Source organism: Thermobia domestica, chromosome 10 (genome assembly GCF_964235325.1).
Source record: "Thermobia domestica chromosome 10, izTheDome1.hap1.1, whole genome shotgun sequence".
Classification (NCBI taxonomy): Eukaryota; Metazoa; Arthropoda; class Insecta; order Zygentoma; family Lepismatidae; genus Thermobia; species Thermobia domestica.
In genome coordinates this window covers 82,563,376-82,690,731 of record NC_137463.1, presented here as the reverse complement: position 1 = coordinate 82,690,731, position 127,356 = coordinate 82,563,376, and the positions used below count along the sequence as shown (strand labels likewise).

Genomic DNA, 127,356 nt, shown 5'->3' with positions numbered 1-127,356 from the left:
CTCAAAAATCCGGGTATTTTGCATCTCTAGCCCGGTATATCAATACAAAGTGCAGTTCAAGCTATGTACTGAAACATTTGAAGATTAATGTGGTGTGAAAGTAAAATAAAAAAAATTGTGCGTGTAGATGTATTGTGAAAATCAGTTGATCACTTTAGAAAAAATTTTTGTTTGTGATATGTCTTCAGCTTATGACTACTGGAGAGTGAGCATGTGGCTTTAGTGCCGAACGTATACGGAACAATCATGTCATACTATTTAGTGATTAATTAATAGTAAACTGTACTTCATACGTATCCCGACGCAAATCAAATGAGGTCTACTAGTTTTATTAATGTACGACTCTTGTGTTGAATGAATACATTGGGTGGATGAAGAAGCTGTCTTTACTTCAAGTAAGTTTAATATTTTAATTTTTCAAATGCATAGCTGTTTTCGTAAATTACAATTATTTTCCCACACACATGAAAAAAAAATACATAGCAGTAATACTGCAAAGATTAATGGAAATTACACGCTGTGATGGGGGGCGGGGGGCGCTGTTGAGAGAGGGGCGCAACAAAAAGACTTGCCCCCTCCTATATTTGAAACGTTGTTACGCGGCTGTTCAGTATCGTAATGTTCTAGTAGGCTCGGCTGTCAGTTCAGTCTTTAATGTGGAATCCAGAAAATTAAGTCATTTGCCTTTTGGTTTCTCTTCGTTATAAAGCTTAATAACGAACATACGCAGAATATACTACCGTAGAATACGAAGAGCTACCACCGCAACGCATTTTCAAAAGCGGGATTAAATGAAATGGACCACTGATATGAGAATTATGAGTCGATACTGTGGGTATAAGGCTACACGGTAATATTTGTCATTTATTTTAGCAGGTGATATTTGTTGAAGCATAAGTTTGCTGAGTTAGTATCACTGGTACTTTCAAGGCCAGATCAGTGGATGGAAGAGTAGTGGGGAGGGTGGTGGAATACGAAGTGCTCCACAGCGATCTGCGCATCTTGGTTTGAAACTTGTCGAGTTATAGACAGCCGAATACTGCTCACATCAACAAACAAATGAAGGCGATACGGCCACGCCGATAAACGAGGCGAGTTGAAACTTACTTCGCTTCTTCGCTCTGGATACCACTACCGAACGCAATTGTTGGAATTCAAATACTGTGTCACAACAATGCGTATCTCAAAACTTTCGTAGCGACCCTCGTAAACCCTGCTTTTCCTTGATTTTGAGCACTTTTTATTACATTTTTCCTTTCATTTTATATATGTGCACATACCTACATGTGCACATGTGTTTCATTCTCTCTTTTTTCTTTCCTTCTTTTCTTTTCTTTTTTCCTCCCGAATCGTGCGCCCCTTTCTTCGGTGCCCGGGGCCGTTGCTCCGCTTGCCCCTCCTTCGTCACCTTCAATAGCAATCTTTTACTTATATACTACTATTATATTGATAAATTCTATATAAATCTTTAACCCAGGAGGGATAACTGTTCCTCCCTGATCCCTCTAAATGACGCCCTCTGAATCTCACCCTTTAACTGACTTATTTTTAGTTAAAGAAAGGTGTGTTTACTTTAACAATCGTAAAACACATTTACGTCTGTTACTTCCGATGCGAGAAATTAGATTTAGACGCTGTATTTCAAATAATGCAAGAACTGTACATTTTCAAGAACTGAAGTCTGCTGACATCAGAGATCATATGGAATGATCGAAAGATCTTCCCTATCTTTCCTTTCCTATTTCAATCTGTGCTAGTGCTACATACTAATGCATAGGGCGAGAGTACAGTACCTACTAAAATACAAACATTTCTTCAACAGTTGACAATTTCATGTTCTGTCAAACTGGGTCATAGCGTTAAGAAATAAAGGTTTTATTGACTATTTGGTATTCTATCTTAGATGTTACATGTTTAATATTTATATAGAATGGGTCTGCGTCATTTATATGTATATTGAGAGATCGGATTTCGTCTGCACGTGCACGGAAACAAAAACAAATAATTGGGTGAAGTAATTTCTACATTTGTGACTGAAATTTTGGGAGTTTCTCCGGGGGGGGGGGGAAAGACATTCCTCCCCGGGCTACCCCCTGAATTCATCCCTGGATTCGGGCAGAAGATAATTAATCTCACATCATTGCACAGGGGCAATGTACGAGGTGTGATTGGAATGTTTTAAGACTGGGCTTGAAAATTTTAAAATGGCAGTACTTACAGGCTATTGTGATGGATTTCCTTCAAAGTACTCCACTGGTGAATGAACACACCGATTCCAACGATGTTTCCATTTCTGGAAGCATTCCTGAAAATTATTTCCCGTGATGGTGTGAAGCATTCTCACCGTATTTGCTTGAATGTCCTCAATTGAGTTAAATCTCTTCCCTTTCAATGACAATTTTAATTTAGGAAAGAGGTAGAAGTCGGCCGGGGCCAAATCTGGGGAATACGGGGATTGCGGAAGCATAGGAATATTGAATTTGGCCAAAAATGCCTGGATCGAGAACGCACAATGCGCTGGTGCATTGTCGTGGTGGAGAATTGAATTCTTTTCTTCCCAAAGGGCAGGCCTTTTCCGCCGCACATTTTCGCGCAGACGCTGAAGGACACTTTTGTAGTATCCCTGATTGACTGTCTGCCCCTAGGGGCAAATACATGATGCACGATACCTTAGAATGGAAAAAAAACCACCAACATTGTCTTCACATTCGACCGACTTTGTCGCGTTTTCTTTGGTCTTGGTGAATCTGGGCCTTCCACTGAGAAGATTGGGCCTTTGTTTCTGGGTCATACCCATAAACCCATGATTCACCACCTGTTATTACTCTATTCAAGAAATCTGAGTCCAGTTCGGCTCGATTAAACAGTTCTTGGAACACTTCAAGTCTATGTTGTTTCTACTCGTGTGACAACACTTTTGGAATGAATTTCGCGGACACTCGACGCATATTCAAATCATCAGTTAAAATTGACTGAACCGCATAGAAACTTAAATTGAGGTCTGCAGCCATCACCCTAATTGTAATTTCACGGTTCGAGCGCAGTAAATCGCCAACTTTCGCAATGTTTTCGTTAGTTTTTGATGTTGAATGCCGGCCAGACCGGGAGTCATCCTCTACTGACTCGCAGCCATCTTTCAATCTGTGAAACCAGATAAACACGTTTGACCGGCTCAGACATTTGTCTCCAAAAGCTGTTTTTAAGAGTTCGTAAGTCTTCGAAGCAGATTTCCCAGTTTCAAAACAAAATTTTATACAAACGCGTTGTTCCAATTTTTCATCCATTTTGCGCACTTAAAAATCCGCCAAGACACACACACATGCCCGCACTCAACTGGTTGCTACACCGTACTGAATAAAGATATCTTGGTGCATGTTTCAACATGTCTCAAGGACACACCAAGCCACTGCTTCCATGCTAACGGGCGATTATATCTACTCCTCCTGAGCAGTGTCGCCAACTGTCTTAAAACTTTCCAATCACTCCACGTATTGATCAAAACATTTGTAAGAGCTTAAGAAAGAAAGAAGAAAAAAGGGAAAACAAGATGATGAGGAGGAAATCCAAAGGGTAAATTGACATTATCACGAAAAATGAAAATAAGTAAAGATGATAAAAGAAAACATATCTTGCTATGGCTGAATCTTACTTTAGTGCTAGCGTGATTATAGCAAGTCTATTAACTGTAATTATAATGTTAAGTTAAAATAATCTTAATACAAATAAAAAATAGATAATTTACTCTCCAAGTTAAAATAATTCACTGTCAGAAGTTTATATCTAAAACAAAATACAAAAATTACGTCATAAGAATCGATAGAAGAAAATTAAGATCTGTGGGTTAATATAAATATTTAGCATGCAAAATATTTCTTTGTCCGTGGAATACACTGCTGAAATGAAACTAAATGAGTTTGTACTTCACAAACCTAAAAGACTTAAATAGTTCTTACTTTCAAATATTTATTCATCTAAAAGTATACTTAATTTGAAGTAAAATGATATATTTAAGCCTAGATTTGGTCAAATTTGGTTGTTAAGGAGTTTGGTTTACCAACAACCAAACTCTTTCATGTGATGTACACTGTGGCTCTACTACTTGTTGAGAAAGGTAATTGTTTTCTTTGTGAACTATAATACCGTTTCGATAAACACGTGTTATGACAATTACATTTGATAGTGATTGAGCGTTATTACGTGAATAAAGAACTTTTTCTTTCATGTTGGTCTAGATTAATGCAGTGACTGACGAAGGCTTAGCTTGCAAGATCGCTGGACACGATCAAGTTGGTGTTAGTGGATTTCTGAAATATGTATCATTAAAGCTACAATGTATTTACGAATCCCAATCGCTATTACGCATCAGATTCACGAGGCAAGTGATTTCATTACGTTTCAGTTTGCATCAATTCAATGCAAAATTTGCGTTTTCGTTTGGGATAATTGCGTAGGCAGTGTAATTATATAACATTTTTGCATTGCGTTGCAGTCCACAAATTTTTCGAAGACCGATAGGTAAGGAGTCCCTAGGACTCAGAGGAAGACAGAGGACTATATGATTCATCTCAACAGAGTTTGCAATCAGGATCATAAACGCCATGATAAACATTTTAAAGATTACTTAAAAATCGACCCTTACGATTAAACCTAAAATTATTTTGAAATTAGTTATCTCACCAGCTCACTGTTTTTGTCGAGCTGTCCCATAAGCCTGTTCAGACCAATGGACAGCGTATTCACTAAAACGAGTGAAGAATCACCACAAGTTAAGCGTCTCCTTTGATGAGATATCTGTAGAGTTCCCAGAGTAAACGTTATATTCTTCTTTCTCTCTCTCTCTCTCTCTCTCTTTTTTTTTTAACTTCTTTTCATACTAAGCAATCCGAGAGATATAGTGTAAAATTTCTTTAAAACTTCTGATATATATATATATATATATATATATATATATATATATATATATATATATATATATATATATATATATATTTACAAAGGAAGTTTTAAAGTTAAACGAAACTTTTTTTAACATTTCTTTTCCTGACATCAAAGAATCTAAATTCAATAATTTAAGTATATAATATATAAAAGAGTAAAAGCGACTCACTCGTCGCGAGTCAGTGACTTTCGAATGAGAGTGTGAAGAATAATTAAAAAAAAGTTAAGTAGATCGAGCGGAAAACCAGTGCAGAGTTATTAGGAATAATAGAAAGAAAAGAACAATATTAGACGTAATAAAAAAGAAACCACTTGGAACATTGCCTAAAAGGGAACTCTATTTTGAGAGACGTGATAGAAAGTACGGAGGGAAATAGATGAAGGGGAGAAAGAAGCTGCAATTGATGATAGAATAAGTGTGATAACTACTACGTGAAACACAAGTTGTGAGAATCGTGGTGCATAGAAGCTTCTCAGTTTCCAGCAAGTCTTCTCAGCAATAACAGAATACGTATAAAATATGAAAACTTCTAATATAGTCCCTCTTCATGCGTCTGGGTTGTTCTATAACTACAGCATATACTAGCAGAATACCTGTTCTTCGCATGGGGAGATTAAGTTTCAATTTGGAGATAAAGCGGCGAATTTCGATTTAACCGGCATCGGAAGTTCCAATATTCATCTCAGCGACCCCGAAAACTTTGGATTCGACACTAATATCGGTCATATCCGATCATTTTTAAATATCTTCCCTCCCCAAATTTGTACCGCCAAAGTGAAGTGATAAAAGCCATCCCAGGCCCAAACTTAATCTATATTGAAAATTTCAGGACCTTGGAAGAGAAAGGGCGAATCCTGAAATCGGGGTGTTGGGAAATCAAGCTCCAAGTTTTGCAAGTACATTAAGATAGCAAGGGGAATTTTTTTTTTTTATCTTGGAACTGTGAGAGAAAACTAAGGGTGAAGCAGGGAAAAATGCGGTATCTGTGTGTTATCCAGACCTGTCCGTTGCGAGGAAAAAAAATCAACTTTTCAGATTCACTCTTTGCCTTCCGAAGTCCTGATTTGATCGAGATCGGTCGGGTGTTCCGGATTTGATTCATAGGCTATGAAAAATTTAAAATCTTCTAAAATACAAGCATACTATGAAATAATTTTTAAGATTATTTTCGTTCCGAATGTCTTATGCTCTAACTGAACTCAAGGTCATATCTCTTGTCTAGTTTCAAAGAAATAAATCAGAGCTTACATATATATCCAGTTACTTATCCTAAGTTGAAATAAATAATCTATGTTGTTGATATTGGAAACTATGTTTGTGTACTTTTGCAGTGAAGTTATTGGCTAAATTGACAGCTTAAGACATTTGCAAACTTCCTAAATTACTGATGCAGCTCATTCTTCACATCAATGTGTAAAATTAGAAGTCTAGTAATGAAGTTGAATCTCTTTTAATTTTTACTGTAGCCTATACATTCATCGTATTTCATTTGAAGAATTTGAAATGAATTATTTAGTCAGAATAACGCTGTATGCGAAATAAAATATCCAGGCCTGTGTCATGTTTCATCCAGGCTAGAAAGTATTTCAACAGTTTACTTAAAGTAACACAATAATATTGAAAACAAGACAAGAGTTTTCATGGTAGTAATGAAAATACGGAAAATTAAACACATGTGATGTTCATAATTTATTTATGAAACATGAAATACAAATATTGATATATTTTAATAAATGGTATGAATGAGATCACTCTCGTCAAAAAGAAATAGATCAAAGTCAAAACACATATTCCAGTGACTAGCTCGTAACATAACAAAATTCCCTGAATTTTCAGGTCAAATAATACATAATATGTAAAAGAAATCTATTTGAACCAAATACTTAGTAAAGGTATTCTGAAACATATCTCAAAATAAAGTAACGTATACATTCTTCATATCTGACATTTGAACATTAATTCATAATTAGGATGATCTTAAAATTTCAAAAAAAGATATACCGTAAAATATTAAAGAGTAAATATCTAATCTTAAGTTGTTTACTTTATTTTTTTTTATTTTTATCTGTTAATTGTTATTCTTGACAGACTATTATATGAAACCATTGACAAGGGTCCATATTACATTTAAAACAAGTCAGGTAGCAATTACAACACTTACAGAATAGACTTCTATTTAAAAAAAACATACATAAATGTTTGTTCCAAGTGCTAATATTAATTTAATATTCTATACCATACCATAAAGGAAGTACCATAAAGAAAACAACGCCTACCGTATATTTATCCAAAATGAAAATCGATAACTCAGTCTCACATTGTATTTTATAAATTACAATATCTTTACCAAATGGTGTGCCTAATGTACAATTTACTGCAAAGGCAAAACAAATCCAAACGAAACTCTATTTTTGTTCTCACTGAATTTCCGTCAGTTGCCGTTTCATAGCTACTTTTCCGTTTTGTAAATTTCCTTTCCTACTTCTGTGATAGATAAAGAGTTTAATAAGAAAACTTACAATGTTCGTGTATGTTATATGATCATGTTTTCACTGTTTGATGGTAAGTTTACGATGTCTATGTTTACGTACATACAAAATTTGTAATGTGGCTATTTTTATCTTACTTTAAGATTATAATTATTAAGCGAGTCAACCTGTCTCGTATCCATTATTTTTTTAATATGATTCGAAAAGTATTTTGAGAAAATTTTCTTTCATTATCATCAGATAGTTTTGTTCATCAAAATTAGTTTTTTTTTTTCTCTTTCTTTTCGATGACTGTCGTAAGGAAAATACAGCTTGAGTGCGTTACACACAGAATGTTCATATCAAAAGCTTTTTCAAATTTACATCCCAGTAAAAATTCTCTAAATATCAATCTGACTTAGGAACCTAAACCTATATATCTTACAAAAACAATATCATTTCTTTTCAATTTTTACATTTATTTTACAATGTATCAAAGATCTAACTTCAACAATTGATTTTTTTTTTAAAAAAAAAAGTTACGAATAGAAACAAATAACTGTTTCAAAAATAGTCAAAAATTACTACTGGGCTACCATTAATATAATCCTTTAGTTTACTTACCTCTTCAAGATCTATTTTTATTAAGTATTTTAAAAAAGTAAATACATCAGTAAAAATAAAACACGTGTAACGAGGTAGTTTACATGTTGAACTTTGCTCTGTTTTATCAGTCGTTCAACATCCCATTACTTGTACTTTCCTGGTTTTGCTAGAATACATAGCACATGCAAAATTTAATACTAGTGGCAAATGTTATAATTACAGCATCTAATAATTGAACTGTATTGGCACACAAACAATACTGATTATGTTATTTGATATGTTTGATTTATATATTATAAATAATGAGCAAAAATAAGTAACATCAATTAGTATTAAATCTTTAGTGTTAATTACTCACAATTAATACCGTCGTTTAATTACTAAGTTTTGTTTTACACAAAAGGAAGATAAACCAAGTAGAATATCTGAATATTACAAAACCAGCAAAACAAAAATAAACAAATAAAAGTTCGAGTATAAGAAACGAAATTGATCTTTTTCCTCACTAAAATGGAAACCATTTGTTTGCTTACTGACAATCAGAGCGTAACACATTTATTAAGTTGATTCAAAATATAATAATACTGTACACATAATAAAGATGTAATACTGAAACTATACAATCAAATTCACTGTGGGAAATATTAGGAAATTCATAATAATGTACAACATACAATGAGACACGTAAACTTGCAATAAAGAAAAACATTTCTTTCTTATATTAAAAGTCTCGATGCAGATGAAAGTGCAAGGTACTTTAATAATGATTTTAAAATCATTATTGATTTATAATACATGGCACAAGAAAAATAGATGTCTTCTTCCTGATTAGTACGTTGTATATATTCAGACACAGTAATTATCTCCATTTTGCACTGAAGAGATAACACAGACAACTAAAATTATTCGAGGTTACTTTATTTGGTGTGAACTTTTTATATGAATTTTGGGCTGGACTAAAGTATGAGAAAGATGATTGTTGAAATGTGAATAGAACGTGAAACACCTAGTGTAGCGAGCGCGTGTATCCCATTATGAAGCTCTCTGACGCTCAGTACAAAGTAGATATACGTTGTTAAAATCTCAGATTAGACTTGCATTGTTTTCTTAATACAGTATATTACAAACAAGACAAGGTACTTCAAAAAGGATTATACAACTTTGTAAATTTGTATAAATTTATTCAGACTACAGTACTTACAAAGCTAGTTTTAGTGTCATTTTGTAGCAAAACAGATCAAGTTTTGACTCATGTAGTGTATAATGCCGAATAGCACCACACCATTAAGGGCTAGCAACATTTGTATCGACTAGCACCACCACAGGAGCTGGCGACAACTGTAACAAAGATTGCTGCCTTCACTGGTTCTGAACGCGCTAGCTGTGTGTTTTGATTTGAATAATCGAAGTGTGTGACAATTGTGCAGAAAAAAACTTTATAAATTACTCATTAAGTTCAGAGCATGAGTATTCGCCGAAGTTGAAGTTATGCCTGACATACTACCGCGGGCTTGGCAGGAAATCGACATCAGATGGAATGTCTTCAACACCAATTAAAGTTACACTGAATGTACAAGATAAAAATAACTTTATTTCTTTTGCTAAAAAATGACATGAAAACAAGCTCTGTAAGTAGTCTGACTAAATTTATAAGAAATTATATAATTGTGAAGTCCTTTTTGAAGCACTATGTATACATTCATGTATTTGTTCATGCATTTACTTTTACAAGACTTTCCACCGGCTATGTATGACTATTGAAAAATAACGTAAGGACAACATAAGATCTTGCATTAACATTCATGTCTTAGATTGACAGATGGAAAAAAATAAACTTCCAAAATACTCCCAGATAAGAAAAAGTAATTTTCTTACTAAGAACCACAATTTGTCTTACTTTATGTTCCTTATTTTTGCTCACTATTTTGGATGATCTTACAGAATTTTCTTGAACTCTGTCTCGGTAACATTTCAGTCGTGGACATATTACAGAAATGTTCTTGAAATGCTTTATAAGAGCAAATAAAACTAGTTAACTGAAACTGATCTTTACAAATATATCGTATAATATTTATCACAGACGACAGACATAATATAAATGAATCAGAATATATATATATATATAAATGCGTCAACTTGATATTTTATACATGTGTTGATCATCACTTGAAGAACTGTTCTTGGCCTTTCGTTTTGAACGTATTTTGACAGATATAAAATATATTAACGCTATTAAACAGAAACATGATATACAGACCACGCCATACGCCAAACTCATCCCTGAAATCCTTGAGACTTTCAAAGCAGCATGCAGCATTTGCAATACCTCATCTGGAAGATTGCCGATATGCTGAAATTATATTGCAGATATATGTTAACATTCTTCTTACAAGGAAGAAAATACTAAATCTCCAGCTCAAGATTTAGTGATTATGCTTTGCATGCTAAATGAGACGAGCGATATATGCAGATTAAGTGAAATTTGGAATACTTTATTACCATAAAATATTAAGGAAACGAAATTAATCATACTTAAAGAAAACAAGTAATATTATACATCTGAGTCCAACTGAATGGTAACAGTATTTGATTGTTAAATATTGAAATATAAGATTATAAAATGTAACAAATAAAATTATTTTATTCATTGTAATTTGGCAACAATTCATTTGAAAGTTTTTTTTTTTCTTTTTCTTTTGTGCTAACAAGAATTATCGTACAATAATCGTTTTGGATATAATTTTGTTATATTGTGAAAGATATAAAAATTGTAGAAGGTAAAAGAAAAAGATTAAAAAATGGTGAGTAGAATTGAGAAAGAAAAATGATACTGAGAAAAGCAGCAAATTGACTCCGCACAGTTAGTTATAAAAGGGAAACCTCTTCTAAAAATTTACCAGAAGGTAATGTAGCTAAAATGGAAGCCACATTACCTCACTGAACTGTTATGCTGATACGATGTATAAAAAAAGAAGTAGCCCGATTGTCACCAGTAACCTGTGCAATACGTTGGCATACTTCTTTGATGAAACAGACTTTCGAGGCCCCAAGTGCTGCTCGATTCAATGGCTACGGTCACGAACATGTATCGTTCTAGTAGATCTTTATATAAACTTTTGTCGCATTCTCTGCGGGCTGCAACAGTTCCTTTTCGTGATGAAGAAAGAGTAAGGTTGGATGACGCAAAAGTGTCAGAGCAGGTGAAATCCCAGAGAAGAATCTTCCCCCTCTTCCATTTCCCAGAGAAGGATCAGAGAAAGGACTGAACAATTACAATTATATCAGAATAATTACACAATAATTTCTCAAATTAGTATAACTCTGAAGATAAATGCAGTCAGTACGTTTGAAACATCAGTTTAATAAAATAAAACACAGATGGAGTATCAAAAGTCTTATTTATTGAATTACAAATATCTCAGTGAAAATCATGAGGAGTAGACGTGAAATTGTTCGATGATACTCTTAGACTAAATGGAACGGATGATAAACGCAAGTGTTTGATGATGTCTTGTAAATTCAATGAGACTACTAATAAATGCATTACATTTATTAATAAATGCAAGTGTTTGATGAAGTCTTGAAGATAAAATTAGTTGGATGATAAAAATAAATGTTTGAAAATAAATAAGTGATGAAATAAAAACTATGGAAGAAAACTGGAATGTACACCGATGGAAACTAAAAAAGTAAGAATCTGCAGCAAGAATTAACTACTACTACTACTACTAGCAGCACTGTTCTCACGTCATGCCTATTTGTCCTCTTTTTTCCATAGCAATTTAACAGTAAAACTCAGACAGACAGAAGAGTGAGAGGGGATTGTTTTGAGGGGAAACAGAACATACACCACAAGGAACCAATGGCTAATTCAATATAAAAATAGAGAAGTCAAACGTCATAAAAACAAAAATAAGACATCATTATTACATCAGCACATACTACAATATATCTGATATTGTAACTTACAGCTACACATTTAAGTTTTCACCGTTAAATGTCTTTTCTTCGTTATATGCATATATAGTATTAACTAAACTGTTTGAATTTCAAGTGCATGGAATAAATGAACATCCATCAAGCATGAAGTAGGTAACACCAGTATTAAGGGGTTTTCTAGTAGTTATGTGGTTAACATACACAGGAGACCCGGGAACTTTTGGTGTAGGAGACCTGAGAATCCTAATGGGAGCTCATGTGATTCGGATACAATGTTAAGCTGTAGGTTTATGACTCACATAACCTTCATGCTGACAAACCGATCAATCTGCATTAGGATTTATGAAATACAATAAAAGCTACAACATTTTTTGGCATGTACTGTAATTCTATAACCTTATAACAATATTACAAGTTGATTATTCTTCTTAGCAGGAGTGCAGATTGAAACATTTTACCGGAGTAGCTCATGTTAGTTTATTTTTTGCTTTCAGACTTAAGTTTTTGTCATCTACAAAAATTATTTATTTAATTTTGAGTTTTTTTCTTTCATTACTTTTGTGTCTTGCGTCCTTAAGTAGAACCGAGGTGTAAGAAAGGTTTGCGTATCATCATATCCTCAATTGGAAATCTTCCTACTCTAGAGAGATTAAAGAGTTTGTTCTGAGGTCGCTTTCTGAAGTTTCATAATTGACTGTTCATTAACCTTGACGTAGGGGTCGCAACAAATTATAAAATCGGTGTTAGGATTTAAATTCAGTTTTCGATCAATATTACCTCTTCTCTGGGAGGCTGTGGAAATTTCTGACACATTAAAGACGTCTTGAACCTCAAAAATGTTTCAGAACCACTAGCTTAAGACGTTCTTATAAATTTCTAACTTTCGATTCTAGCAATTATTACAATTGTGCATTTTAGGCCAATAAATCTAGTTGATCTACAAATCAAAAGTAGGAAATATAGTCAAAGATTAATAAATTTCTAGAATAAGGAACAATTCATTTTTAATTTTTTTTAAATATAAGTAATATATTCAGTTACTTCAAATCAAAAATAAGCTTGTAATCGTTTTAACATGTTGGAAGTAGCTCAAGAGTTTAGCAAACTAAAAAGTTACAACAATATCCTTACGTATATTGGAAGTCATTGTCTCATGTTTGGTTTCAAGTGATAACTTGAATGTTTTATTATTATATCCCACGCGTCGTCCTGAATTGAATTCGAAACTTTCGTCAACGTCACTCCACCACGTTTTTGCAGACTACAGGTCCATGCATGGAATCGAACTAAGAACCACTTACACTACAGATGATATTACTCTTCGACTAAGCCAGTGTATTCCCACCTTTTGATCTCTGGATTAACTAGTTTTATAGAGTGTAAGATCATTATTGTGAAATAATTGCTAGCGTGGAAAATTAAGAAATTTTAAGTTCATAGCATCCCTATTAAGTTCGGAGTTTTCATGGTTATCCAAACGCAGAAAACAGCAAACAGTTTCCTTTTTTATTTCATCGATTATTATTTTTTGTAGCCCTGCTCGCTGGTCTAGTGAAAATGAAATGAAATCTTTAAGTTTTACGTCCCACGGTTATGCCGGTTAGGCGAAAGGAGACGGTGATGAGAGATGAGTGAAATGGTGGAATGAAGAAAGTGGGAGGAAACGGGAGAACCCCGAGAAAACCCACTAGCACTGTGTTTGTCCACACGGCGCGAACTGGGATCGAACCAGGGGCCCCAAGCACCGGAGGTGAACGCTCTACCACTGAGCCATCGCTCCCTCCGCTCGTCTAGTGACCAGCACGCATGTCTTTGATGTGCAAGGCCCCAGCTTTAATTCTAGGTGGAAGAACAGCATACACACCAGTTGTACAGGTTCTACTTTAAAGAGTAAGTTTTGTCCTATATAGCCTCCGGTGACAAAGAATATAGGAATCAGTCCATTCATCGACTCAATTTTCCGGGCACACTAAGTCAGTTTCGGCATCTCACTTCCGGCCTAACAATTTCTACCACTTCCATTCTTGGTATACGAGTGGAGATTGTATCTTTTCTTCAGGCGTTGAGTAGATTCCAATAAACTATTTATCGCTATGTATTACCGTTTCTGTTCTGCAGCGATTAATGCTGAAATCGGAAACTATTGCTTTCTACGACTTGCAGTTTCAATAGAGGGAAGCTGAGAGATGAGATGAAATGAAACCATTATTAGAACTTGAGTTAATTGCAAATTCCCGTTTCTCGACATTTTTTACCGCTTTTGCTGCGATACATGTTAGACTGACAGACGGGCATATCCGTTCTACGAAAACTTCCGATACTTACGTACACTTATAGCATAATTTAAAAGGCTTAAAAGCTGTTATGTTTACGCCTTTACATTATGTGTAAATATATCTATTGTAGATTAAATCGTGTTTCATTAATGATAATGCAAAGGAAAATAACAATTTTTCAATGTGGTGTCAGATATAAAATGTTCGTATGTTCTTTAGAATAATTTCTGATACACTAATTAGTGAATCTAAAATTACAGCTACTTCGTTAATTATAAAAAAAAAAAATTCTCCGTTCTATAGATTTGTAGATGCTCTTAACTTTAGAAAAGTTGTAGCTAAATGTTTCCTATCAATAGAGATATCGTTGTCATATCTGCTAATTTAACACCGAAAGTACATGTATGCTATAGTTGAGTAACCCTGTTTCTCAAGCAGACCATCTATTTCAATATTGTGCTTGCTTCTGATTCCCTCTGTGTAGCGTTTGGTGTGTGTGTGTGTGTGTCTTCAAATTTAATGTGTTGTAAACATGGAGAGAAGGAAACGCACAGCACCAGAACAGAAGGGGAGTACTGAAAATGCAGTGTTGGCAGTAGCAATTACTGCTTCTTAGTACAGGTATTTAAAAGCTAGATACTTCTTTAACTTCTCCCAGTGTATAATAGTGTGCTTTATACCACAAGTTTGGACGGTTGTGCTTTATACCACAAGAGAGATAAATAAAATTCTCTGTAGCGTTAGATTTACCGAAAATCGAAGAGTAAAATATGTAATTAAGTCAATCCTGGATATCAAGTTAAACGTGTCCATGCGTTAATCACTACGTTGTACGTTCTTATTATTATACATACACACTATAGGTTTCCGAAGTTTAGTAGTTTAACGTCCCACAGCTATGGAAACGGATGATTAATGAAAAAGAATGATTATGAAAATTAAATTATCTGTACTCTTCCACTGGGAATCGAACCCGGGACTACCTACACCAATCACACTAGCCACTAGACCAGCGGGGAGAGCTAGTTGTAAATCGTAATGCAGCCCATGTGATCTAAACAAGCTGAAAATAACTGGAAAGTGAAAATTGTCTAGCTGGTCTGGGAAGAACTGAATACCGCAATGTAAGGCCAGAAAACTTACTTCAACCTCCAGCACAGACATTTTTAAGATCTTTTAAATGTCATTAGCTGAAGTTTAACAGCTTTCGTTATTAGTTGACTAATTTTTTGTATGAAACAAAACTTTTCTGTAATTAACTTTCACATTTCTTAATACCATGCTTTGCATTTCAAATAACAACACAATTTTATTCTGTTGCTAATATATAAATGCACAGCTTTTCGCAGCTTTCAACTGTTTTCAGATATTATCTATCCTGCTTAAAATAAAACTATTACCTCTTCCATCCAAACTAAAGGTAGCACCATATCAGATGGAAAAGACTTTGTCTGTGTTATTTCATCCACTTTTCGCGCAACAATATTCAGCTGAAGCCTTAGATTTGCCTGAAGAGGAATACCAAATTTCTGTAAAAGAAAACAACCATGTCAAAATTGGGATGTTAGAGAACTAAGCAGTGTTAGATTATTTTTTAAAATTAAAACGTATTTTTTGTACCTGTGTTAGTTAAAAAAAAAAAAAAAACTTTATTCTGTGTGAACGAAACAAGAAAAAAAAGTATATTTGCAGGAAAAAGACAATTTCACTTTAATATTTTATCTAAATGAAAAATATACAATTGCGAGAAAACGTCTCAATACATGAATGGACCCTGTTAAATGCTGTTTTCTAATATTTCTACCCACGAATATTGTGGAAAAATATTTATCTATGGATCACAACTATGAATAGGGATATATATTTGTTAAGTTCAAAAATAATAAAAAGTAAATAGAGCTTATCATAAAATATGCATGTAAATATATATATATATATATATATATATATATATATATATATATATATATATATATATATATATATATATATATATATATATATATATATTACTCAATAACCTGAATTTAACTCAATAAATTAAAAACTCTTATTTATTTATTTATTTAATTAATTATTTTTTATTTTTTGGTATAAGCTTTTCAAATCACCAATTAATGTACAAAAGTTCGATGAAGTTCATCAGTTACTAGCGGAAATGCCATTCCTCCCACGGGAAGAACATCCCACACTCTGCTGATCTAGCCAATTTGCAGAAGACCGTAGGATGACTGTAAATCTACATCTAACGACCGCCTTTGGTATTACGTTCTTTAGAGAGATGAGGCAGCATGAAGATATTCCATGTATTTCACAGAAGCAAAGATCTTATCTGCTATCTTTATATACGGAAGAGATTAAAAGAATAAAGAATATATAGTCTCGTTATATAGATAATTGTAATGTTAGAAGATCACGTTCAGATCTTGGTGTGCAAATGACAAATCGGAATTTTTATATTATAAAATAATTTTTACTGTATATTATTCATAAATACAAATTGATATGTAAATAATAAGTAGTTTCTGCATTAGAAACATATATGCATATCACTTGCAATAGTTTCTCCTACAAAATGCGACTCTTAAGGAACTTAAGGAGGAGAGGAAAAGAAAAGAATTCTATAAATATAGAGAAGTCCAATATGTATCATGCATCACTATCAAACGTTATCTACATAGTCAGCAGAAAAGCTCTTGATTTATATACAGGGTGTTTCAGATAAAACGTCCAGTGCTTATAAATCCGAAACGGCTGAGAATAAAAAGATGAAACAAAAACTGAGATAGGAAAATGTCATAGGGCGCATCACATGGTGTTGTTGTGGTGACCCTCAGGGCCCTCCTTCAAGGGGGCCCAGGGTCTAACTTCAAATTTTCAAATAGAAACATATATTGAATCATACCTCATTCAATAGTACTTAAAAAACGAAACAACTTTTGTAGGAAACAATTTTCGATTTGGGCCACCGTTTTCAAAATGGCCGCAAAAGTCCTGTATCAGTTTGAAGGTGGGACCTGGGCCCCCTTCACGGAGTTTCCTGAGGGTCACCACAACAACACCACTTGATATGCTTTATCATCATTTCTATCTCAGTTTTTGTTTCATCTCTCTATTCTCAGCCGTTTATGATTTAGGCCTATAAGCACTGGACGTTTTATCTGATACAGGACCCACTTTTTGCGGCCATTTTGAAAACGGTGGCCAAAATCGAAAATTGTTTACTACAAAAGTTGTTTCGTTTTTCAAGTACTATTGAATGAGGTATGATTCAATATATGTTTCTATTTGAAAATTTGAAGTTGGACCCTGGGCCCCCTTGAAGGAGGGCCCGGGGGTCACCACAACAACACCATGTGATGCGCCCTATGACATTTTCCTATCTCAGTTTTTGTTTCATCTTTTTATTCTCAACCATTTCGGATTTAGAAGCACTGGACGTTTTATCTGATATAGGACCCACTTTTTGCGACTATTTAAAAACGGTGGCCCAAATCGAAAATTGTTTCCTACAAAAGTTGTTTCGTTTTTCAAGTACTATTGAATGAGGTATGATTCAATATATGTTTCTATTTGAAAATTTGAAGTTGGACCCTGGGCCCCCTTGAAGGAGGGCCCTGGGGGTCACCACAACAACACCATGTGATGCGCCCTATGATATTTTCCTATCTCAGTTTTTGTTTCATCTTTTCATTTTCAGCCGTTTCGGATTTATAAGCACTGGACGTTTTATCTGAAACACCCTGTATATAAGCTTATACAGAGTGTTTCAAAAAAGATACTAAATTTTGAAAATTCATGTCAATTTATTCAAACTACTTACAGAGCTGGTTTTGGTGTCATTTTATAGCAAAATAGATCAACTTGTGACTCACGTAGCGCATAGTGCCGAATAACACTACCGCAAAGTTGTAACAAGATGGATAGGAATTCACTGTGAATGAATAAGTCGAGGAAGGACGAAAATGTGCGGATATCGGGCTTGGAGAATGCCCAAGTAAGCCGGAAAGTTGTGCGTGACAGTCCAAAGGTAAACGCGTGGTGTGGTCTGCTTCATGACGATATGGTGGGATCGTTTTTTTCTTCTTCTTCTTCTTTCTTCGGAAGCGTCAATCACCACGACTGTTTATCTGGATATGTTGAAACAGTTTGCATTTCCACATGTTGAACACCTGCAACCTGACATCCTGCTGCAACAGGACGATGCCTATCCTCATTGGGCTGCGATCGTTAGGAGTGCTTTGGACGACATATTTCTAGGTTTCTTAATTGTTCGAGGAGGACCCATTGTCTCGCCTCCAAGGTCTCCAGACATCATGCCACTAGATTTTTTTCTTTGGGGCTTTGTGAAGGATGTGGTCTACAAGACCTCAATGCAGGACCTGCAGGAACTGCGAGCTGCATCGGCATAGCACTTGAATATGTTACGGAGGACATGCTAGGCCGACGTGGGAGGAATTGGAATATCGCTTACATATCCCGCGTGCTACAGATGGTGTACATATTGAATTCTGTTTAAACGACTAATAAAATTTCAGGTGTGTGAACATTATGCCGCAAACCGCACCTTTCTATCTATCCCCATTTCTGACTTCTACGCGATCAAATCTGGAAAGATCATTTTGGAACACCCTATATTATTTCTGATTAGTATACCAAAATCTTTTGATTATGGATATGTTTTATATCAGACAACTGTGTACAGCTTTGGCTAATGAAATAACTATATATTTTAATACAGATGTTAACATATAAATACGCCATTTCTATTGCCTACTTTTATATCTTTGTTTCCAAGACATAAGAACTACACGTACTATTACAAAATGTTTAAATATCAAATAATTACCCATAAAATAGGTATCTTTCTATTATATCTAAAGCTCCAAATAATGCACAAAGTTTCTAAAAAAATATTCGAGAAAATTAGTTAATAGATACTGCTTTAGATAAAACAGTACAGGACGACTAAAATTTTCCAGCTATTTCATCTGGTACAAGATTTACATATTTGTAACTTTTCTTAAAATATTATTGCATAATAATAATACTAATAATATCCAACACTTCTTATTCTATTCCAAACGTTATACATTAGAACAACTTACGTTCTGTATGTCCATATACATTTCATGCTTATCTTTGTCTGGATGTAGTCCAACCACTGTGTTGAAGTGTTTCAAATCAGCTTGATAAAAATGAGGAAAAGATGCCACTGCAGGAGCACCTACAAACATATCCAACTATCAATATATCACTCAAAATATATCTAACCACATATCAAAATATTATATGCTAGCAGAAGTGGTCGTTCTTCGTATGGGAAGAACAAGGTCTATAGGAAATATTGGAAATATATTTGTAAACTTTTTCCGATTTCCAAGATACATGTTGATACAAGTTCGACATCACCAGAGTTACACACACAAATAATCGTTCCTAAATATTTTTTTTTTTACATTATCACCTCTGAATAAGTTAACATGTGTATAACAAAGAAACAAGTCTTGAAATTTTTAATATGTGAAGATAACTTAAATTTACTTCCAGCCATAGGTGTAACTTAAGGGGGGAAACTGCGCCCCCCCAAAATTTCTGAAGCTTATTAGGATAGTTATCCAGTGTTATCTGTGAACTGAGCTGCAGCGAATACGACACCGTTTTACTTAATTTTATGTTTTTGTTTCACTGTATTAAGAACTTTAGGCGACTAACCAGGCCAAGAGAAGAGAAGAGATAGGAAGTGAAAAGACAACGACCCTGGCCTGACAAAAGGTACCAGGTTAAACCTCAGTCACTCAGTCAGGATGCCGGGTCGGAACAGAGTTCGTGCTCATACTCCACCTTTCCAACGCTGTTAGGCATACACACTGCCCAGGGCTTAAAGTGGCTTCAGTGAATAGCCGCCTCGCCAGAATGCTTACCCACAGTGATTTGCCGAACGCAGTCAATAATGAAAGTAAATGATCCTTGATCCATGTTTTTGATCTGTTTCGATAAATCATATTAATAGTCGTTTAATAGACCGAACCAAAATATTAATTAAAAGTTAATGCACAAAGTTTATAAAGTGATAAATGTTGCACACGAACTAAATTTCGACAACAGTCTGATTTGCCGGTATGCAATGCCTAGGGGGAAGAACTTAGGGAATATTAGGGACCTAGCTTAGTCGGGTCAAGACCACTTAAGAACTAGCATGTGCCCTATCCAAATATTCATGTTTCAGAATCCTGCGGTACTTCTGCAATAGTTTTTACAGAGGTAGTTGGTGAGTACTTCAAATTATATGCCCTTAGCCAAATCCCCTCTACAAAAGTTGTTGCCTGAGAACCGCAGGATTCGGGAACATGTATTTTTGGATAGGGCACATATTGGTGAAGTCTTGACCCGACTACGGTAGGTTCTATAGTATTGGAGCTATGGACCTTTAAAATTCATTTTTTCATGTTTTCGGCAGCCTGTAACTCCGAAAGGAAGCATTTGTGCACCCAGATTGGTCTATACTTTTTGTCTTATCTTGGTGTCAGGATCTCCTCCCAAACGTTGTCGGTGTTGTTTTGAAACACCCTATATATATATATATATATATATATATATATATATATATATATATATATATATATATATATATATATACTTTGATTATATTAAAAGTGATATACGTGTTTGTCTTATTTATGTGCTTATTTAATGTATTGAACTACCATAATTATTTGCTTTAACTAATAATTTCTTTTAAAATTTCATTAATTATCACAACCAAACCCAGTAAGTCTTTCTGTCATATTACATTTTAACAATATCAAATGTCGACTTTTTCTCAACTTTCAAAATATAAATAGCGCATGCTGTAAGTGACATTCCGTCTAAATACCTCGAACTGTTAAAATAACAAAACAAAGAATTTACCCAAACATAGAACAATTACGATTACGTTGTTATATACTTTTTTTTTTAAAAAAAAAATCTTACTCTTTGTTTTATAAGATTCAATCCAAAGTTTAACACTTTAATAATTTCAATTTACGTTATCATCTTATTCTCAAAACTGCAAGAAGTGCGAAAATGAAATGAAATTTTTGAGTTTTACGTCCGCCGGCTAGGCTAAAGGAGACGGTGATGATGAGAAATGAATGAAATCGTGGGATAAAGAAAGTGGGGGGGGGGGAACCCGACGAAACCAACGCACGCGTTGTTTGCCCACCACAAAGTTCACTTGGCGGGAGCAGGGTTTGAACCCGGGACCCTATGCACCAGAGGTGAATGCTCTACCACTGAGCCACCGCGGCCTCTAAGTGCGAAAATGAATCCAGAATATTTTTATTGCTCTAGTCCGTATATATCATACATATAGTAACTTGGTATTGAAACCGGAGCGGGTATCGGTCTACCCTTAAACACTAAATTATCCCAGAGTATGAAAATATAAAGGATGAATGGTTTATTCAGTCATCCGCATGCGCTCAACATTGTTTTAAATTTAATTAATGATTTTTGAAATGTGATGATATCACATAATTTGATGCTGAATGTTCATGGCCACCCTTGTGTTTCAAAGATCATTCCAATTCTATTTAGTAAGCAGGACTTAAGTACTAGAATTATTAGATTAGCTGCAGCATAGTATATAGCGTGCTGCATTTGGTCTTGCTAATTCTCGGTCACTGTACTGGGCATAATGACTACCGCTGAATTGCACCTCACACTACACTACACTACCTCCTCACTTTCCTGGACCCTTTCCTATCCGATCACTTGTAACAGCTTGTTTGCTCCAAGCAAATTCGCGACGCACACCATTTTCACCACTGCACTATGGAGACCTGTATTAACATACTTACGCAGATGTTCATGCAGATACATACAGAGTGGATCAAACACCTTGAAGAACATGTTCAGCGCGAGGGCTAACACATTCTCTACAGCTACCTTAGCATGAGTTTTCAACCTTCAAATAAAAATAACTATTAAATCGTTACAACTATGAAGAAGGTAATTACAGTATTATTCTTATGAAAAAATTCTTGCTTTTCGTAATAACCCACATGGCCACCTCGCTATTTACAAAATGTGACGTTAATTCACAACACTTACGCAAAATTTCTACTTCCTAGAGAAAACGCTTTCTCTTCTCTTAGATGTCGAGCTTTACAAAATCTGGGCTCGTATGTAGTCAGATTCTGAAGAAAATATTCATGCAAAATTCAAATTCCTAAGCCATGTAGTTTTGGAGATTTGATAAACGTTGAAAAGAATGGTTCGAACTCCTCTCCATCTAGTAGTGAATACATTCTGTGGTACTTTTCGTCTTATCCTCAGCTGACAGTTTAAGAATATTTACATAAAATTTTAGATTCTTGTTCTTAGTAGATTCGGATATTTGCTGAACATCGAAAATACTTTTAAATCGCTCTTTTTCTCTTTGGGGTTCAAATTTCGCAAAGCCTTGTCTTATCTACAGTCTAAAGATTACGGAAAAAATCTCCTTTGAACAAGATTTCAAGTGCTAAGTCCAAAAGTTTCGGAAAACCACACATCCTCAGATTCTTCAGATCCTTTTCCAACCCTACTGAGGCTAATGAGACATGAACTTACAGCTTAACGCGAGATCCGAACTACATGTAGTAGTACCAGAAATCGTACCTAAAAGCGCGTACGCTAACCATGTATTCTCGTATTTCTTTCGTTTTGTCCAGTTGGAAAATAGCAAGAAATACGATATGTGGAAATTCTATTTGTCATATTTTTCTTCTATGCACAGATATTCTACAGAAATCATCGTATTTTTTTCTCCTGAGATTACCAAGTCAAGCAGCAGCAAGTTTGGTCTGTACTACGATGAGTTCATCATCGTTGGAACACACAATATGATTTTAGTTTTGCAGCTATTCATCTAGAGTTACGAGACGCTACTTATAAGCCACGAACATCCTTTAAAAAAAAAAAATGTAGGATTCGTGATATGCTGACTATATTGTTAAACTTTGTCTCATATAGGTTTGTAGGTAGAGCATTTAATAAAAAGAGCGTCCCGAATCGAGTCCCACTACCAGTTTTATTATAAAAACTTCCACTATAAAAGTATTTTCACAAAATACAATACAAAATCTTTCTAGAATCAAAGGTTAGAAATAGGTAGTCTTTGACCATAAGGTCGCAGACAGGATCTCCACAGAGCCCCGTAGCAGGCTAAGCAGAGGGAAATTAAGGAACCAATGCTCCGTAGCAAGCAGAGGCGGGTTAAGTGGCCGACAGAGCCCCGTAGCAGGCTAAGCCAGGAGATAGGATAGGCGTAGTCCCGTAGCAGACTAGAGGCCTGGGGTTAGGTTACTCCAAAAGTCCCGTAGCAGATTAGAGGAGGGTCACCAGAAAACTGGTGTCGAGTTGTCTTCGTCCATCCAATTTATAGGATCCTTTGGGTGGTGGTGGCGCTGCTGCTCCGATGTCGTCTTCTGCTCCGTGGGAGGGGCCAGAAACCGTCGTCTGCATGTGACTGTAGATCCATCTGGTGGGAGATCCTCTTGCCGAACCAAGTGGTGGTGTTTGTAAACACTGATGCGTGTAATTGTTTGTTTACAACATCACATAGGATATTACAATATATTCCACAATTTAAAATTTGTTGTCTGATAGGTTGAATTCCTTCGACGTTTGTTCCTTAGTAAGTATATTTCGTAAGAACTTTAAGAAAAAATACACATTCCTCAGATTCCTGTTGGTAACGTTAAGATAGTGAACGACTTCAGTGGTATAGTTAAGAATGGCAGGTAAATTGAAGCAGTTACAGACATAGTTAATTTCGAGATCGTCCACGATTTATGGGATAAGAAAAACTTGAAGTATTCCTTTGTTTCTGTGGGATAAATAAAAGATTGTTTAATTGCAGTTAGTTGGAATAATTTACAAGAAATCCATTGCCAGTTTTATGTAATTAATTATATGGAACATGCTGCATTGGTATCAGAGTTTTTAGTTTTTGGGCTCTGCGTCTTGATATAACTCCAAGAGTATGAAGGACGGGACTCATTATTAACGTGAGCTCCCGAACTTAAATCCGGTGCAAGTGGCGGATGCAGAGACTATCATACAAGATCAATCTTCGCAGATAGTAAAGTTCGTTTTGCATTACACTATCTCGCTCCAAGAGTTGGATTATAGGGTCACGCCACTGGCCTAATCAGCAACAATTCAAGAGGAACTAGCTATTAGATAAATGTGTGTTCTACAACTTCTATTTTTCATTTGACATATTAACAACAGTCTTGTTTACAAACGAATCCCTCTTTTAGAGAAAAAAAAATCTTATTTGATAGTCTCACGTTTGCAAATGATGAAAATGGTCCTAACAGAAGCAAACACAGTTAAAATTCATTTTATTTATGTTAAAGCTGTTACAAAGCAGTTAAAGCTTATGACCTTAACCTAAGCTATATTAAAAGAAAATGTCATAAATACCGAAAGCACAGGCACTTGCGTTGAATAAACCAGACGGCATACAAGGTGGACCATCCGGGCAGTAGCATGCATTCTCTGGATAATGCTCAGGATCAGCGAACGCATTCTCAGAAGACGTAAAGCGATAGCCAGGAATTCCTTGAACCTTCACTTCCCTTTGGAACGTCACTGGAAACTTCCTACAAAGCTCTTTGAAGTAGATTTGAAGGGTTTCGTTTTTAGAAATGAATGGTGGAAAAATGATTCCAACAGCACCACTTACTGTGTTGCATTCTTCTGAGCCCCAAATATTAAGTTTTCTTTTTCCATTGTGTCGTTCAACAACTCCAAGTTTCCTCACATTTGCAGCTCCAGTTGATACAGTTATTTCATCTATTGAAGTACCATTTCTCTTTAAAAAGAAAGAAGATAAAGTAAGACACTACTAAATTAGCTTACAGTAATAATTATTCTACGTCTTATATATGGATTACGTAATACCTACTACATGGATTTTTATACTCTGTACTGATCAATTCATCGATCAAAATTACTGCTTTGAAATCAAAATTTAATAATACACGTGTACAAACTATTAAGGACTTTTAAATTTTAAAAATGAAATAATTTCTTGTATCAGATCCATAGAACATTTTAAGACAATTACAAATAATAAAATTGCCAAAAATTTTTTATATGGAATATTCTCATCAATCTTTTTTGAGTCAAAGCTACAGAAATTGCATCTTACAAAAATATTTAACTGTCGTGACATTTCTGAGCGCCATTAGTGCATTTTTTATTTTATTTATTGAACAGATTCCCAGATACAGCATAACTTTGCCATTTTACACAGGGACATGCTAACAAAAGAAAGAAAAAAAAAACAAGACAACAATAACAACAACATAGAAAAAAGAGTGTAAGAGTAAAACTATTCCGTCAAAGCTCGTTTAATTACTCTTTCAAACACTGGGTAGCTCGAAAAAATGTCCACATCAGTTGTTACTTGATTATAACAGTTTGGTATTCTATAAAAAAGAGACCTCTGTATAACAGCCAACCTAGGACGAGCAAGATGGAATAGGTGGGTATTCCGGGTGATGCGGGAAGGGACACGTAAGGATAGTTCCTGACGTAATATTTCCGATCTTAAATTTCCATAACCTATTTTATGCAGATATTTCAGGTCAGAGATAATTCTGCGTACTTCAGGAGTCTGAATATTAAGATGTCGCAAGAGTTCCTTCTTAGATAATATTCGAAGTGCAGGAACACGAAAACGGACTATAGCGATGAAGAAATTGAGAACAGAATCAAGTCTGGAGAGATGTGTAGGTGCTGCCATAGCCCATATGGGAGAGCAGTATTCGATCTTGGGCGCTATTAAAGTCTTGTAAAAAGTTGCTAATGAAGAAACAGTGCGTAGTTCGGTGAATCGATAAAGAAGTCCCAACATGCGCATTGAATTCTTTAGTATTGAGGAGATGTGGTCAGAGAATGTGAGTTTTGAATCAAAGATGACACCAAGATCATTATGACTAGCAGAATGTGTGATGGGGAATCGTTGATATGGTATGTGGCGGGAACAGGAGACTTTTTCAAAGTAATAGTAATACTGTCACATTTCTTACTGTTGAGTTTCAAGTGCCACATTTCACACCATCCTGTAAGGTAATTTATGTCTTCCTGTAGAGCAATTGTGTCATGGAGACACGATATTTCTCTGTATAACTTACAATCGTCAGCAAAAAGCAAAAGGCCACTAGGTTGAGCTGATAAGTGCGTGTAGAGATCCATATACAGGACAAACAGCAGAGGCCCAAGTACACTCCCCTGAGGCACCCCTGAAATCACAGGTTGGGGGTTAGAAGTCGTCCCTGAAAGAACAACTCTCTGTTTACGGTCCTTCAAGTAGCTTGTGATTAGAGAGAGAAATTTGCCATATACATTAAATCTATTGGAGAGTTTATGAAGAAGATGAATGTGACTGACAGAATCAAAGCCCTTCGAGAGATCAAAGTAGATAACATCTAATTGAGTATTGTTATTCATACATTTGACTGCACAGGAAAGAAGAGTACTTAAGTTTGAGAGACTTGAGCTTTTCGGTAGAAAGCCGTGCTGAGAACTATGGATGTAAGGTGAGGTGAATTTAAGTAGCCTGTCTTTGATTATTTTTTGGCAGATAATTGATATTACAGAAAGAAGAGATATTGGTCTATAGGAGGATACATGATCTTTAAGTCCTGATTTATATATTGGGGTCACGTGAGCTAGTTTCCAACTGGTGGGATAATACCCTTCCTTGAAGCATCTATTGAATAAGATAGATAGAGGAACTGCAATAACTGAAGCAGTTTTGTTGAGAAAGAGAGGACTAATTTTATCAGGTCCAAGTGATCTATGTGGAGATAACGATAGCAAGAGGATAGGATATTCTTCATATCCTTCTCCCAAAGTCCGAAGACGGCTGCATATAAACGTCATGACAATAGAATATAATTACTATAGACATTATTTGAATATTCTTGTCTCTACAAAAACATTAAGTAAAAGTGGAAAAAGCAGAATGTGATACGAAAGAGAACAAGCTAGATAGTTCTGCAGTACTAGGAGCAGGAAAGTTGATATTTCTAATAAATCTTAGCTTGTCAATTTCCAGTGCAAGACTCAACGATATATATTTTGTGTAAATTTATGTTAAGACAACAAACAAATAAAAAAATGCACATGTAAAATTACATTTTGGGTTATATATCGGATTAGAAATAATTAGAATTTTGTAAGAAGTCGCTATTGTCTTATTGAACATGTAAGTGTTCAAAAGATATTAATGTTCATCCTTCTTTACAGATAAAAGTCAAGACTTTATTATAAATCCTTACGAAGATATAGCTGAAATGACTAACGAACAATTTGTTTTATCAGTGGACTGTTACGGAATGACATAGTGACGTAGTCTTCGACGCCTATGCCGGAAGTATAACTTTAGTCATGATTGGAAGCAGTCGATTTACAGAAACCTCGAATGCGCTTTGGTCTGCCAGCTGACAAGCTAGGAGAAAGACCTAAAGGATTATCGCAAGTCAAGCTTATGAAAAGGTTAATGTACAGCTTTTAGTTTCTGAAAGCAACTTTGTAATTTCATGAAATTAAACAATTCAACTGATTATAGCAATCTTTTCCTTGTCCCATTCTATTGTCATATGGCAACTCAGCAATATTTGTTAAGACTCGTTCCTCATCTACAGTATGTCATAATCTCCTTACTTATGTATTTTCCGGGTTAACTCAAACTTCATTCAAGAGTATTGACACCTGCCACGCGTCGAGCGTTAGCTACGAACACATGAGACAGCATCTTTGTCACCAGTCACAGCGGAAAAAAACAAAAAAAAACGGGTTTATTGTGGGCTACAGACTGTTGCCCGTCATGCGAGGTCAGCACAGTGATGTTGGAAGAAGACTATGCTCTGCAACTTTTTAAGAAGACACGTGAACGTTTGCTGGTAACTCCATGGATTGACATCGACTCCAGGAAGAGTAATCATGATGACGACAATATGCCAACTGATCTCATATAAAGCTTTCGCAGACCAGTTTAGAGACAGAATCGAATACGCGAGATAACACAACACGGAGAACCGACGGAGAATTTTGGAAGGAACTACCGTCAGAGAGTAGTTGGAGTCTGGAACTTAAAATACTTTCCAATCACCATATCCCAATGTACTAGACTTTGTGTGAATGCGCTGCGTGGAATGAATCTACCGAATACAGAGAAGAAGGGGTATGGGCTACTATTACCACAAGCATACGCATTAGTCGAACTGACAATATCCTGATCCTAACCTACACGCCTTTGCTGTCGCTGAACTATGGTATATTGAAAAAAAGTAATGTTTCAAACAGATTAATTACGCTCTACTATCCTTTACTTAAAATTAATCTTTAAATCTGAGCTACATCTATTTTGGTATATTAGGTTGCTTTAAGATTTGCGTTTATTGTTTTGCTATGCTCTACCATCTGACGTTAGAAGTCAAGTGTTTTGTTTGCATTTATAGTTTTTGATCCACCAATTTATAAAGTATTTCCCCCAACGAAGAATTGTGTTACATGATGTAAGCGTTTTGGGTTCAACTCTCTTTCTCGTGTAGAACCGTTCAATTTCTTGAGGTAAAGCACTGCGCTACAGGACACAACTCATATGTAAAATTCTAATAAATCAATGAAATTTTAATTTTGTAATTCTTACACATAATAAAGCATCTTCATGACCAAATAGCCTTGTGTGTGCAGTCCCGGGCTCGATTCCCAATGGGAATAGATCTCAGATAAAAACACGACTAATGGTTCAAATTCCACTTTAAACAGTAGGTTCTGTCTTGTATAATTCCAGTGATGAAAAAGACATATCAAATTTCAATTTAGTAAAAAGCGATTTTGTCTTTTTTCATATTAATTTATTTTAAATTTCTAAGTCACACGGAATTGTGAAAAATTCCAAATGACTTGAAATACCTGAAGCAGGTGAATACCCCTGGGTATCACACACATGTTCCATTCTGGTATGTACATTGTTTCTCGTCATTTCTACGTAACAGAATATACTTGCAAATCTCCTACATTCAGCCCTATAAAGGAGTCTTTGCAATATTTTTTCTTAACTTCTAATATTGCAGCCCTGTAAAATTTTTATCAGCGTGTTGAATAGTATCAGGTAAAACGGTATTGCAACCACTTAATTTGATCCTCAAACATGGAAATTACTGTATTGGCCTGAATAAGATACGCTATTTTTTAGTATAAAATCACAAACCATATTCTTATTATAAATTATTCTTATTCAATATATTACGCAAAACTCTATCACCTGTATCACTCTTCCGCGACCGTATCGGAATGGTTAACACTCGGAATAATAACCTCCATAAAAACGAACGTGCAATAAAGGCTGGAATAAAGGCTCCAAAGAGAACTTTAAATTCGTAGATTTTCTATTATATAATATTTTCCAACGGTATGTAATATTTTATGCTAACTATTTTTACTTTTCTATTACAATAATTTCAAAAATTATTGACGATTGTATGTCTGAAGTTGTATTATGTTTGAAGTCGTACAATAATTCAGGCCAATATAATACGTAACTGGCGATAAGATTTTTTTTTTTTTTAATTATTGAAGTCAACTTTTAACTAAAGATCCTATACCTCTGTCAAATTAATCTTATTGAAAAAGTTTAACAGACTCCCCTCTTTCTTCCCACCTCTTATCTTTTTGTAACATTTCAACTCGAAAAAAAAAAAAAAAAAAATGCGCTGAGTACCTGAAATTACTTTCCAGCATATTTTAGTGTAAATCTTACTTTTTAGGTAAATGGCGAGAAATCTCTAGCAAAATGAGGGTTATTATTTTCTCTCCCTGTTGTCATTTTGATATTGGGATGTATTACATTTAAGAGCAAGAAATGCTAACTAATTTTATGTAACTCGGACGTTCAATGCTGCCTTCAAAGAAGCTCTCTGTTGACTTCTGTCCTTAGCCAACTGGACCCACTTTCTACTTTGTATTCTTATTCTTCGACATCCATCTTTATATTGTCCTTCCATCTGTGCTTAGGTCTTCCTATTTGTCTTTTTCCTACTGGATTTCCACTTTAAAAGTTTGAAAGTGTTCTTACTCTTTTCCATTTTAAATACATGATCAGGCCATCTCAGCCTCCTAAACTTAACGACACAAATAATGTTTAGGTAAGCGGTATAAATTATGTACAGGTAGGTCCTCGTTACGAAGTTTTCACTATTCTCATTCCTCTTGCGTCCGAATATTGGCCTTTTGATTTTATTTTCAAATATTCTTAGTCTACGTCCTTCCCTCAAAGTGAGTGACAATGTTTTGCAACCATACAGCACAACAGGCATAAGTATCGTTTTATATATTTTAAGCTTCAAATTCTTTGAAGAACTCATAAAAATGAGACAGAATTCATGAAAATAAGGGTTTGGACATAAATTCTCAGCCTTCAATCGACATTTAATTTCTTCAGGATATGGTTTTGATCTCTCAATGTTGATCCTAGGTATTTGAAAGTACCCAAAATTTACAGTATTACGGTCACATAAAATTCCCATGTATTTAGTTTTCTCTGCATCAAGCCAATCGGCGAGAAATGTAACAGAAAAGCCAATTTTAACTAAAAACCAGGAATTTTAAAACATAATACTAATCATAAATCCGGAGTAAGATATTATTGGGCGCATCATTGACATAAAACGTTTAATTTTTATTATTTTTCATTGCTAATTTTATTTTATTTATTCATTCCCATGGCTTACAAAAAATTCAGAAAGAGTATTACAAATTATAGAATATTTCTTAAACCGCTTATTTTTTGTAGAAATGGTGAGTTTCTTTAACAGCAAACCAATATCAACAAGAGCTGATTGCCTGTAGACTTCGATTTCATTTACGTCGATACAATACACTTTACTTCTTTGTTGTTTTATAAGACTTCAAATTTATATTTTTCGGTTATAAATTGGATAGATTTGCCCAATCATCAGACTTCGTGGAGAGTTCCTATATCCTTTAAGAAGCAGAAACTTTTTTTTTTTTTTTTAAATATTTCTGTTTTCTTGCTTAAAGTACTACAAAGGAATATTTCAGTGTTGTATCAGCTATTTTTTCCTTCAGAAGTGCATACTTCATATATATTAAGTTTTAATCAGGGTATTTTAATTCAAGCATTTCAAGGGTTCTACCATTTTATCTGTATATAGTTTCCAGTACTGATAAGTTGGAGACAACTCCATAGTGTGAGGTGTTCTGCAGCTTTAGTTTTACTATAGCATCGATGAAGGTGGAGCTTGTTCATTGAAACAGTTTCGTCAATTTAACAGTAGAACAATTAACACAAAGTTGGAGTATTTTTATTGATAACACAACTGAGAACATTTTTCTACAAATTGTTACAACAGAGACATGAAGTACGTACTCAACGTGCCTATCAGATGATGACAATCTATAGACGCACCTCCGCTACTTCAAATTTTGGAAATCTTTTCAGTGAATTCTTACGAAATTTTGACAAATTTTCTTACAAAATTTGAAAACAACATATTATGTCATAGTTTGACAGATATAATACGCATACGTTATGTGTATGATTTTATACAAAATACTCTTTGTTTTATAGTTATCAATAAAAATATAGTTAAATTACATATTAAACATTGTCTTTCTTCTGCAATTCTCTTCCAAGTATTGATGTCTATTACTTTAGTCTAGCTTCCCTAGTTTGTCGCCATTTTTCAAACAAAAATAGAGCTTCATTAACACACGGGTAATGATGTGTACTTCTGGTGCCTTCAATATTTATTACTATTCTAATCTAACAGGATAAACACTACACAAGGCAACAGTAACATTTTTATCGTTTACATAATACTTGGTGAAAGAATAAGATCATTAAAGGTTTATTTAACGATGTAATTAAGTGTGAAAATTTTTTTCTTAGCAAAATATCGATTAGTGGTCAGGACCAGATTAAGGGAGGGGCTTAGGAGGACTGTAGCCCTGGGCGTCCAGGTGAACGGAGGCCTTCATTCTGATCCAAATCTCAGCTGGCTCTCCAAAAAGAATCATACAAGATACAATCATTGTCATAAGAAAAAATATGACCACAAATATGAAACATATTTCCCTAAGTTTCCTACTGTACTTACTAAGAAATGTATTAGGCAAAGTGATCAGGGGCCACTTTTTTTTTTTTTTTTTTTTTTTTTTTAATAGCTCCGGGCCTCCAGATAGGTTAATCCAGCCCTGTTAGTAGTACGAAAACTTATTTCTTTACTTAATCGATAACCACCATGATATATACTGAAATTATCAGAAGTAAACTGAAATGTTATCAGCGCTGTTTAAAACTGCCATGAATTGGAAATGTTACATCATAGATTAAATACAATGGTTCCGAATAATAGTGAAAATCGGAAAAGAACATACCTATGCACTGCCATTTACCGGAAGATGAGTTTTACACTAAAATATACCGCAAGAAGGTATCTACTAAAGTTCCAAAATGAAATTTTGTGACTTTTTCTTTCCCAAACCATAAAATTTAGTAACATTCTCAAGAGCGAATTTGGGTGCGAACTTTTGTTACTTAAGTTTCATGCATGCGATAGAAGCGTACTTTGCCTGCGAAGTGGTAGTGTCTAAAGCCGACCACGGATATTTTTGGTGGTGAATTTTGACGTTTTATAGAACAAAATTTTCCAGTCTATACTTTTAATTGTACAGATTTAAAAAAAAAATAAAAAAATAAATAAAAAAAAAACAAAAGCTGAATTTCGTGACGACTACTTGACCGTTTTCTGATTTCATGACTTTTTCATGACTTTCGTGACCGATAGACACCCTGCGAAACTAATTTCATGACCTCTGGGTATGCACGTTTCTTCCGATAAAACTGCCAGAGGCTGATATTTGGGAAATAAATAAATATATAAAGAGAATTTCGTGCTTTGTCAACTAACAGAAGAATTGGAATTCTTAAAGATCGGTTTCAATAACTTATGACATTAACACGATTTTTAAAGATTCCTTGATGCTATGTCAGTCCCATGTTTATGGATCAAATAATGCATGGTTTGAAGTATCGTTTTACTCAATACTAAAATAGCCTAAGAAAAGTTCTTCAGGTCTACAGTACAGTATGTCACCCATTGAAAATTTATCAACGCATCTTTCAGAAAGAAAGGTTCTTTTATTAGTCCTGTTGTCGAGTTCCGAGATGTACGAGGCAATTTTGTGAATCTGAGCACAGTTACAAAGGAATGAAGAAGTAAAAACATGTATTCTATAATAAGTAAACGAACATGTGCGTGACATCACGTAATATTCACTAGTTTCAAGTAATTTAGAAAGGTCTAATCTTAAGATTAAGGAAATGAAAATAAATAATGTTAAAAAAACCAACATAAGTTAATTTCTTATTACAGGAATCAACCAAAACTTAACATTAGGTATTTAGTTTGAATGGTAACAGCTGTAAGTATTTATTTGACATTGTAATTTTAGAGATAAAACCTCGAAAGCTTCAATGGGAGGCCATGTTTTACCTCCAGGTTATTAAAATGTGGTTGAGTCAAAATTATATAAATCACAAAATTTGAAAGCCTGTATCATCACAAAATTTGAAAGCCTGTATCATAAAACTAACAGTTTCTGAACTTTGTATCCATTGGCAATTTTGACCAGAGCCTCAAAGCTATATTAATTTTAGTAAATTTAACTTAAGCCCATTTTCCACAAGACTGTGGAATCCTTTATAAGCTTGAGAAATTTGCATAATGATTTCTAACAACTAATTACTTAATTACTTCTTACCCCGACAAGAACACCAGCTTTATCGATGGGTAATGAAAGCAAAGTTTTAGCGGTGGAGAAAAGCATGTCATCATATCCCCACAAGTACTCATTAACTGGTAATCTTAGAAATGGACCAACAGTGCTAAGAAGAGTGCCCATACCAAATTTTACGATGTAATAAGAATCTCGAATCAAAGAAACTGCTCCCTGAAAGGATAACATTTATAACCTATAATTAAACAATATAAACAACATTTGTGAACAAACATATATATAAATTATACCAGCTGTATGTAAAATAATGGACTAAGATGACAAAAATATGCAAGACCAAAGACTAGCTTTCTATTCTAATTAGATTATTTTCAAGATCAACCTTGTATTGATTCGAAAGTCGAGACTATGCCTTCCCCTGATTCATATTGGTTTCTGCAATCAATCAGTGTACTTAATTATCAAATCGTAAAATAAATAAATAAATAAATAAAAAAGTGTCTGCTTTATAAGCAACTCTATTAATATTATAGATATTAAAAATTAAGGTTATGGAAGAAAGTTCAACTTAATATTTATCGCTTAATGTACGGAAATGCAGTTATGAAAATTCTATTCATCTCACTAATCTCGACAATCAAAGTGCGGGGCCACATTGTTTGAGATCCTAAAAATCAATCGAAAATCAATAAAAATTGAGACATTTGTATACCTAAAATTCAAGGCAGCGATGATACTTTTTCCTCCTCTCGTAGGAAACTTTGGCAGAAAAGTTGCTCTATAGTAATAATAATAATAATAATAATAATAATAATAATAATAATAATAATAATAATAATAATAATAATAATAATAATAATAATAATAATGACACCGCAGTGACTCAGTGGTAGAACGCTTTGGTGCATCCACTAGGTTTGATTCCAGTTCGTGCCAACTGAGCTTTGTGTGAAAAAACATCGTGTGCATGGGTTTTATCGAAGTTGTTCCGTTTCTTCCCATTTTCATCATTCCACAATTTCATTCACTCTCATAATCACTGTCTCCATTAGTCTGCATGACATCCGTAGGACGTAAAATTGAAAGATTTAATGTCATATCAACAATAATAATAGTAAATCAACATTTTCTGTTCACAGCTTTCTTCTTTTGGTTGTTCTCTTCACAAAAAAAAAAAAAAAAAAAAAAAAAAACCTAAGGTTGGCCCAAAATAGGTATACAGTCAACTCAATTTTTAATCATTTCTTATTGTTGTCCATCAGGTAGACTTAGTTTCTTTATTATTTGTTCCTAATATCTTTTTACTTATATCTTAAGCTCGGAATAGCCGAAGCAAATAAACCTGTAAGGTACAATGTTATACTTGATCGCAGCGGGTGTATACCTAGTTTTGAGCCACCCTGTATATAAGAATAAATTTAGAAATCTTATAAGCACTTTTATTTTTATTTATTTATTTATTTATTTATTTGAGTAGACAAATGTTTATTATACGGTTGATTAGATCTCACTGATTTGGAGTATTAATTACATGTTCTTCCTGCAACTTCAAGATGATTACCCTCTTTGGCTTTGGTAAAAAAAATAAATAAATAAATAAATAAAAAAATAAATAAATAAAATTACTACCTACCACTCCGTAAATAAAGAAAGCTCAAAGTGAAGAACTTGCTTGTCAATTATGAATTTCTATGATCTACTAAGGAATCTCTGAACTCACTTCTCTTAAACACATTCTTCGAATAAGCTACAAGGAAAATAATTGTTTTAAAGTCACCAATTTGATTCAGGAAATATCTTTATACTAATTTTTTATTCTTTTTATTTTTAACGTGTCACGATTATGCTTCGAGGCTAAGGGAGACTGTGATGATGACAGCGAACGAAAGAATGAAATTAAGAAAGTAGAAGGTATCATTGTAATAGTGCTCTATTGGATAAGAATGGTAAGTGGATAGCTCAAAAATACCTCTATCAAAAGAGCGCAGTTTTTACGATTATCCGTAGATAAATACATAATTTACATGTATTTTATACTACTTTAACTTAACTAGAAATTATACCGTTTACTTTCTTATAATTGTATTAAAGAACAAAATTATTAAAAAATCATTTCTTAAAACACAAAAATTAACTTTTCTTTGTATTTGATAATGAGAATTAAACAAATAAAAGAATCTTACCAACAAGGAAAGATTTGGCACAATCACTTCATCTTTAGGATTTCCTCTAGAAAGCTCAGGAACAAAATTAAAAATTCTTCTTTCCTTGAAAGTTAGTGTACCATCATTATTCGAGTGAAGTATCACATTTTCTATTGTCTCCCTGTAATTAAAACACACTTTGAAACATACCGTATTTAGGACATACTTAGAAACAGTACCTCACCTATTTCTAATGTTCTTACTGACTGTATTCCTGAAATTTCGCCTCTTTCCTGGAGCTTTGCTCACGGAGGATAAATATAGCAGTAAAAATAATAAACTATATCTGGGAAATAAATGCATAATATAAAAATAAATAAAGAACGAGCTCATCGGGAAAGATCAATGGAGAAACGCCATATCCTGTGTGTTATTGTGGTTCAATCGTCAAGTGACTGTGTAGCTTGCTGTGAAATGGCGAATCAAGCTGAGGGATCTTTTATATTTGGGACATAAAAATTGCCAGCTCACTCCGGTGTATTCATCCAGTAATAATATCAGCATACATTAAACAATTAGCATGATGTAATTTTGAAGGTAAGTCATTAATACTGTATATATATATATATATATATATATATATATATATATAAAAGAACCCAAATCAAAATCTTGACGTACATCTGATTTAACAATATACTCAGATGACTTATATTGTTTACACATTAAATAATGTCTCTACTTTCTTAAATATGATTTAAAGAGCTCCAATTATTGGGTGGATCCGAAGTTACCTAGCTTAGGCAGCAAAATTTTATGGCTGACAGTGTCAAAAGCTTTAGAGAAATCACAATAAACGGAATAAACAAATGAACTAGCCTTAATGCGGAGCTGAAAAAAACCCATGCTGATTTTCATGTATATAACATTTAACATGTTCCAAGGGGCAAGAATGAGTCATAAGTCTTGCAATATTTCCACAACCCAAACAGCAGGTGCGACCGTAACTACAAGATCAAACTGGACCAAGAAGTAGTGTGACAACCTAGCTATTTAACACGGAGTCCGTCACTCCGTCACTAACTTCTGTCAGTTTTTAGTGGCAGTGACGATGAGTGCCCAACAATGTCTCACACGGGAGCTGTCACTGTATGAGTTCGAACTCTGGCATAAGATCTATGGCAGCAGACTAAAACATTTGTCAGGCAAAAGGGGAAGAAAGAACAGCGAACTATAGCACAGTAACTGGTTGGCTCCAGAAATTTCGCGCAGATTGTAAAAATAGAGATCAGCCAAGGTCTGGCCGCCCGCGGGAACAGATTCTGAGGTCATACGATAACCATTGAGGAAAGTCCATAAACCAGCACACAACGATTGTCAAATTAAATATTCATGTCCTAGTCAACTATAGTGAGTCACCTTCACAAACTTGGGAAAACCATCAGGAACTGCCGCATTGTAACGCACAATTGGCCCCAGCTCAAGCCTAGGAGAGTAGATGTGTGCCGACAACTGCTGCAAAATCTACGTGATGTGTGTTTCATGAAATGGATTGTAACATATGGGAAAAAAAAAAAAAAAAAAAAAAAAAGGAATCTTTCCGAAATCCGAATGTGCAAAAACAGTGGTTGAATATAGTCAACTTCCAGAGTCGGTCGTCAAACAGGGTCTTTTCGAGCATAAGTCATCCTCTCTCTCTCTCTCTCTCTATGTGTGTGTGTGTGTGATGGAACTACGAGAGTGTAATGCACTTCAAGTTTGTTCCTAACAGTCGTACTGTCAATGCTGAGCTTCATTCCGAACAGTTGGAGTAGATATCTTTTTATATTTTAGTTGTTTCAAACTTGAATAAGAGTCATAATATGCTAGTTGTTTCACAGCAAATTTTTACTACGCCTTCTTGTTTTTCACTGAAAATGTGAAGAAAAAAAGTAGTGTTCGGTTAGAACGTTAAACAAAATGAAAATATACGAAATGAATACGAGTTCGTTACAACATTAACTAGGAAATGAGGATTCGTGTAAAATTAAGTTGTATTTTTGACATAAAAATGGAGGAGATGTAAAACTTAAATCTGTACAAAATTTAGAAATTGCTATACAGACTTAAGTGTGTCTAGCAATCTGCTTCACGAAAAGCAAAATAAAATTTTAAAAAAAAAAAATCTGATATACATTATGGTTTTGCTATAAATGAAAGCTGGTGAAATGATAAACTAATTATTAATTTAAAAATATCACTATGGGACATATTAATTGAAAAGTATAGTATTTCCACAATGACAACATCGACTCATGACTTGATACATTTCAACTTAGAAACAAAAGTACACAATATGAGTTCTGCATTCCATTGTGAGCTACCGAAGGTTGAAGTACAGTAATACAAAGGATAAAGTGTTTCTGGATGCTTATCCTCAGTCAGTTCGTATCTTTTCTATATATTCTTACTACTATTCATTTTTTTTTTTCTGCGTGAACAAGGCTCCATGCAATAGACGAAAGATTGAAAGTGAACTTATCAAAAATTTGAAGAAAATCAGATAAAGGACGAATACGAGTTTCCTGTTTCAATTTTTTAAAAAAAAGTACAAAATAAGTGATAAAACATAAAATTTCAAAAAGAAAGAAAAATTCTCTTGGGTTGGACGCAGAACTGACAACACTACCCAGTCAAAACAATTAGTTAACAGAAATTAAAATGATTTATGAATTCTCGTGTGGTAAAATGTTCCAGGTTTCTTTATATTAAAGTTATAAATCTAGTTTCGAAGTAAAACAGTCAAATTCTCAAAAATAAAAAAGTAATGGCACTCCTCAAACTATTTTAATTACGTTTGAAATTAAAATAACCTATTTCTTAGTTAATCGCTTTTAGTAAAGAAAATTGGATTCCGAACTTTAAGAAAAGGAAAAAAGTAGCTTGATCAGCAGCTTAAGGACTACGTCTGATGGCAGTAGTTACATCTACTCGTATTAATTACTAAATATACTAAGAAAAACCGCCTTATAAGCACATTATGAACATAGAAACAATTTTAGTTACACGTATGCTGGGTAAGAAAGTGCTAAAGCCACGCCAAAATGGTGACCAAAGATATCCCAAAAAGTAACCAAACTCAAAGAAATACTTTTAAAAAGCAAGCACTGACGCGATTCTGCGCGCGATACCTATTCTGTCAATCTTGCTTGACATGACTTGGCGCTGGTTGGTTAGTTTACAGTTTAATGTTCCTCGAGCACTGAAGCTGTATGAGAAGTGGGCCTAAATTTAATATGGAATTCAAACAATATAATCTTTTACCAGGAATCGAACCCAAATCTTCCAAGCCGAATGTATATATGCTAACCAGAAATGGAGGGCGCTTTCCCTCCTATACGTATCCTTATCTTAAGCATAAGGGAAAAAGGTCTCAACGAGACTCTGTTCATAATGGGTATCAGTACAGAGTTAACATCTGAGTACCAAGTTAGTAAAAATCTGAAGAATAACTCTTAACCCAAAAATGCCTTGTTAGATAGTAAATAAGTAAGTCCTGTTAGAACAAGAATAAACTGGAATACGAAGGGTTGGTTCCCGAGTGATTAGGTATAATTAATGTTTCTAGTAATTTCAAGAAGGCTAGTCTGAATTTAATAATTATCTTCCAACAAACTCATAGAATAGAGAATACGAAAAGACAGATGGTAAGCAATGATAATACAATGTGTGTTTAGATTGTTTTGTCCATTCACATACATTGCTTAGTCCTACTTCGTAGTCCAGATTGTAGATAAAAAAAACAAACACACTAATTCATCCATCACTAATTAGCATCCATTGTAGTTCCTATAACGCGAAGTTTGAGTTACTCTTGTAACTCAAAGTCTGGAGAATTGGGTATGAAAAGGCTGGCAGTTTAGCTGGAGTTAGTCGGTCAATTCATAGTTGCTTGGCACCGAATTGTAGTCCTTCAAGATCTTAGCGTTTCTGTTTCCAGACTGAGGGCCTGGGCAGAGGAGTGTCCAGAACCGGAAATCAAACACAGGGCTCTCTTAGCATCCTGAAGATTGTAACAAAGTTTGTTCCACAAATGTCCTGATGCAAAATATTCTTCCAACATTTGTAATGGAGAGAACTGAGTTAGAAAATTCAGACGAAGTTCTCTCATCTTGTTCTTCGATGATCTTTTTCTGCAGATAGCGACTGGTTTTGTTTTGAAACACGGATCTGCACGCCGTATGAACACCAAAAGTGATCTTTGGATTTCTTGTCCGTGTAAGCTTGAGTTGGTCATTGGAGTGATTGTTTAGAAGTAATTTATCTTGCTGTGTTGCTAAAAAAAAAAATTAGAATTATTGAATCAAGCCTGTTATTAATGTAGAAAATGTCCATTAATTTAAAAAAAATAAAATGAAAAGAAAAAAAGACAAAATGGAAAGACGAAACGGGAAGAGAGAATAGCAAAGTAATCTTCATTATTTTCGCGCAGTGCTCTATTCTAATATCTTACGTTTTATTTCAAGCATATCATCAACTTTCTGAATAGTGAACTGTTCTAAAACTAAATATATGCAAGTTAAGCAGTTTGGGTTTGTTAACGAAATAAATCATTCCATTTATACAATAAAATAACGTTGATCTATGTTATTTACAGTGCTTTTATCAACTTAAATATACTCAATTTTTAAATACATGAAATCTATTTCGGCCACCATCGGTTCCATTGAAAAATGGCCAACTTGCAGACAATAAGTGTGATTGGTGTATTTTAAAATAGGATTTCTAGTATTACTTGATTGTAGAATTTTAATAAGCAATGGGAAACAGCTACTTTTAAATAATTTGTATAGAGTAATCATAATATACAGTACTACAAAATATTACTACAGTATGCTTAATATATGTACCTTTCTCTTCCTGAAAACTAGTCTGGAACACTAAATATTTCGAATTGAAAACACAATAACACAAACAACCAAAAAGTAGAAACATATGTACGCAGTTTATTGAAACTGATATTGTAGCACACTGAGTTATTCAGATTGAAAACAAGAAAAGCAAAATTATAAACTGAACAAATATGCAGTCTATATGACTTTTTTCGACAGTGACAAATATTTTCTGTAGCTACCTTTCGAAAAATAGCGAATCCGTTATTAATAACAAATTTATTCATGGTGGTTCATTCTAGACGTATTTCTGTTATTCTTTTTGGCACATATGCACAGAACGGCAGAATTTAGGGGGCGGCAAAATTTTGGAATTCCTTTCAAGATTCACAATAAAACAATATTTAAAATTACCCACAGAGTCCCGCGAGAGAAAACAGGTTAACGTGTTTAATTCGCTCTTATTACTGTAATTACTAATTAGCTAGCTTATCTGATTATTTTTAAAAAGTCATCCTCTCCTACCCCCATCCCAAGGGGTGAGGATGAACTTGAACATAATGAAAACTGATACGGTTGAACTCAGCGACCTCGAAAACTGTTAACCCAACATTAATATCTGTCGTTTTTGACTACTTTTAAAATCTCGTCCCTCCCTGGGGACTAGAGTATGACTTTGAAGTTGAATTGGATTAAAACTGTCACTATTCATCTCGGCGACTCTAAAAGCTATTAATTCAACTCTAATATTGGTCGTTTCCGGGAGGCGACAAATTATTTAGAGCACAGGAGCGTACAATTTATAAATACGGGCCTGCATATGCACATTGGAATTTTGTAGTTCACTACCTCTTACAACACTTACTACAAGTGTTTCCCTCGGAATAAAAGGTATTTTGAAAAAATCTTAAGGGAATTCATATCACAAAACCTCTCGAAAAGCCATCAGATGCCAATAGTTGACAATTGAAATAGTTAGCTTTAACTTTGAGAATTTTTCGGAATTACTAAAACTCCCTACTGATGAAAGAAGCCAATATAGCTAATGATTTTATCAAAATAGACAGGGTAAACAAATACGTAAAACCATTTCCTGAATTCCTGTACGTGTTTTTTTTTATTCATATCTTCCTTCATCATCCCTTTATCAGGGTAGTGTTCTGGCCATTGACTTCCAAGAACAAATCGTGGGAATACATGCTTCTTTGTCTCCAGTTACAAATATAGAACATCTGTCTCTCACATGGGAGTACGAAAGAGTTGAGAAAAAATAACAAAACAGTACTTTGCTTGGTCAAGATACGCACGTAAATTTATCATTATCATCATACAGTAAACATTGCTTTAATGCGGCCAACTTCCAAGATAGACAGGTGGCCAAGTTGACAGGTTTTGCTGTACAATCCTAGGGTTTTTATAAGAATTATTATTATTATTATTATTATTATTATTATTATTATTATTATTATATAAAGCTAGATGAAAACAACAGATTTTAACTTCAAACCTGTAAACATATGGGCCTAATTCTTCTACTCGTAGCTGCTGGTCTTCCCCAGTAAGGAATGATTCTACGTTTGTATAATTGAAGACGTAAACACTTAAAATCGGATGGATTGGAGGATGAGTAAACCATTTGTAGGCTAAGGTCCCGTTCTTTAGAATCATACCCTGAAACAAAAGAAATAAAACAATTAATCTGGTAACAGGCGAAAGACCATCAAGAATATATTGACATATTGATTCCATTCATTAAATAAAGAACTTTCGGTAAACCAAAAATGGATTAAAATATTGCGTTCTTGGCCAATAATTAGTTTTTGGATCAGGGGCCACATTTTTTTTTTTTTTTTTTTTGAACGAACCCTAAATCGAGTTTTAGTATTTTTTACGGAATAAGGACATCATACTGAATTAAGTGATAGTTTGGAAATGAAATGAAATGAAATTTTTGAGTTTTACGTCCTACGCTTATGCCGGTTAGGCTAAAGGAGACGGTGATGATGAGAGAGGAATGAAATGGTGGAATGAAGAAAGTGGGAGACAACGGGAGAACCCCAAAAAAACCCACGCACACTGTGTTTGTTTACCACAAGGTTCACTTGGCGGGAGCAGGGTTTGAACCCGCGGCCTTAAACACCAGAGGTGAACGCTCTACCACTGAGCCACCGCGGCCCCATAAGGGATAGTTTGGGTTTAGCTACACTATATTTAGTTCTCCAGATATAAAGCGTACAAGAAAATTTTTGTTGAAAGATATTGCATCTTCTGATAAATTAAAAAAAAAAAAAAAAAAAAAAGGAAAAGGAAAGAGAGAGCAAAACAAGAGTAACTACAATTTCATTTTACTGAAATCTCTACAAAAACAGGTGTTTTTAGTAACTTCCTTTATACAGATTCCTACCTCACATATTTGATATTCTAATTGATAATATTGTTTAGGACTAAAATAATATTGCCGTTCATTGTTTATTGTCGAATGTTGTTTAGTCTTTCTATCTCTTTACACATTTTAATACATTGATGGAAAACAAATATAAACTCTTCTACTTTACTACTGCCCAATTTTTGTGTAAAATAAATAAATAAATAAAATATAAATCATGTCTTAAATACTTGTCAGTGTCCAAAATGAGTGCTAAGGGTAGACTATATCTGATTTGGTTTGTATTTCATACGAAAAAAAAAAAAAAAACAACTTTAAAATGAAATGAAAAGAAATCTAAATTTTACGTTCCACGATTATCCTTGCTAGGCTAAAGGAGACGGCGATGATGAGAAATGAATGAAATGGTGGAATGAAAAAAAAAGTGGGAGGAAACGGGAAAACCCCGAGAAATCTCCACACCGTGTTTGTCCACCACAAATCTCACTTGGCGCGAGCTGGGATAGAACCAAGGACCCCATGCACCAGAGATGAACGCTCTATCACTGAGCTACCACGGCCCCAACTGTTACTTTGAAATAACAAAGCGTGGCAATTGTATCTTCAAAACACATGATTATGTAAGCAATACTCATACCTTGCAACGCATTTAATATATAAATCACTAAAATAACTTACTAACAATTTCCACACTATTAATATCTTAACATCTGAGATCTAGGTAAAATTATACATACTCGAACAACATGAGAACAGAACGTGGGAAATCTTATCCATTTCAAAATGATCTTAAGTTTTATTTATTTACTGGGTGGGAAATTCCTAAAAGCAATTGAAGGATGGTGTGAAATACAAATAAAACGACGAAAATAATCAATTGGTAGATAAGAAAATTCACAACATGGAACTGACTATCCTTTCCAGTGAAAGATAGGCTGTGATTTAAGACTACGCATTTCCTTCACGGCAAGGATTTTTATATATACGTACATTTTATATATATATACTCGTATAAATATATAGGAGTATACTGTATATATATACCGTATATTTACCCGAACTGTTTGAATACAAGTTTTTTTTTTTTTTTTTTCATCTTTACGAACACACAAAACTTCATCTACATAAGATTGTCCTGTCTCCCTTCTCGTAACTAAATGTTTGGCGATTCCATCATCGGCACGTAAGATAAGATTTGATTTCAGCTGGGAGTTCATGTGGTTCGTATTTCACGTTGAAGTGTAAGTCGACGTTCCACATAGTATCGATTCTAAAAAGTAACGTGAACTCAAAAGTAAACAAAATAAATAAATAAAAATAATAAAATAAAAATAAAAACAAGAATGTCAATATTTATTTTCTGATGGTAGCTTAAGGAATCTTATTATTCTTGCCCTGGAATTTCCCTTCTTTCTACTTTATTTATTTATTTATTTATTTATTTATTTATTTTGGCAAGGTCTTATAGCATTATACTTTATTTCACATGAGAAACACCAAACACCAATTCGAAAAGGTACAAAAATTATTAATTTGAAAATTAGAGTTTGGTTTGATCCCAGCTTGCGCTAAATGGACTCTGTGGTTAATAAATACCGTGTGTATGAGTTTTCTCGCGGTTTTTCTGTTTCCTCCCACTTTTGTCGTAATTCCAACCATTTTAATCCATCTCATCATCAGCGACTCCCTTAGCCATAGTGCATAATCGTGGAATATTAAACTTCTAAAAAATCATAAGTAGTAGTAGAAGTAGCAGTACTACTACTACTACTACTACTATTACTACTACTATTAGTGAGGAGGAGGAAGAGGAAGTGAGAACCCTTGGTACTGTCGGGAGATAGAAAGTAATGAGCGGAAAGTGTAGTAGTTATAATAAACTGCTTTAGATTACACGAGAATGGCACCAGATTAGGTTATCTGTAATAAGGTTAAGTTATAATTTATGGCACACACGGTTCTATTCGGTCAATTTAAAATTCTTTTCCCAATTCTTTTTTGGGCTGAAACAGTTTCGGTTTAAGTTCCTTAATAATTCGTTAATCAGTTTATTTTATCCTAATTGGCTGCAAAATGATTAATTCTTTAGTCATATTTAACAGCAATTTTTTATTGGTATTCTTATGATGTGTGAAATAAATAATTATAACTAAACATGTTTGTTTAATGCTGCTTCAATTGTATTTGTGAGATGTACCTAGGTATTACATATTCTGTGAAAGATATTACAACATCAATTTACCAGAAAAAAGTTTTTGGTATGATAAATGCACTTAATGTAGAGATAAGAGCAGATTTACTTGTGAAACGAATCCAAATCATGGACTTTGTAAAGGTGTCAATGCTTTTATGACTGTGTTTATTAAATAATGAATTAAATAATGAATTAAGTATGAATTAAATAATGAATTGAATAGTGAATTGGAAGTGTTAGTTAAGATATATTCTTTAATATGTATTTTTAATTATTATAGGTTTATTCTAGTTGGAATAATTATTTTTTCTATACGTGTAGTAATGATTAATTAGATTGATTACAATATATGTTTCTGGTATAGACATTAGACTGATTTTCAGAATAGAAGCTTTCAATATTAGAGTCATGGTTAGGTTTGGGTTGATTTGTTGTGGTTTTCATATAAAGTATTCCAACAGTGAATCCACATTCTGGAGGACATGGGCGGCGATTAGGGGGGGCAAGAGGGGGTAGTTGCCCCCCACTTTTTTTGACGTGACGCCCTAATTTATATAGTTTCATTTGGAAATGTAAACAGGGTGTCCACACAATTTGGAGAAAAAATCTCTGACTTTTCCCTGACTTTCCATGACGAAAGTTCCAGATTTCCCTTACCCCCCTGGATAACTTAAAAATATAGAAAAAAGAAAGAAACCCCAGCTTCCACAATCCCCATAGTTGGCCATGTTCTCTTTCGCTTCTTTCTTTTTTCAATTTTCTTTCCAAAGAAATGTAAATTTACAAACATGTGCATTGTGCAGATATTGATTAGCCCTACCTATTACACAAAATGTAAAGTTACAAACGGAAGTGTACAGTATACAGAGTACTTACGATATGAAAAAAAAAATACACATTATATGCTTACACATTATAATACCAATCACACAGCATTATAATATTGCTTATAGTAATAAACAGTTCATACATGATTTTACTGATTATTAAAAAAAAACATATTATGTAACATATTTTTGCTGGTGCAGTTGTTAAATGTAACCCATTTAGAAATTTGTTTTCATCCTTTCTCGCATAGTTTTCTTCTCATTGATCTGAATATCCTTCTTGGTGCCTCCGCAGTTTAATTGTCTTCTCTTCTTCCTCTAGCTCCTTTAGTTGTTGCTGAATCTTCTTTCTTTTCCAAATACACTTGATATTGTCTCATTGAACTTCTCACTGAATTCATTGATGATCCACCTATTCTCATCACAGAATCATATATGATCCGTTGAGCCACCAGAGATTTTTCTTGTAAGTTGTCAACAATGAGAATTTTATTTATTGTGAAACCACTTTCAAAAAATGCGTTTCCGTGAAAGAAGATAAAACACATTTCATAACTGACCATAAGTCAACGAAGTTCTTCCCATTTCCTGATATTAAGTAAAAGAAAACTCATCAAGTCCAATACCATCTCTGTCATTGGCTATGAATTCATTCGAGTTTTCCTTAAATTCTTCAGTCTGAGCTTTCACTGTGAGCTGGAGATACTATTTCTTCCCGTTCTCAGCCACTTGTCCAGATATCCTCTTGGCACCATGCAATTCTTCTAGAACAGCCTTTACCCTTTTAAGCAAATATGCTAGGATGCAGTTAGATGTGTTTCTCGCAGAAAATTAGTTTCAACAACTATATCAGAGAACACTGACTCCTTCAATATCATCATTAAGAACACCCCATTTTACATAGTAACAGTACAGAAATCAACCCTATTTCATAAATTCAGTAATTGAACAATGGACCTAAATCTATTTTTCACTGACTTTCCCCGACCAATCTGCCATTTCCCTGACTTAACCTGATACATTTTTACTTACCTGACTTTGACTTATTTTCCAGAATGTGGACACTCTGGTAATGGTTTTGAATGTATTATTGTTTCATAGAAAGCAATGGTGCCATATGATATTTGCCGTTGCGTGAGTACGTATTGGTTATTCTTCTTCCCGTGGAGTTAAGAAAGCTACAGAATTGTGTTTTAATTGCAATTCAAAGCAATTAATATTGCAATTGCATATTTCTTTAAATGTCATAGCATAAGCTTGCAGTACATACTATATTTCATTTTCTAAAAGTAAAAACATTCATTTAATGGCATGTGTGGAATTAAAAGTATAAGTTCTTCATTAATTCCCAGTTTCAATATAACTTCTTCAAAATAAGCGTCATTATTCATTACTATGATTAATATTATCCCTTCTATTTATTTGTTTTGTAAATTTATTAAATAATCTGTCACACAATTTTCCAGACAGAATTTTAAGATGTTCATGAACAAGAACTCAAATCTCTTATTACACTTTCGTTGTTTAAGAGTATAAAGAGCTAGTACCTACCTGTATTGCTCTTATAAATTTACTTAATAAAACAAATACGATATACAATATTTTAAGTGAAAAAAGATAGTATCCTTTTACTTATACAACCTTTCATCAGTGTTAGAAACAACCAGGAAATCTAACACTGATATACAATTGTTCAGATCATGTCTTGCCCCCCCCCCCCACACTTTTAACTTCTAACCGCCGCCACTGCTGGACGATATGTTTATTTTGTAAATTTAAAGGGTTAGTAATTAACTGTCTGTTGGTTAATGTTTCCATTCACTGCTGCGATTACTGTGATTTGTTCACGTGATTCTTAATGTCCTAAAATTACTTGGAATCAGAGCACTAAATCGGAACATTGAATCGTGTGCCCATAAATTATAATTGTTTATCGCATATGAAAGATGTTTATAACTGTTGTAAGTAATCAATTAGGTTGTGGCGCGAAAGTGTATCCCGTCACATTAATGCTTTTGTATAAGTTTTTATTAAGCAGATATTCGGTTGAAATTCTGACTGCTACTTAAGAAGAATAGTGCAGAGATTCATTTCCAATGGAATATAGTAAAACTGTTATTAGGAGAGCTTTTTAAAATGTGTTGTTTTCTAATATTCATTTTGTTATACCTCTCTTATAATTAATATAAATAATTTGCTTCAAAATTGTAAAGTTATTTAAGGAAAATATTCATATCAGCTTGAACTGTATATTAATGTAAATATTTGGTTTCACGTTATCTATGCAGAGTATGATCAAGATAATAGGTAGCACAATATGTAGGAGGTTTTACAGGGTAGCGACAAATATTACGGGAGAATTCCCTGACTTTTCCCGGTTTTCATGAACCTTTTGAAATTTTCCCTGATATGTATTTTAAACCATACAGACTTTCCCACGTTGATGGAAAAAACAAGAAAACATAACAACGATAATAGATAATATATATTTTTATCAAATCAACTAGAAAAATGAATAATATAAAAACAAATACAACGTATTTTATTATTAAATTACAAAACACTTACCTAATAAAAATTCCTACACAACATAAGAAATTCAAAATCTTCCCCAAAACTCGAATATGTAACTTTAGTCAATGATAAAAGTTTCGTCATATATGAAAGAAAAACGTGATATGTGAAATATGGACGTCTCTGTCATATAAAAATTGAAGAGGAACGACTAGAACACTGGTAGATGACCCCCCCTCCAAAAAAAAAAAAAAAAAAAAAAAAGAAAGAAAGTCAGACTAGTGATAAATGGGAAACCACTGTACTTGAATTAAGAAGTTGCGGGATCCTGCTTCTGCCTCTAACAATACAATTCATTTTTAAAATTTTTTAACCATTTGCTATAAAGCGCTATCATTTGCTATATATCACCGAGCGAAGTAGCTCAACTGATAGAGCGTTGGCTTCGCATTCGGGAGGTCGTGGGTTCGAATCCCGCTGCCGACCATCCTGACTGAGGTTTTCCAGGGTTTCCCCTCAGTCCTACCAGGCAAATGCCGGGATGGTACTAAAACAGGCCCTGGCCGATACCTTCCCAAATCCTTTCCATTATTATTGTTGTATATCCAGTGTAAAATGGCCTCTGAGCTGTATCTGGTGATTGTTAAATAAATAAATAAAATAAATTTAAGTTTCAATATAGTATGATTCTTAGTGAATTTCGTCTTGACGTAGGACCTTTAATACTTCCATTAGTTTATTATTTTTCAACCGTCTTTGTCTTCCTTCCTCCTTACCCTCTACAAATCATTCAGAGTATAGTTTCTTCTCCAACGATGTCCTAATATCTTTTAATCATTTCCGATTATATTGTTTCACCCCCATTATCCTCAATGTCCCTCGATGCAAGTATTTACGTCCTCTTCGATACATAAATTTTCGAAAACTGAAGAATATTTTTCGTCTTCTCGTAATGAACACGTTTCCACTCTTTATAGTGTAATACTCTGAGTCTTAGTTGTAATTCTTCTTTCAGTGACTCACATTGTATATTTCTCATCATTATCATCAAAACAGTGACGACGTTAAAGGAGGGGCAAGGGGCTGGGTGTTCCCCCTGTAACATCATTTGTCCCCAACTTTCCTTTCCCAAAATTGTAATGTAGGTCAAGCAATATAAAAGCTTTTTTTTTCTTCTAACTAACTAACTAACTCTATGGCCTATGGAACCCGGAGGTTCAATGCTGCGTTCACAAAAGCTCTCCACTGACTTCTATCCTTAGCCAATTGGATCCAGTTTTTACTTTGTATTCCTATCTCTGCGAGATCCATCTTAATATTGTCCTCCCACCTGAGCCTAGGTCTTCCTAATGGTCGTTTTCCGATTGGTCTTCCAGTCAAGACTTTGAAAGCGTTCTTACTTTCTTCCATTCTAGCTACATGACCTGCCCACCTAAGCCTCCTAGACTTGATGACCCTAACAATGTTGGGTAAACCGTATAAATTATGTAGTTCCTCGTTATGAAGTTTTCCCCATTCCCGTTCCTATGCAAAAATATCTGCCTCTCCAAAAAAGGTTTCTGTCTCTCCGCTTATTCCCCAGTCTTCCAGTTTTAATTTTTCTTAGATCGAAAATAAGATTTATACTACTTGATCTACCTTACATAATGGAGCAGATGATGCCATTAGGGGGAGCTCGCCCCTCTTGCCACCTTTCTAGCGTCATCACTGTACCACAGTCATATTAAAGATCGTTCATAATTTCTTCCGTTAGTTTCTATTTATCGTTCATACTTCATATATTTGTTACATTACCAAGGAGGCATCTATTCTATTTTCTTGCTCTGGCTTTTGTAATTTTCACAGCCCTCCCCACTTGTCTCGTGGCTAGCTGGTCCGGGGTTCGATCCCCGTGTGACAGCTCGAAAATTCGAACGTATTACGGCACTTTGGGTTTGACTCTAGGTCTACATAATGCAACCTCGGTTCTGAAAAGCGACCCAAAACTTCAACAAAGAAATGCCACAGTGTCAATCATCCCAGCCACCATTGATTTAATCTTTTTGATACTTATTTTCATCTCATAATATTTTCAGATTCTATCCTTATATGGTATTTTTTGGCATCATATTAATTTTAGATCAGATTCCGCAACAACAACCTTGAAAAACAAATACACTAACCATTTTATCTCCTACCAAATCAACCTGTTCTCTAATTGATAGATACTAAACGAAGTTGCTAGAAAGCAAAATTTTTGTCAAATATTTCTAATTTCACCATTTTGTATACATTTTTGTATTTTAACTTTTAATAGTTAGTTTGTGTATAAGTTTCTACCGAATTTTCATCCCAAACTTCTTTAGTATCTACATTCAAATTACCTAGTTCAAGAAGGAAAATAAAATCTTTTAAATCCATGAACACTACGCACACTTCCCTTTGTCTACAAAGATGTTGCCTATTTTACTCCATGGAAGCGAATTACATCATTATGCTATGTCGACTCCCAATTCAAAAGTGTTCAACTTGCTTATTTCTTTGTCTGTAGAAGAGGCAGTAGTAACCTCAGCATTTCATTAGCAAACGCAACGAAACTATTGCTTAAAACAAGCTATAATTTGTCTCTTTGTGTGTGTTAGTATCCTACGCCCACCACAGGCTTCAATCATGTATTACCCAATATGCTTTAGAATAGCTATAGAAAACGGTCATTCGTGTTGACTATATTATATATATGTTGACTATATTATATATATATATATATATATATATATATATATATATATAGTCAACACGAATGACCGTTTTCTATAGCTATGTGAATTAAATATTTACTTGGTGATCATATCCAGATGGACTATTTATCTTGTAGACTCTTCTAGACATTCACGCATGTTAGTCTGTGGCAGAATGGAGAAAAAATAAATTTCTCTGTAAGCACAGACCAGAAGGATTACGGATCTAGGTTCATTTTTTGGACTTAATCTCTGGAGAGTGTACGTTTTTGTGACTAGAAGTGTGCAAAACTAACGTAGTAATGACTTTTTGTGGCATCATTAAGTATCATATTTCGAGGTATTCTGGAACTTACAGAATGCACTGTGTATGTGTTTAATAATTTTATTACCAGCTCTAATAAAACTGTTATATATATATATATGATATTTTACCATACCACAGGAGGTCGTTGTTTGATAATTTCGATGTCACGTCCCAGGTACAAACATTTTCTGAAAACTACGGTATGATACAATAGGTTAATATGCTATAACCTAAAGTAAAAATACAGGAATACTTTGCACAACCAGAGGGTTTAGAGGGAGGGAACGGTGAAGATTTTCAGTTTCTCTCTCACTGGGCTTTTGCAGCACTAGTGTTTGTAACGCTAGAGAAGGGGAGGAGTAGTGTTGCCACGAGACGAGACATTTCTCGTGTCCCGTCTCGTCTCGTCTCGTAAACGAGACGAGACACGAGACGAGACGGAACCCTTTTAGACGAGACACGAGACGAGACAGACTACTTGTCCCGTCTCGAAAACGAGACGAGACACGAGACGGGACGTCTCGTGAAATGTCTCGTCTCGTCTCGTGTCTCGAAAATTAAAACGCTTGCGGGAATGGCTAAGATTGAAATTGCCAGTGGTCATATAGATTGCAAAAGGAAAATCCCCTTTGTGAGAAAACATGTTGAAAAGCCTTCATAGAAAAGTGTCCTCTGTCTATTGAATGAAACAATCGTGATACATGAGCTTCCAGGAATATCATCCTTAATGTCTTGTCCCCAATTCCCCTTGCTGTAAACTGAAGAATTCTCATTTTTTTCATTTCTGTCTGGAATGATGACAAACAAAATCAAAGACAGGGAAGATTTTTACATGGTCAAGAAACCGAACTACCACCACCATCTATTCAATTTGAAAACTGGATAAGGTCTACACTCATTACAGGCTGTAATTGAAAGTTCTGGTTGAGATGGCGGATTCTCTGGTGGCGGTATTCTTTTTGCTATATGAACCGAAATTAACCGGAAACGGCAATTGAAGTATGTCATCTTGCAACTAAAATTTTGTCTTCTCTCTCTCTCTCTCTCTCTCACACACACACACACACATAAAAATACACTTTTACCATTTTACCAATCGCTCGCTTATTATACAGCAGTCATGTTGTAAAATTCACTTCTTCGTTTGGAAGGCGGGCGCAGGACAAAAAAAGCAGATATTATCGACGAACCCTTCAAATTGTTTGCTTTCAGCAAATTTATGATACTAACAATAACACTTTAAATGAAGAGGTTTTACAGGGGGACCTTCGTTTTGTTACGCGCAAATGTTTGATCTGACCAGTGTGCGAAATTGCCCTCTGCTTCCAAGGTTCGTCGACCCTACTGTTCCTTTCCTCTTTTAAGGTCGCGTCATAACTACCCTTCTTTGAAAACCGAAGATGCAGTGAAATTGTGACGTCACGGCGGGAGCAGAAACAGCTTTCGCCCAAGGTCCTTGTCATTCACCCTTGTTTGTTTCTTTGATTTTTGCAGGAAAGTGAGTGATTCTTGCTTTCCCGTATTAAGAAAACATTAATTACTGTAGTGCTCGTGTTAGCCTATAAGCATGTCGAATTCTACACTAAGTACTTGTCGCAATTATAGTAGAAATACTACGGGTTGCGGAAAGTTTGGCAAAAGAAATGCTGTCGGAAAGACATCTTTAAAGTTGAAAACGCCAGCGTCTATTCCGATCATTTTATTCCCGAAGCTTATGGACATAATTTAAAATGTGAGCTTCTAAATATTCTACCCAAGAAAAAGTTTAAACAAGACGTGCCTTCACTAAACTTACCTTTACTATACGGAACCGTGTTGATGTAAATAATGAAAAAATTAAATGTACGGAAGTTAGGTGTTTTAAAAAAAAACAAATCAGACATAGGGGTGCAGCCAGATGAAATAACTATTGTGACTGAAATAAAAAATAACTCTTTGTTTATGTTATTTTTCGTTTGTTTTGTGGAGAGTGAGGGGCATAAACCAAAAGAAGAGCTCTCTTTTTTGTGTAAAGAGAACGAAAAACAAGTCTAACAGTATGTACAAAGCCAAAATAATATGTTTACAAACGAAGTTAAAAGAATTGGAAAGCAAATATAATAAAGAATTAATTTCGAAGGCCAGTTCTAAAATATAATATTGTGATCGTTTCAATAAAGTGGTTAATAACCGGTGGTGGATATATTACGAAAAAGTTTTATACAGGGCCAAGTAAATATGCTAATGGATGGCAAGAGAAAACTAAGATGGATTGATTAAGATATCATTCGTGCATTAACACAACACGCCTCATTGATAAATTATACAATCATCTGCGGTTACAAGTTCGAATCCCCGTACCCAATGTGTCAACATTTCGACGTTGTATGCAAAAATTACCGTTTTTTCCTGGTATTCCTACCCCAGTTTTGAAAATTTTGACTTAGCAAGGGCGCTTAAGAGTGTGGAAAAATTTTCAGTGCTTATATTTGATGAATTGAATGTTAATAGGCGTGTATGCTATGACCAAAACGTTTATATATTTTTAGGACCACACAGAAATGTACAGGTGCCAATGATTCGAGGCTTAATAGATGTGTGGAAACAGCCAGTGTGTTATGATTTCAATAAGACTATGAAAAGTAAAAATTACTCTTCGAAATCATATCGAAAGTTGAAGTCTCAGGATTCAAGATAGTTGCGATTCTTTCGAAGTTCAATGGTGGCAATATGAGGCTATGTGGTGATCTCGTTTCACCTTCTTCCAGGTGGATGGAAGCAATAAAATAGTATGAAGTTATATTTCGAATATTTCACGAAAAACTGTGAATCGAAGAAAAGAAAAAGAATGTGATTGGCTGACCGTTTTATGACCTAAGAAAGACACTTCGATTTTGAAACTATTCGACAAGGCTAAGACATACTTCAGAATTCGGTTTTTGAGTAGAAAAACACAGGAACTCCGCAGGAGGAATGTTCTTTAAGACAGTGGATGCAAAGCTGTTCTTCAAGTGATACTCAATGCTATAGTGAGTACATATTGTATCTGCATGTAGTCTTTACTTTTATTGCATTTAAAAATTTGTTTTCTTTTGCAAATCGCTAAGGCGGAACATAGGCTTACCACACGATATTTGTCCCTGCTTCACCACGGTGTCGTCACACTACAGCTGGAGAAAGTGGCTACGCAGAAACAGCGAGTTATGAAGGGACCTGTAAAAGCGCGGAACAGTAGGGTCGACGGACCTTGCTCTCCTTTCATGTTGAGAGGAGGGGAATACTTCCCTTTCCTAGTGAATAATATTCATTAGGACCTAAATTATCTTCAGAAATGGTTTCTTACAGAGTGTAAAGAACATTTGGTATAATATTCATGGAACTCCATTGAAAGCAGAAAATATCATGAGAATGATCAAAATTCGAACATTGAAGAACATAATTAACAGAAAAGAAATAGGATACCCAAACCATAATTTTAAACCTGCTATAAAATGTATATCCTATATTTTTACTAATTCCTTACTCCCATGAAAGTATCCTGGGGAGGATATTCTCTCCAATTTTTTCAGACTGAAATCCTTTTATCCCGTACGATTTCGCCCCCTGACACAATACGAAAAAACAAATGCTGTTAAAATTCATACACATGACTCTTCCGGGACTCAACCCGGGGCCTTGAAGCCGATGGTCTATCGCCGCAGACCGCTCAACTTGGTATGAAGATGTACGTTGTATGATTGCGAATAGATCACGACAATATAAGAAACTTTAATCCAAAATGGCCACCCAAAAATCAACTTTTTTTAGACCACTAGCTAATCTGGGTGTACTGTCATGAGTTTGTTACACAAACGGGGCAACCACCATATAGTGGCACACACCCCGCGGTTATGGGAACAGATTTGTACCATGGAGGTGAAGACTGGCCCCAAGCATTCTTTGGTCCGATGTGTCGTTCAGCTCCCATTACTATGGCACTTTAAGTAAAGCTTACTGTGCAGTAACATATAAAATTTCAATCAAATACTTTCCATTACTCAATAAAATTATTTGGTTCCGAACTTTTTTTAAAAAAATAATTGCAACAAATCTAAAGATGCTAAAATGAAAAGTAGTTTTTGGATTGGTATGGAAACCTAAAGGCTGGAATATATGAAATCAAAGTGTACACACATATCTATCTCTCTATTTATCTATATATCTTTCCATCTCTCTCTCTCTCTCTCTCTCTCTCTCTCTCTCTCTCTCTCTCTATATATATATATATATATATATATATATATATATATATATATATATATATATATATACTATAAAGCAAGTGGGCTGATAGTATACCATAGTGTCGTGGATGGTGACACCTTTACATCGAACTTTGCTTGTCGTGTAAACATTATTTGACATTAGTGTCTTCATCTTCGACGTACACTCATGTCCAAAATGATTGTCGCATATCTATAACTGTCTTCTTGTAAGAATATAATTTGATAATGATTTTGCAGGGTACTTTTAAAACTGATACTATGTGTATAATCGGGAAATGTATATTTGTGGTGAATTTCATAGGAAAAGAATTATAAATAGGAATATTAGAATGAATAAAACAAAATATTGCTAAACTGACAAGAAAGTTTTCTTTTTGTCTTATTGTTCTTATTTACTGCTCTTTTGATATTAAATTTGCCACATACATGTTCTTACCAATTATACATATACTAACGTTATAAGAAATACCGGGCGAATTCGTTCTCAAATTATATTCCTACAACAACATATTTATAGACATGCGACAATAATTTTGGACATGAGTGTACCTATGAGCAATTTACTTTATATTCGTGTATTGAAACTGGTGAAACAAATTTCAATGTTTCAGAATGTAAAAAAAAAAAAAAAAAAAAAAAAAAAGCCAGGGTCGAGAAGCCTCGTATATTATCTTGTAAACTATTTGTCCTTGCCTTGTGAGCTTATTTGAATTTATTTTTAAGACCTTTAGGCAACTTTGGCCCACCCCGAATGGATGATGGGAAAATTAGTGAAATGAAGAAAGTGGTAGGATACTAGACAACTTCGAAAACACACACACGTTCGAAAAATGAAATGAAATATTTGAGTTTTAGGTCCCACGGTTATGCCGGTTAGGCTAAAGGAGACGGTGATGATGAGTAATGAATGAAATGGTGGAATGAAGAAAGTGGGATGAAACGGGAGAACCCCAAGAAAACCCACGCACACTGTGTTTGTCCACCACAAAGTTCACTTGGCAGGGGCTGGGATCGAACCCGAGACCCCAAGCACCAGAGATGAACGCTCTACCACTGAGCTACCGCGGCCCCCACACACATTCGATGTTTGTCCACCACAAAGCTCACATGGCACTAACCGAGATCGAACCGACTACCACATACACCAGAGGTGAAGGCTTCACGGTGTAGTTACCGTGACATTTCTTATCTTTGTGTTCTGGTTAATACTTGTGACTTAGTTGTATCTTGATTAGCATGGTGCAGCCTGCTACATTTAACTTTCGTTTCCATGGTATGCTGCTATATGTTTTACGAGACAAGACGAGACAAAACGAGACAAACGAGACGAGACGGGACAGAACCTCTCGAGACGAGACACGAGACGAGCACATTTTATCGAGACGAGACACGAGACGAGACATGCTTTGCACGAGACGAGACGAGACAGCCTGAAGTCTCGTCTCGTCTCGTCTCGTGGCAACACTAGGGAGGAGGTAAAAAAGACCCTTCTGCCCCCGGGTCTATCTATATGCACAACGTAGCTTTGTATAACGCAGATTTTCCTTTAACTTCTTCTTCTTCTTAATATTATTATTATTATTATTATTATTATTATTATTATTATTATTATTATTATTATTATTTGGATTTAGAATTTAGCGTCCTTTTCAACAGTGAGGCTATGAGACGTGGATCTATAGTTTAACGTGGGATCCGAACTACATGAGAATCTCCTGCGCCGATTATTACTATTGATATAATGCTAGCCGTAAACGGATGTTTTCTTTTATTGTCATTCGTTTCTAGGGATCTAATTATGGTACTGATTGCAGACACTGCATTTGTGCCATCTTTATCCAGGTTTGTAAATCCACTTTGGATTCATTTGGTTTGGTGAAAGGAATCACACATCTCTCAAAAGTTTGTCGGTGAATTTCCTTTTTGAGCTTTATGTATACAAATTTCTTTAAAAATTAACCATACAATCTAAACTTACCTCAAGAAGTATATCGTCTACAAAATTTGTTGTCCATATAAATAAGGCAGCGGCTCCACATAGTAGTAACAACGTCGTACAAACGACGATACCTGAAAATAATAAAATGTATTTTAATTAAAACACATCATAGGAAAGATAGTATCTTAAAAATATTCTTACTAAAAACGTCCTAATAGTTTAAAAAGAACCGTATATTGAGTATTGCCGAGAGTAGCCAAGCTGAGGCACAGTACTAACAAGAAAACTAAAAATGAAACTTAGTATAGTGCTGCTCCATATCCACTAGAGTGCACGCTAGAGTGTATTGAAAAAAACTTTTTCGAAATATTAAGATGAGTAGTGCGGAAAAGTGACCATTTGTGACCAAAAAGACGTCAGCTTATTTTCAGATTTTTTGAAAGTGGTTTCGGTGGCGTGCACCGACCTTGGAGTTTCGATAGTAGTTTGGGTATGCAACACGCACAACAATTTTACAAAAATGTCATTATATGGCTGTTTTATGTATTTTATCTGCACTATGGTAGTTTATTGTTTCGTTTATCAGAAATGTTAAATTCATGCCTCAGTTGTAGTTTCTTATGCTGCTTTGGTCAAAAATTTTTAGTGATATTTAGTGATTTTTAGTGATATCACTTTTTTCTTAGTGATATTTTCCAGTTGGTTTTGAGTTTGAGCCTTATTCGAAAGTTTTCTGATGTAAAAGACTAAATAAAAGATTTGGCCTTCTAATTGCTAACAGTTCCTCAATTACTGTCGAGCACTTCGCTTATTTTCATAGCATATTATGCATTGAAAATAACCCAAGAGCTTACCACGAGAAGGTGGTTGGACTGCGAAATCCACAGCGGCGCAAATCTGTCTTCAACATTGGGGGGTGGGATGGGTAAGACAGTTCCCATAATCTTTCTCTCCCTTTTTTTCTTTGTAAGCGATATTCAAAATATTTATGAAGTTTAAAAACAATGCTGTGGAGGATCAGGGGAGCAGAATTGTCTTCAACATTGGGAGGTGGGCAGGCTTGAAGCTTATTCTGGAGGGCTTTCAATTTCATCTCTTTCTTTGTGGCAATCGGACACAGATCACATTCTCCTCAAACAACGCATTTCAAATCGGTTTATTGGGGAGCAGTCCCCAACAGTTCCAAGATTGGAGGGAACATATTTCCCCATCCCCTCGGGACTTGCGCCAGTGGAGATCCACCCACCCCAAATTATGTTCGCAAACATGATTTTACTAAGTGGGAGGATAAGATTTTCTTCTAGTTTCCTCCTTGGAATTTATATTCACTGTTTATTCGAAATGTAGTCATACGTACTCGCGATTCCATTTTCGCTTTAAAGTAGCCATCACGTGCGCTGATCCTTAAAACGGAAGAAGTAGCCTCTGATAATTTTCACAATTTCTTCCTCTCCTTGAGTGTGCAAAGGAAAGTTGAATTTCTGCCTTTTTAAAATTTTGTTTTTAATGTAGATATCTATTTCTTCATTTGTAATATTATTGGTCAATGGGACTACATGATGGAAGCGTGATACCCAATCATTCATGTCATTAGTATTATTCTACATTAAAATTGATGGTTAGTAAAACAAATTGTAAAGTCCTTTGACTTTTCTCAATTCTCTTGTTTTCTTTTTTCCTTGTCAACCAAGATTTCTTATGTCTGAGTTTTGGTCCGTTCTTAAAGATTTTCAGGATTGGTGAAGAATACGTTTTGTTGAGTGATCCTACCAATCATATCTCTCAAGTGGTGTGGGAGAAATTGGGACAAGTGGTTCATATTCCAGAAGTGTCGTGCTTTGTCAGTTATCGATGGTTCCTTCTTGATCTCAATAACCATACCTGTGTGCATAGGCGCCGACTTGAAGAAAATATTGGGGGGGGGGGAACAATGAACATTATCATATTCACCCGTTTTCTATCAACTGTTTGATGAAGCCCTCTTCTTCCCCCTCCCCCACTTCACGGTCCACTACTCTGCTTCATCCGCTCCGTTGCGAAATTCACTACCTAAGTCAAATTTGCCTAAACCCAATAAAACAAATTCAAGTTCAAAATTTGGGAACTTTACTGCAACTTTACGCCCCATATTGATCTTCACTTGTCATATCAATGATGCCAGGGTGTTGGTTGAAGCTTCAGTGCTCTATTAAACACAGTTTTGAAACTTCTTTTCCTATTCAATAAGAAGGCTGTTCCTAATATTTAATTAAAGGCACGACGATGCTTATGACAGAGATTCTTGCTCCTCTTTGTTACTTCTTCCTCGACTGGATTATATTGGAGGGGCGAGGACCCACTTTTAAATATTGAAGGGGGGGGCCAAAAGTGTCCTGACCCCCCCAAAGTCGGCGCCTATGCCTGTGTGTACATCTTCATTGTGTACGTTGCAATAAGCTACAGTTGTTCAGAAGAGTGCGGCATGCTTACATGCAGTCGCAGCATTCAGCATGCCGACGTCAATCACTGCGATTGGACAAGTTGTCCGGGCTTTTTCTTCGCTAGATTGTGCAGACAAACACCAACCAAAACAGCTGAACAGATATCTAAAAAGATATTGTTGGTCTGTGCTTAAATCTGTTACAAGAAATCGAGTTGATCTGTTACAAGAATAAATTTTATGGCCATATTCTGAGGTACTTTAGTTATTGATTTCTTGTACTAAAGTGTGGTTAGTACCATTTCGTGCCAACAAAATTGTGTTCTATTTGATATCGCTTTATTTTACTAATGTTCCTAAACCAAGTTGTGTCGAAAAATCTTACATAAAATTTGTAGATAATATACATTAAAAGATCAGTGAAAATATCCAACTGTTTGGCTGTCCAAATACTATAAGAATAGAGAAAGATATAGCATCAGGGTGATCTTATTTCTCTCACGTTTTATTACAAACATACCTATATATTGATTTCGATCAAGGAGCTCGAAGAATAAAGGAATAGATGTAAACGAGGAGTATCTAACCCATTTTCGTTTCCTTAATTATATTTCTCTTCGTAAATGCAGAACTGCAAGATAGATAGAAGAACAAGGAAGGAAGCAAGAAAATCGAGTTGAATATTGATAAGATGAAAGTGATATTCAACAACTCTGAGAGGAAGTCGACGATTACTTATGACGTACGAAGCTCAAAAATATGAAATTAGAAGTGAATGCCTACGTCTATTAGAGATCTGCACGGTCCGGAATTTTTAGCCCGGGCCAGGCCCACGAATTTGCAATGTGAGGCCCGACCGAGTCTGAAATATGTTTTATCATTTAGGCCCGAGCTCGTGTGATAATCAAATGAGCCCGAAATAAGCCCTAATTACAGAAACTTAAAAATTAATGCAAAATAGTATTTTTATTTAAAGCAATTAGAAGTTTAATTTTGCAGTTGTGCTTTAAAAGTTCTGCAGAAAGAACGGTACAATAAATATCGTTGTACAGTATATTTACAAAATTAGGCCCGAAAAGGCCCGAGAAATATGGTTGTATATTTGAAAATTTACGGCCCGACCCCGAAGTGATATATATTTTGTAGGCCCGAGTCCGGCCCGCGGGCTCGGGACCTCTAACGTCTATCTGGCACAAATATTCAATTATGGCAATATTAAGCCTAAAGAAGAAAGAGCTTCATACTAAAGCCAAATAAATACCAGTATGTCTAATGCGTAAAATTTTGAAGTATTCTGCCTGTTTCGACGTTGACAATTACAAAATCAGACATGCACTATGCAGTGAATTAACAGTGATTGACTTGAGACTAAATTAGTCTCGAGTCTACGTTCATCATCCAAGGAGGCTATTCGCCCCCTTCAAACGACCCTTCTGGATCCGTTAGTATTAACTAGGGGTCGGAGTTTTGGTGCTACACTAAATCATAGAACTTGGTGGCAGGGCCGGTTTTAGACATTTCTTAAGTGTAAGCAAACAATATTTAGGCGCCCCACCTAAATGGTAATAAAAGAGTAAAAATTTGTAATGGAGAAAAATTCTTCAAATAATTGTTACAATTGCAAATTTCTTCAATATCTGTAGCCTCCCTGTGAATATTAACGAAAAATGGCGATATCATAACCAATTGATTGTGGATGAATACTGATCAAAGTTACAGTTTTAATAATTAATAGCATATATATATATATATATATATATACCTAAGATATATTTTGACAAGTGCTATTGAAACATAAAAGTCGAAACAGATAAAACTCATAAGTTTGATTTTGACAACGATGTATGCTCTTACCATAGGCGGCGCCACAGTGGGTGCAGTGGGTGCAGCTGCATCCACATTAACTTCGATTTTCAGATTTCCTACAACAACACAGGTCTGCAACCAAAAAGCTGTTTGCATAAGTTTAGCTGATTTTTACGCTTCTGGGTGCACCGAAGTCGAAAATGACCTCCGTTTCTTCCTGGGACGTCAAGTTTTTGCACAGTCGAAATGTAACGTGGTCAAACAGGTAGCTGGAAATCGCTAAATTGCAAATGCATCACACGAAAATAAGAATGAACATGGAAGATTAAATGTATTTGTGCTCCACGAAACATGAAATACATGTATATTGGTCCGGATGGGGATCACTGATACATATCGTAATGTGTCATGAATGAGAGTACGAGATTACAAAGAAAAACTAAAAACAATAAATCTGTTCATAAAACGAATTTAGTAAGGTTACATCTTAGATTTGTAAAACGTTGGTAAGTATTCTGGCTACACTGTTTGTTGCTCAAATACTACGAGTACGCGAATACGCGGGTTCTTCTTGGCCCTGATATTAGAAAACTCATATCTGACAAAGACGTTATCAGTTTAATGACTCCAACTCAAAAAGAGGCTTGGGTTGCCTTTACTGTGGTCATGAAAATGTTTTTGGGAAACCGAAAGGACCCACAGTACAAGGAAATGGTGAAAAAAAGTGTTGCATGCGTTCCGAAGGCTTGGTTGCTCCATGAGATTAAAAGTCCATTTTCTCAACTCCCACCTTGACTACTTTCCTGAAAATGTGGAAGCAGTGAGTGAAGAGCAGGGGAAGCGTTTCCATCAAAATATCAAAGAAATGGAACGACGGTATCAGGGAATTGGAGTGTTACGATGATGGCAGATTAGTGCTGGATGTTATTTAGGGATCTTCCAGAAGCTACCTACAAAAGGACAAACTCCAAACGAAGTTAAACCTTTTAAAAAAGACGATTTCACAAGCAATCTGATTGAGGGTGGTATTACTTTTTTTGTCTTCACGTGTGTACGTGTTTCTGTACATTAACTTGTGTTACGCTGTTAATGGTGTTTTTGTAAATCGCATATGTGTGTTCATATTTTTGTTCAACAATGACCACCTGTTTGTTCGAAACCCAGACGTCCCAGGACAAAACGGTTGTCATTCCTGGATGCAGCGCACCCCAACGCATACGAATCAGTTAACTAAACCGATACAGCTTAGCATTGTTTTATTTTTGAAGACCTGTGTAATCCTTTCTATTTTGTATATTTCTTGTTTCCTATTTTTAGATATATTTGAGTGACTTCCTAAGTCTCTCATAAGTTACTTGCTATCATACAGTGTTTTCCTAGTTTTTTTTCTTTTTTTCTTTAAGTAAAACTTAGGGATTAATTTTGAGATCTTAAGGCTCAATAGTGCAGAGCGTTCTGGCAACAATGTTAGGATGTGTTGTCCCATCCTAGCCTGCACCCACATTATCAAAATCCTGGCGTCGCCTATGTCTTTTACGCTTCGCTGAAAGCATATTTACATAGTATTTTCTAGAAATACAATTATGATAATTAGCTTAATTGCTCGTTTTCCTTATTAGTGAGAAATTCATGTTATAAAGACACTTTTCTGGATTTCAGTTTGGCAAAATTTCTTATTGTATCCATATATTTCACTGAGTATGTCATTTTCAGTGGCCATCAAAGCTAGTCCACTCGTTCTTGAGATATAGTTGATCTTAAATAGTTATTTATAAATTTTTCCTTAACTTGTTTAATACACAACAAAATGACAAAAGTGTGTGCCTTAATCGATATTTAACTTGCCTTCAATCCAGTGGCGAAACTTCAAAATCAGGTCCCACCGCAAAAATTGTTTTCAGGGCCTATAAAACAATTCAGTCCTTTCATGTCTCTTTCCAACATAGACGTTCGAAATAAGGCAATGAGTAACACAATGTAAACACAAGCAGTGGCGCACCCGAGATTTCTCTTTCGGGTCCGAAGATTTTTCGGAGTAGCCTACAAAACCAGAGCCGGCTCTACCATATGTGCAATACGTGCATTTGCAGGGCGGCAAAATCTGTCATAACAATATTATTTAAAATAAATATTTCTTGTTGTAAACAGACTTCATGATGATGGTGTCAAATTTACTAAGCTGACCTATTTAGATACTACATTCATAAATCATGTTTAGGTCGCATTAGTTTAAGGTCACATGGGCAGCACTAAAGCAAATGATCAAATAAATCTTAACATGAATTACTTGATTGTTATCAAATAAAAAAACTCAATTATCGGACAATAACGAACACCTGTTTCATTTAGTTAGTTATCACAGTTTTGATATGAAAATTAGTCATGTCTTTGGCACAAATAACTTCCTTATCACTGAAGGTAGAAATAAGATTTTTTTTAAAAAAATAACAGATATACTTATGTAGAAGAAAAATCAAGAAATAGAGATAAAAAAGACAGTTGCATTGGAATTGCAAACTGATATACTAAGACTGAATCTCAATATTGAATTCTATAAAAGAATTACTATATTTCCTCTGCAGGTGTGTTTGCCTTATCTTTCACTAACATAATAGATTATTATTTAAAGAAAAAAAGCAGACAAAACTAGGTTGTATTTGTAGTCTTTAGGCCATTCTGAATGCGAGTGTCCTTTCCCTTTCCTTCGTTGTTCATGATAAGGTAGCATACTTAAAATCATGGCTTTTAAGATTTGTTCTTCATAAAGAAAGGAGACGGCGAATGATGCCATTACACGGGGCGGCAAATTGCCTCGGGCCGGCCCTGTACAAAATGCAAATAATTCTGTGTATTTGCCCCCTGAAATTGAAGGGGTGGATTCCAAAAAGTCTAAGTCAATTTTTGTCAATTTTGAGATATTGGTCCTATTAAGTTCCCTTTCAGTAGATCCGTATACTGAACATGGTTTCATGTTAAAACTTCATAAATCAAATTAACTGTAGGCAAAAGAAAAAAAGCATTCCTTTCCAATGTGTCCTGAGTCAACAGTATTGTCCGAAGCTAATTTCTGACTTATGCCTAAAAAACACATATAAAACTCTCGCTATAGATGATAATTTCAACGCTATCTTACGAAAAATAGACAATTTCAATTTTATTTCATGAAGATTACTTTTCTTTTACAGAAATACAATGATGCAAACAAACACAAAAATGGTCTCCTGATAAACTTACTTTTTTGACTTAGGCTGTTTTGGAATTGAGCTCTTCAATTGTGCTAACCTTCTTGAAAATTAGAATTTCTGGAGGATCCAGACTCTCGAACTGCCTCCGCCGGTGCATCGCTGAACACAAGTAACTATAATCAAAACCCTACATTGCACTAGGACTATTACCAAATATTTAAAAATATCGCGCCATCTAAATTTAATACGAGTACCTTTCCATTACAGTTACCCTTTCGAGTTATATACTCATATACTACGTGAAAACTAATTGTATTCAAACAAATTTTGAAATACATTAGACTTAACTCAGATCCGTAGCCGTATCCATTCCATTTTCATTTGACAATTAAATTACTGCAATCAAGTAAAATGAATTTACAGTTTCAAAACTTTGTCGACTTGCAAGTTGCTTCGTTAACAGTAGCTGATATTGACAAATCCCCTCTCAACATCTGAATGATTATCACTTTCGAAATTTTGTCCAGAAGTCGAAATAAACTTTTTAGAGACTTCGGTTGCCCCTCAGCTTCTTTCAAGTTTCGTAGCTTTCTTTTCCGATAAAATGCTCATTTTTTTTTTAATCGTTGGCCATTATTATTACATGAAATACAAAGTACTATTGAAAAGTGAAAGCGCACATCATTATAAATAAAGAAAAAAAGAACGAAACGACTCAGGATAGAAACGAAAATGTTGAATGATAAATTGACTAATATACATTAACAAAGTGAGAAATAAGCTGTGAGCAGCGACTATGAGTTACTGACATTAGGAACTTAAGTTAAAATTTCCCTCAGAAATGATCAAAAATTCCATTTTCCCGCCCTTTTTTCTTAGTATTCGCCCCCGTCCCTTGAACCAAGGACATCAAAAACCTAGTCACCTCAACTTCGATAATGTACATTTCATTTACACTGACCTTTGTTAACTCTTAACTGTGTTTATTGAACCGAAGCACTATGCGGAGAGACTGTTTATAACAAGACGGAGCACCTTTGAAGACTGTGATAATGCCACCCAGACCCAATCCACATGCAACACGTGCAGTTGACGTAGTTTTGTTTGTTGATTCACCCCTACTTCAAAGACATATTTGGCAATCATATTCTCAAACAAGGCCAGGAAGGGTTGTTGGGAGAGGAATGAAGAGTGTGTTATATTGTATTTTGTGTATATGATGGGATTGTGGAAATACCGCTGTCTTTAGTCATACTGCCGTAGTGCTTAATATAACATATATTGAAAAGCTAAATTTCCCTACAATTTATTTCATATTCGTAAAATCTCCCTTTTACCCTCTTTAGAAATCTTTCCTAAATCTCCCTACACCGCAGGAAATTTTCCCGAAACTAGCATCACTTGTGAGTGTGACATTGGCGCCAATTGCTGTACTAGTCCATTTCAATTTTAAAGGGGTGTTTTACAGCCAACTACACAAAGATTTATTGTCCTTTTGATTATTTTATCCGTATCTCAGTCTGTACAATATTTATTTGAAGCTATTTGGAAAAAATTTCATCATAACAGTTTCTCTAATAAATATTCACATTTAAAACAAAATTTATTTTCCAGTTTGGCGCCCTCTTCAGTTCGCAGGATTATAGATCCAGCCCTGCTTGATGGAGGGTCTCAAACAATATTTTCCAAGTTAGCACATGACTTTCCTGCAGGTTCCAAATTCGAAATTAATGTCCAATGAATTCTATCAAAAAGAACCCTCCTCTCTCACTCAATAAATTCTCAGCAAATAAGCACCAAAATTTGAGTTTTCGTTAGCTACATTTGCATATTATATCGATATAATTCTCAATTTTTCCCCGTTCCCTGCTAATATCGTTGATATTTGCGTCCTTACATTATCTACAACAACAATGGTTAAATATGTAAGAACATACTAGAAAAGGTATCCAAACGTAAGTTTAGGAAGGCATAAGATAGGGAAGTAAAAAAGCTTCCCGGCCTTTATTGGATAGCGGAGAGTGTAAATACTAAAGCGATAACTTAAAAACATACTGAAACTATGAAATGTTTCAACTCCCGACTAAACCAAGTAAAAACAGAAATTATCTTTGGCAAAATAAAAAAGTTGAGACAATATTAACATAATCTCACGTTCCTTCTCGCAATAGAAGTAGGCCCAGGTTGCGAATTACCGGGGGGGGGATGAGGAGGATTTTCCCCCTCTATCACATTTTGTTTCCCACCAAAGAAGTCAGCTGAAGTATCCCCACCGGGGATGCTCGCTTCCCCCCCCAAACTATGCTTAGTATAACGCCAAATTTCACTGATCTTTCTCATTTCTTGTCAGTTTAATCTCCCAGCTGTATTTCGAAATGAGCATGTAAACTATTCACTTTTGGTCATTTCCAATTTCCTCACTATTTTCACCGTTGTTTAGTTGAAGTATTATTATTATGATTGTTACTTGTAATCGTATCCTAATACCCTTCAGTTCGTCGTTTGAATTGAATATACTAATTGCACACAACAAAGTCACAACATAACATATGGATTTATAAATGCTCTTAGCGGTTGCCAAGAAGAAGTAAACAAATAACTTCTTCCACCATACTTAGCGAAGGTCGGACATGTCATTCATTCTATACATTTGTATTGATTATCATCCCGTTTTTATTTTTGTCGTATTTCATTTTCCATTATATTATTTGTTAGCTTATGGTTCTCATTCCCTAGTAGTTTGTGTGTATGTAACTCAAAAGTTTACGTGCCGCACCCTGTATATCTCAGATTTTGAGTCCAGTTTCAAAAGTTCATTTCCGTAAACTGTAAAAGGCACTAACTTCTATACTAATTACCACAAACTAAACACGACTTTTGAGTTACATACACACAAACTACTAGGGAATAAGAGCCATACGCTAACAAATAATATAATGGAAAATGAAATACGACAAAAATAAAAACGGGATGATAATCAATACAAATGTATAGAATGAATGACATGTCCGACCTTCGCTAAGTATGGTGGAAGAAGTTATTTGTTTACTTCTTCTTGGCAACCGCTAAGAGCATTTATAAATCCATATGTTATGTTGTGACTTTGTTGTGTGCAATTAGTATATTCAATTCAAACGACGAACTGAAGGGTATTAGGATACGATTACAAGTAACAATCATAATAATATACTACAACTAAACAACGGTGAAAATAGTGAGGAAATTGGAAATGACCAAAAGTGAATAGTTTACATGCTCATTTCGAAATACAGCTGGGAGATTAAACTGACAAGAAATGACAAAGATCAGTTTAATTTGGCGTTATACTAAGCATAGTTTGGGGGGGGGAAGCGAGCATCCCCGGCATAATTATTATCATTAACACAAAATTTACAAGGTGAGGTAAAGGACTAATACATATGCTGCAACAATATTTAATTTCCCTGTAACTTTTTACCAATTGCGCGTAAATCAAAATTAACGTCACCATTGTTCTTCTGATTAAATTTGCGCCTTAAATCATGTTTCACATGACCCTTAATTCAAAATGGCTGATTTGAAGATGGCCGCCGTCAGGTATACCCTTACTATATGACTTTTCCCTAGTCCTAATATGTACCCATATATTTGTTATTCACCTTTTGTCGTTACAAGAGGTCTTACAGAGCTTTTAGCTCCAACTGTATGAAGACTATTCTGTACTTCCATGTGATGTTCTGGTAGCTGTATCTCCTAACCTTCGCACCTACAACTTCACTGAAATACTGACCACATTTAGTACTACTTTTTCATGTGTGTCTCAGTCAGCAACTCGATTCACCCAAACGTAAGGTTTACTTGTAAGAAAAAAAGGGCGGAACAAATGGAGTTTTTGATCATTCCTGAGGGAAATGTTAAGTTAAGTTCCTAATATCAGTAACTCACAGTCGCTGCCCACAACTTAATTCCCACTTTGTTAATATATATTAGTCAATTTGTCATTCAACATTTTCGTTTCTATCCTGAGTCGTTTCATTCTTTTTTCTTTTTTATTTATTTATAATGATGTGCGCTTTCACTTTTCAATAGTACTTTGTATTTCATGTAATAATAATGGCCAACGATTTAAATAAAAGTGAGCATTTTATCGGAAAAGAAAGCTACGAAACTTGAAAGAAGCTGAGAGGCAACCGAAGTCTCTAAAAAGTTTCTTTCGAATTCTGGACAAAATTTCGAAAGTGATAATCATTAAGATGTTGAGGGGGGAGTTGTCAATATCAGCTACTGTTAACGAAGCACTTGCAAGTCGACAAAGTTTTTAAACTGTAAATTCATTTTACTTGATTGCAGTAATTTAATTGTTAAATTAAAATGGAATGGATACGGCTACGGATCTGAGTTAAGTCTAATGTATTTCAAATTTTGTTTCAATACAATAGTTTTCATGCAACATATGCGTATATAATTCGAAAGGGTAACTGTAATGGATAGGTTATTAGGATTATAAGTAACATTTTTTTTTTTTTTTTTTTTTTAGAACTCTCACTGTCAATCACAGCAGCGTGCACAATGGTCGTATTAAATTTAGATGGAGCGATATTTTTAAACATTTGGTAATAGTCCTAGTGCAATGTAGGGTTTTGATTATTAGTTACTTGTGTTCAGGGATCCACCGACGGACGTTGTTCGAGAGTCTGGGTCCTCCAGAACTTCTAATTTTCAAGAAAGCACAATTGAAGAGCTCAATTCCAAAACAACTTGTCAAAATAGTAAGTTTTTCAGGAGACCATTTTTATGTTTGTTTCCGTCATTCTATTTCTGTAAAAGAAAATTGCAATTGCCTACTTTTCGTAAAATAGCGTTGAAATTATCATCTATAGCGAGAGTTTTATATGTGGCTTTTAGGCAGGAGTCAAAAATTAGCTTCGGAGAATACTGTTGACTTAGGACACCTTGGAAAAGAATGCTATTTTCTTTTGCCTACAATTAATTTGATTTATGAAGTTTTGGCATGAAACCATGTTCAGTATACGGATATACTGAAAGGGAGCTTAATAGGACCAATATCTCAAAATTGACAACAATTGACTTAGACTCTTTTGGAATCCACCCCTTCAATTTCAGGGGACAAATACACAGAATTATTTGCATTTTGTACAGGGCCGGCCCGAGGCAATTTGCCGCCCCGCTCTAATGGCATCATTTGCCGTCTCCGCTCTTTAAAAAGAACAAATCTTAAAAGCCACGATTTTAAGTATGCTACCCTATCATGAACAACGAAGGGAAGGGAAAGAGCACTCGCATTCAGAATGGCCTAAACACTACAAATACAACCTCGTTTTCTCTACTTTTTTCTTTAAATAATAATCTACTATGTTAGTGAAAGATAAGGCAAACACACCTGCAGAGAATATATGGTAATCCTTTTATAGAATTCAATATCGAGTCAATATATCAGTTTGCAATTCCAGTGCAACTATGTCTTTATCTCTATTATTTCTTGATTTTTCTTCTGCATAAGTATATCTGTTATTTTTTTTTAATCTTATTTCTACCTTCAATGATAAGGAAGTTGTTTGTGACAAAGACATGACTAGTTTTCATATCAAAACTGTGATAACGAACTAAATGAAACAGGTGTTCATTATTGTTCGAGAATTGAGTTTTTTTATTTGGTAAAAATCAAGCAATTCATGTTAAGATTTGTTTGATCATTTGTTTCAGCACTGTCCATGTAACCTTAAACTAATGCGATCCTAAACATGATTTATGAATGTAGTATCTAAATAGGTCAGCTTAGTAAATTTGACACCATGATCATCAAGTCTGTTTACAACAAGAAATATTTATTTTAAATAATATTGTTATGACAGATTTTGCCGCCCAGCAAATGCACGGATTGCACATATGGTAGAGCCGGACCTGATTTTGTAGGCTACTCCGAAAAATCTTCGGACCCGAAAGAAAACTCTCGGGTGCGCCACTGCTTGTGTTTACATTGTGTTACTCATTACCTGATTTCGAACGTCTATGTTGGAAAGAGACATGAAAGGATAAAACGAAATATATATTATAAAAACACTTCGCTTTAGCCCTGATTCGTTTATGTACCTTTAAATCACTACGTTATTATAATAAATATATCAACTACTAATTACTAACCATAAACATGAATTGTGTCCAGATATCGTCGATTTATTCTTCTGTTTTATACGTACATGAAATATCAACAGCAACCATAGCTTTTGTACATATCTTTCAATTTCGTGTGTATAACTCAGTAATGATCTTTCCCATAACAACTAATAATCTTGTCAATAACAAACTGATAGTTTTTGTCATAGTCTTTTCCCATGACAACATGTCCTGTCAATAACAGCGTTCTTTCTTTTAATTACATCTAAGCTATATGCTTAATTATTGCGCCTCTGATCAGTGTTGGTAAAATGGGTACAGATTAATTATAATAGGAATGTATCGCTGTATGAATGTCGCCCAGAACGGGAATTCCGTAACAGTATTATAGTGAAGGAAAGAACCCTGTATATTTTCAAAACATTCACTTTTTGAATAGCCCTCGTACTAATTATTACTAAATCAACTCTCCTATTAATTATTATTATTACATCAATATAAGTAGTTTTCTCTTCTCTTCTTTCTCCATATATATCAATTCATTTATAACAACATTTTTCTTTTATTACTAATCACATATCATAAAGCGTCGATTCATTAAAAAATATTATTTGTGGGTCTATTCAAAATTATAAGTAACTGATGACTTACACAGAGTTACTAGTTAATTGTTCCTCTTTTACATTGAGCGATAACATTCATATACAAACAACATTATTTACAATTAAGATTGCCATCATATCACACGTCAACAACAAGATCAGAAGGTAATAATTACATTTAAAAGCTTCAATTTAAGTTCACTGTCATGGATTTCAAGTTAACACAATCAAATTTCTTTTGAACATGTAAAGTAAAATAAAGGTAAACATAACATTCAAAGTTAATACAAAGATAAGATAAATTAATCACATCATAACATGTTGCTCAAATAAACTATTAGATGAACATTGAGACGAATAATCATGAGAACCTTCAGCTGATATGGGATTAACCCCAACCATATCAGCGGGTTTTAGTTTAAATTATGATTAATAAACGAGTCAATTAAAGTACATTGAACACCACAATCTTGGTTATTTTCTCTTGATCCATTTCCTGTTTCATTTATTACTTCGGTCCTATTCCGACAGTTCCTGCCATCTCGAGATCTCCAATTGCATCTGTTTTGAGTTACACCGGTATGCATGACATTGTTACTGTAATTGCGTCTTCCACGAAAGTTTCTCCCGTTCGTCCAACTGTTCCTCGGATTATTATAATTCGTTCCATTTCTACCGCTAGAATTGAATCTTCCATTGGCTCCAGTTCCAGTACGTATAACAGATCTCTCACTAACTCCAATGCCAGTATTGTCACGTGATCTCTCATCGCTGCGAAGATTTTCGGTATTTTCATTAGTTATATTCAAGTTTCTGACGGCAATCGGATTCGATGGATTACGATTACTCCCATTAGGATTCGGGAATTGATTCTCAAAGTTTTGAACTAAAATTATGAGATGATTGAAGTTTACGCATTGAGCTGACAACAGAATTTGTTGTAATTTATACGGCAATAAAATGCGTACGGAAGCGATTATTCTGGATTCGGGCTGAAACGGATTGACGAGTTTAAGTTCATTATATGCATTGATTGTAAAATCCGTAAGAGATTTATCGACCCGAGGTGAATAGTGTCGAGTTCGCACCATCGCATCACGGTTAGCTAACAAGAAATCATTTTCGTAATTAGCCAACAAGGCCCGTTTAAATTCTTCGTAGGATTTTATATGGTCGCGAATAGCCTTAAACCACAAGGAACAAGGAGGAAGTAACAGATGTGGTAACAACTTCATAAATTTAGATTGATCTACACCCATAATTTCACACTCTGCTTCAAATTTTCTAAAAACGAGCTTGCGGTTTCGTCACACTTACCGCTGAATTTAGTCATGGCCTTAATTTCACTGACCTTAACATTTATTTTGCTATAGTTATGTTTTTGTTGGCGTTGATAATGGTCTGGAACCCTTTCGCACTTATTTATCTCCTTTCTCCTTTTGCGATCTGGACTTTGGAATCGCCTTCTGTGGTTTTCCACAACTAAACCATCATCAGTAGAACTCTTAGAAGAAGATATCCCGTCAGTTTCTATTAATGGAGTTCTCGGGCAGTGATGCAATGCTTCCTGTTGAAGATGCAATGTTTCCTGTTGATGATGCAATGTTTCCTGTTGATTGGGAGTACCCAAAGCCTCCTTATACATAGGATTATTGTAGTCACATTCCCTCTCTTGTAACGATCTGATTTCCTCTTGTATGTTGGATATCAGTATGCTATGTGAATTGACATGGGCAGTAATATTCGCTATCTGACTTTTTTGTTGGGCTGTCGTCGATTCCATGGTTTCAACGACTTTCTTTATCGACTCGGTTTCTAGAGTTAGTTGATCCTGTCTATCTTGCCATTTGTTACTAAATTGTTGAAACCTGGTATCAACTTCTCGTGTCATATCATTTGTAATTTTGATGGTAACTTCATCAGCTAATACTTGCAAATTTTCTTTCAAATTGTGTTGCAAGCGGTCAAAATTCTCTTGCACACCTTGTACTTTATCTGCAAGTGATTTATGCTGCACTAGTATCTGTTCTAGCTTTTCATCGTTCAGTTTTTGTTGTTGATCAAATTTCTGTTCTAACTTTTCATCTAGCTTTTCATCTAGCTTTTCATCGTACAATTTTTGTTGTTGATCAAATTTCTGTTCTAGCTTTTCATCTAGTAGTTGACTAAACATATCAATAAGATTAGAATAGGAATGTTCAGACACAGTTACGGCATTTCCAGATATGGTTTCATTTGAAATACTGGGTACTTCTTCAATCTCGGAATCCTGCATATTGCTAATTCTTTGGATTCTCTTCCCACTTCTCAAAGTAGTGAAACTCATAAAATACGTATACACATAAACTCAGTTCTTACTATTCTTCGGAACTAAATAGTATAGTATAGTCCCGGGTTTCGGCACCAGATAAAACGAAATATATATTATAAAAACCTTTCGCTTTAGCCCTGATTCGTTTATGTACCTTTAAATCACTACGTTATTATAATAAATATATCAACTACTAATTACTAACCATAAACATGAATTGTGTCCAGATATCGTCGATTTATTCTTCTGTTTTATACGTACATGAAATATCAACAGCAACCATAGCTTTTGTACATATCTTTCAATTTCGTGTGTATAACTCAGTAATGATCTTTCCCATAACAACTAATAATCTTGTCAATAACAAACTGATAGTTTTTGTCATAGTCTTTTCCCATGACAACATGTCCTGTCAATAACAGCGTTCTTTCTTTTAATTACATCTAAGCTATATGCTTAATTATTGCGCCTCTGATCAGTGTTGGTAAAATGGGTACAGATTAATTATAATAGGAATGTATCGCTGTATGAACTGAATTGTTTTATAGGCCTAAGGGGCCCTGAAAACAATTTTTGCGGTGGGACCTGATTTTGATGTTTCGCCACTGGATCGAAGGCAAGTTAAATATCTATTAAGGCACACACTTTTGTCATTTGTTGTGTATTAAACAAGTTCAGCTAAAATTTATAAAGAACTGTCCCAAACTGAAAGCCAGAAAAGTGTCTTTATAACATGAATTTCTCATTAATAAAGAGAATGAGCAATTAAGGTAATTATTGTAACACGAATTTCTCACTAATAAAGAGAACGAGCAATTAAGCTAATTATCGTAACATGAATTTCTCACTAATAAAGAGGACGAGCAATTAAGATAATTATCGCAATTGTATTTCTAGAAAATACTATGTAAATATGCTTTTAGTGAAGCGTAAGAGACGTAGGTTGCGCCAGGATTTTGGTAATGTGGGTGCAGGCTAGGATGGGACAACACATCCTTACATTGTTGCCAGAACGCAAACAATGCTAAGCTGTTTCGGTTTAGTTAACTGATTCGTATGCGTTGGGGTGCGCTGAATCCAGGAATGACAACCGTTTTGTCCTGGGACGTCTGTGTTTCGATCAAACGGGTGGTAATTGTTGAACAAAAATATGAACACAAATATGCGATTTACAGAAACACCATTAACAGCGTAACACAAATTAATGTACAGAAACACGCACACACGTGAAGACAAAAAAAAGTAGTACCACTCTCAGATTGCTTGTAAAATCGTCTTTTTTAAAAGGTCTAACTTCGTTTGAAGCTTGTCCTTTTGTAGGTGGCTGCCGGAAGATCCCTAAACAAGATCCAACAGTAGTCTGCCATCATCGTAGCACTCAAGTTTCCCTAATACCGTCGTTCCATTTCTTTGATATTTTGATGGAAACGCTCCCCCTGCTCTTCACTTACTGCTCCCATATTGTGAGGAAAGTAGTCAAGATGGGAATTCAGAAAATGGACTTTTAATCTCATGGCACCAAGCTTTCGGAACGCGTGCAATGTTTTTTTTTACCATTTCCTTGTACTGTGGGTCCTTTCGGTTTCCCAAAAACGTTTTGATGACTACAGTAAAAGCAACCAAAGCCTCTTTTTGAGTTGGAGTCATTGACCTGAAGAAGTCTTTGTCGGACATGAGTTTCCTAATATCATGGCCAAGAAAAACCCTCGTATTCGCGTACTCGTAGTATTTGAGCAACAAAGAGTGTAGCCAGAATACTTACCAATATTTTACAAATCTAAGATGTAATCTTACTAAATTCGTTTTATGAACAGATTTATTGTTTTTGGTTTGTCTTTGTAATCTCGTACTCTCATTCATGACACATTACGATATGTGTCGGTGATCCCCATCCGGACCAATAAACATGTATTTTCATGTTTCGGGCAGCACAAATACATTTAATCTTCCATGTTCATTCTTATTTTCGTGTGATGCATTTGCAATTTAGCGATTTCCAGCTACCTGTTTGACCACGTTACATTTCGATTGTGCAAAAACTTGATGTGTTAGGAAGAAACGGGGGTCATTTTCGACTTCGGTGCACCCAGAAACGTAAAAATCAGCTAAGCTTATGCAAACAGCTTTTTGGTTGCAGACCTGTGTTATTGTAGGAAATCTGATAATCAAAGTTAATGTGGGTGCAGCTGCACCCACTGCACCTACTGTGGTGCCGCCTATGGTAAGAGCATACATCGTTGTCAAAATCAAACTTATGAGTTTTATCTGTTTAGACTTTTATGTTGCAATTGTATTACTTGCCTAAATACATCTTAGGTGTATACATATGCTATTAATTATTAAAACTGTAACTTTGGTCAGTATTCATCCACAATCAGTTAGTTATGATCTCGCAATTTTTCGTTAATATTCACAGGGAGACTACAGATATTGAAGAAATTTGTAATTGTAACAGTTATTTGAAGAATTTTTCTCAATTACAACGTTTTAGTCTTTTATTACCATTTAGGTGGGGCGCCTATATAAATATTGTTTGCTTACACTTGAGAAATGTCTAAAACCGGCTATGCCACCAAGTTCTATGATTTAGTGTAGCACCAAAACTCCGACCCCTAGTTAATACTAACGGATCCAGAAGGGTCGTTTGAAGGGGGCGAATAGCCTCCTTGGATGATGAACGTAGACTCGAGACTAATTTAGTCTCAAGTCAATCACTGTTAATTCACTGCATAGTGCATGTCTGATTTTGTAATTGTCAACGTCGAAACAGGCAGAATACTTCAAAATTTTACGCATTAGACATACTGGTATTTATTTGGCTTTAGTATGAAGCTCTTTCTTCTTTAGGCTTAATATTGCCATAATTGAATATTTGTGCCAGATAGACGTTAGAGGTCCCGAGCCCGCGGGCCGGACTCGGGCCTACAAAATATATATCACTTCGGGGTCGGGCCGTAAATTTTCAAATATACAACCATATTTCTCGGGCCTTTTCGGGCCTAATTTTGTAAATATACTGTACAACGATATTTATTGTATCGTTCTTTCTGCAGAACTTCTAAAGCACAACTGCAAAATTAAACTTCTAATTGCTTTAAATAAAAATACTATTTTGCATTAATTTTTAAGTTTCTGTAATTCGGGCTTATTTCGGGCTCATTTGATTATCACACGAGCTCGGGCCTAAATGATAAAACATATTTCAGACTCGGTCGGGCGTCACATTGCAAATTCGTGGGCCTGGCCCGGGCTAAAAATTCCGGACCGTGCAGATCTCTAATAGACGTAGGCATTCACTTCTAATTTCATATTTTTGAGCTTCGTACGTCATAAGTAATCGTCGACTTCCTTGCCGAGTTGTTGAATATCACTTTCATCTTATCAATATTCAACTCGATTTCCTTGCTTCCTTCCTTGCAGAAGAGGGTGCATTTCTGTTCATGGCTGTTGAGCAATGTTGCCAGTGGTTTCTTGGATCCACTAATGCTCATCATGAGTGACGAGGCGTGGTTCCACCTGTCTGGGTACATAAATTCCCAAAACAACCGGTATTGGTCGACAGAAAATCCACACGCAATCCACACGCAGAAAGGTTAGGTGTGATGTGTGCATGTTAGACAATATATACGTATAATACATAGTTATTGTCTAGATTAATTGAATTAATAAATCTCTTACTTATTACAGATGTCATATTTATGTGTGTTGGGGGGAGGTAAGACAGTATTGTCTCATTTTGAATTATTGCACCTTCAAACCTTACGTTCTGTTGGCCTAATTTTATTTCCCCCAATATAGATTACCTAATTCGCACACTGAGTATGCCTAGACTTACTCCTGGCAAACCAAGAACGTCTGATATTTACCCACGTCTTGAGATGATAAATGTTGTCAAATTAAGTTACGTCAAGAATGGGAATTGTAAGTTTCTCTTAGCTAATCATGCTTTTGCGTTCTGGTACTCAATCTGGAGGTTTCAAGTTTTGTATATTACAGACATTCTCCGTACAAACCCCCTGTTCAAACGTTCACCGTCAGTAGCAAACGCATTCCGGTAAAATCTAGCATGTATAGCAGCAGCATGGTGTGAGGTTCACTCCCAGTGGCGTATTTAAGAGGGACTTCCGGGCTTAAGTCCCCCCCCAAATTTTACTTAATATATTAAAGTAAATTAAATATCCAGCAGAATTTTAACATTTCGAGGAATAAAGTTAGCAAAGCTCCCCCGAAACAAAATCGTAAATACGCTGCTGTTGACCGCCTAACTGGTATTGGATACGGACTGTTCTCTCCAGGCAGTAAGGACTACACTTTTTTCTTAGTGCAAATGAAAGAAAAAAAAGAGGGTCGAAGAATGCCTCTTTTTATAGCTATGAACTGCCAAAAATGAAAATTATCACTTTTAAAACGCTCTGGCTTGAAAACTATGGAACCTATCTCAAATAGTTCAAAGAATTACAAAGGAAATATCCCGTGCAGTGCCTAAACATCCGTGTTTTACAACGCTCCGATATCGGTGAAATTGATAATATAAAGAAGGTTTGAATACGGGGATACATTTTAAAGTACTGATAAACCATTAATTTCGCCGATACCAGAGTATTGCAAATCACTTGTGTTTAGATAGAGCGCATATTTGTTTCTGAGTAATTCCGTGAATCGTTTGCTATAGTCTCATAATTTTCAAGTCAGCGCGCTTCAAATCGTGAAGTTCGCAATTTCACCGCTTTATTACTTTAAAGAAGGCGCCTTCTGGCCCACGTTTATTAGAATGATTTCTTTAATTTGGTATAAGGAATAACCTCGCGGAGTTTGATTATGGAATTCCTCAATATACTCCTTATTTATAGGTGTAATTGGTTTATAGGTCATACAGTACTATAGATATATCACATTGAGTTGACACCTAGTCTTCCGTTCTGAGCGCTGCTGTCGACTGAAGGAATTCCATTCCCTTTCGCTAATTCTCTCCCGCTTAGCAACAGCTGAACCCTTATTGGCTCGACGCGTGGGTGTGTCGAGGGTGAGCTTTAGTTCGCATTTTTGCCACGGCTCAAGACATTTTGGCAGCACTATACCTCGAATGCCTCATATATTATATTGCACACTAACTTTACGGACATCGTGTACGTTCAGACAAAATGTTCGCCGTTGTTCCTTCAAAGAACAGGAAAATATTTACAAATATAGATTTAATGACATTTTTACTTGAATGAATTCGTCAAGTACAACTAATAATTCTTTTTCAAGCAAACCTTCTCTGTACAAAGCATTTGCTCTCTTCCCTCGCCTAGTAATTCGAGTGTGTGAATTTGGTGCAAAAAATTCGTGTTCAATTCCCGGTAGTTGAACGCATTACAGCGGTTCAGATAGCACTTTAAACTGTAGGGCTTGTCCTATATAGCCTAGCTGCTTAAGCACAAATAAATTTGCACACTACTCTCTCGCCCCGGTACCCACTTCAGCTCATCCTGTTATCAGTTTGTGAGTAACAGTGACACTTCCGATGCTGATTAAATCCAAATTTGGTCCCGCAATTTGAGGAGGAGGAGATACATGAAAATGATGGAATATGACTGATATTAATGTCGAATCCATAGTTTTCGTGGTCGCTAAGATGAACAGTGACACTTCTGATGCCACTTAAATACAAAATCAGCCCCGAATATATTTAGTAATATTTAATTTTTATTTATATAGATTACTTATTATTTTGTGATTTTTCATTATAGTTTCTTTGTTTCTATCGATTTGAGATCGGTTCAGTAATAGTAAAAAAAAAAAAAAAATATTAACAAAAAGTGACTGACTAACGGAACTTATTACTAATTTTTATTACTTTAATCTAGCGAAGCGAGTAACTAACGCTAGTACTAAATGAAATGTAATTAAATTCATGCACATAAAAGCATGATATTAATGGAAAACATATCTATTGACTTAAGATTACCTCAGGAGCGTCATTTCAGATTTTGCTTCGGGAGGGGCAAGACCCCTTGATATAAGTAAAATTTCGCGTTTTTCACTGATTTACTACTATTCTATTGATAAAATCTACATACTCCTCAAACTCAGGGGGGCAATTACCCCTTCCTGTCCCCCCTAAATGACGCCCCTGGATTACCTCAAACGCAGATTTCTATTTTTTTCTTTTCTAAATGCGAAATTGGTAAATAGTATACCTGTCAATTTTCGAGTAAATCCTTTTCCTTTATCCCTTCCAACTTATAACGCATGCCTCTGCTCAGAAGGCAAAGGTAAAATGGAGATTAAAAAATAAATAAATAAAAGTTCTGTTCTGGCGGTTACTTGTCCCAAAGGATAATCAATTACACTTTATTATAAGATGTGAATAATAATAATAATTAGTGTTTAGAAGAATGATCACTTAAATTCTTGTCTTTTCACAATATCCTTCATCAGCTAAGGAACTAAAAATACTTCCGCAAAAACCTATAATAATGCGGATATCCACATCCGTTCAGACTACTCATGTTAACTAGGCTATATTTAAAAATTATTTTAAAACGGTTCAGCAATTTTCCTGTGATTTAATTACAAAGAAGATCCTTTTCATTTGCATATAATAGGGTAGCTGATGTCCGTTCTTCGCACGAGAAGAATAAGTTTATGGAAAAATATTTGAGCCTCATCTTCCCCTTAGGACACGTATATCAATGAAAGTGTAATAATAAAATCCCCAAAGATATTATATCTTTGTCAAACATATTTTTGCCCCTTTAGAATGTCCTTTAATCACAGTTAGTCGGAAAAAAAGCTTTAAGTAGGTACTCAACATGTTCAAAAATTCATTTCAAACTGCTGACCTGTTTCTCTGTGATGCAATTGAGAAACAACGGACAACGTCGATCTCAATCTCAAGAAAGAAATTATAGAAAATGCTTCCAATCGCTTAACTCAGTATGATATGCTTATTCCGTAAAAACTAAAACTTGATTTTGGGGCCGTTCAAAAATTTTGTGGCCCCTGATCCAAATATTAATAATTGGCCAAGATCGCAATATTTGAGCCATTTTTTTTTTTAAAGATTATTCCTAAAATTCTTCATAATAAGGAGTTTATGTACCCAGTTCCATCTTCCTAATTTGACGAGTTCGTGTGAAACTGTATTTTGACAAATTTCTAATCTCCTCTACCTTTCTTAGATCGAGCCCTCTTTACTCAAAGTAAAATGATAAAAAACCAAGCTTAATGTAAGTACTAACTTGTTCCAAAATTAATTTCAAATTGTTCAACTCTTTTCCCAATACCATCACAAACAGGCAACATCACCTTCAATGTGAAGAAAGGACTTGTACGAAATGCCCTCCTTCCGATTTAAAACACGAATTCTCAAAATCTCTGGGACATTGTCCACTTCATTAAATGAAGAATTTAAACAAGTTTCATAAAAGTTTTTGTTGAAACGTGCTCTTATGGGTCAGAGTAGAACAAAGAGAACTCGATGAAGTCATCATTTCAAGTGTCTGGGAAATATTTTGATGAGAGACTCTTACTGCATTAAAGAGATCAGGTCAAGAATTGCAATAGCCAAAGAAGCATTCAACAAGAAAAGATCACTCTTAACTAGCAGGCTTAATATTGGACTGTGCTATATATGAAGTATTGGACTGTATGGTTCAGAAATTTGGATATTACGGAAATTAGAGAAGAAATATTTAAATAATTTGTAAATGTGATGTTGGAGGTAAATGGAAAAGTAAAACGGAAGAGAGAGTAACAAACTGAGGTGTTTTAAAACGGATAGGAGAGAAGAGGACGCGTTTAGCCAACATCCTTCGTAGGAAGGCCATTGGTTGAATTGATTTTGAGTTCAGCATCGATTCTAAATGAGACGTAGACTTACTGATTAACGTGGAATCCGAAGCACATGAGCCCCCGCCTGGAATCGAACCCGGGTCTCCCACGTCAAAGGTACGTAAGCTAACCGCCGAGCCACGAAGGAGCTCGAAAGGCCAATTGGATTGGAAACATCTTGCAAAGAAATTGTCTTCTTCATACCGCTATAGAAGGAAAGATGGAAGGAAAGCGAAGAAAAGAAAGAAGAATCAATGATTTTTTTAAAATAGGAGAAAATCTTGGCAGCTAAAAGCATACGCTGAATATCGAGAAACGTGGAAGAAACATCTTCAGACCTAAAACTTAAAAACCTATTACGATCACTGATCACTAAAAAGATTCTTTCAATTCTTATATAATAGACCGGTTGAAATGTCAGTTCCTTTTCCCCTTAGAAAACACATATCAATTAAATTGTAATAATAAAAAGCCTCATAGATATTGTATTTTTAGTATAAATTTTGAATCCCCTACTCCTTTAAGATATACCCATTAAATCAGTTACATCATAAAATTCCAACATGAAGTATATACAAACTATGTTCAAGAATTCATCTCAAACTCTTCAATAGTTTTTTTTACAACGTGATCACAAACGATAGGCAACGTCAATGTCAATGTGAAAAAAAAATTAAAGAAAATGCCCTCATTCCCCCCTTAAAACAGAAACTTCCAAAAACGCTGGGATACGTGTCTACTTATTTTTAACGAGTAGTTTATAGGTCCTTTTTAGGCAATTTTTGGGTCTTCAACTTCCGAGCCCTAGTGATAACTATATCCAAAAATTCACTTCAATTGCTTCATCCATTTTTCCGGGATGCAATCACAAACAAGATCAGTAACGTCACTAAGGGGGACAAACGGGGCTTGTGCCCCGGGCGCTGGATTGGGGAGGCGCAGAACTAGGAAAATATTTGTTTTTTCTATAAGGAAAGGAGTTTCAGCAAACTAAAAAAAAAAAAAAAAAACATAAAATATCACATCAGAAACTTAATAGGACAACAACGACTCACCAACCTTAAGAGCACATCCATACAGCATAAGTTAGCTTCAAAGCAGGGGCATCATTTCAGTCTTCGCTTGAGGAGAGCAAAAGCACCGACGACATAAGGCTTTCACGTTTTGTACTAGTATATTAGTAGACAATCGATTGAAGTATATGTATTCCTCAAACTCTTGGGAGGGAGGTAATTGCCCCCTCCTGCCCCCGCCCTAAATGACGCCCCTGCTTCAAAGCAATCTTTACAGAACATTGTAAAAACCTTTACAGCCATAACAACCCGCAAAGTTAAATTTTAGTTCCAGCGTTTTGCATTTTCATTTAACTTGCATCGGTTTAAGAGGTTTGTAAAATGGCCGAGTATAGTACTCAAGACAACAGCTTGACTGTCATAATTAAATATTTTATTCTAAAGCAACAGACTGTTGATTCATTCCACACATATACACATCCCGATATAATTCCAAAAACATAATGATCTGCAGTTATTATAAGACTATAAGAATATGTCAAGCGTGCTACTCTCAGATTACTTGGGAATCAAATACTAATTAATTTGGTGTTTTATCTTGCACTAAAAATTAAATTATGTACTGCAATTTATACTAATTAGTTTGGGGTTTTATCTTGCACTAAAAATTTAAATTATGTACTTCAATTTTGAAATTAAGCTTTACCACTTGAAGAAAAAATGGGTTAGGAGAATTACTGTGTGATTGCCAATATCAGAGATGTGGTCGGGGAATGTTTTGGTTTGGTTACTTGGGGGTTGGGGCGCTAAGAGAGTTCTTAGCCTAGTTGCGACGCTGAACAAGATCCTTCTGGAGGGAAATAGTGTGATGTATTTCACGAAATGTCAGTTCTGAGGGAGAAGCTGAAAAACGCTTGCTTACGTAATTTCCAAACTCGAGATTCTCAACTAACGTACGTGATATGCAATTCACTTTAATTTTATTTTTCTGTCTATTTCTGGATTAAAATTTAAAGTAAGAGGACCAAACCTCCAGTGCTCGAGGACTACTTCTGGCCCACGGACCACAGTTTGAGAAACGTTGATTGTGAGAGTGAGTGTGTATGGTACACGTATATATAGTCTTCACCGAATATTTAGTCTGTTTTCTACGCACAGAGTTCTGAGTTTAGTCTCTGGTGATAACTAGTAATCTGGATCACTATGGATCGGTACTAAAATTGAAATTAACATAAACGAAAACGAGAGATGGTGCTGAAAAGTTTGTGGCTATCGTGCTAACTTTAGGTGAACGAGGTCACGGATTCGATCCCTGGCGAATACTCAATCTGCATTAATTACATAATGAAATCTTTCAGTTTTAAGTCCCATGGGTATGCCGGTTAGGCTAAAGGAGACGGTCGGTGATGATGAGAAATGAATGAAAATAGTGAAATAAATAGTGGCAGTAAACGCGAAAATCCCAAGAAAACCAAGCACACCAAAGACGAACGCTCTACCACTGAGCTACCGCGGCCCCTTATTAATTACATGGTATAAAGAGTAGAAACAATATAAACAACTAAATGCAGTGCGTTTTAGTTAATATAACTGTGTTTTGCATGTCATATAGGCTTTTACTTCTTTTTGGCGTATATTCACATGCAGCAAAATAATCGAATCTAATATTATAGTCACGTGAGCCGGCGTACAGGAAAGTTTTCTACTTACCAATTGTCTCCTTATGCTTAGCACATGTTTCCGGTTTCTCTACTGAAACGGAAGGTTCCAAAGCAACTGGTTCATAATCTGCTTTTCCATTTATCACCGTTTTCTTGGTCATTTCTATTCTACATGTATGTATATATAGGAACAAGAGGAGATTCACTCACTAAGTGCACAACACCTGCTGTTTATAGATCGCACTCTCAAAACACCGCTGAGACGCTCAACGACGTGAGATGTGTCAGGCACAGCTGCAGAGTATAGATAGACAAACACAGCGCTAGTGCTGCCGCGGTGTAGCACTACGCTGAATTAAACCATTGATAAGCGCTTCTACGTCAGGGTTGCGGTATCCACATAAAATTACTGGTTTCTCATGATAATCAGTAGCGTAGCGTTTACTTTCGCAACGGGTAGACAGCACAGGCAACGGGCAAGGGGGGGAGGGGGGAAGAGGAGGTCAACCGAGTTCCGACATCCCAAAAACTTCTTAAGTCAATATACTTTTATTCACTTTCTTAATACAACTAATGATGATTGATGTAGCATAAAAATTTGATCTTACATATCATCTGTACTATTTCTCTTGTAAAAACAATGTAGTTTCATATTTTTTTTCTGAAAATATAGATGAAGATACTTTACAATTACTTGTCTTGTCGAGTGCAGAATAATATCCGTTCAATACTACATAGTGAATTGGATCCCCCGCCCAAACCCTGGACCCCTCCAGTTAGGAATTGTCTGCTGGGCAGACCTTTTGGTCAGTCTCGGACATATGGAACACTTTCTAAACAAATGTGGAGTTAGGCTATAGGTGGCATTTTATTTATTTATTTTTTTTGTCAAAAAGTTGGGGGCAATGGCCCCCATGCTCCCATTGCTCCGCCCATGCCATCCGCCCTCACAAAAAAAAATGGGTGCGTGCCTGGTAGATATTATTATTTCTTCTCGAGTTCGGAACCAACATTAAGTTGTAGGGCCATGTCTCATACAGCCTCGGTGTTGGAAAGGAATATGAAACTCCTGACCAAATTTCGCTACAAACTGATTTCGCTACAGGTTACACTACTGTATATAACATATGGAGACTTAATTTTCATCAACGAAACCCTTAACGATTAAATCAAACAAGCATACCGATATTAATTCATTCTGAAGAATCTCAGTATATACATTGGATACGTTAAATTGAATTAATAATTTACTTCCTATGTATAATCGTACTTGCTTAGCCTTTGTAAAGTGTGATCTCTGATTCAAAAAGTAAGCTCAGAAATTGGCTATTTTTTAAACTTGATACTAATTTTCATACGACAGCTTAGCATGCCATTTAATAACAACTGGTGCAATAAATCTATATCTAATCATTTAGTTTGCACATAATACATGATTAACACACACATCCAAATTCACATAAAGTTAGCTAACGATTTTAAAAGCAACAGAACTGCAGACTAGAAAACATCTTGCGCTCACTTTTGCCTTTTGCAGTGTTGACACACTCTGATATAGCGATTAAACAGAAGCCGAAGCTAGATCATGGAAGAATTATATGAATTACTGGTATTCATAAAACTTTCAGCAATTGTTCCGGTACTTATTAATTTAGTTTTTTTCCCTTCTATTTCTTGAAATTTTCTTTGAAATATGATTGACTGTCTAAAAAGAAGAGGAAAAAGTGTGTTGGATTTATAATAGTACAATTGCGGGGTTACATGCGTAAGATCCACACTGCGTAGCATCCACACTGCGTAGAATCTAAACTGCGTACGATCCAAACTGAAACCGGCGTAGGACCCAAAACAGGTAAGGTCATATGATCGAACAATAAAAAAACAATTATTTTATAATCAGAGAATATTAAGTAATATTTTTTTGAACTTATATAGGGAAAAACCGGAGTAGGATCTAAACTGTATACAAGCGAAACTGCGTAGCGTCAAAAATGCGTAGGAACAAAACTACATAGGTTCCACACTGCGTAGGACCCACACTGCGTACGATCCAAACTGCATAGAAACGAAACTGACAAATAAAATAGTGACAAATTTAATTAAATAATCATACAGGGGTGTACCCAGGAAGTTTTTCTTGGGGAACTATGACTTATTCAGGAGGGCCGAAAAAGCTAAGTCTTGTCTCAGCAGGGAGATAGGGGGAGAAAGGAGAAGCCTCCCACCCCAAAGTCCCCAACTTCTGATCAAGTTGGCAAATGCCTTGTTCAGAAGATTGTCGTTACGTTCAATTGACTTAGCTTAACATCTTCTTAGTTACCCAGTTGCTGTGAATTGTCACTTCTTTTATAGACTTCGCAGGTGGCACAATTGAAGGTTCATGTAATTAGTTCAAGTTTTGTTTAAAACAAATTTTGTTTACGTTTTAAACATTTTCTTTTAAACACGTGTATTTTGAAGACTTGTCTTAAACATATGTGTATTTGCATTTTATTTATTTATTTATTTATTTATTTGTAAAAAAAATCATCTAGAGCAAGAGAACTGTCCAAAAGTGCTCCCCAATCAGAAGACTATTTTCTTCCCATGTGAATGTTTTGATTTCTCGTGGCTACAACAGGCACTTTATTTTGTCTCTTTTCCCCCTTATTTTTAACGTATATTGTATTGTTTAAATGCTTGTCAGTTAACTTGCGAGAAAATGTCGTAGTCGAAGGTTGGACTACTTGTAGAACTGATATTAAAAAATAAATAAAATAATTATCACAGAAACAAATTTTTGTGTTGTATTCAGAAAACAAACAACAGATTATTTGCTAAGTTGAGTTTCTGAAATTAAAATATCGCAGGCATTCGTTTGTACAGTACATATTGGTTCTCAATCTCCGTACAACATGGAATCGATTAACATGAGTTATACGGGAAGAAAAAAAGGACATGATTTGGTGCAAATTTATTAGAGTAACTCAAACTCCATCAGATAAGTAAACGATCATACGAGCTTGTTGCAAAACGTGTAAGAAAGAAATGGTGGTTTAGTTCAAAGAACGAAATTCATTATGAAAAATGCAATGCTTGGTAAAAAAAAAAAAATAAAATAAATAAAAAAAAAATGGAAACCCAAACAACTGGTAAAAATGTTGATCCGAAAATTGCTTCTGATGAATCTAACGTCAGTGGTGTGGCTGAGATGCAACTGGAAACTTCAGGTAACAATTAATTTTGTATCAACAATATATTTTTCATTATATTATGAAAATTTTATTTCGTACCTTTTCCCCACCACAGTTCTAAATTTTCTTTGAAACTTTATAACTTGGCATAGCTTGTATGACGAGACCAGGCGAGAAACGCAAGGTATGGCAGTCGCTCGTGTAACTAACCATTAAAGTGTGATACTTATTATAACGTTAGTGCTGAACGTCAAGGTCTGGGACAATTTGATCTCAATTTGTTCGTCTGTATGTATGTACCACGCTACAGGGTGCAATATTCAGTCTTTTAACATTAAATTTTGAAGATGGAGACACGAGACGTCGGAATTTGCTGTATAGATTTGGACTGCGATCCCACGTAAAATTTCAAAATTAGTGGTTCGGATCCCACTTTAAACAAAAAGCCCTGTCTCATATAGCCTTGCTACTGATGCAAGATGTAATCAGTCAAACTAAACATACTAATTTTATGTGTTTCGAACAAACTTGGGTTGCAGGATAAATTTGGCTCCAACTCAACATTTAGAGCACAAGGGATCCAAGTCCATTTTCATAAAGGTTCACTTTTGCTCAGCAAACGTAATATCTTCGTAGAATAGGGTATGAAATAAATGAAACAAAAATCACGTGAAAGCGTGTGGACTAGAGTGTCATAGGACAACCGCTAGATAAGGGCGTTGACGGAATGGGAAGGAGGGCTAATTTCACCCCTCCTTGCTCATAAATTTAAGATATTAAATTATACTTGTATTGTGTATGCTGCAGCGTGGGAATGATTAACGAGTCAAGCTCCGAATATCATAGTCAATGATGCATAATTACGTTAAATAAATGCAGAATGTGTCCAAAAGAATACACCGACGTAAAATGTCATATTTTCACAACCACGAATCCGGGATGAAAGAAAGAAAAACTACATGAAAAAAAGGAATCTAGAATTATGTACGATTGCCGCTAGACAGGGGCGTTCGTTTAGAAGTCATCCGTCTTCTACCCTGAATTTCAGATTTTTGGGGCAGTAATGCAGATTTAGAAACCTTTTGCTTAGCAAAGTCCAACATTTAAAAATTAAAGTCCTTACACCGAATAAATACGGATTTTGATAAGTTATAATCCATTTCCATTGACCATAAGGAGCTATAGGCCTATATTGCTCTCTTGTATATATATTACCCAAGGATTTCAAAGGTGGCTCTACTTTCGAGTTTCGGGCCTGCTTAAAATTCAGGAAATTGGACCTAAGCAACTTCACAGTTTTAATCATCTGTATGTTCTTCGTATTTATTCGGTGTAAGGACCTCAAGCTTATTCTGTTGGACTTTACTTATCCAAAGATTTCTAAAACTGTCTTACTGTCCCCAAAATCTGAAATGCAAGGTGCGGATGGGGGCGGTTGCCCTCCTGTTCCACTGACGCCCCTACTAACGGCTGTCATATGAAACTATCCCACGCCATTTTGCATGGTTTAAGTTACATTTGTTTTGGATTTTTGACTGCGAAGTATTACGTTTTGAAATAGAATTCATTTGCTGAGGAAAACTGAAATTTATTGAAAATGGATTTGGATCTATTGTGCTCTGAACGCCCCAAATATTACCTTTCGTCAATAAATTCTTGACTCAAAAAACAACCAATTACATAGACTTGCAGAAAATATAAAGTTAGCACAACATGAAGTGTGCTTCAAACATTACTTTTCGAATACGTAGCCCTATTATTAAAAAAAATTTATTAGCATCAGTGTTACGAAATAGTAATCAAATTTTGCTACAAAAATCTCACCCGCCTCCACGAAACGCTAGCTTAGCCCCTAAAGGCATAACTACAAAACTTTCAGAAGCGGTAACTCGAAATGATTTTCTTTAGGGTTAAAATAATCGTACAACAGCATTTCTGGTAAAATTCTAGCCTTCATGTAACATGACACCATTTGTATTTGAAATTTCGAATACTAAGCAAAGATGTTCGCCATGATGCTTGATAGCACAATCTGATGTGTCAGACCACTTCCAAGTTGCATCATTCTCTCTCAACCAGGCACGTAGCCAAGGAAGGGGGGGGTCCGGGGGGTCCGGACCCCCCCTTTGAGACCAGAAATGAAAAAAATTAAGAAAGGATGAAACAAAATGAAATGAGAAAAAGAAGGATCAAAGTTAAAAATTAAAAACTACAGGAAGCTTTTGGTTACTCTTTCTTATAAGGAGATTTTTAATTACTTGCAATACATAGTGGCAAGGTGAGTGAGATTTCATGGAAGAGTCAGGGAATTTGAAATTTCTAGAAAAGTTACTGAATTCTCAGAATTTCTGATACTAGTCAGGGAGATTTCAAGCTTCCGAAAGCAAGCTATTCAGCGTGGACATTTTTATCATAATTTTTCGTCATCGCATCCTTGCAGTGTCAAACATATTATTTCAAAAACAATTTTCTACTATTCCTTTAACCTGTCATTGTCATGTGGAACAGACAGTAGTTGAAGGAATAATAACAACAAAAATTTATGTGGAAAGAAAGTTCTGTTAACATCTGATTCAACAGAGAAAGAAACACAGATATTGTAAAATAATTTACAAGACATTATTTAGTATGTACTTTTTATAATAGTGAATATGTACTTTTTGTAATAGTAGAAGTCATAATGAAAGGAAAATTGTTATATTTAAATGAACAGAGAAAGGACGTAAATATTGTAAACTCTTTTTCAATACATTTTTTATTTTACTCGAGATTTCTTCATAGTTTGTTATTAAAATACTTACCAACATGTCCTCATTTTATTGTAATAACAAAACAATATATGTTGATAGTAAAGTAGTTTAGATTGATCGAGCTCCTGGGCCTTCAGAATTTCATGTAACCCCCTCCCCCCCCGTTACGAAATCCTGGATAAACGAACCAATATATATTGTCAGTAAAATAGTTTAGAATGATCGAGCCCCTGGTGTGATGACCACAGTACTTCATGTAACGGACCCCCCCTTCACGAAATTCTGGCTACGTGCCTGTCTCAACCCGTTCTCAACGCACAAGGATGGTGAGGACTTTTGTTTTGCCATGTATATTGATAGATTGTGTGAAACCTCTATAGTAGGTAAATTTTAAAATCTACCTTAAAAGCTTACTATATCCAAGTAAATACTTATGAGAGTCACTGGCAAAAGGGTGTAATAAAAGGGGTCGTTATATGAAACAAGTTGAGAATTACTAATATATACTGAAATATTCTGTACCCAACACAGTGTAGTCTTAAAGAGAATAAAATAAATGAAAAGATCGGTTGTAATAGCAAAAAAGTCTTAATAAATATGTGATTACACGATTTTGAAATATGTTTAAAATCATGTTTTAAACTGTTCAAAATGTTTAAAACCTGTATTTTTTCGTGTGTTTTAAAACATCTTTAAAATATTTTAAACACCTTTTTTATGTTTTAAACACGTGTTTTGTTATTTTCTTTCTTTTTTTTTAACTATTTTTTCCAAACCTGGTAACTTCTGACCAAGTTGGAAAATTATAATGCGTTTTTGCCAATATTTACTTATAAGACTGCCGTTACTTTCAATTGACATTTGGATTAGCATTTTCTTACCCAGTTGCTGTGATTTTCAATTTCTTTATGAATTTGGCAATTGGTACAGTTGAATGTTTATATAATTAGTCTAGTTTTAAGTAGGTGGGAATTTGTCGCCAGATACAAAATTTCCTCATCCTTCGGCCTCGCGCCTCATACGGGCTGGGTGGGGTACCAAATTTCAGCTTTCGTTCTCCCATAGTTAATGAGATATGGTAGCCGAAAATTTGGGGGCCAACTTCACCAGAGCCTCCCAACTTTCTGGGTTAGTCGAGATAAAGATCGACGGGCTAACAAATTTCATCTTTTGGGCCAATATAGATAATAAGGTGTGGAAACCAAAGATTTCGGGCGCTAACTTAACGTGAGCTCTTAACTTTTTGAGATAATGGGTGTACCAGGTAGTACACTTCATGGACCTTCCAGCCCATTATTATTTAGCATTTGGGACACTCAAGGAACACAGATACAGGGTCTCCAAATGTGAAAATGAAAATGAAATCTTTAAGTTTTATGTCCGACTGTCATCTCGGGTAGGCTAAAGGAGACGGAGATGATGAGAATTAATGGAATGGTGAAACGAAAAAGTTGTGGGAAAGGGAAATTTCGAGAAAACCCTCACACACGGTGTTTGTTCACCACAAACCCCACTTGGCGCAAGTTGGTATAGAACGCGTGCCCACGCATCATGTGTGAACCCTCTGCCACTAAGCCACCGCGGCCCAGAAGTCTTCGAGACGAGACACATAGGCGTATACGTACGTGTAATTTGTTCGTAGCGGGAATTTCTGTTATGATATAAGTTAATTACAAACAATGAAAAACCGAAAATGTAATGTAGACAATCGCGACCGAAAATGTAACGTGGACAATCTCGAACAAGCAATAAACAATGTGCGTGATTTGTTTTAGATTTCTTAAAATGGGTTCTGCCAGATTTACGCTTATCGACTGTAATCGTTTATTTATTTGGGAGGGAAGCAAAGTATAATGCATTTCAATCATTACACATGCAAACAGATGTTTTATGGTAATTGTTTTTTTTGCTGAAATATAACTTCGATATCTTTTATACGTGTTTAGAAGCTGAGATTATTATCTAATAATTATAAGGAAGATACATTTTTTTTTTTTAAAGGAAGATACAAGTTTTTCATCACCCTCGTACAACAATTCATGTTTAATAGGCGTATAGAAGGGGCTCATGCCCAAAACATCGGGACCCCACTTCTAGGACCTCATGGTGGGGGCCCAGTTCCTGACAACCACTGTGCTGAGGGGAATCGGATCTTTCCAACGTCACCATCTGTATGCAACAACTCCATTCTTAAACGAGAAATAGAGTGGACTCGAGCCCAACATTTCGGAACCACATTTTCTGGAGCTTCGAGGCCAGGGCCCAATTTCTGACATTACCGCTTTCTTTAATCGACCCCGACCTTTCAAACGCTAACACTATAGTACAACAACATGTTAAATAGGCAAATAAAAGAGACCCAAATCCATTGTAGTGATGAGCAAATGCAAGACCAAGACCAAGAGCCGGCTGGTCTTGGTCTTACACTGGAATCCTTGGTCTTGGTCTTGCACACCCAGTCTTGGTCTTGGTTTTGCTGCAAGAGTCTTACAAGTCTTGCTTTTAAGAAATTCTTGTGCTTTTCATAGGTAAATTTTACTCTGAATAAATTCTACAATGCGCCAATAGTAACGGAAATACAATGTATATTTCTAAATGTAATATAGTTTACCTTCATGTAAGTATGATGATAGTGTACAACATAGGCGATAACCTTTATTTTTTTAATGGGTCCCAACGCTTTACCACTTTTAAGATAACCTTTCGTAATCCTTTTATATTTTTTTTAAACATATTCAACACTCCACTGGTTCCCAAAAATTGGGAGGCCACCCCTAAGACGCTGAAAGAAAATCAAGACGGCACAGATTACTGAAATAGCATGAATTGCTAAATTATTTTTACACTCTAAAGGCGTCAGATAATTTTTATTTTCAACCAAGATTAACTAATCTTTGTATTGAAGAAACTTCCAATTAAATATTGAGATTTTGTTTTACTGATTCCAATATGTCATCTATGATGCAGAAACATGTATATTACGGAAAAGCGATGAAAAATATATTGGAGGCTTTCGAAAAAAGGAGAGAATTAGCTGGGTTGGACGGAAAACGAATGAGAAGGTGTTAGAAATAGTAACAGTAGAAGAGAAAAGAAGAATTTTAGATGTAATTAAGAGGAGGAAAAGGAACTGGTTGGGACATTGGTTGAGGATGAATTTTATTATGAGAGACATGTTAGAGGGTATGGTGGAATGAAAGAGAGGGAGGGGGCAAAGGAGACTGTAGTTGAAGGAAAGTATTAAAACAGAAATTTGCTACGTCAAGACGAAGAAACTAGATGAAAACCAGCGTACATCGAAGCTTCTGAGTTGCAAGTGACCTACCAATAATAACAGAGTAGCTATGATGATGATGATGATATGTTTAGTAATATTGACCAAAGAAGATAGAGTAAAATTAAAATAATAATCACTATAATCAAACATCTTAATATTTTAGAATAACTTGAGTGAAAACTGAAAACGACTCAAATGTCCATGTCTCTTGTGTGAACTCAATTTATATAAATACTTTTAACCTATATTAGAAATACAAAAACACAGCATCAAACTCCAAGTTATTTGAAATAACGGTACAAAATCACTCTCACATGTGAATATGGATTATTTATTGTTGTATAATATTATGTCGCTCAATCCTCGTGTGCCATATACCTGAGAAGGCTAAAAGTTATATTGATAAACAATTAAGTACTTATTCAACGTATAAGCACCCGCCGATGAAATCAAACTTGCGGTCACATACACAATTTTTTCTCAATGTCATGAAAATGTTATTTTGATATTAATTTTTTGAGCACACATTAAAATTCTCTAACGGATGCTTGATCCTTGGAGCTAAGGCCATACCCATTGTTACGATTAATTATTATCATTGTTTTAAAATCTATTTGTAAATGAAACCCCCTTTCAATGTTTCCGTAAAAGTAGGCTGGCAACCCTGCCTTGTCACGCTACTACGTAATGGCTCGCTGCAGAGACCGGCTGCGCGAGTGAGTAGCTGACGTCATCGGGAAGGCTTCCTCCTCGTGCAAAACCAGAGGCTCTTCCTGTTGACTGGAAGACCGGTGAGTGTAATGTAGGGGAAAATTAGCTGTGCTTATAAAGAGAATGAGAACGTGAGAAGTAATATACAGTAATAATTTAACAGTGCAAATTAGTTGTGTTTGATATTATGGCTTTAGAAGACTTGTAAGATTGCAATTGAAAGATGAAAATAATACGAAAATCGAAGTAACAGGTATTTGGTTTAAAACATTTCCTAGTGGGTTGTTACCATCATTGAAAGCCTCATAAGCTTTAAAATAGAATGTGTGATTCACGGAAGAGGTGAGTGAGTTGGTGAAAGGTTTCTCTATGTTAATCCTTTTCTGGTTTTTTGTTTTTTATTCTAAATTTATAGAGGAGTCAGTCACTGAGTTAGTTCACTATCTTTCCAAAGGTAAGCTTCCATTCTGGTTTCAAAAGTTTAATGACAAGAAACGAAGTCAAATTACAACTAAAAGTAAAATCCGGTTTTAAGAATTTGAACATAAACCCTCTCCTAATTCGGAACTTTGAAGGAGGATTTCATAAAACAAAAGGGAAAGGAGTTGTTAAATATTTTTGTGAAAAAAGTAAGAAATTTAAGTGTGTTAAAACTTCCTTTTGGTTTGAATGAGAAAAAAAAATGTATTCGTTCCCAGTTCAAGGCTGGATTTGTTTTTGTACTATTAAAAGCTTTTCAAGTTACCATTTTCATATACGAGATTTAAATTGTTTGAGATATATTTATAATTGTTGTTTCGAAATATTTGTTACAATAAATTGTTAACTACCTTAGAATTTTGGGGATTCACAATTTCAGAACGTAGATTAGATTCTTACGCCACTATTTTGGTACTCTTGGAAAAAAAGTAAATGCACATAAGGCTAAAGGAAATTAAAGTAGTATTTTTATGGAAAGTATCGATTGCTTCATTACACGTAGTGCAAAAGTAAACTTGTATTTCGGTGGATTTGTCCAGTGGTTCCTCCTTTGGAAAAAAAGTTTTGAAGGTAGGAGCTAGGGCTTCATCACCCACGTACAATTCCATGTTTAATAGGCGTATAAAAAGAACCCGCGTCCAAAACTTCGCAACCCCATTTTTCTGGAACCTCATGGCTGGGGCCTGGTTTCTGATATTACCACTGTGCTCGGGAGACCCGGACTTTTCCAATACCACCATCTACATTCACTAACTCTATGTCTAACACGGCTTTCTATTGTAGGAGGATTTTGATGGAATTTTCTCCAGGCTCTTTACAACTATTTACAACGTTTCAAACCATTCATAAGAAATGAAATTTCAATGCATTAGAAACTATGTTCTTTTAAAATGTTCAAAATGTGTGACAGCATTGATTTCCAGTAATAATTGTAAACTTTCGTAATTTTATTCTCTATTTGAATAGTAGTTTAATTTCGAATCTTTTACGGTAAAAAATATTTTTGTGAAATGTAACGGAATACATTGAAATAATCCTACTACCACGGGTACGTGTTCCAATTATAAATCGATTTGAGGTTCGGTGTACAAATGAGAAACTCCCAAAGCGAAGTACAATGTTGTAACGTTGTTGATATACATATGAATAACTGGTGATTAGGTCGTTAAGCTGTACATAAAATCATATAAATTTTCATTCATATTACGCAGACAAGTACACACAGAACAGCATATGAATGTTTATCTGACTTTTATTTTGTTTTTTCTAACTTTCTGACAGTCTTTACTAAATAATATCTTTACATTCGAAATATTCGTTAAACATTATTATCATTCTTATCCTTCAATATTCATCATACATCATATTCCTCATTACCTTAAATTCTTCATATAACATAATATTAACTGTTTCAAAGTTAGTATTACACTTCTGACATAGTCATCATTACAAATCATAATTGATTCTCAATCCATACGCCTGTAACTTGTCCATTCTCTGAAACGAAGTTTGAAATAGTTTCTCAATATTTAAATATTCATCTGGTCAGTTAATTCAAACACAGTTATCCATTTATAAATATTAAAATAGTCGGAATTAGCATTAGATATATTGATCCGAGGTTTGATATAATTACAGCCACATATTTTAAAATAAAATTACCGATCACAAAATAACAAACTCACATATTTTCAATGATTATTTTTTTCCTTATGTATGAATATAATTTACAGTATCAATCTTTAAAAACAAAAGTTCTATGAAGAATTACTTCGTGCAACAAAACTTTAACTTGTATGTCTCTATGTAAGAAATGAGTTTCTGGAGGTACATAATTTTTCATTGCAGTGGTGCCCACCCCCCCTTATGTCCATGACGCAACCCCCCAATTGTCTATCCGTAGGTGTTCTTCCATGAAAAAAAAATTCTTTTCGATTAATTTTTACACTCCCTCAAACATATTTATATAGATTTTTAACCCCCCCCAAATATTTCAATGACGCACTTTGCGTCATAACCCCCCCTTGTGGGCACCCCTGTTCATTGAAAATGATAGTGAAACATCTGAATAATGAACATCAATGGAAATTAATAAACTTAATAATATTGAAAATTCATTGCCACAGAAACAAATGGTTGTCATAGACATAATTATGGACAGAAGATACATTACACTAATTCTTTTGTTTGAAATGTAAAATCTAGAAACTAGGCTATTCGTAATTGAGAAGAGCGAATAAGTACATCTTCTTCATCTTTGGAAGTAGCATGAGAAATATCAAGGAGCTAAAAAAAACTTAAATAGTTTATAAAATTTTCAGTCCAAAATGTTGATAATTTCTGGTTCATTTCAAATAAAAGTTTCTTCCATCTTAGAAGAAGGGAAAGAACTTAAAATGCTAACTGCATTACCCCGCTGAATTGCAAGACTAATGCGTTGAATTAAAAATTGTGCACTTCTTGGATATCCTGTCTTGAGATTTAATTTCAATCAGATTTTCTTTAGGAATTCCCTATCATCCTGGCTAAAAGCTCCCATGATTTCCGTAGCAAAGGCAATACACATATGATCTTTTAATTTGAAATATTTCGTGTGTTTCCGCTTACATTCAGTCTCAGCAGCATTTCCGGCCTCTTTACATGATGAAGCTAAATGGGAAGGTGCAAATGTGTCTACACAGGTGACGTCCCATACCGCGTCGTTTATTCATTTTCAACACTTTTCCTTTCTTCTTGCTCGTTCGGCGCCCCTTGCTATCACCGCCCGGGGCGAGCGTCCCGCTGGCCCCCCTCTAGCTACGGCTCTGATTGAACGTGACGACAGTCTTCTAAGTAATAAATGCGAACTAGGCATTTTAATTTGCCAACTTGTTCAGAAGTTGGTAAATTTGGGACGAAGCCCCACCTAGCCAAAAACCTAGACTAATTACATAAATCTTCAATTGTGCCAAATGCCAAATCCGTAAAAGAATTGATAATTCACAACAACTGGGTAACTAAGAAAATGCCAACTCGATCAAAAGTCGGTGACTTGCTCTCCCCTTTTCCCCCTTAGCGACGCCCCTGGTCGTATGCAGTGTGAATCCTACGCAGTGTGGATCGTACGCAGTGTGGATCGTACACAGTTTGGATCGTACTTAGTGTGGATTCTACGCAGTTTAGGTCGTGCGGAGTCCATAAATATAACCCTAATTGATAGCTGAACAAATTAAAGAGATGATAAAAATATTTTTTTTTAGCGCATGATTAAAACTTAAGTTATTTCAGGGCAACGGCGTAGGACCAAAACTGCGTAGGACCAAAACTGCATAGAATCCACACTGCGTAGGATCCACACTGCGTAGGATCCAAACAGGTTTTTAGCAATTTTTTGATCCTACGCAGTTTGGATCGTACGCAGTGTGGATCCTACGCCGCATTCCCGAAATGTGGAGGGTACAGAGGAAAGTTCAGTGTGTTCTGTTGCTTGCTAAATTCGAATCCGTGACCAAAGTACAACGTGAATGTCACCACCACATAGGAATAACACTACTCGGTGGGATAAGGAATTGAAGGATACCGGTAGTTACCCCTTCTGGTAGGCCATCGGTAAGTGGCAAGTCTGTAGAGGCTATACGGGAGAACTACCTAAGGAGCCCTGAAAAAAAGTCTGTGCGTGCGTGTGCTCAAGAATTACACCTAAGCAAAACTACAGTTCATAAGGTTTTAAAGAAACGTCTATGTTTGTCGGGTTATAAAGTGCAGCTGTTTCATGCTATCAAATCGGCGGATAGACCCAAACAATTTGCGTTTGCTACAAATGTTCGACCAGGACCGTCGCGTGGGTTGTAAGCGCCCGGGGCGAGAATTCCCAGGCGCCCCCCTTCCCGGCAGTTTATTCTGTACTCCTAGATTTAATAATAGCATAGAAATATACAAATATTATAGCCCAAAGTGTAAGTGATAACAAAAACTTTGTAGTTTTCTGACTTTTGCTAAAATCCAACAAACTTTTCTTTCCTTGCGATTAACACGAATTCTTCAGTACAGTTATCATAACTGAATAACTGAAGTATTTTTTTCAGGTGAATTTTGTAATTATTTGTGAGTATTTGCTTCAATTCAATCCTACAGTTATAATTTACGTTCAAAATCAGAATGTGTAGTTTGTTAATGTTTGTTCTGCAAGACGATGTTAACGATACGTTGTTCCAAAACATGTAATGTAAGGATCATATAATAATGACATAAAAATACTAATAAATTACAATAGAAGTGAGCAAAATTAACTGTATAATGACATATACATACTTTATTCAAACACTAAATGACATTCTCCTGACTTTTCTATGAGTAAATGTGGACAATATCTCTTCGAACTCTAACTTTCGGGTTTCATCATTTCCAATAGCCAATGAATTAAGTCTTTCCTGGGACATTGTTGAGCGTAAATATGTCCATTACTTAAGCATTTCTTGGACGGAATAGGAATAAAGAAATGTTATTGAATTCTACTGAAGTTTCTTTGTACCAAACTGTCATACGGATAAGAAGTAAGTAGTAGCAGATATCGGTCACTTTTCCAAGATAAGAACTCTTCTCACAGAGGGCGGGAGAGAGTTCTAGTTGAATAATCCTAGACGATATTTTACATTACCGATAATTTTACTTAGCTTGGCCTGATCATTAATAAAATATCTCAATTAACATTAATTTTTAAAAAATCATTTACTAAAATGACAGAAGAATCTGGATTACTTGAATTTTGTTTATTTGTCGTACGCCCCGGTAGCCCTGCCCATGTGACGGCCCTGTGTCCGACTCCTATAGTTTGGAACAAATATTCGACATCTATAGTTTGCCCTCATGAAAGCCATTCTCACTCACCACTGGCACATAAGAGTGCGGGTTATTGAAGGCGAGAGTGCCAATAATATTTACGTGTGAGGTCCAGTGAGTGAATATGAGGGAGTCGATTGAAGGCGAGTGTGAGTGTGGGTGAGAGCATAATATATGAGGGTGAGGGCGAGTGACTGACTGTAAGGGAGTTGATTGTGGGTAACTGTGAGTGAAGGTTTGGAAAAAATGTCCAATTCTGGTTTAGAATTCCACTGTAGTTCCAAAATGTGAAACGAAACTCGTTATTTTATTGGTAAATTAACACTAGATAATTTACATACCTTATGTTACAGTTGTGGGTACTACAATAACGATTCATAAAATATTCTAATTGATAACAGCTAATCTACAATAACAATTTGAGTAAATGTTTAACTGTTGAAATAGAATCTGTAACAACAATTAGTAACATACATGGTAACATTAGCTATCTTTACCCTGTATTTTTTTAAAGATTCATTAAGTATTTTTAATTTGTGTCCTAAAATGTGAGGTGTCACTTGTGTCAGAAGTCTATACGCGAGATTTCCACACTCCTAAACATCCCTAGAACCACTGTGTCTGATGTGATAATGAAGTGGAAACGTGAAAGCACGTAAAGCACAAAAGCGTACAGGCCGACCTCGTCTGTTGACTGACAGAGACCGTCGACAGTTCAAGAGAGTCGTAAAGTGTAATAGGACATCTATGCAGAGCATCACACAGGTTTTCCAAACTGCATCAGAATCCACTCCAAGTACTATGACAGTTAGGCATGAGGTGAGAAAACTTGGATTTTAGGTCGAGCGGCTGCTCATAAGCCACACATCACACAGGCAAATGCCAAACGACGCCTCGCTTTGTGTAAGAAGCGTAAACATTGAACGATTAAACAGTGGAAAAACGTTGTGTGGAGTGAAGAATCACGGTACACAATGTGGCAATCCGATGGCAGGGTGTGGGTATGGCGAATACCCGGTGAACGTCATCTGTCAGCGTGTGTAGTGCCAACAGTAAAACTCGGAGGTTGTGGTGTTATGGTGTGGTCGTGTTTTTCTTGGAGGGGGCTTGCACTCCTTGTTGTTTTGCGTGCCACTCTCACAGCTCAGGCCTACATTGATGTTTTAAGCACCTTCTTGCTTCCTACTGTTGAAAAGCAAATCGGGGATGGGGATTGCATCTTTCAACACGATCGAGAACCTGTTCATACTACACGGCCTGTGGCGGAGTGGTTACACGACCATAACATCCCTGTAATGGACTGGCCTGCACAGAGTCATGAGTTGAATCTTATAGAACACCTTTGGGATGTTTTGGAACGCCGACTTCGTGTCAGGCCTCACCGATCTACATCGATACCTCTCTTCAGTTCAGTTCTCCGTGAAGAATGGGCTGCCATTCCCCAAGAAACCTTCCAGCACCTGATTGAAAGTATGCCTGCGAGAGTGGAAGCTGTCATCAAGGCTAAAGGTGGGCCAACACCATATTGAATTCCAGCAGTACCGATGGAGGGCGCCACGAACTTGTAAGTCATTTTCAGCCAGGTGTCCGAATACTTTTGATCGCATAGTGTATATACTGTCTCCTAAAACCGCATACAGCAAGGGTAGCCACTTGTGGATTGAAAATCCTTTAGAGCAGCGTTTCTCAAACTATAGTCCGCGTACCATAAATAGTCCTTGAGTCGTCCTTAAATTGAACATTGGTCCAAACAAGGCAAAAAAATAAATAAAACACAGAAGTCACTTAACGTATAAAATATGAAATGAATGAGCCTACTCTTTCATCAATACAGAATAAGACTCTTAATCGAGAAATTAATAAGAAAAACAGTTTTCCTGAAAATATCTTTCAAGCATTTCCGGTGTTCATTAACGAACATAAGGTACAGAAACAATATTGGAAAATCGGGTCTTATCCAGTGATAAAAATGATTAAAAAAAAAAAAACTAAAACAGAATTAAAGTGTATACTCATGGACAGTAGAATTAAGAGCTATGTTCGGAGAATAAAAAGTTGACAAGTAAATTTCCATTGTAATCTACCAAAATATTGATTAATAAATACGATTTTTTAAGTATTTGTAGGGTCAGAAGGTCTCGAGCTCTTAACCTGATAGCACTACTGTTCATGATGGCTCTCTTACAGTAACAATGCTTTTTGCTTTACTCCTCTATTATTCTGTTTTCGAACTCAGAATGAGAGAGTAAATTAAAATTAGAAAGGTTCTGAATTTAAAAATCCCAGTTACGCGTAGCTAATGAAAGTAGTACGCATGGGTAACACTTAGTTCATTATCCAAACGTTTGAAGCATTAACATGCATGACTCTTTGAAACACCTAGATATTTAAAACATGCCTTGATTCCAGTAACGCCTTTTATTTGAATAAAATGAGGATGATGAATAAATTTTATTTTATGCAGACAAAAGCCCATAGGAATAAGCGGTATTAATAGTTATACTGTACGTAATCAAGTCAACTGGTGAGAAAATATGGTGATAGAAACACTGCGTCAAGAAAAGAAGCAGCGCATCGCCTGTTAAGGAAGGACCAGCAGAGTATGAGGGTTTATACCTTGCTCTAACAATATTATATGATATTTTCGTCCTTTTACCTCTAACATCACCTCCCGTTGAGCGTGAACGTGAGTTTTAGGACACCCGATGTTAAATATATATACTAGAGCTCCGTAACTTTACCTAAAAACCCAAATACTAACAAGAAAAATTACTGAAATATTACTCACCGATTTGAATGAAACTTTGCACACTTGTAGAACATCAAAAATTAATCGACACATATATTTTTTTTTATTTCGGCAATGGTGCGGGTTTAAGAGTAGAAACCACCCTTTGAACGTTAGGGGTGTTCTCGAAGCATATACAGAAAACAATCATTTAATCTAGAAGAAAACATAATGCCAGGGGTTTTTAGAACAACTGATACAGAATCTAACATCAAGTTTACAAAAATACAAAATGGCGGATCCAATATGGCGATTACAATTACGAAAAGTCTTTTAGTTTGAAATGCTGTGCAGTTAGAGGCTGAATCCTACCAGTTATTCCTTCAGGAAAGGTTTCTATTTTGAGGTACTCTTTTGTTCTTAAAATAGGTTCAAAATGTTGATGAATTGTGACCACTCCACGTATCTAATAACAAAACCGATTTTGCATTAGACGACGAAATAAGCACCCGCAATAGTAAGAGGAGCGGGGACTAATTTTAAATAAGCACTAGTGAGAGAGGAGGGAAGTCATTTTCAATAGTCACCTCGAATAGTGGTAAGCAAGGGGACTCACTTTAAATACGCATCCCAAATAGTGAAAGTGCAGAGACGCACTTTAATCAAGCATCTCGTTAAAATAACTACAGAAAGGGGTTTCAAATCGGTTTGCAACCTCCTCGCAGTAATCCCTGCCAATTATGATTGTTTTTGGTTAAATGTACAGCATTTTAAACTAGAAGACGTTTTGTAATTGTAGTCGCCATATTGGATCCGCCATTTTGAATTTTGTAATTTTGACGTCAGATTCTGAATCAGTTGTCTTAGTATAATTTCTTCTACATTAAATTATTATTTTCTGTATATGTTTTTCTGTATATTCGTGGTTTCTTACCCGCACCAAAGCCGAAATAAAAAAATATGTGTCGATTAATTTTTTATGTCCTACAAGTGTGCAACGTTTCATTCAAATCGACCACATGGTACAAGTTCCTATAAGAATGAAGAGAGCATTTCTTATCCCTGTAATACACGATGCATGGCTATGCCGTGTACATCTGTAGTAAGTGGATGATTAGATACTAAAACCATGAAAAATAGGTAAGCCTTAAGCAAAACTAAAATATAACTCGAAATTGTGACCTTACATTTAGAGGGAGCATGTTTTCTGTGAAAGTCCTTTCTGTCATATCGTCGCAGAGGAACGTAACTCCAAAAATGCTGTTTTCCTTTTCTTCATGTTTGGACATAATTTTGAAAGTCCCACTTGGTGTAAATGGAACGTAACGTCATATGTTCTAATTGTCGATCATCTGTTGTAATGTAGCTCAATTACCATCTTATTAAAAACACATCTTTCTAAGAAAATAATATTTTTGTCCCCTCGCCTGTAAGCATATACAGAAAATAATAATTTAATGTAGAAGAAAATATACTAAGACAGCTGATTCAGAATCTGATGTCAAAATTACAAAATTCAAAATGGCGGATCCAATATGGCGATTACTAACTAACTCTAATGCTTATGGAACCCGGAGGTTCAATGCCGCGTTCACAAAAGCTCTCCACTGACTTCTATCCTTAGCTAACTGCATCCAGTTTCTACTTTGTATTCCAATATCTGCGAGATCCATCTTAATATTGTCCTCCCATCTGCGCCTAGGTCTTTCTAATGGTCGTTTTCCGATTGGTCTTCCTGTCAAGACTTTGAAAGCGTTTCTACTTTCTTCCATTCTAGCTACATAACCCGCCCACCTAAGCCTCCTAGACTTGACGACCCTAACAATGTTGGGTAAACCATATAAATTATGTAGTTCCTCGTTATGAAGTTTCCGCCATTCCCCATTCCCGTTCCTCTTGGGTCCGAATATTCGTCTCAGGATCTTGTACTCAAATACTTTCAGTCTATGTTCTTCCCTCAGAGTAAGTGACCATGTTTCGCAGCCATACAAAACAACAGGCATGATTACCGTTTTGTATATTTTAAGCTTCAAATTTCTCGACAGAATTCGCGACGACAAGAGATTTTGAACCGAATAATAACACGAATTCCCTGCTTTTAGTCGACGTTTAATTTCTCCGTGAATACAATTTCAATATGGCGATTACAATTTCAAAAAGTCTTCTAGTTTGAAATGCTGTACATTTAACCAAAAACAATCATAATTGACAGGGATTACTGCGAGGAGGTTGCAAACCGATTTGAAACCCCTTTCTGTAGTTATTTTAACGAGACGCTTGATTAAAGTGCGTCTCTGCACCTTCACTATTTGGGATGCGTATTTAAAGTGAGTCCCCTTGCTTACCACTATTCAAGGAGACTATTGAAAATGACTTCCCTCGCCTCTCAATCAGGGGCGTCATTTAGGGAGTGCAGGGAGGGGCATTTGCCCCCCCTGAGTTTGAGATTTTTATAGATTTTATCAATAGAATAGTAGTAAGTCAGTGAAAAACGCGAAATTTTACTTATATCAAGGGGTCTTGCCCCCCCAAAGCCAAATCTGAAATGACGCTACTGCTCTCAATAGTCAGGGTGCTTATTTAAAATTAGTCCCCTCTCCTTTTACTATTGCGGGTGCTTATTCCGGCGTCTAATGCAAAATCGATTTTGTAATTAGATTCATGGAATGGTCACAATTCATCAATTTTTGAACCTATTTTAAGAACAAAACAGTACCTCAAAATAGAAACCTTTCCTGAAGGAATAACTGGTAGGATTTAGCCTCTTGATGTGTTGTTCTTTAGGCGATAGAAAAAACGTCTTGAGACACTTTTCTGAGATTGTCCTTTTCTACAACTGCATATAACATTAATTTACATCTCCGTAATAATATAACTAAGATCCAATCACTGATTAATAATCAGTATTCTTCTCCCAGATTTACAAATCTTATTAGGTATGCGTGGTACAAAAACGTTTATTTGGACGAAAAAGTACCGGTGTGTGCGGTGTAAACAATGTTTATGTATCACACACTTTCTTTTACGGAATATCGTTACTGCAAAACGTTTTCTCAATAAATTCATATTTATAACAATTGAGAATGTATGAAGTTCTGACATAGGTATAGTGAGAGGCGAGGGACTATTTAAGCACCCCGAATAGTGAGAGGTGCAGAGACTCACTTTAATCAAATATCATGTTAAAATAAGTAGAGAAAGAGGTTTTAAATAAGTTTGTAACCTCCACGCAATAACCCAGTCAACTCTATGATTATTCTTGGCTAACTGCACAGCATTTCAAACTAAAATACTTTTCGTAATTGTAATCGCCATATTGGATTCGCCATTTTGTATTTTTGTAAACTTGATGTTAGATTCTGAATCAGTTGTTCTAAAAACCCCTGACATTATGTTTTCTTCTAGATTAAATGATTGTTTTCTGTATATGCTTCGAGAACACCCCTAACGTTCAAAGGGTGGTTTCTATCCTTAAACCCGCACCATTGCCAAAATTTAAAAAAAGTGTCGATTATTTTTTGATGTTCTACAAGTGTGCAAAGTTTCATTCAAATCGGTGAGTTTCATATGCTTGCACGTGATTTAGGTTACACGAATATAGAAGAATATTAAATTACAAAATTCTAGAAAATATTTATGCAGTTGTATTCTCACGGGTGTACTAATATCGTGATACAAAATTACAATTCGATAAATTCGATTTGCCCCAACAGAATTGAATGTTTTTTTTTCACAGGTTGTGAGTAAACACATTTGCATTCCTAGAAGATACATTAAAATCGCACTCCCCATAATATTTATAGTTAAAGTCACTTAATTCTTAATAACTGTATGCAAAGAGGAAAAAAAATATTATACACGAAGACGAAGACAAATTATTTATTCAGAATATCATTCCTCTCACTATCCTAACGAGCCATTTCAGTCGCGATACTTTCGTATTTCTGAGTGGTTGTTATAAAGCAGTTAGATTCTAAAGGGTAAATATTATCCATCATAGACACAACATTCCGTCTTACGAAAGAAAACACAGCCATAACCAGTGGCAAAGAAAATAATTGGCCATAAAAATAGAATGTGGACTCTTATTATTTGTTGCTACTCATTACTTATTCATTTATAATAACTCATTTATCTATATTTATTTATTCACATCTTTATTTCATAAGGGTACATACCTGAGATATCCAACATACCAGAAATACTCAAAAACATTTAAAATGCCCAAGGACTGCTTTACAGCATTTATGTCCTATTTATTTTACAACCACACATGCCACTATATGTGAGTACCTAAGTACTAAAGTTACTTCTTATGATATGTAATGGGATTTTCGAGAAAGGAAATTCGATTAGAGATCATAAGCTAGAATAAAATATTTCAAACACTGACAATCGCAGGTACAAGTTGAGACTATTCGCTACTTAATTATACTAACACAGACGAAACCGTATATCCACACCATCCACACTTTACAACCTGTTACATAGAACATATTCCAACTTTGTACTCTTTATTTGTTTCTATTACTAAATAAACATCATTTAATAAATATAACTACTGCATCGGCATCGCGAACTGAAATCTCTTACTTGTGATCTTTTCTGTACACATGCACTGTAGTCCACTATCTTTACGACAGAGTAAGGTATACACTTGTCAATGCACTGATAAGGATAAACGTGAAGTTGTTTTTGATTAAATATAAAACTATTCGTGGATATAGTATACATGAAGCTGCATCAATTCTCGAAGGAGCAGGACGCTCATACTTTTAGGAATTATTCATTGAGTATGTACAAACTTACAAAGGGGGTAACAAAGCGACTTTTATTTACTTATCCACTGATACGAAAATAAAAAAGAACGTACCTGTACTTTATATCTGCATGTGTAGTGCCCTTGTACTTTATCTATGACTATGTGTGTGTGGGGGGGGGGGAAGGGGGAATTTAACGCATATCGCATGTCTTCTGCATATGGATACTTCTTATTATTGTACTACGTAGAAAATTTATGGTATTTCATGTAGAAGTGGTAATAGAACACAGAAGAAACGCAAATCAGGGGGTTCTCATGTATACTATTACCCTATTCGCTGTTAGACCTAAATAAAACTCGCTTTGAATATACGTAATGATGTATTATCAAAATTAAACTAAGTGTCAAATTGGCGGGATTTACGAGAATTTAGTAAACCGCAAAAATTACTCTAATCTTGTCTCTCCTATTTCACTAAATACGATCCCTCAACAAATGACTTACTGACTGCGATAACTGATTCGCGCGCTACTGTAGAAAATCGGAACTTATACTAGTAAACATACCGTGCACTATAATCAACGCATTATCAAATAAATAAATAAATAAAACATCCGATTAACTACACGTATCTGAACTATATGAATATTGAATGTAATATGGTGTTACATCATGTATTAGTCCATCCAGAAAAAAAAAAAAAACGTAAGGTTTATAATTTCATAGAACAATGTCAATAGATGAGCCACTTAAAGCATCCCACATCATTCATTACTCCTCATTTATTCACAAATATCACACTATGAATACACGTATAAATACAGATGTCTACACAAAATGAAAAAAGGACTACATATCTACACTATCTATAAAACACCTTTTACAGCTCTAACATGAAAGATGGGTGAGCGAGGACAAGCGTCCATGTAATTGAAATTGAAAATTTTATATCTTAATGAATTAAATTTTAGCCAATAAAAAGGGGTTGAGGAAAATTTCCTTCCAGAGGAAAGCTTCGGTTCGTTATTCAACCCATGTTAGGAAAATTTGAAACTATGCTAATTGACTATAAATAGATAGGAGTCCCGGTCGAAATTTACTCGGGCATTTTAGAGATTAATTTAATTAATTCCAAAACTACGTATACTGCCATGTTCTTGTCTTACTAAAAAAAATACACATAAATTAATTACGGCTAGAAAGGCGCCAAAGCCCTGCAGTTATAAGCTAATTTCCAATCACAATACAGTAATTTCGCGGGGCGATATTTTAAAGCGAATAGAAAGTTGTTAAAACTGGATAAAACCAGATTTTAGCTGGATATGGGTATCTCATCGGGCTGAAGGGGGTAATAAGTCTCTTACCCAATTTTGGATTGATGAAAATTCGTAGGGAATTCTATTTAACTACTGAAATATGGATTATGTTGAAATAACATTATATACTATCTAGTTGTCCAAGTGAGATGGCCATATACAAGAAAATTATGAAGAAGATGATGAATAAATATCAACAGAGCCGTTGCTAGGGGGCGAGCGGGGCGGTTGCCCGGACGCTGATAGCAAGAGGGCACAGAACAAGCAATAAAAAACAAAAGGTGTCGGAAAAGGGTAAACGACGCGGCGCCCCCTAAATGAATTGGCGCCCTATTTAATCAATATTGCCGGTTTACAAAGAATTACATTTGTTAAAAATTTTCTTGCTCGCTCCGCACGCAACCCAAAATTTTCAATAAGAACCACAAGTTTTTACTCATTACTTAAAGAAAGTTATAATACACGATTTGTTAATGATTATGTGATATACAAGGTGTCGAGTAATGGATTATAGTGTATGCAGGAGCGTCTTCAAAATCAGAAACAGCCAAAGCCTGAAATACGTGTTTAGCGTTGTGATGGTGATGAATTAGCGTAGTTAATCATGCTTATCTGCCGAATTGGATTAATCAGGATAGTGAGAGTGAAGGTATAAAAATTAGATGAGTGTAGAGACACACGCAAGCTGCTCTTTGCGCAGGAATATTAAAAATGAAGCTAAATAAGGGTTATAATAACATATTCGAAATCGTAGAGTAGGGCTAAAGGGATCACAACTTAACCCAACGAATTTAGTCTTTTTTCAGAAACTAATCACTACCAGTGATATTTTTATTCCATTGACATGTGAAATCCTTCCAATTTGAAGGAATTTATTGGGATCATTTCTCCATCAACTACTTGTATCGCCAGGATATGTTTTCTGTATATACGTATCAGTTGTGCTCTCTTTTATCTATCTCATACAGACAAAACATAAATAAACCTTCTGAATTTGTTATATTTCACAAAATATTTATAACCTTAAAATAACTAACTCACTCTATGACCTATAGAACTCGGTGGTTCAATGCCGCGTTCATAAAACCTTTCCATTGACTTCTACCCTTACCCAACTGAATCTAGTTTCTACTTTGTATTCCTATTTCTGCGAGATTCATCTTAAAGGAGCAGTTCAACTTAGAAATGCATTTTTTTTACAATTTATTTCCATTTGTAGAGTTTAGGAGGAATGGTGTTTGTTTGATCGTGATACGTTCAGTCGTTAGCGAGTAACAGAGGAAGAAATGTTTCGTGATGACGTCATAGGTGGTCAAGGAGCGAGAGCAGGCTTACATACTACACAGTGCCAAGCATTTCGTTTGTGAGAGGTGCGGTGGCACGTTCTAAGTGTAGTTTCCTTTCCCAGAACTGATTGCAAAGAGTTACAAATATCATCTGCATGTAGAAAATGATATCTGATGGTGGGCTGTACAAACGTTTTTATAATACTATAAAACGTATCCTATAAAGCATAAGTTCAGCGTTTCAAAAAAAAAAAAAAAAAAAAAAAATCGAAACCAATAGAATGTAAATAGATGGCGGACGAGATTGCTGCAACACCTAAGTACCTTTTCTTTAATCATTCTCCCGATTCCCAAACATAAGTATGTTCATTTTCACGTTTTGTTGCAATTTTTAACGCTGACCCTATAGTTTTGTGCTTCAAAGTATATACAGAAGCGCAACATATGAGGCAAAAATGAAATAACATCTGTAAAGTTTGCCAGAATACGAAAACCACTTCACCGGTTAAATTTCTTTTATTCGCATAGCTGTCCGCGGAACAACTCTCATCACCCGTTTCATCATCATTGTCACATGATACAGAGAAATTAAACGATGAATCAATGTCTTGAGGAACAGTCATCGTCACTGGTTCCTTCTACAAGCCGGTATATTTCACTCCCTAATTCACATTTTATAGCTTATTTCTAAAGCAGTATCTTCAGAATCATGAGTGGCATCGTCTCTATTACCCTCTAATGCCTCGTCTTGACTACAACCGTCAATTGTGTCTTATACGATATTTGTACGTTGGTAACTGGACATAGATCGGTGCTTGTTCAATGGCTCGGATATTAAACCTTTCAATAATATACTTGGAACAGTATTCTTTCTCAGTTTGCGTGTAAATAATTCTCCTGGAATTAGCCAGTAGTGGATCTAGACGGTAAAAACTCAGGGGGGGGAGTCAGAACCCAGACTATGATAGGTATATCATGTTTGCTAAAAACTTTCAAAAATATCTAAATAATAGCTTAAATCAATTTTGTCACTCAAAAATTGGGGAGCCTAGGCCCCCGGCCTCATCCTAGATCCGCCACTGGCATTAACTTTTCTTTCAGTAAAATTGACTTCTCGAAGGCAGGCTCTTCAAGATGTTTGGAACACGAGTGATTTTATTTGGTACATTTTTTCCCATTGATTTTCTTGAGCCATAATTTATATCGATCTGATGATTTCTCACGACTTGGAAACGTAAAAAAAAAAAAAAAAAAAAAAAAGATACTTTATGTTCTCAGCTTTAATTGCACAAGAATTACAACCGAAAACACAGCAGGTGTTAGACATTTCTACTTCACTTCACAGACACAGCACGCGCTGTACTAACATGTGTTTTCTACTTCACATTAGTGTTTCTTTCAGGAAAAAAATTCCGGGGGGGGGGGGACACTTAGTATTCGGAGAGGCACATTATTTTTACACAGTACTACTATATTTATTATATTATAGACGTATTATTTTGGTCTCCTCCGGGGGAATCTCTCAGAGCTCCGGGCGATAGTGCCACCATAAAAACATGTCTGGAAGAATACTGTTTCGCACAACAAACGTAATTACTGCTCTCTCTCTACTCTTTTTTATACTAATGCTGTAGGAAAAACAACTAACAAAAACGTCCCTCAAGAATTCAACACAGAGCAAGACTTCTAACAAATCCAAAACACAATCTATTAAATCCAATGCACTATTAAAGGTTTATCAGCTGCGTACAAGGGAATGGTTGCTGACGCACATTGAGTTTCTCGCGTATCCCACCAGTGACGTCAGCATTTACGATTCATCAAAAACAAATGCCTGTAGAAGCTGAACGAGACGGCCTATCAAGATATAAAAAATACGGGTCTCTTATTTTTTGTTACTCTTTCTATTGCACCAAACTTGTTTTTAACTCGAACTGCTCCTTTAATATTGACCTTCTATCTGCGTCTAGGTCTTCCTAATGCAAGTTTTCCGATTGATTTCCAGTCAAAACACTAAAAGTATTCCTGCTTTCTTTCATTCTCGCTACGTGACCTGCCCAAATGAACCTCCTAGACTTGATGACTCTAACAATGTTTAGTAAGGGGTGTAAATTATGCAGTTTTTTGCTATAAAGTTTCTGCCATTCCCGATTGCTGTTCCCCTTGACTTCGAATATTCGTCTCAGGATTATACTCTCAAATAATTTCAGTTTGCATCCTTCCCTTAAAGTAAGCGACCATCAACAACACAGAACAACAGCCATGATTATCGTTCTACACATTTTGAGCTTCAAATTCCTCAGAATTCGCGACGACATAGATTTTGAACTGAATAATAACACGAATTCCCTGTTTTTAGTCGACATTAGGGTTAATATTCGTGAATATGATTTTGGTTTATTAATACTGATCCTAGATACTCGAAAGTATTCACTTTACCGAAAATATTATTTGATACTTTGACGCATTCATAATTTGCAGTTTTATGACCCCAGTGAACGTCAATGTATTTTCTGCATTTACTTCTAAACCTGCAAACATTTAATAATGTCCCTATTGTTTCTTTCTATTGTTTTCCTATCTTCTTCTATCAGATTTGCATCATCAGGATACGCCATAACCTGATGAATACCGTTCAGCTCTAGGCCCTAGTTGCTATTTTTGATTTTCCTTATAGCGTACTCCAGAATAAAGTTGAATAATAATGTCGACAACGCATCTCCTTGTTGCAGGCCATTCTCGACGAGGAACCTCGTGGACATGAATTTTCTACTCGGAGTTTAGTTTGGGATTCGTTTAAACCCATCTTAATTAATCTAACCAGGCCCGTGCTGGCCCACCGGGACGTGTCCCGGTGCGCCCTTCGAAACATCACAGTATAAATAAAGGTATAAGTGTTTAGTAATAAATTCTTACGCTTTTATTGGTGAAGATCCCGTGAAAGGTACAGTGCCCCCTTTACATTAGGCGCCCTTGCAAAATGTAACCTACCCAAGTTTCATAATAAAATAAAATATTGTAAAAGAAAAAAATGTGAAATGAAACTCCGGCTTACTGCAAAGCTGGTTAATTCTCTTGGAAGCACTGTATAAGTAACCTTGGCAGTTGGTTGCGCGAGTTTCGTGTCGTTCGAGATGACGTCACGTTGCTACCGAGGTTTTCGCTCTAAGCTAAGAGCTCGGCACAGTGCTACAAATGAGGTGAGTGGGATAGGTCGTTTGAAAAATATAAATAATGTCTTTAAAACGTTTTCCGTATAAGTGAATCTCTCTTTATTAACTTCTTTAGATATTATAACAGACCTTGACTATGGAGTTTATTAAGATTTTTGACAGTTTTATCTGATATTTATGGAAGTATTATTTTTCTAAAACAGAGAAAGAAAAGAAAAGTAACATAGTTAATCCGTGTCGCCAGGTTTGGCCTAATCCTCGTTTCGCCTAACCAATTATCTGACACTTTTATGACAGATACATGATAAGATTTGTGTCCGCCATTTTAGGCGAAAAAAGGATCCTCGTTTGACCTAATCCTCGTTACGCCTAAAATGGCGGACAATAAGAAAAAATCGTGGAAATTCAACTAGAGGGAAATTATATAAAATTCCCTAGTATATAAAGAATTAAGAAATGCAAAATATATAGATTGATATTATATTAACTATTTCGAGGAGTTAGGATTACCAAAACTCCTTTATGTATTTATTAGGACAACGGATATATACGAAAGGTGAATAGCAAAACCCGTTAAATCCACATTTTAAAATTTGTGACAAATCGAGAAAAACTGTTTAAACACTTTAATTGGAAAATAACATTAGAAACTAGAGAACATTAAAAAAATAAGAATAATGTGAGTGTTGGTCTCTCGAAAGCTGTATAATCACACTAGTCTGTGAATTGCGTTATTGAAGAAAATAGTTTGGATTTAACAGGTTTTGCGTATGTAAATGGAAATAACAGCTTTTGCATCTGGACGACCGGGCACTTTTATTGAGGCTCAAGATACAAAACCTATCAAAAAGAAAGGGAGTCAGAGTCAGAAATCAGTATTATGCCTACTAAAATATTGGGGGGAAGTATTATCAACTATACATTGCACAAGATTGGCACAAATGAATATGGATACATAAATGCTACATTAATTTTGTTCTAAATTGAAAACAATGGATCCAAATGTGCAAAAAATTGAATTATGCAACCTCCTCTCCATCATCATCTACTAAATGGAAATCCATATCGTCGTCGTCCTCTGGTGCATCACCATTTTCTCGGTTTTCTATTCCTCAAAAACCTCTTTGTAAAACGTGAGCTTTGAGCTGCTTTCAATTGTCGAACCCTTCGTAACTACAAGCGGAGCTAATTATACCTATCCGTATACATTTCTAAACTGAATGACTATATTTTGGAAGAGTTTGTAACCTTTTATGGACTAACATAGGGTGAATATTAATTTGCCAATTATCCCAATATATGAATTTGAAATATAACAAAACAAAATGTGCAAATGTTGAGTTTGAGCAAAACAGTGGCAGAAAAAGAATCAGAAATGGTAAATAAGTGGCAAAATTTTTTAACATGTTGTACCAGAAGCATGTTATAATTTTGAATGATAATTGACACGAGATATTTTAAGAAAGAGGTTCTGCTGAAGCTGAAGAGACCGTTTAGAGAAGAACCTAATCCAACAATGTTTTGTTCAAAGTAAAGAGTTGCCCTGAAATACAAAACAACCGATTTTTAACCATAGATAGTCCACTCACCTTGTCTTTTTGGCTACATTTCGTTTCCAGTTTTTCATGTGTCTTGTACGTTTTCTAGACAATTTTGGTGTTGTCTGATAACAAAATCATGATCATCGCTGCTTAGAGTATCGTTTTCTTTCGATTTTGCGTATATTTGTCTAGTAATTATTAAAGAAAAGCAAATAAGCACAGAAAAGTTTCACGAACAGTTAGGTAAAGTCGTATAGTGTCTCCATTTTCAGTCCAGGGTGCGCGTTGGCTCAGTAGTAGAGCGTTCACCTCCGGTGCTTGGGTACCCTGGTTCGATCCCAGCTCGCGCCATGTGGACTTTGTGGTGGAAAAACACCATGCTTGTGGGTTTTCTCGGGTTTTTCCCGTTTCCTCCCACTTTCTTCATTCCACCATTTCATTCATGTCTCATCATAACCGGCATAACGTGAGACGTAAAACTAAAGATTTCATTTTCTTTTTTTTCAATTTTCTGTCCAAGAATAAAAATATAATGAAAGCACACACTTCAAATTCTGCCAAATAAAATTTCGAATGATTTACGAAGAGTTGCAATAAATATTCAGATTACTAAACTAATCCTATAGAGTACGAAACCTCAAATTGTTTGAAATATGGAATTAACCGGGTTTGATTCTGCTTTTCTCATTAGGTTATTTGCAGGTTTCGGATTTAACAGTTTATGAAACTGAATATGGAAGAGGGATTTAACTGGTTTTGCATCTGTATTTCTCAGTTCTTCACATAGTAGGGAATATTTTTTTTTCGAAAAATTTCTCTCCACAATTTTTTTATAGCCCACCATTTTAGGCAAAACGAGGATTAGGCCAAACGAGTATCCTTATTTCGCCTAAAATGGCGGACATAAAGCTTATCTTTTATCTGTCATAAAAGTGTCAGATAATTGGTTAGGTGAAACGAGGATTAGGCCAAACGATGCAAGATCTAGTTAATCATACTCTAACTTAAATGGTTTATGTAGGCATACTTGAGCCTCAGTTAAAACTTGTTGATTCTTGTTTTCTTGCAAGTTATGTTAAAGTCGCCAGTCAGGAATTGAATATACTGCTATTACGGAAAATTCTCAGGCAAGTGGAGACTTTAAATGAATGATAAATTTTCCTAGAATTTCTGGCTAAAGAAATAAAAGGAATAGGAAACTATTGAATTACAGTTGAGCTATCGCTCGTAATTCATGTGTGTTGAGCCATTATAGTTCTCTTTTCCTCCCACATTTTCATTCCCATGAGAAGCCACTTGGCAGTAGCTTTGAGTTCAATACAATTTTGAGGAAATTATTGTAAAGGTTCCTATGTTCTATATTGGACTTATTATTGGATTTAATACTTACTTCAAAAACATTTGTTACTTGGGAAAAAAAAACTTATATATATATATATATATATATATATATATATATATATATATATATATATATATATATATATATATATATATATATATCACTTTCGGATTTGTTATAATAAAATTTTTTCACTTGTTAGAAAAAAACTTTACATTTACAAGTAGTCGTAGAAATTCTCCTGGTAACTTTATTAGTGATATTTGCAGATAATATAAGCCTTGTCCAGTATTGAACCTATCACTCCACGTCGTCATTATTCTCAGCCGTGGGGGAATGGAATTCTTCTCTCTCTCCTTTTATAATTTTATATTCTAAAGGGGGAAGTGGGGGTGACGTCTGTTCTCGCAGGACTGTGGATAGTGGGGGCAATTTAAAAGTTATATGTGTGCCGTTTACCCATTACAATACAATAAGATGAACGATTTTATTCACTCTTCTGTATACCACAGTTCTGTACGATAAATATATTCAGTTACTGTTGGTAAAGAACCCGTGAAAGGCACAGTACGCCCAAGGGAGAGCCCCCCACAAAGCTCATGTGGGCCCCCTATTGTATTTATGAATATACAATGTTTGGCATAATTTGAATACAATTTGTCTATATAGGGAAGGCGCGTTAAAATTGTAACGAATGTATTTAGAAATAGAGGATGGATCTTGTGGGATATCAGGAAGTTAGATGAGAAGGAAATGGAGAAATCATGTCAGAAAATTTTACGTTCTTTTACTTGGAACGAACTAAAAATTACCAGCTAGAAACAGGGCTTTTCGTTTACAAACGAATAATATCAGCAATTAAACGGGTTGAATTTGTTAATGATAGATTTTCTTTTACTTCTCTTAAGGGTCGGTGGTGTAATATTACTGTTTTAAATGAACATGCCCCAACAGAAAATAAGGATGACGATATAAAACACAGTTTTTACGAAAGAATAGAACGGATATTTGATCATCTCCTGCAATACCATATGAAAATTCTGTTAGGCGGTTTCAATGTGAAGGTAGGATGAGAGGGTAGTTTCAAATCGATTATAGGGAATAAATGTCTGCATAAGGAAGGTTGTGACAACGACATTAGACTCATGAGCTTTCTAGCATCCAGAAACCTTATCGTGAAGATTATAAAATTTCCACATCACGACATTCATAAATATATTTGGACTTCATCAGATGGAAAAACATAATCAAACTGATCACCTTTTAGTAGACAGAAGAAAACAGTCTACCACAACTGATATTCGGTCGTTTAGAGGAGCTGATTGTGATAATGATTACCACCTGGTAGCAGCGATAATAAGAGAGACTCGTTGAATAAAGGAAATATTCAATATCTGAAAACGGAGCGGTCTAATATAAATAAATTAAAGGAGAGTCAGGTGAGGAGGGCAGCCAGATCGAAGTGTCGAATAGATTCCCGGTTTTAGAAGGTTCGGAGTGCACTAGTGTTCAGGATAGTTGGTAAATTCCATATATCATTAAAATTTCAGCAAAAGAAATATTGGGGCATGGAAATACGTAGGAACCAACCATGGTTCAACCAGGAATGCACTAAAGTAGCAGAGAAGAAAAAACAGAAGAAACAGCGTTGGCTACAAAATCCGAACAAAATAACCACATAAAATGTCATTGTCATTTGGCGGAAAACTTCCAAAACTTTTAGAACAAAGAAATGCGAGTTTTGAAAGCTAAAATTGATTAACTTGAAGATAATAGTAAAAACCAAAACATTCAAGACATGTATAAATGCATCAACGAGCTTAAGAAAGGCTATCAGCGTCGTGCTTATACATTAAAGAAAGCCAACGGAACAGTTCTCACTGATCAGGATAGCATCTTAAATAGATGGAAAGATTTCTTTGACGATTTAATTAACCCCTTACCGCATGCCGTGCCATATATGGCGCATGCCCTACTATCACTTTAGCTTTTTTGATTTATCAAAGGCAACAAATGACTGTTTTGTTTGCTGTATGAGATATTGACGGTATGAATAAGAGATTTTGGTGTCATCTGGCATGTTCTTTGAGAGTTGTAAGTGTGTCATATATGGCACTTACTTATTTCTAATCGGAATTAAGTGAAAAATCTAAAATTCAAGTTTTAATTCATTTTTCAAGTTCCCATATGAGGATTTCCAATACTGAATATTTTTTCGCTAAAAGAAACAAATCATGCAGAAAGGGGTTAACACATAGCCAAAAACTAATGTTCGTGGAGAAAGTGAAATGCATACTGCATAACAGTATATTTCAGAACCTAACCAGAGAGAAACAGAAATCGCTATTTAAAAATTAAAGAAACACACATTTCCGAGTGTACACGAAATTCTGGCTGAGTTAATTTTAGCTGGAGGGGAAAAATTATAAAGCAAGATATACAAACTCATTTTCCTTATCTGGAACGAAACAACAAAACTGATTATATAATTATTGAGACATTTCTCTTCTGTTAACATCCAATAAATCCTCTTAAACATTCTATTAGCAAGATTGACTCCATACACAGATGAAATTATTGGAGATCATGAGAGCGGATCTAGGTAAAATCGATCAACTATCGACCAGATATTTACCATTCAACTAATACTTGAAAATAAACGGGAATAGAATATCCTGGCATAGACTATGGTAGGAGGGAAACATTGTACATGCTTACAGAATTTGGAATACCGATAAAGGTAGATTAATTGAGATATGTTTAAATGAATCCCAAAGTAAAGTCCGGGTAGGAAAATTTTTGTCTACGAGCTTTCACGTCGAGAATGGCCTGAAACAAGAAGACGCGTTGTCGCCATTATCATTTAACTTTGTTCAGGAGAACACTATAAGGAAAACCAAAAACAACAATCAGGTCTTAGAGCTGAATTCAGGGGCGTCATTTCAGACTTCGCTTGAGGGGGGCAAGATTACCACCGACATAGACTTTCACGTTTTGTACTAGTATATTAGTAGACAATCTATTAAAGTATATGTAATCTGCAAACTCTTGGGGGAGGGCAATTGCCCCCTCCTGCCCTCCCTAAATGACGCCCCTGGCTGAATTGTATTTACCAGGTTATGGTGTACGCTGATGATGTAAATTTAATAGGGGATGATAGAACAATAGAAAGGAATGCAGAAATCTTAATTAACGCTTGCAGGGATATGGGGTTAGAAGTAAATGCAGAGAAAACTAAATACATGGAAGTTTGTCGGGATCGTAATACTGTATTTTATGGATGTATTAAAATACCAAATAATATTTACTTTCGACAAAGTGGATACCTTTACATATCTAGGATCATTATTAACAGACCAAAACTATAACCACTAAGAAACTTGATGTCAACTGAAAGCAGGGATTTCGTGTTATTATTTAGTTAAAAATATTTTGTTGTCGCGAATTCTGTTGAGGAATTTGTAGCTTAAAATATAAAACGATAATCATGCCTGTTGTGCTGTATGGTTGCGAAACATTGTCACTGACTCTGAAGGAAAATCGCAGACTTATAGTATTTGAAAACAAGATTCTTAAACCAATATTCGAACTCCAAGAGGAACGTGAATGGGGAATGGCGGAAACTCCATAACGATGAACTGCAGAATTTTATACCGTTTAAAAAAACATTGTTAGGGTTCTCAAGTCTAGAAGGTTCAAATGGACATGTTATGTAGCCAGATTGGAAGAAATTAGAAACGCTTTCAAAGTTCGAACTGGAAATCCAAATAGGGAAACGAAAATTAGGAGGACCGAGGCGCAGATGGGAGGACAATATTAAAATGGTTCTCGCTGAGATTGAAATATATAGTAGAAACTGGGTACAATTGGCTAAGGACAGAAATCAATGGAGAGCTTTTGTAAACGCGGCACTGAACCTCCTGTGTCCATAGGCCACAGAGCTAAATTAAGTTGTTGCTATATTTAGCTTCTTTTTATTTGACAGAAATGTTATTACAGGAACTAAAAAGTTTTTCTCTAGTAAATAGGATTTCGATTCGAAGTTTCCACAAATTAGGTATTTACGTTAACACTAAAACAAATTTGGTGATGATTTTGATATAAAATGGCACCCATACTTTATTTCAGTCTCTCTCTCTCTCTCTCTCTCTCTCTCTCTCTATATATATATATATATATATATATATATATATATATATATATATATATATATATATATATATATATATATATATATATATTCCAGTTGGTATGGGCGCCCTTTCAGTAGACTTGTCCACCGCCTTCATTAGTATCCCAGCACGGGCCTGAATCTAACTAGCCTTTTTCGGCATTCCAAATTCTGCAAGAATGTTGTTTAATATTTATTTTATTTATTTATTTAACAATCACTAGATACAGCTCAGAGGCCGTTTTATACTGGATACCTAACAACAATAACAATGGAAAGGATTTGGGAAGGTATCGGCCAGGGCCTGTTTAGTAGGTACCATCCCTGCATTTGCCTTCTAATATTTGTCTTCTAATATAATTGTAATCCTTTCTAAAATCAATAAATAATTGATGTTCCTAGGTATTGTATTCCCACTTCTTTTCGAGTATTTGTCGAATGGTAAATATCTGGTTCATAGTTGATTGATTTCGTCTAAATCCACTGACAATCTCCAATAATTTCGTCTGCGTATTGGATTAATCTTACTAATAAAATGTTTGAGAGAATTTTATAGAATGTTGACACAAAAGAAATGCCTCGAAAATTATTAAAATCGGCTTTGTCGTCTTTCTTGTGAATTGGAACAATGATTAATTCTTTCCACTCTTGTGGTAATTCCTCCTTGTTCCAGATAAGGAGAATGAATTTGTGTATCTTGTTTCTCAATTTTTCCCTGTAGCTAAAATCAATTCATGCAGAATTTCGTTTATACCGGGAGATTTGTTTTCTTTAATTTCTTTAAGCAATTTCTACTTCTGTTCGGCTAGGCTCTGAAATTTACGGTTCTGCTGCGCATTTCACTTTCCCCACGAACATTAGTTTTTGGATGCGTGTTAAGCAAATCTTCAAAGAAATCTTTCCATCTATTCAAGGTGCCATCTGTGTCACTAAGAACTGTTGCGTCATTTCTCTTTAATATATACGTGCGACGTTGGTACCCTTTCTTAAATTTGTTGATGCCCTTGAACATGTCTCGATTTTTTCTTTTACTATTATCTTTAAGTTCATTAATTTAAACTTTCAAAAAAAAAAAAAAAAAAAAAAATAGCGTTTCCCTCTTCTAAACATTTTGGAAGTTTCCCCGACTCACGTCAACGAAATTTAGCGTAGTTATATCTTGGATTTTGTAGCCAACGCAGATTATTCTATTTTACCTTCTCCTTCTGCATGAATTGCATTTCTGATGGAACCATGACTTGTTTCTACATATTTTCGCGTGCCCCAAATTTTTCGCTTGCTGACATTTTAATGCTATCTCTAATTTCAATCCAGGTATCCTCAACACTAGTGCACTCCAAATCTTCTAAAGCCGATAATCTATTCGAAACTTCAATCTGGTATTTCTCTCTTACCTGGCTCTCTTCTAATTTCTTTAAATTGAATCTCTCCGTTTTCGGACAATGAATATTACCTTTATTCGACGATAATCTCTCTCGTATTATCGCTGCTACCAGGCAGGCACGTAGCCAGGATTTCATGAAGGGGGGGGGGGGTCCGTGACATAAAATACTGTGGTCTTCACACCAAGGGCTTGATCATTCTAAACTATTTTACTGGAACATATACTGGTTCGTTTAGTCATGATTTCGTATCGGGGGGCTGGGACGTGACATGAAACACTGAAGGCCCAATCAAGCTAAACTACTTTACTATCCACATATATTGGTTTGGAGGAATTGTTGGTAAGTATTTTAATAACAAACTACGAAGAAATCTCGAGTAAAATTTAAAAAAAAAGTATTCAAAATAATTTTACAATATTTACATTCTTCCTCTGTTCATTCAAATATAACAAGTTTCCTTTCATTATAACCTCAACTATTATAAAAAGTACATATTCACTACAGTACAACCCCTCAAATCCGAACTAATTGGGGCTGAAGCCTGTTCGGATTTCGGGGGGTTCGGATTACCCGGGAAGTAATATTACGTACTTATTTCGTCACTGAATTGGCGGTAAAACAACGACTGAGGTTAGACAGGGTGGCCCAGTGGTCGAAAGGGCAGTGACCTTGACTGGCGGGTGTACACTCATGTCCAAAATGATTGTCGCATATCTATAACGGTCTTCTTGTAAGAATATAATTAGATAATGATTTAGAATAAGCATTAAGTCTAAAAATGTTAAAACCTTTTTAAAAAACTAAATTTGTGTGATTAGATCTATTTTATTTATTTTTTTCAGTTTCCAGCTGTAGTTATTTTTTTCTCCTGAGAACGTGTTCGGATTTGCCGGGTTTTCGGATTTCCGGGATTCGGATTTGAGGAGTTGTACTGTATTATAAAAAGTACACTCATGTCCAAAATGATTGTCGCATGTCTATGACTGTCTTTTTGTAAGAATATAATTTGATAATGATTTTGCAGGGTACTTTCAATACTGATACCATGTGTGTAATCGGGAATTGTATAGACCCTATTTGTAGTAAATTTCACAGGAAAAGAGTTATAAATACGAAAATTAGAGTGAGTAAAACGAAATGTTGCTAAATGCACAAGAAAGTTTTATTTTTATTTTATTGTTCTTATTTACTGCTCTTTTGTTAAAATTTGCCACTTACATGTCCGTGTCGATTATACACATATTAACATTATAAGAAATACCGGGCGAATTCGTTATCAAATTTTACTCCTATAACAACATATTTATAGACATGCGACATTAATTTTGGACATGAGTGTACAAACTCAATAATGTATTGTAAAATATTTTACAACATCTGCGTTCCTTTCTCTGTTGAATGAACTGTTAACAGATCTTTCTTTTCACATAATTTTCTGTTTTTGTTATTCCTTTAACTTCTGTCTGTTCCAAATGACAGGTTAAAGGAGTAGAAGAAAATTGTTTTTTGAAATAACATGTTTGATACTGCAAGGATGCGATGACGAAAAATTATGATCAAAATTGTCCACGCTGTTACACAACCGGCATTATGCTTTCAGAAGCTTGAAATCTCCCTGACTAGTAGCAGAAATTCTAAGAATTGCGTAACTTTCAGAAATTTCAAATTCCCTGACTCTTCCCGGATAACCCACTCACCTCGCCACCATGTATTGCAAGTAAGAAAGAGTAAGCAAAAGCTTCCTGTAGTTTTCTTTTTAATTTTTAACGCCGATTCTTCTTTTTCTCATTGCATTTCGTTTTATCCTTCCTTATTTTTTTTCATTTCTGGTCTCGAAGGGGGGGGGTCCGGACCCCCCGGACCCCCCCTTGGCTACGTGCCTGTACCAGGTAGTGGTCAGTGTCACAATCAGCCCCTCTAAACGACCGAACATCAATTGTGCTAGATTGCCTTCTTCTATCTACTAAAACGTGATCAATTTGATTTTTTTTTTCCCGTCTGGTGATGTCCAAGTGTATTTATGAATGTCGCGATGTGGGAATTTTGTACTCTTCACAATTAGGTTTTTGGATGTTGCAAAGTTCACGGAACTAACCCCGTTGTCGTTACTTTCCTTATGCAGACTTTCTTTCCCTAAAACCGGTTTGAAAATATCCTGTCGAAATCCTCTAATAGAATTTTCATACGATATCGCGGGACTTGGTCGAATACCCGTGATACTTCTACTTAAAAAAGTGTATTTTATATCGTCATTCTTATCTTCTGTTGGGGCATGTACAACATAGGCGGCGCCAGGATTTTGCTAATGTGGGTGCAGGCTGGCAAGGAATAAGACATAGTAAAATTATCTTGGTACGAAATAAAAACTTTTATGTACATTTTTAAAGAAACTTTATATATGGATTTATCAAAGAAATTCTTCTGTTAAATGGAATCATGGCTTTAAATTCTTCAATGACATCTTCAATATCTATACTCACTAAAATTGACTTTTCAAATCATAAAATATATGTACTTCTGATGTCGAAAAGTAATTTCGGCTCTTGTACTTCAAGAAATAATTGCTACTCAGCCTCACCTTTCATTAGCATAACTCTGCCCCCTATTCTTTCCCGCCTTCTAACTGAAATACATCCAAGCTCTATAAAGGTTTTTCCAGTACTTTTTTCCATTAAAGTATTTTTTTTAAACCTGTAGTAGCTTTTGAGAAGCATCCATCGTCAGAAGTTTGTTTCTGAACTTCGCTTTTATCTTCTGCCAATTGCTTCTCCCTGTTAAACGATGATTTACCAGTAGTTTCGCTTGAAGCTGAAGGATGAGGTTTTTATCCACTCAATCCCTGTTGCTTTGCTTTAAACATTTTAAAGGCAAATTAGGATGCCGACATGCATACATGAATTAACAACTCAACTAGCAATTACATGGCACTGTTCGCTGAAGACGCTCTACCAACACACTCTAAACTTGTTGCCAGAACGCTCTGCACTATTGAGCCTTAAGATCTCAAAAATAATCCCTAAGTTTTACTTTTAAAAAAAGTAGAAAAACACTGTATGATAGCAAGTAACTTATGACAGACTTAAGAAGTCACTCAAATATATTCAAACATAGGAAACAATGAATATACAAAATAGAAAGGATTATTGTACGAAATCTGAAAATTGAGGTTAATGTAGGTGCAGCTGCACCCACGCCGCCTATGATGTGCATTTAAAACAATAGTATCTCATCACCGACCCTTAAGAGTAATAAAAGTTCAACCCGTTTAATTGCTGATAGCACTATTAAAAGAATCCAAATTAAAATGCTATTTGTGTGGTCACATACAGAATAAAATTACAAAAGTTACAATTATTAGTAGAAATTAATGATGTCACCCATTTCGAACATTTTAAAAGAACATAGTTTCTAATGTGTTGAAATTTCATTTCTTATCGATGTATGAAAAGTTACCAATAGTAGTATTGTAAATTTCCATAACTGTTCCTCAAGTAAATTTGTATACAACCAAAGGTAGTTTTGTTAAATTTAACAAAAAGTCAAAATAAGCCTTTCGTACACATAATGGGCTGTCCAAACAGCTTGATAAAAAATCAGCGTAGCATAACAACAAAAGCTGCTGCTTTTATATGTAAAAGAAAAAAGAAAAAAGAAAGGAAAACCTTGGCAGGGTATGTATAGAAGCGTCGAATTCTACTTCGCTCCGGACGCCGAAATCTCTAGCTACGGCTCTGAATAACAAAAATTATTCTCTAAAAACCTAAACAATTAAATATTCCAAAAGCTCCCAACCTTTATTGTGTTTAAACGAAGGCAAGATGGATTTGAGATATAAACTACAAAATTTATACAGTAAAATACAAGTGCACTGTCCAATGTTATATAGTCAGATACAAAAATATCGGGACATAGAAAAACCGAATATTTTTTGCACTAATAACACTGTAACTAGTTCGTTACAAAGTTTTAATTGAACGGTGCACTTGAAAATTCATAAGCAAAATATTAGTTAGAATGTAACATTTCTCGTTTCGAGCATTGGTTAAAGAGGGAATGTTTCGAAAACTAGGAGAATGGAAATAAAGAGAAGCAAAGAAAGCGAATACCGTTAGCGAAAACGAATTCGAGCACCCTTATTTGTGTGGAAGTATTTTTTGTAATGAACAAGCAACGAATAGGACCAGTGGTTGTTGGGTGTTGAAATCGTTTTATTATTTCAGTACCGAAATTCGATTTTGATTTCTATAATATATCTTTGATTTGAAAAACAGAACATCAGTTTCAGTTGTTGAAACCGAAAAACGGTTTCGACTCTTAAACTGAAAATCGATTTCGGTTTCCAAAATCAAACCTATTTTCAAATTTGAAGCAACAAAACCAGTTTCAGTTTTCAAAACAGAAAAAGAAAATCGAATTCTTGACATATTCGATATTTCAAAAAGAAAAAAGAAGACCGAAAATGTCATGAAATGAAGGAAAGTAATCACGTGGATCGGAAGGATGACAGCAGCAATGGATATTATCATGAATACAGACACTGAAATGGCAGTGGACTGGACGCATTTGCAAGAAGAACGATGAACAAACCGAGTTCTTGACAGGATACTAAGAGAGAAGTAAGAACCTAGGAAACAAGAATCGTTGAGGATAACGCGGAAAAGAATTACCCAGGATATATTGTCACTGACAAGAGTTGCAGAGACATTTATCCAGCAATGGATTGACTATACTGATGATGATAGTACTGATGTCCTACGTTGTTTATTTTATGAAATTTATCATCCCGTTCAGCGAGGGGACTGAGATTTGAACCTACACTTCAAGTGAAATTCCAAACCGCCATAATGCGTTCAATGCTATTCCACCGCAAATCGAACCAGGAAACTTATGAACAAAAGTAGTAGCCACTAGACCAACGGAAAGCTTGTACATAGCACAAACTTCATAAATATACACTGAGTATCATACAAGATACATAATATACGCATTCACCACCAAGAATCAAACTCAGCCATCATCATAAATTTAAAAACAATGAATTCACAACTCCTACAGAAAATATTTACCAGAAAAGATTAAAAATTCAAATAAATAAACAAATTAATTAATTAAACAATATCTAGTTACTGAGTTACAGCAATCACAGATATTTCAATTCTTTCATATATTTTTTCTTTCTTTTTAATTTACACAGGTAAATACCACGCTAATCCCGTTGCCACAACAATCACCTACTTAAACGACCATCAACGACCATGTACATTTTAGATAATAAATTATAAGCAGGAATGCTAATCGCAGCAAACCAATCAACATGTCTAATATCGCAAA

The 127,356-nt window shown here is 35.2% G+C and overlaps 1 protein-coding gene across 2 annotated transcripts; it reads right to left on the bottom strand.

Moving 5' to 3' along the window:
* Nucleotides 1-6,617: 6,617 nt before the first annotated feature.
* LOC145662515 (scavenger receptor class B member 1-like) lies at nt 6,618-85,460 on the bottom strand. 2 transcript variants are annotated; one of them, XM_081728166.1, is made up of 9 exons: nt 85,162-85,457; nt 58,223-58,314; nt 42,563-42,726; nt 36,224-36,365; nt 34,065-34,253; nt 24,687-25,077; nt 19,337-19,455; nt 15,629-15,757; nt 6,618-10,363 (listed from the first exon to the last, which is right to left on the bottom strand). In XM_081728166.1, the coding sequence occupies exons 1-9, from the start codon at nt 85,271-85,273 to the stop codon at nt 10,145-10,147; spliced, it is 1,557 nt and encodes a 518-aa protein (XP_081584292.1). In that variant the 5' UTR covers nt 85,274-85,457; the 3' UTR covers nt 6,618-10,144. The 2 variants fall into 2 exon arrangements, with proteins under 2 accessions (XP_081584292.1, XP_081584293.1); XM_081728167.1 differs by lacking the exon at nt 34,065-34,253 and having other exon boundaries at nt 85,162-85,460.
* Between the last annotated feature and the right edge of the window lie 41,896 nt (nt 85,461-127,356).

Coding starts and splice junctions, on each gene's coding strand:
- LOC145662515 (XM_081728166.1), bottom strand. CDS start 85,273: ATGACCAAGAAAACGGTGATAAATGGAAAAGCAGATTATGAACCAGTT. Junction 25,078..34,064: donor AAGCTGGTGTTCTTGTCGGG/GTAAGAAGTAAT, acceptor TTCTTTTTAAAG/AGAAATGGTACTTCAATAGA. Junction 10,364..15,628: donor CTTTAGTTTGGATGGAAGAG/GTAATAGTTTTA, acceptor ATATAATTTCAG/CATATCGGCAATCTTCCAGA.